This window comes from Pan troglodytes, chromosome 1 (assembly GCF_028858775.2).
Source record: "Pan troglodytes isolate AG18354 chromosome 1, NHGRI_mPanTro3-v2.0_pri, whole genome shotgun sequence".
In the NCBI taxonomy this organism is placed as follows: domain Eukaryota; kingdom Metazoa; phylum Chordata; class Mammalia; order Primates; family Hominidae; genus Pan; species Pan troglodytes.
In genome coordinates, this window is record NC_072398.2 from 43943552 (window position 1) to 44062275 (window position 118724).

General features: G+C 47.1%; 3 protein-coding genes across 19 annotated transcripts; 2 read left to right on the top strand and 1 right to left on the bottom strand.

Annotated features, from left to right (window-relative positions):
* Nucleotides 1-22868: 22868 nt before the first annotated feature.
* On the top strand, nt 22869-73753 carry RBBP5 (RB binding protein 5, histone lysine methyltransferase complex subunit). 15 transcript variants are annotated; one of them, XM_063810244.1, is made up of 15 exons: nt 22894-23428; nt 29404-29429; nt 30327-30499; nt 40120-40260; nt 41277-41439; nt 43593-43702; nt 45031-45150; nt 45238-45391; nt 45490-45561; nt 46197-46314; nt 47909-47978; nt 48393-48622; nt 50233-50424; nt 67164-67217; nt 72585-73753. In XM_063810244.1, exons 1-14 carry the CDS (start codon nt 23410-23412, stop codon nt 67184-67186), a joined length of 1611 nt encoding a protein of 536 aa, XP_063666314.1. In that variant the 5' UTR covers nt 22894-23409; the 3' UTR covers nt 67187-67217; nt 72585-73753. The 15 variants fall into 15 exon arrangements, with proteins under 15 accessions (XP_016792593.1, XP_063666314.1, XP_054529978.1 ...); XM_063810222.1 differs by having other exon boundaries at nt 23282-23428; nt 29181-29429; XM_016937104.4 differs by lacking the exons at nt 67164-67217; nt 72585-73753 and adding an exon at nt 56435-59112 and having other exon boundaries at nt 22869-23428.
* On the top strand, nt 59694-62125 carry TMEM81 (transmembrane protein 81). Of its 2 annotated transcripts, none has more exons than XM_054674017.2 (2): nt 59694-60051; nt 60319-62125. In XM_054674017.2, the coding sequence occupies exon 2, from the start codon at nt 60934-60936 to the stop codon at nt 61699-61701; it is 768 nt and encodes a 255-aa protein (XP_054529992.1). In that variant the 5' UTR covers nt 59694-60051; nt 60319-60933; the 3' UTR covers nt 61702-62125. The 2 variants fall into 2 exon arrangements, with proteins under 2 accessions (XP_054529992.1, XP_054529995.1); XM_054674020.2 differs by having other exon boundaries at nt 59703-60051; nt 60836-62125.
* CNTN2 (contactin 2) lies at nt 67255-101967 on the bottom strand. 2 transcript variants are annotated; one of them, XR_001711979.4, is made up of 24 exons: nt 101789-101929; nt 91985-92139; nt 87166-87310; nt 86875-87050; nt 86569-86664; nt 85939-86148; nt 85550-85649; nt 83823-83998; nt 83242-83378; nt 82674-82803; nt 80781-80931; nt 80503-80630; nt 79991-80166; nt 79344-79464; nt 78654-78812; nt 78002-78151; nt 75721-75791; nt 75221-75455; nt 74744-74856; nt 73145-73331; nt 72679-72791; nt 72038-72206; nt 71362-71618; nt 70313-71177 (listed from the first exon to the last, which is right to left on the bottom strand). XR_001711979.4 is itself a non-coding variant. In XM_016937093.4 (23 exons), exons 2-23 carry the CDS (start codon nt 92052-92054, stop codon nt 71509-71511), a joined length of 3123 nt encoding a protein of 1040 aa, XP_016792582.1. In that variant the 5' UTR covers nt 92055-92139; nt 101789-101967; the 3' UTR covers nt 67255-71508. The 2 variants fall into 2 exon arrangements, 1 of the variants encoding a protein (XP_016792582.1); XM_016937093.4 differs by having other exon boundaries at nt 67255-71618; nt 101789-101967.
* Between the last annotated feature and the right edge of the window lie 16757 nt (nt 101968-118724).

The window sequence follows — 118724 nt, forward strand, 5'->3', positions numbered from 1 at the left end:
CCGGTAATTAGAAAGGAACTGAACAGGACAGGATCTTCACAGTGCCTTTTTTATGCAAATAATCAATTAGGTCAGGGGTCGATCTTTAACTACCAGGCCCAGGGTGTGGCGCTGGGCTGTCTGCTTGTGGATTTCATTTCTGCCTTTTAGTTTTTACTTCTTCTTTCTTTGGAGGCAGAAATTGGGCATAAGACAATACGAGGGGTGGTCTCCTCCCTTATTCCCCCGCTTTGAGACTCTGACTCATTTTATTAGTGGGAGTTCTCACCTTCATCCTCACTACCTATGTCTTCCTGCATGACAGATCCATAGTGATTTCTGTAGTACACTTGTGCTGAAGCATTCTGGTGAACTAGAGTAGCAATGAAACCTTTTACCATTTGAATGAGTACAGGTAGTAAACAAGGGATCAGTAAGCAGGTTCCTGTTACTACTATAATTTCTATTAAAAGAGTTTTAAATCCTTCTAGCACTGGGAACCATTTTCAAACATGGCCTCAGGGTCACATCCGTGCCACACTTGTACAGGCACATGTGCCAGTTTCGTCATGTCTTTATATCTTCAACTACTTGCCCCTGATTGTCTATGTGCAGGCAGCAATTGGTAAGGTTAAATTTCCCACAGACCCCTCCTTCAACTGCTAGCAAGTAGTCGAGAGCCAATCTATTTTGATAGATAGCATTTCTCATCTGAGTTTCTTGCTGGGCCAGAATAGTCAAGGCTTTACCGGTTTTATTAGTGATGATCTCCAAGACAGCTTGCAACCGTACGATTCGGTTGAGCATGTAAATGGGGGTCCGGTATCCCCATGAGCCGTCTTGTGCCCAAGTGGCAGGCCCATAGTATTGTATAATTCTCTCAGGGGGCCATTTATCACCTTTCCAATTTCCTATAGCTATGCTTCTCTTTTCGTGGGAAGCATAGACAGGGAAGTCCAGGAGTTCACCTGTCTTTATGGGCAGTAGGAAGAAAGATGGTTTAATAGTGCCAATAACACAACTACCTGCCCACTGGTCAGGTAATTTGGCGTAAGATCTATGCCCACATATCCAGTATAATCCAGTGGGGGCTGTCCAGTCCTGGTGGGACTCTGGGTGGGTCCACATAGTTTGCAACTTTGGGAATTTACTAAATGGATTCCTCTCTGTGTGATTTGAACTCCATCAAGTGACTGTTTTTTGGTACCATGACACAGTTTCTGTCCCAGACAACTAAGTCATCCTATGGGGTGAGTGAATTCTTTTCCTTCTCTAGCTATGCAATACTGTCCAATAATTGAGGCTTTTAGGACCCAGAAATTATCAGGGTGATTCTTTTGGGCTGGGAATTCATCAGGAACTGGGTCTGTAGGCACTAATTCTTGGGCTTCCCATGGCCATTGATCTCCCATTACAGTTCCTCCACAAACATAACATGAAGTGACATTTAGAGACTGGGCTACATGCTCGGCTAATTGCAAAAACAAATTTCTGGTTTTTCCTGGAGTCTCTGGTACTGGCACATTTAGTTCATCATAGAAAGTCTGAAATACTGGTTCCGGAGTTTACAAACCTCTCCTTTTACTAAGATATTTACTTTAGGATCCAGTCCTTTTCCATCGATGCCCAGAGATACGTGTTCTCCTTTTTCCCACCTGGGGTTTAAGGGATTTGTAATTACTAATTTCAAGGGGTTGCAGCTTCCACTCGTACAGGAGGGGCTGTCTTCTCCTTTTTGGAGCTAAACAGGATCTTTTTCATCCTTTTTCCAAGTAGTCCAGATGACACAAGACCAGTAATTACACACATTTGCACATGAGCCTAATTCATGGCAGATATAATTATTTCCTGCTGTGTAACTTTTTTTTTTTCTGATTTAAAGAACTGCATCCTATTCCATGCCGATTGCTATTGATAGTGGCACAAGCATTAAATTTTAGGGTTATATGCTTGGGGACCCCTCTTTCTTCTGTCCTAGCTATTACTTTACTTGTGTTGCCTAGAAAATGACCAGTCCTTAATTTTATTTTAAAAACTGTGATCATGGGAGGCTTAAAATGGGTCATAACACACATCAAGTTGGTTATTTCCTGGGCTACATACCTTGGATAGAATAGCATTATACAAACAAGTTTCTTTTAGAGTCCTGGTACACTTATAATAACCACAAAATAATAGGACTGTAGCAATCTTTTGTCCTACCTCAGTGACTTGATGTATATACTGGGAACGGTCCTCTGTCTGAGGAAGGTCAGTTGAAGTTCTTACTATACAAGTGCAAGTTTTAAGGAAAATGAGTCTCGCAATGAGTTTCCTCATGCTTCGGCCGTGCATGGACCAGTCATCTTCCGGGTGTGACTGGAACAGGGCTTGTCGTCTTCTTCAGAGTCACTTTGCAAGGGCTGGCGAAGCTGCTCCCATCCACATACAGCTCCCAGTGTACTGATGTTTAAGGATGGTCTCGAAGGTTGTGCCCACTAGAATAAACTGAGTCCAATACCTCTACACAGTTATGTTCAACTGGGCTCTCTGACACCTGGAGCAAGGTGGTGGGGTTTAGGGTGTTGTAAACTTCAATGGTTATGCAGGGATTTTCAGAGCAAGCTTTGGTATCCAGTTAGCTAGCATTTGTTAGCTAACGGTGTCTTTTGGTATTTACTAAAGTCACCACAGCATGGGAGGCTTTATGTTTAGGTTTTGCCCAAGAGTTAGCTTATCTGCTTCTTGTGCTAACAAGGCCATTGCTGCCAGGGCCCTTAGACATGGGGGCCAGCCTTTGGAAACCCTGGCCTATTTTGAGAGATAGGCCACTGGCCTTGGCCAGGGCCTCACAGTCTGGGTTAAAACTCCAACTGCCATTTTTTCTCTTTCTGACACATAGAGTGTAAAAGGTTTTGTCAGGTCAGGTAGCCCCAGGGCTGGGGCCAAGATGAGTTTTGTTTTTTTTTTTAACTCATGAAAAGCTCATTGCTGTTGGTTGTAATAGATGTAGTTTATCCAGTCTACATTTTTATTAACTGTCACCCATCAAAATATTGACTTAAATCCTGTAGCTATTTGATTTTGGACTTTAAATTGATCTGGTGTTCCTTGCGGGGCTCCAATTGCATCTAAATAGATGTGAGAGTTGAAAGACCCATAAGGGGCTTCTCTTGCTTTATGATGTCTTATTTTTTCTCCCTCTGGTTGATGAAATGCCAGGGTGAAAGAGATAGCCAAATGGACTAAAGCACAAGTGCCACTCCAGTTATTCGGCAGAGTGCCCAGTAAAGGTCCACCACAATACCATCACACATCCGCTCGGGGATGAACAAGGGCTGACTGATAAGCTCTTGCAAATTCTTAAGCTCATCACATCCCTTCAGGTCTCCAAGCAATGCTAAGTTTCCTTCCTATCATGAGAGACACGAAGTGAACTTAGTGTTGGGAGACGGAAGCTGGATGGCCCTCAGGGGCTGACCCGCAGGGTGCCAGACTTTGGGATAGAGCAGAGAGAGCTTGGCATAACTTATTACTCCAGGCTGTAGAATCCTGGAAAAGAGCTACCATGCAGCCTACGCCTGGTTGACTGGAGGACCACCTTAGTGGAAAGGGGACAATCTGGGTCTCTGGCCTGCCATGTGCACAGGCATAATAATTGCTTTTATTTAACGTGCAGATGGAATATTTGATCCATTTTAATCAGGAATTTGCACCTTGGTATGCTGCTTTTATTTTAATGTCCAGTTTACAGAAAAATTGGATGATACCTCTTTAACTTTAGCCAATGTTTACACACAGAATTTTCTTTCCAATTAACATTTTAAAACTTGATTAAACCTTTAAAACAAAATATACATATTTATTTTTAACCTTTTAATGTAGGTAAAACTTTACATTGTTATGTCTCCTTATAATTCCTCTATCAAAAGTTTATTTTACTTTCCTTATATACCTTGCACATAAACTGTTCCTTTAATAGTTTTACATTTAGGAGAACTAATTGCTTTTAAATTATACAACAATTTCTTGCATAAATTTCCTTTAATAGCCTTTTTTTTTTTTTTTTGCTTTTTTTTTTTTTGATTTAGGATAGTTCTGAACTGAACTAGTGAGGTGTGCTCACAATGAGGTTTCCTCTAAAAGTTACTTTTCTACTTTTTTCTGTTAGCAAAGCAGTTGCCACTACAGGTTGAATGTATCTGGGCCATCTGTGGATTACTGAGTTAAGGATTTTTGATAGAAGGCTACAGGTTGTCAGTGGCCTCATTTGGCCACTCTCTGCCTCTGCACCCCTCTCTGCCCCTCTCTCCTCTCTGTCTCTCTCTCTGTCTTCTCTGTCTCTCTCTCTCTCTCTCCTCTCTTCCTCTCTCTCTCTCCCGTCTGCCTCTCTCTCTCTCTGCCTCTGCCAGCCGCTTATGCTGCAGTTCTTTCAACCACTGTGGAGGGATCTAAAACCAGCTGTAACCAAGCATCTATGTACAGGAAGTGGTCTGGGTGCCTTGGCTTACAGGTTACTTTGTGCCATACCTTTGAAACAAGGGACCTGTCCAGGCTTCCTTCTGATGGCCAACCCACCTCTAATGCTGGCCAGTCTATCTTACACAAAGTTTTAAGTTTTCCTGGTGTCATAGTACGCCATAGTCTCCCTTAAATCCCTTGTTGAAATTTTTCAACATAGTGGGTGGGGTGGGCTTACTTTGTGCCTCACCCATGTTTCCTCGAGAGAAAACACCACGCTCACACCACACGCACACACAAAACAAAGAACAGGTAAAAAGGGCACACACACACTTCTACAGTTTACGCCAAACCAGAGTCAAAACCAAAATCAGAGTATCAAGAAATCCAAGCCAGGTCAAAACCAAAACCAAAGTATCAAGCAATCCAAGTCAAGTCAAAAACAAAAAACGAAGTGCCGGTACAGGCACGTCATGATCAGGCCACGCTTCCACTTAAATGGAGGAGGCAAGTTCCTAAGACCGGTCCTGTCAAGCAATTCAAACCAAGTCAAAACCAAAACCAAAGTGCCAATAAAGGCATGCCATGGGTGATCAGGCCACGCTTCCACTCAAATGGAGTGGGCAAGTTCCAAAGACTAGTCTTACCAAGTTTTAGATGTCCGGACTCCAAGTGCCAGTTCCTTCTCGGTGTTCAGCCACTGCATTGATCCTCTGTGGGGGCCTGCCACACACTGCTCTGGCAAGGCGTCCCACCGGGACAAATGCCTACCCAGGAGCGCTCTCAGAATCTGCGTCGCTCGGGCTGGTCGGAGTCCCCCGCAGGGATGTTCCACAGGGCAGGCTAAAGCTGCCTAAGGAGCTGCCTTGACCATCTGCCAGTCACTTCGCTTCCCGGTCAGGGAACCAAGAAATGTGTCAGGACAAGCCGCAGACAAAACCCCTCAGACACCGAGTTAAAGAACGAAGGGGTTTATTTGGCCGGGAGCATCAGCAAGACTCATGTCTCAAGAGCCGAGCTCCCAAGTGAGCAATTCCTGTCCCTTTTAAGGGCTCACAGCTCTAAGAGGGTCCACGTGAGAGGGTCGTGATGGATTGAGCAAGCAGCGGGTATGTGACTAGGGGCTGCATACACCGGTAATTAGAAAGGAACCGACCAGGACGGGGATCTTCACAGTGCCTTTTTTATGCAAATAACCGATTAGGTCAGGGGTCGATCTTTAACTGCCAGGCCCAGGGTGTGGCGCTGGGCTGTCTGCTTGTGGATTTCATTTCTGCCTTTTAGTTTTTACTTCTTCTTTCTTTGGAGGCAGAAATTGGGCACAAGACAATATGAGGGGTGGTCTCCTCCCTTAGAACCAGAGCAGCTTTGCAAGCTTTTGCAAAGGCCTGTCTAAGGCTATGATGAACCATCTTTACTCCCTCATGAGTTAGCAGCCAGGGCGCGTCTTCTCGACTGGTCCAGCATAGGTCCCAGGCCCATCTTCTAGCTTTACTGGTTCAGAACTGGAAGGATCTGTCCCCTTCAGATTCCATGATGGGAGGCAGGCACCTAAATTTGCCTGCTCACTAAAAATTACATTCATTGGAGGAGATATAACTCCTGAAAAGTAATCAAGCAGCAGTTAGAAAAGGGACCTAAATTCAGGACAGGCGCCAGGTGACACATGGTCGCTACAGTTCACCTCTTGGGCTCCTTGACCCCCACAGCCACCCTTCTGGCACTACTGGGAGGCAAGGTCATGAAAGAAGATTGACAGATTGGGGCCTGACACAGAGAGGCCACAACTTGGTCTCTGGGAAGGACATTTCTAAATCTCTGGAGTATTTTTCAACCTATGAAGACTGCCTTGGCTTCTATTTCCTCTCTCTTTCCTTCGTCCCTTCTTTTCTCAGCATGGCTTCCCCATGAATCACAAAGACCCTCAAGCATCTAGGTAAAGGCTAACTCAGAGCCTTTCTATGTGTGGAAGCAGGAGTTTAAGAGGCAAATGTCAGGCTCAGTGTGAAGCCACTGGCTCTGAAAATAAGGGGAACTGCTCCAGGTTCTAAGCTGGGACCATAGAGAAACACGATGGTTAGTCTAAGACATTTTACTGAGCAGGATTTGCTTACAATTTTTAAAAATTATTAGATACTGGCACAGGAGTAGATGTAACATCCTCATATATTTTGATGCGGCCGGGTGTGATGGCTCATGCCTGTAATCCCAGCACTTTGGGAGGCCGAGGCGGGCAGATCATCTGAGGTCAGGAGTTCGAGACCAGCCTGGCCAACATGGCCAAACCCCATCTCTACTAAAAATACAAAAATTAGCTGAGTGTGGTGGCGGGTGCCTGTAATCCCAGCTACTCAGGAGAATGAGGCAGGGAGAATTAATTTAACCCAGGAGGCAGAGGTTGCAGTGAGCTGACATTGCACCACTGCACTCCAGCCTGGGCAATAGGGTGAGACTCTGTCTTCAAAACAAAAAAAATTGATGCAGAAGAACAATTTTTTTTTTTTCTGGAGACGAAATCTCACTGTCGCCCAGGCTGGAGTGCAATGGTGCCATCTCGGCTCACTGCAACCTCCATCTTCCAGGTTCAAGTGATTCTCCTGCCTCAGCCTCCCGAGTAGCTGGGATTACAGGCATGCACCACCATGCCTGGCTAACTTTTGTATTTTTAGTAGAGATGGGGTTTTGCCATGTTGGCCAGGCTGGTCTCAAACTCCTGACCTCAGGTGATCCACCTGCCTTGGCCTCCCAAAGTGCTGAGATTACAGACATGAGCCACCATGCCCGGCCAAGAACAATTTTTAAAATGTGAATTTACTGTGCAATTTGTGGGCCAGAACACTGCCATGGTTTGGAAGCCCCTGTGTGATTCTCCCAGATGCCAGTTCCGGCACCTCCCTGCCTTTCTCCCATCCCTAGGTTACTACTGTGTTGATATTCTCTTTTTTTTTTTCTTTTTTATTTGAGATGGATTCTTGCTTTGTCATCCAGGCTGGAGTGCAGTGGCATGATCTCGGCTCACTGCAACCTCCGCTTCCTGGGTTCAAGCCATTCTCCTGCCTCAGCCTCCTGAGTAGCTGGGATTACAGGCGCACACTACCTTGCCCAGCTAATTTTTGTATTTTTAGTAGAGACGAGGTTTCACCATGTTGGCCAGGCTGGTCTTGAACTCTTGACCTCGTGATCCACCCGCCTCGGCTTCCCAAAGTGCTGGGATTACATGTGTGAGCCACCACGTCTGGCCCATTCTCTTGTTTTTTTTTTTAAGAAAAGTATTTCCAAATGTATATGTAGCTCTAAACAATATATACGTTGGTTTTGCCTGTGTTTGTGCTTTATAAAAATGATATTATTTAGCCAGGCATTGTATGGTGTGTGCCTGTAGTCCTAGCTACGTGGGAGGCTGAAGTGGGAGGACTGACTGAGCCCAGGAGGTTGAGGTGAGTTTTACAGAGGTATGTTTTTAAATTTGCAAGTGTGGTCAGGCATGGTGGGTCACACCTGTAATCTCAGCACTTTGGCAGGCCAAGGTGGTAGGATCATTTGAGCTCAGAAGTACAAGACCAGCCTGGGTAAAATAGTGAGTCCTGTCTCTACAAAAAAATTTAAAAATTTGCCAGCCAGGTGTGGTGGCTCACGTCTATAATCCCAGCACTTTGGGAGGCTGAGGTGGGCAGATCACTTGAGGTCAGGAGTTCGAGACCAGCGTGGCCAACATGGTGAAACTCCGTCTCTACTAAAAATACAAAAATTAGCTGGGCGTGGTGGCAGGCGCCTGTAATCCCAGCTACTCAGGAGGCTATCAGTTTTAATTGAAAATATTAAACAGTTTACTTATAGTGAATTATAAAACTTTGATAGTTAATGGCTAGGCACAGTGGCTCATCCCTGTAATCTCAGCACTTTGGGAGGCTGAGGTGGGTGGATCCCTTGAGCCCAGGAGTTCAACACCAGCCTGGGCAACATGGTGAAACCCTGTATCTACTAAAAATACAAAACCTGTGGTCCCAGCTACAGGGAGGGAGGCTGAGGTGGGAGGATCGCTTGAGCCTGGGAGGTCGAGGCTACATGAGCCAAGATCTTGCCACTGTGCTACAGCCTGGGCAACAGAGCCAGACCCTGTCTCACACACACACATGCACACACTTCGATAGTTAAATTGTATTATAATTTGTAAGCCATCTATTCTTCATTATGAAAACTTTATAAAAACCTGAAAAAATGTTGCATACTTGTATTTTCTATTCTCCATTTCAGAGCAAGATAATAAAGAGAGGCTCTAAAATATTTATAAATCAAAACCCAATGGGATTAAAAATGAAATATAGAAAACCAGATCTACATACAGCTGTGCCAGAAAGCATTCGTGGCTTTTTTTTTTTTTTTTTTAGACAGAGTCTCTGTGGTCCAGGCTGGAGTGCAGTGGTATGATCTTGGCTCACTGCAACCTCCGCCTCCCAGGTTCAAGCAATTTTCCCATCTCAGCCTCTCTAGTAGCTGGGATTACAGGCACCCACCATCATGCCTGGCTAAACTTTTTTGTATTTTTGTAGAGATGGGAGGGGGGGTTCTCACCACGTTGGCAAGGCTGGTCTCGAACTCCTGGCCTCAGGTGATCCAGAGTGCTGGGATTAGAGGCATGAGCCACCATGCCTGGATGTATGAAGTGTTTTTTTTGGTGGGGTTGGGGGGCACGGAGTCTCTCTCTGCCACCCAGGCTGGAGTGCAGTGGCACGATCTCTGCCTCCCAGGTTAAAGTGATTCTCCTGTCTCAGCCTCCCGAGTAGCTGGGACCATAAGCGTGTGTCACCACACCCAGCTAATTTTTTGTATTCTTAGTAGAGATGGGGTTTCACCGTGTTAGCCAGGATGGTCTCGATCTCCTGACCTTTTGATCCGTCCGCTTTGGCCTCCTGAAGTGCTGGGATTACAGGTGTGAGCCACCGCGCCCAGCCTGCATGAGTGGCTTTTATCTGATGTTTTGGATCCATTTCACATGAAACAAAAACAGGTGCTATAGCAAAGCCAAACCAGGAAAACCCCAATAGAGTATTTTTAGCATGCCTCTTAATTTTTCTATCCCCAGCTTCTTGTTGGTTGTCTGTGATGAGTCTTGGACAAGTAACCTCTTGAGGGGATGCCACTGATGGATGGGCCACGGGTGAAGTGTCAGCAAATGTGAAAAAGCAAATCCAGCTATAACTATATAGACAGTTCATCTGCAATGTTCAGCCACAAAACCGTAGATAAATCCAATGACTGAAGAAAAAATAATAATTCTCTGAAACATTTGTTCAACTAGCTTTTGTCCCTTGTAATCTATTCGTATGGGCAGCAAGCTCATATGCTCCAACATGACTGGCCACGGAGGCAGGTGGTGGAGCGCAGGCAGTGGGCAGCATGGTGAGGGTGGCTGCAACTCAGATCTGGGTCTGGGTCTGGGCCTTATACCACCACGCTTGGCTTTTGTTTTTTTTTTTTGAGTGGGGTTTTGCTCTTTTTGCCCAGGCTGGAGTGCAATGGTGCCATCTCGGCTCACTGCAACCTCTGCCTCCCAGATTCAAGTCATTCTCCTGCCTCAGCCTCCCGAGTAGCTGGGATTACAGGCACACACCACCACACCTGGCCTAATTTTTGTATTTTTAGTAGAGACAGGGTTTCACCATGTTAGCGAGGCTGGTGTCGAACTCCTGGCCTCAAGTGATCCGCCTGCCTAAGCCTCCCAAAGTGCTGGATTACAGGTGTGAGCCACTGCGCCAGGCCCTGTCTTGTCTTTTAAATAACATCTCCAAAGTGGCGATAGAAAAGAAATACCAACCTGTAAGTATATGCTTAGCTGATGTATACTCCAAGAATGAGGATAAAAATTAAAACATTTTTTAAAAATCAAAAGTTGAAATAATTTACAAACTGATTTTCATTAATACTCATGTAAAAGATGTATTTTAGGAAAAAGGAAACCATGAACCTAGAGAGGCCTGACATGCAGGAATGAATGGTAAGCGAAGAAAACAGTAAATGGATGGCTAAATCTAAACACACATTGGTTATATATAAAAAAAAATGTATAATGATATCAGGTCGGGCATGTAATGGGCCTGTAATCCCAGCACTTTGAGAGGCTGTGGCGGGAGGATCCCTTGAGGTCAGGAGTTCGAGACCAGCCTGACCAACATGGTGAAAACCTGTCTTTACTAAAAATACAAAAAAATACAAAAACATTAGCCAAGCATGGAGGCGCTTGCCTGTAATCTCAGCTACTCAGGGAGGCTGAGGCACGAGAATCACTTGAACTCAGGAGGCAGAGGCTGCAGTGAGCCAAGATTGTGCCACTGTACTCCAGCCTGGGCAACAGAATGAGACTCTGTCTCGAGAAAACAAACAAACAAACAAACAAACAAATAAATAAATAAAGCAATATGTATAATGATATCTAACTTCTGAGGCAAAAGAATCTCAGCCAAGAGGTTTTTCTTCCTTTTTTAGAGATGGGGTTCTGCTCTGTTGACCAAAGCTGAGTGCAGTGGCGTGATCATACCTCACTGCAGCCTTGAACTCTGGGGCTCAAATGAGAGGGTGAACTTTTGAAATATTGTAAGATCCCTATATTTTCAGAGAAGGATAAAGATACTGATTACCTTCAGATAAAACCACCTTTCCAAAATTATGACTGTAAGAAAAATCTGATATAGTTGACTCCATCTTGCTTCTAACATCCAAGCTGTCCTTGGTCATTCCAAGCCAACTTTGGGAGAAAGTTAGTTTATAGTTTAATCTTAAAGCAAGAATAATAATAGCCCTTCCCAGAACTAAACTGCCTTTGTAAAACTGATAAAAGCCCACAAGGTTAGAATAATGAGAGGGCTCTGGATTCTGCTAAGATTTAGGCATAATTAGCTGGGCACGGTGGCTCATGCCTGTAATCCCAGCACTTTCGGAGGCCAAGGTGGGCAGATCATGAGGTCAGGGGTTTGAGACCAGCCTGGCCAACATAGTGAAACCCTGTCTCTACTAAAAATACAAAATATTAGCCGAGCGTGATGGTGGGTGCCTGTAATCCCAGCTACTCGGGAGGCTAAGGCTGGAGAATCGCTTGAACCCGGGAGGCAGAGGTTGCAGTGAGCTGAGGTCGTGCTACTGCACTCTAGCCCAGGCAATAGCGCGAGATGCTGTCTCAAAAAATAAATAAATAAAAATAATAAACTCCCTTCTTTCCCAGTCTGTCTGCATCTTGTTATTGGACTGTGAGAACAAGCAGCCAGACTCCATTCTTTCTGGAACACTAGAGCACAGAGAGCAGGACACAGCTCTCTGTCCTAGTCCCTCAAGAAGACCTCAGGCAAGATGTAGACTGAGAAGCAGATGGATCAGGTGGATACAGCAGGGAGGACGCTGTCTGTGAACCAGAAGTTAGGCCCACACCAGACACTGAATCCATCAACACCTTGATCCTGGACTTCCAGACTCCAGAACTGTGAGAGATCATTTCCGTTGTTTAACTCAGCCACTCTATGGTATTGTGTTGTGGCAGCGGAGCTGACTTAAGACAGGGCCCGTTTCCCCACGGCCTGGACCCCCACTTACCCTTCTTGGTGCAGATGACACGGCAGCACTTGGGAGGCATGCCGGCCAGAGGTTGCTGCCTTGGGCTGTCTCCACTTCACCTAGGGGGTCAGGGATCTGAGGACCTGCCCAGGAAAGGGAGAAAGGGTAAGAATGAGAACGAGTCAGCCTGGGGTTCTAAACTGAGATGTCTGAGCCACCCTCCTACACTCATCAACAGCCCTTTACTCTCATTGACCCTAAATACCAACTCCCCTTTTGCCTAAGAGACCTGAGGGAGGGGCGCTTACCCTCACCATCTGCAGCCTAAGCGCTGTGTTCCCTGGGATAGGCTCACCAGTCTGTAGGGTGGGAGAGGACTTTTATAGGATAGAAGCTGGAATAAATGACTGGCTGGATTGGGGTTTCAGAAAGGTCATCTCCTACCTCAGTAGGATGTAAAACTGTGGTCCACAGGACCTCATATCCCAGTCTTTGTTGTTGTTTAGAGACTCAATATGTTAATGAGTTGAATTACAAAGTTGATACACTTGTAGTAATTTAACAGTAGAGAAATGTCTAAAGTTGGCCGGGCGCAGTGGCTCATGCCTGTAATCCCAGCACTTTGGGAGGCCAAGGCAGGTGGATCACCTGAGGTCAGGAGTTTGAGACCAGCCTGGACAACATGGTGAAACCCCTCTCTACTAAAAATACAAAAATTAGCTGGGCGAGGTGGCTCATGCCTATAATTCCAGCTACTCAGGAGGCTGAGGCAGGAGAATTGCTTGAACCCAGGAGGTGGAGGTTGCAGTGAGCCGAGATCGTGTCATTGCACTCCAGCCTGGGCAACAGAGCGAGACTCTGTCTCAAAATAATAATAATAATAATAATAATAATAATAATAATAATAATAGCAGAACTAAAAAGTTGTTGTGCCTCCCATATTGCCCCTTAAGGACCAAACTGTCAGGAATGTCTCCCAGCTGGAAAGGGTGTTGGATGCTGATAGCTCACAGCCAAGTTCCTCTCCACAGATTTTGCCTTCAGCAGATACGAGTTGGCTCTCACAAGGTGTTGCCTCCTTGCCAAAACCAGTCTATGTCCAATGGCTGGTCATTCAAGGCTATAATGGCCTGGCCCTCTGACCTTAATTTGGTATGACTCGGAAGGAGCATTCCTCCTCTGGTGCTTATTGTGGGGTTGTCTGAGGCCTCTGCTGTGGGGCAAGTGAGGCACTTGTTTGGTGTGCAAAATTTAAGGGGGCACTCCAAAACTCAATATTTTTAAAAGTCAGAATTAATGCCAAAAAGAGGCCATGATGAAAAAAAAATTTTAAATAAAGATAGGACCTGTCTGCATTTCATTTTCCTCTGCCTTCCCTGATCGGCTTTTGATCTGTTTTGATTAACTGGATTGGTGAGCTGAACTCAGTGTGCAAATTTGGATCACAATTAATATAAGCTAACACGTGGCTTTGAATATGCTAGGTATTTTGTCTTTATCACTTATAAAATGTACAGTGAATTAGTTTCAAGGTTGTGTACTGTTTTTAGATAATAACATAAAGTAATAAAAAAAGCCTAGGATGAGAATTATAGTTCATAAATTGTTCCTGTGGTTGTTTATTGATCAACAATTATTTATTGAGGATGTATAGTGTGCCAACCATTAATCTAGACACTTGGAAACAAAACAGAGTAGGCTGCTTGCCTTCAAGAAGCTTACGTTCAAAGAATTGATTAGGCATTCCCTTAAGATATTAATGAACTGGAGAGAAACTCACTATATTCCAATTTTCCTTTCCTTCTAGCTAATAGTCTTTTGTTTCCTAGCTCCAGAAAGTTTAGTGTATCCTGGTGCTAAAGATAAATTAAGGTCAGGCACAGTGGCTCATGCCTGTAATCCTAGCACTCTGGAAGGCTGAGGTGGGCAGATTGCTTGAGTCCAGGAGTTTGAGACTAGCCTAGGCAGCATGGTGAAACCCTGTCTCTACAAAAGATACAAAAATTAGCCAGGCATGGTGGCACATGCCTGTAGTCTCAGCTACTTGGGAGGCTGAAGTGGGAGGATCGCCAGAGCCCAGGAGGTAGAGGCTGTAGTGAGCCGTGATTGCACCACTGCACTCCAGCCTGGGTGACAGAGTAAGACACTGTCTCAGAAAAAAAAAAAAAAAAAAAAAAGGGATAAATTAAGTGCTTAATAAAGTGCTTCTAAGAATTTTCTTTCTTTTTCCCCTGACACTGGCCTTTTATCTTCTATCTATCAAAGTGTAAGACTGTCCATGTGGCTGCAAAATCCTCTACAAATAAAAGTATACCCCATGAGTACACACATGAGATCCCTTTTTCAGTTCTATTGTTCATACAGGCACAAGCAAGAAAAAATTTGAGAGAGAAGAGTATCATGATAGTACAATCTTGATCCATGATCTTGAGAAAAAGCTGTCTACATCTGGGATGCCATCTGCTTCTGGAGAGAAACTTCCCTGGTTAGCTTTACCTTAAGGTTTCCAATCAGTATACAGTTCCAAGAGTCTGGAGGGGGCCCTTCTGAGTTGTGAGATTATGAGACCAAGGTTCAGGATCTCAAAGTTTTGCTGCATTGTGGGTGCCAAGGGCAGTTTTTCTGTGATGTTGCCCTCAGAAGACCCAATCGATCTCCAGGTTCTAGATTGTGAAAGGTTTGATTGTCCTCAGTCAGTGGACTATGAAAGTTTTTTTTTAACCTGGTGAAAATACACTTTGGCATAATGCATTAAAACCTTGTAGCATTTAGTCATATCAGTATTTAGTAGCAGAAGATACAAGACATTCTATTATTAGGTGCATAGGCCTTTCCAGTGACTATTTATTTCATAAGGGGTCAACTTCCATCTTCTACTGGAAGTGGATCTGATTGTCATCAATCTGCTACACCTTGGACCAAGGCAATCTAGTCAATTCAGTTAGCTTTGCCTAATGTTATTGTATCTGCAATCCTTTTTTAAAAACTGGCCAGCCGCGGTGGCTCACGCCTGTAATCCCAACACTTTGGGAGGCCAAGGCAGGAGGATCGCCTGAGGTCAGGAGTTTGAGACCAGCCTGGCCAACATGGTGAAACCCCATCTCTACTAAAAATATAAATATTAGCCAGGCATGGTGGCAGTTGCCTGTAATCCCAGCAACTTGGGAAGCTGAGGCAGAAGAATCACTTGAATCTGGGATGCACACGTTGCAGTGAGCTGAGATCATGCCATTGCACTCCAGCCTGGACAACAGAGGGACATTCTATCTCAAAAAAACCAAAAAAAACAAAAAAACTGTTTTATGGCCAGACGCCATGGCTCATGCCTGTAATCCCAACACTTTGGGAGGTCGAGGAGGGTGGATCACCTGAGGTCTGGAGTTCAAGACCAGCTTGGCCAACATAATGAAACACCACCTTTACTAAAAATACAAAATTAGCTGGGTGTGGTGGCACATGCCTGTAATCCCAGCTACTTGAGAGGCTGAGGCAGGAGAATCACTTGAATCTGGGAGGCAGAGGTTGCAGTGAGTCGAGATTGTACCATTGCACTCCAGCCTGGGCAACAAAAGTGAAACTCTGTCTGAAAAATAAATAAATAAATAAATAGGCCGGGCGCTGTGGGTCATGCCTGTAATCCCAGCACTTTGGGAAGCTGAGGTGGGCAGATCACCTGAGGTCAGGAGTTCAAGACCAGCCTGGCCAACATGGTGAAACCCTGTCTCTACTAAAAATAGAAAAAATTAGCCGGGTGTGGTGGCAGGCGCCTGTAATCCCAGCTACTAGGGAGGCTGAGGCAGGAGAATTGCTTGAACCCAGGAGGTGGGAGGCGGAGGTTGCAGTGAGCCGAGATCGCGCCATTGCACTCCAGCCTGGGCAACCAGAGTGAAACTCCGTCTCAAAAAAAAAAAAATTAAAAAAATTAAAAAAAAAACAAAATAAATAAATAAAACTGTTTTTACAACTTGTCCAGTGAAATAAGTATTAGTACTTCTATCACTACAACCAGAAAACATGCACTGAAAATGACAATTGAATAAAATTCTTCTATAAAGGTTTAAGTGACCCATCAGGTAGCAGAAATGTACTTGAAGTTGTGTTCATCTTCCCAGGATTATGGGTTTAACAAACAAAACATTGATCATAAACTATTTTAGCAATTTAGAACAGTCATCATACACACCCACTCACGCACACACATACACACACATTTAATTTGGAACATTTTATCTCTTCATCATGAATCATGGAAAGCTTAATAATGGAGGCTTTAAGGACTCAGGAAGGGCCAGGCAGCCATCAGGGTTCTCCATGAGTCTGCGCCTAATATTGGACTTATATTTTAATACCAACTGTGTTTCCCCAATTTAGGTGCATAGCACTGTTTATTAGATGGGTTAGCATAGGTAATTTGAGTTGGACCATGGAATTTATTCAAATTGCACATCTTAACAATTTCCATACTGGCTGATCTAGTATGACAATTAGGCAAAGTATTTTCTTGGTATTCAATTATTTATTTATTTATTTGAGACAGGGTCTCACTCTGTTGCCTAGGCTGAAGTGCAGTGGTGCAGTCTCAGCTCACTGCAACTTCCCCCTCCCAGGCTTAAGCAATCCTTCCACTTCAGCCTCCCAAGTAACTGGGACTACAGACATGCACCACTATGTCCGGCTAATTTTTGTATTTTTTGTAGAGACAGGGTTTCCCCATGTTGCCTAGACAGGCCTCAAACTCTTGGGCTCAAGGGATCCGCCTGCCTTGGCCTCCCAAAGTGCCGGGATTACAGGCATGAGGCACTACCCCAGCCTTCAATTAATTCTTGTCCTGTTTGGGTTAGCAGTTTTATAAACCAGTCATTCCTTTTATTAGAGTTCTGAGAATTCTTACCTAGTCCAAATGATGTGATCCTAAAGTTGTCAGAAAGCTGTATGTTTTTTTTTTTTTGAGACGGGGTCTCGCTCTGTTGCCCAGACTGGAGTGCAGTGGTACGATCTCAGCTCACTGCAACCTCCACCTCCCAGGTTCAAGTGATCCTCCTGCCTCAGCCCCCCTAGTAGTGGGGATTACAGGCACATGCCACCATGCCTAGCTAATTTTTATTCCTTTAGTAGAGATGGGGTTTCGCCATGTGGGCCAGGCTGGTCTCGAACTCCTGACCTCAAGTGGTCCACCTGCCTCGGCCTCCCAAAGTGCTGGGATTACAGGCGTGAGCCACTGCACCCGGCCAGAAAGCTGTATTTAAGAGTGCTTGTCAGTGTCCTTTCCATCCTTTCATGAACCTCCCTGAAGACACAACACTCTAGGATTTGCTTGTGGAGTTTTCAGAAACTGCATCAGAATTAAGCAATTAACCATGGAAACAACTTAAAATGGGCATAAAGGCATAATTGCTGGGCACGGTGGCTCATGTCTGTAATCCTAGCACTTTGGGAGGCCGAGGAGGGTGTATCCCTTTGAGGTCAGGAGTTTGAGACCAGCTTGGCCAACATGGTGAAACCCTGTCTGTACTAAAAATACAAAAGTTAGCCAGGTGTGGTGGCACATGCCTATAATCCCAGCTACTTGGGAGGCTGAGGCAGAGAATCACTTGAACCCAGGAGGCAGAGGTTGCAGTGAGATCAGGCCACTGCACTCCAGCCTGGGCGACAAGAGTGAGACTCCTCCATCTCAAAAAAAAAAAAAGTCATATTCAACAAGAAAATTTGGTTATTTCTGTAGCCTACAATAATTTAATAAACTAACCATAATTACAACTGACTGCATATGCCAGACATATTAGAATTTTAGGAGTCTCATACAATTGTGGAACATATATTAATAACATTCAATACAATGCAATTCAAAGAAGGTTAACATCTTTTATTTTTATTTTTGAGACAGTCTAGCACTGTCGCTCAGGCTGGAGTGTAGTGGTGTGATCTTGGCTCACTGCAACCTCTGCCTCCCAGGTTCAAGCTATTCTCCTGCCTCGGCCTCCCAAGTAGCTGGGACTACAGGCGCCCACCACCACGCCCAGCTAATTTTTGTATTTTTAGTAGAGATGGGGTTTCACCATGTTGGCCAGGCTGATCTCGAACTCCTGACCTCATGATCTGCCCACCTCGGCCTCCCAAAGCACTGGGATTACAGGCGTGAGCCACTGTGCCCAGCCGTTTTTATTCTTTTTTAGAACAGGGTCTCACTATTTTGCCCAGGCTTGTCTCGAACTCCTGGGCTCAAGTGATCTTCCTGCCTCAGCCTCCCTAAGTACTGCAATTGCAGGTGTGAGCCACCACACCTGGCTTCCTTTAGATTTTTTAATTTCTTGTCATGAAGTGGTACAAAAAGTAGTCTTTTATAATTATTTTATTCTCATCTCTCTGCTTTATTTTTTAAGTGGCAGACTTCTCTACCATGTTTTTCTACACTATTATACAATGTAAAGAACAAGGGTTTCTACTGGTAAATGGTCTTATTACTCATCTAAAATATAAATCTTTTTATTTATCAAGAATCATAAGACATATTTTAAATAACTATGTGACGTCACGAAGCATAACTAGGCCAGGCATGATGGCTCATGCCTGTAATCTCAGCACTTTGGGAGACTGAGGTGGGAGGATCACTTGAGCCCAGGAGTTCGAGACCAGCCTGGGCTACATAGGGAGACCCCCCCCCCCCGACCATCTCTAAAATATATATATAGTTAAAAAAAGAATAATTAGTGTAAGAGATAACAATGGCTCATAAATTGTATTACTGTTGATCACTTATGATATAATCTGAAATCACAACGAACTGCTGAGGGTTTCGTACAAAAAAAGTTTAATTTTTATTTCCAAATAACTTTAAAAAGCTAGAACAGCTTTTAGATTTTGAGACGGCCATCTCAATATATTTGTTTATCTTCTGCAGAATGAATAAAAAGGATTATTTTTAATTTCTTAAGCCAGTCTGAAAGCCTCTGTCTCTGAAGCCAGTCTGAAAAAATCTTTGCATTAATTATACTGATTCATTTATTTTGCAAATATTTTACAAATACGTATTAAAGCACCTGTATGCCCTTTCTTTTCTAGGCACAATGGCATATCTGTGAATAAAACTGACAAAGTACTTGCCTTTAAGGAGCTTATACTCTTGTAAAAGGGAGACAATGAAGAAACAAATAAATGAATCAATGTATAATGGGACAAGCGGTGATAACTACCATGAAGGAAAATGAAGTAGGGGCCGGGTGCAGTGGCTCACGCCTGTAATCCCAGCACTTTGGGAAGCTGAGGTGGGCAGATCACCTGAGGTCAGGAGTTCGAGACCAGCCTGGCCAACACGGCAAAACCCTGTCTCTACTAAAAATACAAAAATTAGCTGGGCATGGTGGGGCATGCCTGTAATCCCAGCTAGTTGGGAGGCTGAGGCAGGAGAACTGCTTGAACCCAAGAGGCGGAGGTTGCAGTGAGTGGGGACTGCACCACTGCACTCCAGCTTGGGTGACAGAGCAAGACTCCGTCACACACACACACACACACACACACACACACACAAAGAGGGATTCAGGCAGAGGGAACAAAAGTGCTACATTCCCGCAGGAATAAAGTGCTTAGCAAGCTCATATAATAGCAACGCAGTGCCAATGTGACTAGAAAAGAATGAGTTTCAGGCCGGGTGCGGTGGCTCACACCTGTAATCCCAGCACTTTGGGAGGCCGAGGAGGGTGGATCACGAGGTCAGGAGATCGAGACCATCCTGGCTAACAAGGTGAAACCCTGTCTCTACTAAAAATACAAAAAATTAGCCAGACGCGATGGCGGGCACCTGTAGTCCCAGCTACTCGCGAGGCTGAGACAGAAGAATGGCGTGAACCCGCGAGGCAGAGCTTGCAGTGAGCGGAGATTGCGCCACTGCACTCCAGCCTGGGTGACAGAGCGAGACTCCGTCTCAAAAAAAAAAAAAAAGAATGAGTTTCAGTAGAAGAGAGGTAGGTAGCAGGGGGGCCAATTAGCTGCTTATTGCTGATTTCATTATATGAATATATCAGGATATAGCCATTCTACAGTTTTTGATGTTTGGGCTATTTGTGATTTTTTTTTGCTATTATGAACAATGGTACTATGTCCATTGTACATGTTTCCTGGTGCACTTGTGCAAGAGTTTTTCTACAATATATACCTACAGGTAGAATTTCCTGGTCATAGTGTATAAAAATGTAAACAAGGTCATTTTTACTACATAACAAGAAATTGTTTTCCGACGTGGTTGTACTGATTCACATTCTCTTGAGAGAATTCTCTTACAAGAATTTTGGGTGCTCTTCTTTTAGTTTGTCAACTTTGTGGTTGTAAATATCTAATTGTGACAATTTGCATTTTACTGATTACTGATGAGATCTGGCGTTGTCAAATAGATCACTTCCCTTTTTTTGAAGTGCCATGGCTTGCTCTCTAATTTTTACAGGTTATTTAAACTTTCTTTTTTTTTTTTAAAAAAAAGGCCAGGCATGGTGACTCACCACCTGTAATGGCAGCACTTTGCGGGGCCGATGTGGGCAGACAGCTTGAGCCCAGGAGTTCGAGTCCAGCCTGGGCAACATGGTGAATCCCTGTCTCTACAAAAACTACAACAATTAGCTGGGCATGTTGGTGCCTGCCTATAGTCCCTGCTACTTGGGGGGACTGAGGTGGGAAAATCACTTGAGCCTGGAGGTTGAGCTGCAGTGAGCTGTGATCATGCCACTGCACTCCAGCCTGGACGACAGAGTGAGACTCTGTCTCAAAAAAAAAAAAGAAAGAAAAAAAAAGAAAGTCCAAATAGGATTGGAGGGGTAGAAAGGGAAAAAGAGGTGTGAGGAAAAAGGTGTACTGAAAATCCCTCAGTGGGCCAGGTGCTGAGTTGAGATTGCGCCACTGCACTCCAGCCCAGGCAACAAGAGCAAGACTCCCTCTCAAAAAAAAAAAAAAAAAAAAAGAAAATTCCTCAGGGGTTTTCTAACACTATTTTTATTTTCATTTTATTTATTTATTTATTTTGAGATGAAGTCTTGCTGTTGCCCAGGCTGGAGTGCAATGGCATGATCTTGGCTCACTGCAAACTCCACCTCCTGGGTTCAAGCGATTCTCCTGCCTCAGCCTCCCTAGTAGCTGGGATTACAGACATGCGCCACCACACCTGGCTATTTTTTGTATTTTTGGTATAGACGGGGTTTCACCATGTTGGCCAGGCTGGTCTCGAACTCCTAACCTCGTGATACGCCTGGCCTCTGCCTCCCAAAGTGCTGGGATTACAGGTGTGAGCCACTGCACCTGGCCTCACTATTTTTATTTTTAACAGCTTTAATTTTAACTTCATTAGCTATATTAGCATCCAATCTGTAAAAATTATTACATTGGAATCAGGCGTGGTAGCTCACAGCTGTAATCTGTAATCCCTGCATTTGGGAGGCTGAGGCAGGAGGATTACTTGTGCCCAGGAATTTAAGGTTACAGTAGTGAGCTATGGTTTCGTCATTGCATTCCAGCCTGGGCAACAGAGTGAGACCATATCTCTAAATACATATATATATGATTACTTTGGATTTGAGAGTAGAGTCAGAGAATTTAGAGGAAACTAGGCTGTCGTTTTCACACGATATTTTTCTTTGTTGCTTTTGCCTTTATGCAAAGTTTTCCTTTGTCTTTGGAGAGTAGAAAAACTGTGGATTTTTTTTTTTTTTTTGAGACAGAGTCTCACTCTGTTGTCCAGGCTGGAGTGCAATGGTGCGATCTTGGCTCACTGAAACCTCTGCCTCCCGGGTTCAAGCGATTCTCCTGCCTCAGCCTCCCGAGTAGCTGGGATAACAGGCATGAGCCACCACGCCCAACTAATTTTGTATTTTTAGTAGAGACAGTGTTTCTCCATATTGATCAGGCTGGTCTCGAACTCCCGACCTCAGGTGATCAGCCCGCCTCGGCCTCCCAAAGTGCTGGGATTACAGGCGTGAGCCACCGCACCCGGCTGCAAAAGACATACTTTATAAAGGTCCAAGGATAATGGAAATAGAAGACATTAATGTAATATGTTCTTGGGAACTAATTGGATACACCAAGTATTATCTTTGACTAGTTTCTGGACCTCTGCTTCATTCTGCAACCTGCAGCCAACTACCATGGTGTCCATCTATTATTAGGCGCTTTAAATAGCTCCTTAATTCACACTTACTCTCTTCAATCGATGTGTCAGACTGTGGGGGCCACTTAATTCCCATTCCAAATTCTTGGGAAAGGAATTTAATTGGGTTGAGCTTAGGTCAGGGGCTTACTGAAAGAGCAATCAACTGGGGCCCAGGGACAGGGTGCACTGTGTGAATGAGGCTTCTTTTTCTGCAAATTTGTCAAGTAGAGGCAGACTGGACTAGCTACATAATTTGCAGGGCCCAGGGCAAAATGAAAATGCTGGGCTCCCTAGTTCAAAAGTTTCATTATTGTTTCCAAAAGTTTGCAATTGCAGACAATACTGCGATTAATAACCTTGTGTATGTGTATTTTTCCATTGTCGGAGACCTAGCCCGAGTACTATTTTCTGCAGCGAGCCTTTGACGTTCTTTCCTTTTTCTGATGAGCCACAGCATTTATAGTAGGAATTTGTTCATATAAAATTTGCTCTTTCGCTAGATACCAGTAACTGGACTTCTCTAATTGCTTTGGGTATTTCATTGGAGTTCTGTATGACTGAGCTCCGGGAAACTCAGTCCACCCCTCATTCCAATTCTTTTTCACAGCGTCCCGGTCAACACTGTTTGGTAAAGGGTAAAACCTTAGATAATAAGGTTTTCATTATCTTAACATAAACAGGCCTAACATATGTTGTCGTACCTTTCTGTAGGATCAATAGCATATCTTTACAAATGAGAAATAATTTTCACGAGACCGAAACACCCTGCAACGCCGCCTACATACAGGGTAAGTACGCGCCTTGGTGAGGTCAGCGGCGCTACACACCCGAGCACTAGGGGACGACCTTCCCTGCTTTCCTGCATTAGCAGGACTTGTCCGGAACCTTTTCTGCGGAGTCTGAGGTAGCCCGCCCGGACAACGCCGCTGAACACACAACAGGGCAAGAACTAGTAGGTTAACTGTATGCCTGGAATTTCTACCTCACCTACATGTTCCCGGAGCAAATAACCTTAAATTGTCGCGCTATTTAAAGTCCCTAGTGACGATAACATTGTTGTACCTCAGCAAAGATCATAATTAATTGTTTCCGAGGGAGTGTATGCTTGATTTTGGTCAGGCATATATTTGGGCAGCCCACCTGAAACGAACAAGGAAGGCGGGGGAAGAAAGCGGAAGCCGCGGGGCCTTCTAAGTCCGAAAGTCTCCGGAGCTTGCGCCAGTCTCTTCGCGGCGTCCACCGCTTAGACGCAAGTTGCTGAAGCCGGCCGGGGAGAAGGCGTTGTTGCCGGAGCTGAGACCGGGCGGCCACAGTCCGCAGGGATGAACCTCGAGTTGCTGGGTGAGAAGGGCTATGGCTGCGTTTTAGAGAAGCGTTGGGTACTGGAAAGGAGGGAACCCAGGCGGGAGGGGAGTCAGGCTGCAATCTTAGGGACACTGTTCGGCTATGGATCGCTGGGCACACCTGATGTGGAGCAGCAGCGGGAGGAGGAAGCCCACCTTCTGCCCGAGTAGGTTGCATTGCCCCTCCCGAGGCCACTTTCATATCAATTATGGAGCGATGGGGACAGACAGTTTGTGACTTAGCTTTGATTATGAGGATCGCAGGTGTTGAAGTAGCCCAGAGCAGCCAGGACCAGAGTTGTTGGAGATGGAATTTGAAGAAGTGAGGCTTGGGATGAAGCTTTGAAGACTTGTCAGGGAATTGGGTGCCTGAACAGGTTAATCTTTTTGTAGAAAAGAGAAGTCTAAGGAGGGGACTTGGAGATCTTCTGGTAGAAGCTTCTCATTGAACAGATGAATAAAGGCTCAGAGGGTAATGGCTAGGCACTAAGCAAGTAAATGGCATAGTTGGCACTGGAATCCAATTATCCTAACTTTCTGTTTAAGGTCCTTTGCTAGGGACGGTGTGTAAAACACTGAGGTGTGAAATACGGAGGGAGTTGTCTTTTGTCACCCTCACTTTGAGTCATCGCCTCCTTACCTCCTATCCAGATTATTTAAAAACTGTAGGTCCTTTCTCCTGGACTTCCATTAGGTGACATTTAGCATGGTATTCTAGGGGTAGCTGAGGTTTTCAAGGACTTCTGCACTACTTGCTGTTCCTAATGGTTAGGTTTCTCTTTAAAAAAAAAGTCAGAAGATATGTTAATTGTCAAAAGGGCTACAAAGATACATAAAAAATGGTCTTTGCCCTTAAAGAGCTTTTCATTAAGCAGGGAGTTTAAGGTGATTATGTAAAATAGCTGTAGGATATTGCAGAATGTAGGCAGGCCTGAAAGAGTCATTACCAGTTGCTAAGAATGTTTGGAACAGAGAGTGAATGTCTTTGGGGTAAAGGAAGAAGTCAACCAGGAAAAACAAACCCCCAAAACCTGTGGAGGAGTTGGAGTTTTAAGTGGACTTTTTTTTTTTTTTTTTTTAAGACAGCCTCGCGCCGTCGCCTAGGCTGGAGTGCAGTGGCACAGTCTTGGCTCACTGCAACCTCTGTCTCCTGGGTTCAAGTGATTCTCGTGCCTCAGCCTCCTGAGTATCTGGTACTACAGGTGCGCACTGCCATGCCTGGCTAATTTTTGTATGTTTAGCAGAGATGGGGTTTCACTGTGTTGGCCAGGCTGGTCTCAAACTCCTGGCCCCAAGCAATCCACTCACCTCAGCCTCCCAAAGTGTCTGGCCTTAAGTGGATTTTTAAGGTTGGTAAAATATCAACAGGCTGAAGTATGAAAATATGGGAGGGATGTTCAGTAGGCATCAGTGAGAGAAGACCTAAAGAATTTTCCTGCTTGGCCAGGTTGTGGATAAAGAGAATGCCAGGGGATGGGATCGGTGCCATCTATTTTGTGTTGGTTCTCGAATGCCTAGCTCAAAAGTTTGGGCTTTTTAGGGAAGGTAGGGTAGATCCATTGAAGGATTTTGACTTAGTAACTCAATCAGAGCTATGAGTTTGTAAGGTTTGTCTGACAGCGATGTGGAGTTGAGTTTTGGAGGAGTGTAAAACCAGTTTGGAGGGGTAGATTATATGAGTGATGAGGAAGGCCTGAGCTAGGAAATAGAAAAGACATTGAGGAGGTAGGGATGACAAATTTGAGAATAGATTGCATATAGTGCTGATGAGTAAGAGAGTGACGTGAAAAATGATGAGAGCAAATAATGATGCTATTGATAAAGTGTAAGGACATTGGAAAAAGACAGCTTTGGAGATGTTGAATGTGGTCTAGGGGTCAGGAGACAGGTTTGGATTTATGGGAGAGATTTGTATTCTTACAGATGGGCTCATTGAAACCTTGTGACTAGAGGACATGATCTAGGGAAAAAGTGGGAGGGGGAGAAAAGAAAATTGCCAAGCACACAATCTGTAGTTAGAGGTTAAGAGGAGGAATAAGTGGAGATAATAAGTTAGCTAACGGTTATAAAGTACTTTCTCTGAGCTAGGCAGATTTTCAAGTGCCTTCCATATATTAATCTATGTAGAGGAAGACGAGAGTACAGATTGGTGTGGTGTCTTCATAGAAGCCAATCAGAGCAGTTGAGTCTGAGGGCTGAGAATGGGTTGCTCTGTTTAGTCCTTTGGCAGCTTGGGACTCCTCAGCAGCTGGAACAGAAACCAGATTACAATGATTTTAGAATGGTGTGGGAGACAAGGGCAAAAGGTTGACGCTTACTTTTAAAAACTTAAGGATGGAAGAAAGGTGATAACGCTAGTACTTTGAAAGAGTAGCAGGATCTTGCAAAAGGCTTTTCTTGAATGATACAGAAGATTCATTAGGATAAAACTTAGGAAGGAATATTTATTTTTATTTATCTTTTGAGACGGAGTCTTGCTCTGTTGCCCAGGCTGGAGTGCAGTGGCACAATCTCGGCTGACAGCAACTTGCGCTTCCCAAGTTCAACCGATTCTCCTACTTCAGCCCTCCTGAGTAGCTGGGATTACAGGCACCCAACACCACACCTGGCTATATTTTTTGTATTTTTAGTAGAGACTGGGTTTCACCATGTTGGCCAACCTGGTCACGAACTCCTGACCTCAAGTGATCTGCCCACCTTGGCCTCTGAAAGTGCTGGGATTACAGGTGTGAGCCACTGTGCCCAGCCAGGAAGGAATATTTAGCACTGGAAGGTTAGACAAGTTAAAGAAGCCTGGGTCCGAAAGATAACAATCTCTGAAAATGACTCTGCATTTTAAAGTGAGAAAGTTAATGGTTACAGATAAAAGGAAAGGAACAGAAGTAATGTGATTGTGGAAGCCTACTGAAGGACATCTGGCCAGATGAAGGAAATGAATGACAAGGTATTTTTAATGTGGTTAGACAAGTGGCTCATAGGTAGACACTAGTTTTACTTCTGCAACCACTTTTTGAGTCCCTGCTGTGTATTCACCAGTGTGCACTGGAGATATAATTAAATAAGATCATTTGTCAAACTTATTTTTACCACAAATCACAGTAAGAAATATATATTCTATCACAGTTCACTATATATACCTACACGTGTAACTAAGTTTCTCAGAATTATATTTAATCCTTGTTATGTTCAGTGTTCTCTGATAGTTTCTCTTCTTTTTTTTTTTTTTTTCTTTAGAGGGAGTCTTGCTTCTGTCGCCCAGGCTGGAGTGCAGTGGCACGATCTTGGCGATCTTGGCTCATTGCAACCTCCGCCTCCTGGGTTTAAGCGATTCTCCTGCTTCAGCCTCCCAAGTAGCTGGGATTACAGGCGTGTGCCACCATGCCCAACTAATTTTTTTTTTATTTTTAGTAGAGACAGGGTTTCACCATGTTGGCTCAGCTGGTCTCAAACTCCTGACCTAGTGATCTGCCCACCTCGGCCTCCCAAAGTGCTGGGATTACAGGCGTGAGCCGCTGCACCTGGCCGATATTTTCTAATCTATTGAAACATTTGTTCCAATTCACTAAATTAATGTATCCATTTATGGTGGATTGCGTCTTACTGTTTGAAAAACATTGAAATAAGATACCACTTTTGCCCTCGTAAATAGAGCTAAGAGGAGAGACAAACAAGTAGCTGTGTATAATATGGAACCACAATAAATGAGCTATGGGAATCCAGCTAAAAGCACTTACAAGCAGTTGAGGTGGGGTGTGGTGACTCACGCCTGTAATCCCAGCACTTTGGGAGGCCAGAGTGGGTGGATCACCTGAGGTCAGGAGTTCAAGACCAGCCTGGTCAACATGGTGAAACCCCGTCTCTACTAAAAATACAAAAATTAGCCGGACATGGCCGCGCATGCCTGTAATCCCAGCTACTCGGGAGGCTGAGGCAGGAGAATCACTTAAACCTGTGAGGCAGAGGTTGGAGGGAGCCAACACCATTGCACTCCAGCTTGGGAGACAAGAGCGAACTCTGTCTCAAAACAAATAAATATATATATGGATATATATATATGTACAGATACAGAAAAAAAGCCTCCCCGTCCCAAATTTTCAGTGGGGTTATCCTTTTATACCTTTTTCTTTGCTCATATAAACACACTTACACATAAATTTGTTTATTTTTATTTTTATTTTTATTATTCTTTTTTTGAGACAGAGTTTCCCTCTTGTTGCCCAGGCTGGAGTGCAATGGTGTGATCTCGGCTCACTGCAACCTCTGCCTCCCAGGTTCAAGAGATTCCTCTGCCTCAGCCTCTGAAGTAGCTGGGATTACAGGCATGCGCCACCACGCCTGGCTAATTTTGTATTTTTAGTAGAGACAGGGTTTCTCCATGTTGGTCAGAGTGGTTTTGAACTCCCGACCTCAGGTGATCCACCCGCCTTGGCCTCCCAAAGTGCTGGGATTACAGGCATGAGCCACCACACGGGCTCTTTACACATAAATTTGTAAGGACTAGGCTGGGCGTGGTGGCTCATGCCTGTAATCTCAGCACTTTTGGGAAGCTGAGGCAGGTGGATCCCTTGAGGTCAGAAGTTTGAGACCAGCCTGGCCAACATGGTAAAACCCTGTCTCTACTAAAAATACAAAATTAGCCGGGCATGGTGCCACATGCCTGTAATCCCAGCTGCTGCTCAGGAGGCTGGGGCAGGATAAGCGCTTGAACTTGGGAAGCAGATGTTGCAGTGAGCCAAGATTGCACCACTGCCCTCCAGCCTGGGAGACAGACCGAGACTCCGTCTCAAACAAACAAACAAACAAAAAAAAACCAGGCCGGTCGAAAAACAAAAAAAAACCCAAAAAAACTAAAACAAAGAAATAAAGAGAATTTCATGTTTAATCAACTGCTATTTGCTGTTGCAACCTAAATGCTGTTATTAGTCAGGAAGGGGTGTGATCACTGCTTTTGTTAAAAGGTTTCAAGGTTTCAAAGAGTAATTATGATAATTTGACTGATATGAATTGACTCTTGCCTTTCCTTGCTCTTTTTCTTTTTGTTTTGAGACGGAGTCTTGTTCTGTCGCCCAGGTTGGAGTGCAGTGGCACGATCTCAGCTCACTGCAACCTCCGTCTCCCAGGTTCAAGTGATTCTCCTGCCTCAGCCTCCTGAGTAGCTGGGATTACAGGTGCACACCACCACACCTGGCTAATTTTTGTATTTTTGGTAGAGACGGGGTTTCACCATTTTGGCTAGGCCGGTCTTGAACTCCCTTGTGATCTGCCGCAACTTGGCCTCCCAAAGTTCTGGGATTACAGGCGTGAGCCACCGAGCCCGGCTCCTTGCTCTTACCTTAGTAAATTTGGAAATAAATTGTGAAATGCCCAAAAGGTGTGATGGAGAAAGACTGTTGCTAACTTGGATATGTCAACAGTTCTCAAACTTTTTAGTATCAGGATCCTATTATACTTTTAAGAAGTAGAGGGTCCCCAGAGAGTTTTTGTTTATGTAGGTGATATCTACCTACCAGTGTTTACCAATTTAGAAGTTAAAACTGAGATAATATTTTTAAAGCATATTATATAGAAATAACCATAATAAATCCATTACATGTTTATGTGAGTAGTTATTTTGTTTTCAAAAACAAAGTATTTAGTGAGGAAAATGCCACTGTTGTGACATTTTTACAAATCTCTTCAATGTTTGCCTGAATAGAAGTTGGGGGACTTCTCACATCTGCTTCTGCCTTCACTCTGTTTCAATATCCCAGGTCATATAGTCTCAGGAAAACGCATCTGTATATTTCCGAGATAATGAGAGTAAACAAGTCATCTTAGCAGGATCTTGAAAATCCGTATGGCCTCATGGAATGCCTGAAAGGGCATCATATCCCCCTTTTCGTTTTGTCAGCCACTGCTATACACTGTTCGTGAGTTGTATGATCCTTGCTATGTGGTACATGTGCCATCAACTCTTTCTTTGCTTTGTTGCAGAGTCCTTTGGGCAGAACTATCCAGAGGTAAGAGTATAGTATTGTGGTGATTTTAGGAACATAGTAACTTCTGGGTGTTTATGTTAGAACAGAAAATACTTTTTGATCCTTGTGTTTTGACAGAGAAGCATTAAGTGTGATAATATATCTTATGCTATAATAAGGAGCTAGTGTACAATTTTGATCAGGGAGGAAATAGGCAATGTGGGCTAGAAATCTTACCATGATGTTGTAATCTTACAGTTCATTTTCCTTTAAATAAAAGAAAAACTTTCATTGAAGGATTTTTCACAAACACCACCATCATAGGTTTGTGCTTTTCTCGTTTTGATCAATGTTTTTATGTAGTAAAGCAAAATGTATGCTATAGATGTGCTTTACTTTTTTAATTGTAAAACTATTTTATAACACTTGAATGTTTGAGGATAGACATTGTGGTTATTTTAAATAGCTTGGTATTGATATGAAATAATTTGACTTCTCTAATGTTATGCATTGTAGGCTATTCCAGGGTTTTTCTTTTTTAATTATTAAAAAAAACTCTTTTAAATTCTTTTTGTTTAAATTCTTTTTGTTTTAAATTCTTGGAACAAATTCACAGAATTACAATGACTGCATCAATAGATATGACTTTTTAAATACTTCTGTTATATTTTGCCCATTTGCCCTCCAGAAAGTTTATACAAAGTTATAGTAGTGATGTAAGGGATTGATCACATCTGTTTCCAGAATCCATGGTTAGCTTTAATAAATGTTTCTTCATTTTGGCTATTTTAATAGATATAAGAAGACACAGAGAGATTATTTGGTATACAGTGTAATTTATATTCAATAAAAGTATCACAAGTGATAAAGAACCTTTAGGAAATAATTTGGATACCTGGCTATTGTTGTCTCTATTCTTGTATTTGTTTCAATTTTTAGGAAGCTGATGGAACTTTGGATTGTATCAGCATGGCTTTGACTTGCACCTTTAACAGGTGGGGCACACTGCTTGCAGTTGGCTGTAATGATGGCCGAATTGTCATCTGGGATTTCTTGACAAGAGGCATTGCTAAAATAATTAGTGCACACATCCATCCAGTGTGTTCTTTATGGTAAGACATTTTTAAATTAATATTTAAATATGAGGAGAATGAATGATGACTATATATTTGCAAATCTCATTGTAGATATTTTAATACTTAGATTTTTAAATATTCAGCCATTAGTAATAGTTTATCGTGGTTTATGTAGATCCTGAGTCCATGCTGTCCTTGAAGCACCTTTCTTGGGAGAAATTCATTGTATTATGGATCTGTATCAGGCGCTGAGAATATCTCAATACTGAAATGAAATATTTTCAGATTGTAATTGTAGTATAATTGTGATATTGACTTTTCATTTAGAATAAAAAGTCTCGGTTAGGACAGAAGCTTGGAAGTCATCGAGTCCAGTTTTGTCCAGGTTACTGAATTCCAGTAATTTTAGTGATCACAAGTATGACTATTCCTTCAATGAAATATAGTTATTAAGGCTTTATAGAAAATGTAAAAACAGTTGAAATCTGCTGTAACATAAATTCCCATTGATTTCACTCTTGCTCTCTGAAACTATTTGCTTCAGAAAATTTTATTTTGGGGCAGCATTTTTTTTAAATGAACTTGGGGCCAACAAAAGGACCTAATCAGATCAAGGTTAAGTCTGTCTCCTTTTGTCTAAATGGTATTATAAAGCACTGGATTGGGAGGAGGCCTGAATCACAGTAAAGTTTGGCCAGTAAAGTACTGGTGGCCTGGGCCAAAACTTTTCTTTCATATCCAATAATCCAGGAAGCACTGGCCTGGATGATCTCTTAGGTTCCTTCCACCGCCTTTCTGTTTCTTTTTTGTTGTATTCTTGCAATAAAGATTCAAATAGGGCCAGGCGCGGTGGTTCACGCCTGTAATCCCAGCACTTTGGGAGGCTGAGGCGGGTAGGTCACTTGAGGTCGGGAGTTTGAGACTGGCCTGGCCAACATGGTGAAACCCCGTCTCTACTAAAAATACAAAAATTAGCCAGGCATGATGGCGGGTGCCTGTAATCCCAGCTACTTGGGAGGCTGAGGCAGGAGAATCGCTTGAACCTGGAAGGCAGAGGTTGCAGTGAGCTGAGATTGTGCCACTGCACTCTAGCCTGGGCAACAGAGCGAGACTCTGTTTCAAAAAAAAAAAAAAAATACACATATTTATGTGTGTGTGTATGTGTTTCACATAATATAAAATTTCGAGTGTACAATTCACAAGTTTTTATATATTCAGAGTTGTGCAACCATCATCACAATATAATTTTAGAACGCCTGGCGAGATGCGTTGGCTCATGCCTATAATCCCAGCGCTTTGGGAGGCTGAGATGAGAAGATTCCTTGAGCCCAGGAGACCAACATAGTGAGACCTCATCTCTACAAAAAGTAAAAAAATTAGCTGGGTGTATGGTGCACATCTGTAGTCCTGGCTACTTAGGAAGCTGAAGTGGGAGAATCACTTGAACACAGGAGTTCTAGGCTGTAATGAGCCATGATTGTGCCACTGAACTCCAGTGCCTGGGTGACAATAAACCTTGTCTCTTAAAAAAAAAAAAGAACTCTTACCTATTAAAAATATGTGTGTTTTTAGTATATACTAATATATACTTATTCTAGAAAATCATGGAAAATAAAACAAAATAGAAATAACTAGTATTTTCTGTAGTCCTCCTAACCAGATACTACTACTTTGTATGTATAGATTGTTGTTGTTGTTGCTGAGACAGGGTCTTGCTCTGTGGCCCAGGCTGGAGTGCAGTGGCTAGTCACAGGCATGATCACAGTTCACTGCAACCTTGAAATCCCAGGCTCAAGTGATCCTCCCGCGTAGCTAGGTCTACAGATGTGCGCCACCATGCCTGGCTAATTTTAAAAATTTTTTTATAGAGACAGGGTCTTGCTGTGTTGCTCAGGCTTGTCTTGAACTCCTGGCTTCAATTGATCCTCCTGCCTCAGCCTCCCAAAGTGCTGGGATTACAGGTGTGAGCCACCATGTCTACCCAGTTTCTAGATATGATTTTTTAAAGCATAGTTTGTAATTGTGCTATATTCTGTATTTTGCTTTTCCCTCCTAATACTGTCTCGACATTTTTCTGCTTGAGTAGCCTTTAACAACTTTTTAAATGACTGTATATTGTCTGATAAACCATAATTTACTTAACCATTTGCTGTTTTTTTTCCTCGATTACATGGTGTTTAGTGAATGTCTTTGTGCCATAGTTTTTCTTATATATTCATTCATTCATTTATTCAGCAGGTGTTGACCATAAGTTATGTACCAGGTGCTATGTTAGGCTCTGGGGACACAAAAACAAATGAGAAATTCTAGATGATTAGTGGGAGGTGGATTTGCATACAGGTACATATACTAAAGCTTTATATGTCCTATACAAGAACTATATTTAAGATTTAGTGGAGATGAAAGCACAAAGAAGGAAGTTATCAATTGTAGTGAAGGGGAATAATGGTCAGAAAGCCGTCATAGATGAGATAATTTATAACTGTATTTTATTTTAATTTTTTTGAGACAGAGTCTTGCTCTGTTGCCCAGGCTGGAATGCAGTGGTGCGATCTCGGCTCACTGCAACCTCCACCTCCTGGGTTCAGGCAATTCTCCTGCCTCAACCTCCTGAGTAGCTGGAATTACAGGTGCACACCACCATGACCGGCTGATTTTTGTATTTTTAGTAGAGACAGCATTTCGCCATGTTGGCCAGGCTGGTCTTGAACTACTGACCTCAGGTAATCTGCTTGCCTCGGCCTCCCAAACTGTTAGGATTGCAGGTGTGAGCCTCCATGCCCAGCCAGATAATTTATAACTTTAAATTTGTAAGATAAGTAGATGTTGCCAGATATATTCCAAGCAGAGGGCACTGCACAGGCCAAGGCATATCAGCTTGAAACAAGTATGGTACAATGGGGAACTACAGGTATCAGGATAGCTGGATTGTGGTATGGGACATATGATATGACAAGAGCCAAGGTAAACCAAGGTCCTCATGGAGAACCTCGTCTGCCATACTCATGAATTTGATTCGTAGCTCATATGTACTCTGAAGTCATTAAAAGATTTTGGCAGGAAAGTCACATGATGAGCTTTTATTTTAGAAAGATCTTCAAAGCAACAAGTAGAAAAGAGATTGAAGGGGCAACAGTAAGTGAACATAGGAGAACTGCTGTGGTCTAGGCTGGAGATAATGAGTGTTGCAGTAAGAAAGGAGCCAAGTTAGACAGATGTGAGAAATGGTAGAAATGAGAGGACTTAGTCATTAATTTGACTGGGGTGTGAGTGAAATGGAGAAGTTAAGATAATTCTTAGGTTTCTGGCTTGGTTGAAGATACTCATTAATGGAAGATTTGAGGGGGAAGTGGTGAGTTTGAGATTATGGTTGCATGTCTCCTATTATTTTCATGTTAGTTTATTGCAAATATTTGTGTTAGAGTATCTTCCCTGTAAGATCTTAAGTGCTGTTTGAATACAAACCTTGTGTGCCATTTCACTGCTATGTTGTCAGCTTCTAGCGTTGTACCTGATATACAGTAGCCATTCAGATACTTGTCGGATGAATGGGAAATGTCCCAACAAGCATCTGAGATGCCCAAAGGGCATATGGTCTATGAGTTCTCATTACAGTAGACTTCCAGAAGTGTTATTAGTCAGTCAAAGGATATAAAGTAAGAGATTTTTCAACCCCTCCCTCCAACATTTTTAATATTTTAAAATCACAAAACCTATACTCGATTATTTAAAAGTTTTTTGTTTTTTTTAAATTTTTTCGAGACAGAGTCTTGCTCTGTCACCCAGGCTGGAGTGCAGTGGCACCATCTCGGCTCACTGCAACCTCCGCCTCCCAGATTCAAGTGATTCTCCTGCCTCAGCCTCCTGAGTAGCTGGGATTACAGAAGCAGGCCACCACGCCCAGCTAAGTTTTGTATTTTTAGTAGAGGTGGGGTTTCACCATGTTGGCCAGGCCAGTCTTGACCTCCCGACCTCAGGTGATCTGCCTGCCTTGGCCTCCCAAAATGCCAAGATTACAGTCGTGAGCCACCGTGCCTGGCCATTTAAAAATATTTTTAAAAATTAAAAGATATATAAATATGCAAAGTAAAAAATGAAAGCCCTTTGTCTACTTCTTAGGGTAACCACTGTTGAAGAGTGTGGAATATATTCTATCTATAAGATATCTATATCTTTTTATGTGGGAAATAATGAATACATATATCCACATAATATGTTTTTAAACAAAAATAAATATATTTTGTTCTGTAGCTTGCTTTTCCACTTAGCATATAGTGGATATTTCTCTGTGTCTCGTTATTTTATATAGTTGTGTCTATAGAGTATTGCACAGTATACATGCATCATAGATTTAACTGTTCCTTATTTAAGCATATTAGGGAACAAATTTTACCAAGAGAAGTTTTAGGTAGGCATGATAGCTGACTTCAACTATTAGTAAAGTTGATGTATGAAAGAGAGAAAAAATGGCCCAGGATGTAGAAGCAGAACTGGTAGGTACTGCCTGGGCACGGTGGCTCATGCCTGTAATCCCAGCACTTTCAGAGGCCGAGGCTCACCAATCACTTGAGATCAGGAGTTCGAGACCAGCCTGGACAACATGGTGAAACTCCGTCTCTACTAAAAATACATAAATTAGCCAGGTGTGGTGACATGCGCCTGTAATCCCAGCTACTCGGGAGGCTGAGGCAGGAGAATCGCTTGAACCCGGCATATGGAGGTTGCGGTGAGCCGGGATCTGCCTGGGCGACAGAGCGAGACCCTGTCTCGGAAAAAAAAAAACCCAAAAAACAAAACAGAACTAGTAGGTAGTGAACAGAAGTTAGCTATAGGGAAACAAAAGTTAACTCCAAGTAGAGAGGAGCTCCCAAGCAGAGGTGCTGTGGGTGGGATTGACTGCCCAGGAGAGAGCTATCTGAGAGCTGTTCCTGCCTGAGCTTGCCACCCCCCTTGTTAGGATGCTGCAGAAGAAATTCAAGCACTGGATGGGGGCCATAGGTAGACTTTAGCACATTGGAATCAGTAAAGACCCATCTGTTTTTGGGAAAGAAGCTGTGAAAAAGTATGATAATTCCTAATTCTTGAGCTTATGGAATTTGGAATTGAAGAATAAATTTTTTTTTAGTTTTTACTTTTGTTTATAACTTAATTTTTAGTTAGATTTCCCTCCATTATGACAGAAATACAAGCTTGCTGTGAAAGAAAACAAAAATTATAGTGCAGTAGCAGTAGGTTTTTTTTCTTTTTTTTACCCCACCCACCCCCTAGTACAGAAGAGTTTAGAGGGAAAATGGAATCATAGCTAACATTTTGTTCTATAGTCAAATTGTGCTAACAGGCCTACAAGAATAGCAATGAAACCTGTTCCTTTTTTCTCCTCACTCTCAGTCTTGTGCCATTCCCAGTAGACTTCTATTTTTGGGGGCTATTTCTTCTGCTGTTTAGCTTCATATTTCTGATATAATGTGTATTGCTTTTTCTTGGTTTGTTAATTTCAGAAATTGGGTTTCCTGTTACAGTGTATTTGAATTTTAACTTAGCCTTTACCCTCCCATCATCCACCCTTTTATCCTCCTATCATCATCATCATCCAGCTATTGGCTTTTTTATTGTGCACCTTTGCATTTTAACACCTTTAGGCCTCTTTAGAGTTGACATTCTCTAGAAGGACTCACTGATTGCCTGACTACAGGTATTCTAGACCCGGTAGAAGAGACACACACAGTCCTTTTGTGTGCAGGCTTTAACTTAATCCCTCTATATTTATAACCTTAGCTTACCCCTGCCTTCCTCTGTTCCTAGAGTCCTGAGTCTGGCAGTATATTTATTTTGTCTCTGATATAAATAATTTTTTGAGCACTTATTATGTACCAGGCATTGAGCACTTATTATGTATCAGGCATTGAGTACTTATTATGTGCCAAGCCAAGAATTCTGTATGTATTAAATTCTCTCAACAGCCTTCTGCAGGTCGATACCGTTTTTATTCCTGTGTTATAGATGCGGAAATTGAAGCCCATAAAGCTTAAGTAACTTGCTAAGATCACACAGCTAGGAGGTAGTAATGTCTAGGCTTGAGTAGAAGTCTGACTTTTGAGCCATGTTCTTAACCATGGAGATTATATTGCCTGCTGAGTTTCTCAATAGCACCTCCTCTTGATTTCAAAACCTGGGTAAAGTATCGGTTTTGGGTTACTTTTTTACTTGTTCCATTTGTTTTTTGTTTTTGTTTCCTGCCTTCCTGTGGGCTACTTGGACAAGTTTTTAGAATTCCATTTTGCTTTATCTGTAGTGTTTTTGAGTGTATACCCTTGTGTAGCTTTAGTGGTTACTAGGTTTTACATCATACATTTATAACTTACCACAGTCTACTGGTGATAAGTTGTATTGGTGAACATTTTACCAGTTCAAGTGAAGTGTAGAAACCTTACCTTCCTGTTGTCCCCTTGTCCTTTCTTGTGTGTAATATAATTGTCTTAAATATTTGCTCTACATACATTGACACCCACGTAAGACAGTGTTAAAATGTGTGTTTCAAACATCAAAACTCAAGAAGAGAAAAAGTAATTTTTTTTTTTTTTTGAGATGGATTCATGCTCTGTCACCCAGGCTGGAGTGCAATGCTGCGATCTCTGCTCACTGCAACCTCCGCCTCCCAGGTTCAAGTGATTCTCCAGCCTCAGCCTCCCGAGTAGCTGGGACTACAGGCGTGCACTACCACACCCAGCTAATTTTTGTATTTTTAGTAGAGACCGGGTTTCACCATGTTGACCAGGATGGTCTCGATCTCTTGACCTCATGATCCGCCCGCCTTGACCTCCTAAAGTGCTGGGATTACAGGCGTGAGCCACAGCGCCTGCCTTTTTTTTTTTTTTTTTTTTTTTGAGACAGATTTTTGCTCTTGTTACCCAGGCTGGAGTGCAATAGTGCGATCTCGGCTCACTGCAACCTCTGCCTCCTGGTTTCAAGCGATTCTTTAGCCTCAGGCTCCCAAGTAGCTGGGATTATAGGCATGTGCTACCATGCCTGGCTAATTTTTGTATTTTTAGTAGAGACGGGTTTTCAGCATGTTGGCCAGGCTGGTCTCCAACTGCCAACCTCAGGTGATCCACCTGCCTTGGCCTCCCAAAGTACTGGGATTATAGGCGTGAGCCACCGCACCTGGCTGAGAAAAAGTAATTTTGTCTACCTATATATTTATACTCTTTTCATTGTTCATTCTTCCTTCCTGATGTTCTAAACCCTTCCTTTAATCTTTTCCGAACATTATGTAGCCATTCTTTAGAGTATGTCTGCTAGCAACAAGTGTCTCAGTTTACCCGTTTATTCCTGGAATGACAGTTCTTTTCTTTCAGTGCTTGAAAAATGTGCCACTTCCTTCTGGCCTTCATGGTTTCTGATGAGAAATCCCTTTTCATTCATATTGTTGTTCCCCTATAGATAAGGCATCATTTTTCTCTTGCAGCTTTCAAGATTTTTTCATTGTCTTTAGTTTTCAGAAGTTTGTATTTCTCGGAGTGGATTTCTTTGGGCTCATCCTAGTTGATGTTCTTGAATCTGTAGGTTTTGTATCTCTTGCCAGATTTAGGAAATTTTCAGCCATTATTTCTTCAAATAACCTTAACATCCCAGTCTGTATTCTCTCCTTCCAGGATTCTGATGACATGAATATTACATCTTTTGTTATAGTTCTACAGGTCTCTGAGGCTCTGTGTGTATAGATACATATGTGTGTGTGTGTGTGTATATATATATATACACACACATACATATACACACATATATACACACAGACACACATATATATGTCTATGGTAATTTTTATTCCATCTTCCAGTTTGCTAATTCTTTCCCTTTTTTTCCTCCATTGGCTGCTGAATTCATCTATTGAGTTTATTTCTGTTACTATATTTTTCAGTTCTAAAATTCCCATTTGGTTCTTCTCTGTATCTTCTATTTCTTTGCTAAGATTTTCTGGGCTTTTTTCCCCATCTGTTTCAGGCATGTTCATAATTGTTGAAGCATTTTTATGATGGCTGCATTATAATCCTTGTCAGATAATTCTAACATTTATGTCATTTCTGTATTAGTGTCTATTGATTGTCTTTTCTTATTCGAGTTGAGATTTTCTTTGTTCTTGAGTTGACAAGTGATTTTCAGTTGAAACCTGGGCATTTTGGGTATTATGAGACTGTAGATCTTATTTATTTTTTACTTTTTCTTGAGACAGAGTCTCACTCTGTCGCCTAGGCTGGAGCCCAGTGGCGCCATCTTGGCTCACTGCAACTTCTGCCTCCCAGGTTCAAGCGATTCTCCTGCCTCAAGCCTCCCGAGTAGCTGGGACTACAGGTGCACACCACCATGCCCGGCTAATTTTTTGTATTTTTAGTAGACAACGGGGTTTCACCATGTCGGCCAGGCTGGTCTCAAACTCTGGGCCTCAAGTGATTTGCCTGCCTTGGCCTCCCAAAGTGCTGGGATTACAGGTGTGAGCCATTGCGCCCGTCCTATAGATCTTATTTAAATCTTTTAGTTTAGCAGGCCTCCTCTGATACTGCACAGGGAAATGGAGTGTACCATCTTGTTATTGCCACAGGTGGGTGAAAGTCCAGGTTTCTTCTTACTTGGCCTCATTACTGCTGGGTGGGATTGGAAGTTTAGGCTCTCCACTAGGTCTCTGCTGATAACATCCTGTCTGGGAAGGATAGGAATTCCTTGTTCCTTCTCTCTATGTGTCCTTCCCTGACACCATGGTGGTGCGACCTCATTACTGCTGGTGGTAATGCAAATCTGATTCCCTACTGATCCTTCTCTGACACCACCCCAGTGAGGTGGGGAGGGTGCCTTGTTATAGCTGAATAAAGGTGAAGTCTAGGCTATCTGCTTCAACCTGGCTAAGAGGGGGATTTGCATTTCTTTTCTGTGATGTTTGGCTGGCGTAGGTTGGTTATTGTCTTAAAGTTTTCTGTCTTGCTGGGCTGTCCTTTTCTGGTCCCTTAGCTCTTCTTGGGGCTTTTTATGCGTGCCCACTGGCATTACCAGGTTGTTGGCTTCTCCTTCACCCAGAACGGGGAACATGAGGCAGAAAGAAAATTCAGGGATTTCACTACTGTGTCATCCTTAAGATTCTGCAGTCTCTGGCTTGCCTGTCCTTTGTCTACCTTTCAGAACCTTTTTTGTCTGTTTTATATATGATGTCCAGTGTGTTTATCTGTACTTATCAGGAGGAATTAATTCTTTCTCAGTTCTTTTTAAATTATTTTAAATAACAGATACTTATCATTTTTTTGTTTTGTTTATACCATGATGGTGCTACTTCTGAGATGACTTCAGAAAGTTCAAATATATCAACCCTTAAAGCGCAGCTGATTTTTTAGACTCTTCTAAGATGTTTTAATCTCTTATTTCACTGAGTCACTTTATAGTTTTATCTTGAAATATTATGAGCTTCCATTACTAGGTAGTAAAATGTCATGAAAACCTTCTTATTAATTGCCTAGTTGGAAAAGCTTATGGATTTGAGTATACGTGGAACAAAACCAAAAACATTGTTGACCTGTGCAGTTGCAGCAATGTGTGTGACTTACACAGTTTATTCATGAGAGTGGTATGATATACTTAGAATATGTGCTAAATTACCCCTTTTTTTTCCTCAGCTGGAGCCGAGATGGTCATAAACTTGTGAGTGCTTCCACTGATAACATAGTGTCACAGTGGGATGTTCTTTCAGGCGACTGTGACCAGAGGTTTCGATTCCCTTCACCCATCTTAAAAGTCCAATATCATCCACGAGATCAGTATGTTTAAGCTATTTCTCTCCTGGGGTGGGGTCTAATTCTATATGGATTAGCTCTGGGCTCATGATAATTTTAGTTTATGGTTTTAGAAGGCAAATACACATCTCTTCAAACCTTCTACATAAAATAATCTTTCCGTCTAGGTTGGCTCTACTGAATACATTTCTTTCTTCCTTTCTTTCTTTCTTTCTTTTTTTTGAGACAGAGTCCTGCTCTGTCACCCAGGCTGGAGTGCAGTGGCGCCATCTTGGCTCACACAACCTCTGCCTCCTGGGTTCAAGATTCTCCTGCCTCAGCCTCTCGAGTAGCTGGGACTGCAGGCGCGTGCCACCATGCCTGGCTAATTTTTGTATTTTTAGCAGAGACAGAGTATCCCCATGTTGGCCAGGTTGGTCTCGAACTCCTGACCTCGTGATCTGTCCACCTCAGCCTCCCAAAGTGCTGGAATTACAGGCATGAGCCACTGCGCCTGGCCCTGAATGCGTTTTTTTAAATTTAAATTTTAATTTTTTTGAGATGGAGTCTCGCTGCGACGCTCCAGCTGGAGTGCAATGGCGCAGTCTCAGCTTACTGCACCCTCCTCCTCCTGTTTTCAAGCGATTCTCTTGCCTCGGCCTCCCAAGTAGCTGGGATTACAGGTGCAGGCACCACATCCGGCTAAGTTTTTGTATTTTTAGTAGAGATGGGGTTTCACCATGTTGGCCAGGCTGGTCTCGAACTCCTGACCTCAAGTGATCTGCCCGCCTCAGCCTCCCCAAAGTGCTGGGATTACAGGCGTGAGCCACTGCGCCTGGCCTCTTACTTTTTTTTAATGATCATGTTTTATTTTGTCAAGACTAATTTTACTCAGAATTTTCCCTGTTATTAGACCTGTGGATTTTATGCTTTTTCACTGTTTCAAATTTGCTTGGGCGGGAGAATTGATGAGGGTATGGACAGGGATCAGGGAAAAGGACAGGGAATCAGCTTGCTGATACCAAAGCAACAGCCAATGTACTGTTCGTATTTTTAAACAGGAACAAGGTTCTCGTGTGTCCCATGAAATCTGCTCCTGTCATGTTGACCCTTTCAGATTCCAAACATGTTGTTCTGCCGGTGGACGATGACTCCGATTTGAACGTTGTGGCATCTTTTGATAGGCGAGGGGAATATATTTATACGGGAAACGCAAAAGGCAAGGTAAGCCTAAAAGCCGGCAAATCAGGCATCTTGTACACTGGCTCATTTAATGTTTACTTGTTTTGTTTCTTTTGAAAATTGTTTTTATTCTTGGACTAAGCACAGCTCCTTTCTGCAACAAATGTAGTCTAATTTTCTTCCATCTCTTAATAATAATTTTTGTTCTTTGGATTTAGAGTGATAGAGATTATTTGACCTAGAAAAGCACGGGAGGACCTTTACTGGTTGCTAGTAATGAAGGGCCATTATGAAATTATAAAATTTCAATGTCATGTTATCAGCTGGAACACTGCTGATCAAAATTTCTCAATATCTGGTTTTATAAAAGATTGTATAATTCAGGCCAGCTTAACTTACAGTACTGAGACTTATTCTTCTTTTTCCTTCAAACTTCTGACTTTGCCTTTTGGAATGTGTAGGCCCTTTTCTCTGGAATACATTGTAGAAGGTGTTTCTTCTGTGGAATAAGAAGTCAGGTTAGGTGACCTTTTAAAGATTCTTTTCATGCTTAGGATAGTTCCACTGGGCATCTTGATTTATTTTTATTTTTATTTTTTGACTGTGGCACATGGGTTAGTATAATTTCATGGCTATTTTAGAAGGGCAATTTTTCCTTTTTTTTTTTTTTTTTTGAGATGGAGTCTCACTCTGTTGCCTAGGCTAGAGTGCAGTGCATGATCTCGGCTCACTGCAACCTCCATCTCCTGGGTTCAAGCGAATCTCCTGCCTCAGCCTCTTGAGTAGCTGGAATTACTCCTGACCTCAAGTGATCCGCCCACCTCAGCCTCCTAAAGTGCCGTGATTATAGGTGTGAGCCACTGCACCCGGCCTTAGAAAGGCAATTTTTTTTTTTTTTTTTTTTGAGATGGAGTTTCGCTCTTGTTGTTGCCCAGGCTGGAGTGCAATGGCACCATCTCAGTTCACCGCAACCTCTGCCTCCCGGGTTCCAGCGATTCTCCTGCCTCAGCCTCCCGAGTAGCTGGGATTACAGGCATTCATCACCACACCTGGCTAATTTTGTATTTTTAGTAGAGACGGGGGTCTCTCCATGTTGATCAGGCTGGTCTTGAACTCCCAACCTCAGGTGATCCACTTGCTTCAGCCTCCTAAAGTGCTGGGATTATAGGTGTGAACCACCGCGCCTGGCCTAGAAAGGTGATTTTTAAGAAATTGTGATAAAATACACACAGCATAAATTTTACCATTTCAGCCATATTTAACTGTACAGTTCAGTGGTCATTAATGTACATTCACTCTATTGTGCAATGATCACCATCCATCTTTAGAAATCTTTTCTTCTTGTAAAACTGGAATTCTGTACCTATTGAATCATCATTTCCCATTCCCTGCTCTCCGCCAGCCCCTAGAAACACCCTTTGACCTTCTCTCTTTATGAATTTGACTACTCCAGGTACCTCATATAAGGGGAATCATATAGTATTTGCCCTTTTGTGACTGGCTTATTTCACTTAGTTTCATGTCCTCAAGCTTCACCCATGTGTGTAGCATGTGTCAGAATCTTTCTCCTTCTTCTCAAGGCTCAATAATACTCCATTTTATGTTTATTCCACTTTTGTTTATATGGCTTATCTGCGGATACTTGGGTTGCTTCTATATTTTGGTTATTGTGAATAATGCTAAACATCATATTTTAAGAATAGATTGGCCAGGCGTGGTGGTGAATGCCTGTAATCCCAGCACTTTGGGAGGCCGAGGTGGGCGGATCACCTGAGGTTGGGAGTTTGAGACCAGCCTGACCAACATGAAGAAACCCTGTCTCTACTAAAAATACAAAATTAGCCAGGCGTCGTGGCGCATGCATGTAATCCCAGCTACTCAGGAGGCTGAGGCAGGAGAATTGCTTGAACCCAGGAGGCAGAGGTTGCAGTGAGCCGAGATTGCACCATTGCACTCCAGCCTGGGCAACAAGAGCGAAACTCCGTTTCAAAAAAAAAAAAAAAAAAAAAAGACTAGATTAAGACCTTGTCTTACTTAAGGAAGCAAAACAGCAATACCAGTTAATCAGGTCAAATATATGGGAATAGAGACATTTGCATTTTTACCCAGTCTTTACGCAGTATTAGAAACAAGCCAAATCAATTATTGTTAGTTATCGGAACACTTACTTTTTTCCCCCCTCCTTTAAACTTTAGATTTTGGTCCTAAAAACAGATTCTCAGGATCTTGTTGCTTCCTTCAGAGTGACAACTGGAACAAGCAATACGACAGCCATTAAGTCAATTGAGTTTGCCCGGAAGGGGAGGTGAGTGAGATCTTACCTTTTAAGGGACAGTTTTAAGAGTGAATAGAATGCAAAAATACATGGAGATTTGCAGTTTTCATGTATATTATATTTAAGCATTTTTTAAAAATGTACTTAAGGTTTTTAGAAACTTACAATATCTGATTTTTGAGTTCATAACATTTCCTGCCATAGTTACATCTTCCTTATCTGGAGGTTATCAGGCGGTTACTTTACAGAAAAATAAGTAAGTGGTCAGTGCTTAAAACCAAAATGCCTGGCATATAGTAAGCACTGGGTATATATTAACTTATTATCATCAGGACTGATGTCATCAAATTCACATTGTAACTGAATACTGCCTATTTACCCTTTTAATTTTGGATGTTATTCTGGTAAGTTTGGTTACCTAGTTAGAAGTCGTAGAATATATCAACAGAAATAGGAAATAGGTTGTCAGTAAGAGGTAATAGTCCTCCTATTTTGTTTAGGAACACCCATACATGACTTGGAGCAGGGGTCCCCAACCCCCAGGCCACAGACCAGTATTGGCCTGTTAGGAACCCTGCCACACAGCTGGAGGTGAGCATTACCACCTGAGCTCTGCCTCCTGTCAGATCAGCAGCAGCATTAGATTCTCATAGGAGCACGGACCCTATTTTGAACTGCACATGTGAGGGATCTAGGTTGTACACTCCTTATGAGAATCTAATGCCTGATGATCTGAGGTGGAACAGTTTCATCCTGAAACCATAATCCTCCCACCAGCCTGGGCCGTGGAAAAATTGTCTTCCACAAAACCAGTCCCTGGTGCCAAAAATGTTGGGGACAGCTGACTTAGAGGATATTAATGTTCAAAATTCTCTTGAATTAAGAAAAGGTTATAGTCAGTGAAGTCTGCAAGAAAGTGATGAAATAACTAATATTTTATACAGATTTCTAAGATTTTCAATGTCATTACAGTAAAAATGACATTTTAAAATGACATATTTAGTTTATTACCTCATTTAAAAAATATATATTATGTGTAAAACAGGCCAGAGAAATGAAGTATTTATATCCATTTCACTGTAAACTTGGGAATTTAGGAAGCTGGTTTCAGTAGAGAGGTCTTGGAACTTAGTTAATACTGACAGTTTGTATATTTTGGGTTCAGGGATACACAGGAAGTATAAAACATATTCCCACTTAAAATTGTATTTTGGTTTGGGAGATGACAAGTAGATATATAAATATTCTAGTCTATTACTTTGATTTTTCCTCAATTCTTCCCTAGTTTATTAGTCGTTTTGTAGTACTAAGGAACAGATTTCTGACCTCTGGTGTTGATATTTTTATCCTTCCCGTAGTTGCTTTTTAATTAACACGGCAGATCGAATAATCAGAGTTTATGATGGCAGAGAAATCTTAACATGTGGAAGAGATGGAGAGCCTGAACCTATGCAGAAATTGCAGGATTTGGTGAATAGGTATGTATCACAACCTAGAAGAATATGTGATCATTCATGACCTGGGCTTGAGTTCCAGCTCTCCTTGGTACTTTCCTTGTCCTTTAGGACCCCATGGAAGAAATGTTGTTTCTCTGGGGATGGGGAATACATCGTGGCAGGTTCTGCCCGGCAGCATGCCCTGTACATCTGGGAGAAGAGCATTGGCAACCTGGTGAAGATTCTCCATGGGACGAGAGGAGAACTCCTCTTGGATGTAGCTGTGAGTACATTAGGACATTGCTTTTGTTAGTCACATAATCCAAAAAATCTAAAATCTGTTCTTAACAACCTGTTTTTCTTTCCTTCACTAAAATTTAGTGGCATCCTGTTCGACCCATCATAGCATCCATTTCCAGTGGAGTGGTATCTATCTGGGCACAGAATCAAGTAGTAAGTATTCTATTTTACTTGCTTCGAAACTAGATACCCCTTCTTTTTATCAAAGAACCTTATACATAGGAAGCTAAAAATTACATTTTTATTTTCTTTTCCATATGATTCTCGCAACCTAAATTACATAGGTTCAGTGCATCTAGTTGCACTTTATTTTGGTGGGAAGGTCTTGGTCCCAAGTTGGTTTTCTGGCTCTTTTCAGGGAGAAACTCTAGTGAACTTTCTGTTGCATTTTTCTATTATTTATTTGAGATAACATTTTTCTTTTGCTTTTCTTACTTTCAGCTCAGTTTCTGTTTTACATCTTAATTTTACTTTGAACACCTTTAAATTATGTTTGTAATCAGTGTACTTACAAGAAAATTTAACATTTTACCTCTAAATTCCTAAAATGACCAAAGAAGGCAGTGATTCAAAAGAGCTACAGTTAATAACTTAGCTTATCTTAATGTTTAAGATAGAAAATACCTAAGCTAGTAAAAACTTACAGATACCCATTTTTTTCTTGTCTGCCAAATTTAATCTAAGAATTGTGAATTCCTTTCATGCTCACATCTTTCATTTTATCATTAATGTGTAGATTACAGATTATTGCTTTCACATATGGTTAAGTAGTATATCTTGTTGTATAGGAAAACTGGAGTGCATTTGCACCAGACTTCAAAGAATTGGATGAAAATGTAGAATACGAAGAAAGGGAATCAGAGTTTGATATTGAAGATGAAGATAAGAGTGAGCCTGAGCAGACAGGTACTATTTCTAAATTGCAGACAGGATTTCCTAAAGGGAAAATGATTGCTTTACTTAATATTCTTCATTTGTGTTGTAAATTTATTTCAGCACTTCATCTAAAATGCCCCCCTCCACCCCAGACTTTTTTTTTTTTTTTTTTTTTGAGATGGAATTTCGCTCTTGTCACCCAGGCTGGATGCAATGGCATGATCTTGGCTCACCGCAACCTCCACCTCTCGGGTTCAAGTGATTCTCCTGCCTCAGCCTCCCGAGTAGCTGGGATTACAGGTGCCTGCCACCACTCCCAGCGAATTTTTTGTATTTTTAGTAGAGATGGGGTTTCCCCATGTTGGCCAGGCTGGTCTGGAACTCCTGACCTCAGGTGATCCACCCACTTTGGCCTCCCAAAGTGCTGCCATTACAGACATGAGCCACTGTGCCTGGCCTATGAACCACTGTGCCTGGCCTTCTTTTTTCTTTAAGCTTACACAATTTCCACAGTATTTGGAGAGCCTTAATTTATAAGGTGTTTACTAAGGGCTTATATGGGTATTACCAGGGCTCAAGCAGCTCTCTTAACATATCATTGTGTATTTCCTGATTAATTGCAGATGACTAAGTGAGGACATACATGCAGCACCTAGCAAAGAACTCACCATGCTAAGAGTGCTCAGCTTTTCCCATGTATTCTGTCACTCCTTTGTCAGTAAGAGAAGGGTCAAGAACCTGGGCTCTGAAGTCAGACTGCCTTGGGCAAAATACTGCTTAAACTGAATTTCCTCATCTGTAAAATAGGGACAGTAATAGTACCTGCTTTTTAGGGTTGTGGGGAGTAAGTGAAATAATTCATGTAAAGCATTTAATATATGCCTAGGCCATAATAAGCACTAAGATATTAATTTCCATTATGATTATGACTGTGATTTTATCTCTTCTGAATTTCTAGATAGGAGCTCCTTGAGAATAAAGATTTGACTTTTTAATCCCCGTGGTGTCTAACACAGGGCTTTATAACATAGTAAGGTTTGTGCGGGTGAATGCTTAGGATGCCCAGTTGGCACTGTCAGTGAGTAGTTAGTGCCACAGATTATTGACCCCCGAGATACTTGATGGTGCCAGGAATCAGGATTGGGAATGAGGTTGGTTCTGTTTAGTGTCAAAGTGCTGGTCCTCACTTTTGTGATATTAGATAACTTGCATGCCTAATGTGTTTTAGGAGGACCTCCAGGGAAGCAGAATGTTCTAGATTATAGGGTTATGTTCTGTCAAACCTTCCCAGATTTCCACATAAATTGTTCCTCCTTCCCGTATCCTGAGCAAGTTACACATACCATTACTGTATTAAATTGAAACTGTCTCTCTGTCTCCCCAGTTAGACTATAAACCTTTTACTGAAGAGCTGTTCCCAACTTTTTCTGGGTCATTGCACTATTTTCAGTGCCTAGGATAGGGTGGAAATTCAGCACATATTTGTTAAATGATTAAGTGAAGTGAACTGTTTGGTTTTCCTCCTTTGTTTCTCTGGAATTTCAACTTATGAAAACCTTGAAGCTGCAAATAAAAAGCAGTTTTTCACTTCTTCTCAAACATCTCCTGTGTTTCTGTCCTGCAGGGGCTGATGCTGCAGAAGATGAGGAAGTGGATGTCACCAGCGTGGACCCTATTGCTGCCTTCTGTAGCAGGTGAGCCGGCCCGGAAGGCTGGGCACCTTGGCTACTGCTGCTCCTGGCCTCTGGGGGAGTACTCCGCAGTTTCCCTGGCTATCCCTTCAGTCCCGTCTGCTTATTAGCTAAAAGAGATAACTCGTTTGGTGTACAAGAAATCCAATGTAGCCTTTCTTCTCTAGTCCTATGTTCCTTTCACTTCTCCCTGATAGAGAATTTTAAGGAACCAAAATAATTCATTTATCCTGTTTATTTTTATCACCAATTTTATCAATTACATTGTTTGATTCCCTTGTATTCTTCTTGGCTTTCTTAAAGTTCTAGATCCATACCTGTTGCTTATGCTTAATATAGGTGATAGAGGAAGGGCTCATGGTTTAAGCAACTATCTCCTCTTTTTTCCAATCCCTTGTCTGATCCTGCTCCAAATAGTGATGAAGAGCTGGAAGATTCAAAGGCTCTATTGTATTTACCCATTGCCCCTGAGGTAGAAGACCCAGAAGAAAATCCTTACGGCCCCCCACCGGATGCAGTCCAAACCTCCTTGATGGATGAAGGGGCTAGTTCAGAGAAGAAGAGGCAGTCCTCAGCAGATGGGTCCCAGCCACCTAAGAAGAAACCCAAAACAACCAATATAGAACTTCAAGGAGTACCAAATGACGGTAAGAGCTACATCTCCCTCTGGCCTGGCAGACGCCACTCTCTACTCACTCCCCAGCGCAACCTGGTAATTTCCTGTTTGAGCGATTTCACCTTAGAGGAATTTTCCCATGAGTCTGTTTTATAGTGTTTTACAACTTTATAATGATTGCATCTGTGTTCACTTCTCTCTTAAAATGGAGAAATTCTGCCCTTCAGTACTTTGCCTAAGATGCTGCACTTTAATTCTTCTGACAGCCGGCTCAGAGTTTATTATACCATTCTTCTTTTAAATGTTTCCCCGTAGAGTGGTTTTATTAGATGTAAAATACTAGTTAGACTTGGACAATCATTTCATCCTTCCTGCCACCTTTTAGAGTCTGACTTGGGAAGCCTTTATTATCATGTCTTGGGATAAGTAGGGATGGATGGGGGTGTGTGTTTACCGTTGAGCATCCTTCTTCCTCTTCTCTTTTATTTTTATTTATTTTATTTTATTTTATTTTTTTGAGACAGGGTCTCGCTCTGTTGCCCAGGCTGCAGTGCAGTGGCATGATCTTGGTTCACTGCAACCTCCGCCTCCCAGGTTCAATCAATTCTCCTGCCTCAGCCTCCCGAGTAGCTGGGACTACAGGCATGCACCACCACGCCTGGCTAATTTTCATATTTTTAGTAGAGATGGGGTTTTGCCATGTTGGCCAGGCTGGTCTCGAACTCCAGACCTCAAGTGATCCGCCTGCCTCGGCCTCCCTAAGTGCTGGGATTACAGGCGTGAACCACTGCGCCCGGCCCTTCCTCTTCTTTTAGCTAACTGCAGATCACATTTTGCAACTACGTATTTTCCTGATGCTATCGATTTCTGTGTCTACTCTGTTTCAGACACTGTTTGGTATATGTACCATTGCTGACTTTTACATCAACCCTGCAAGTTGTTTTACCTGCTTTTTAAAGGAGAAAATTTAGGCTGAGGTTATGTGTAAGAGGTTCTGTAAACTTGCCTAAAGTCTCACAGAAGTGGTGGGGTCAGGATTCTCATTCTAGTCTCTCTAGTTCCAAAGCCCATTCTCTTTCTGCTCTCACATGCCTCTCTGTGTATGTGTGTGTGCATCTGTGTGTGTTCCTTCTTCTGGCTTGGTTTGATAGTATTAGTGCATCTTTCAGCTACTTGTTCAATTTAGAGTTACTGTGGCTTGGCATGAACATATAAGCCAGGGGTGTCCAATCTTTGACTTCCCTGGGCCACATTGGAAGAATAATTGTCTTGGGCCACATATAAAATACACTAACAGTAATGATAGCTGATGAGATTTTTAAAAATTGCAAAAAAACTCATAATGTTTTAAGAAAATTTATGAATTTGTGTTGGGCCACATTCAAAGCTGTCCTGGGCTGCATGTAGCCTGTGGGCCACAGATTGGACAGCTTAATATAAGCCATGTGTGCCTTTCGGCCAAGCAACTATCTCTCATTTAATGACCACTGTTTTATACTTATAGAAATAAGACAAACTTTTCTCTTTATAATTATTAATTGATCTGGGACACAAAGCAGCATTCTTTGATCAACAAAGTTGTGGTTGGGGTGATGAGACTGGTGTCATGTGGATTCCTTTCCATGCCTGTCTGTCCTACAGAAGTCCATCCACTACTGGGTGTGAAGGGGGATGGCAAATCCAAGAAGAAGCAAGCAGGCCGGCCTAAAGGATCAAAAGGTAAAGAGAAAGATTCTCCATTTAAACCGAAACTCTACAAAGGGGACAGAGGTTTACCTCTGGAAGGATCAGCGAAGGGTAAAGTGCAGGCGGAACTCAGCCAGCCCTTGACAGGTAAGGACACATTGGGAGCATTGTCTGGCTTGCTTCGTGGCCTTGCTTTGTATAGCCCTTGACTTCATTTAACTGCAACATTTTTTCCCCCTCTCTTCCCTCCTTTTTCCCAGCAGCAGATAATTTCTGAATTTTAAGCTGCTGCTAAGGGCAGGCTAAACCAGATTTGGCTTAATTCAGCGGCTCTTAACCTTGGGTCTGTAAATAGTTTTCAATAAATCTACATTCCCCTGATGTTATATGCAAAATATTATGTGAATATTTTTCTGGGGAAGATGTCCATAGCTTTCATCAGATTCCTGTAGGAATTCATGACCCAAAGAAGGGTAAGAACCTCTGGTTTAATTCATTTCTTCATCTGTATTTGTTCTTAGGTTTTTTGTTTGTTTTGTCTCAAAGAGCCAGACAAGTAGCCAGAAGTACAAGCTTGTTTTATATAGTCCTTGACTGGTTCACTGTAGCATCTTTTCTCTCCCTCTTCAAATTGTTCAGATCCCACAGGTAGTGCTTTCTCTCTCTTAGTATTCCAGAAGCAATAATGAAATTGTTAGTACCATCGTGTTAAGGAAGAAGATGGGGTTTGTTTTGGTTTTTGATTTTTTTCCAATATCTGAAAACAGGAGGAAATGATCAAAAAGACAGAAACTACAGTATCTGTGTAGTTTCTTAACACCTAAGCCTTTTGATACATAATATTTGAGTTTTCTCACTTTTATATTACTGAGGGATTTTTATTGGGGGACAGAAAACAATTTCTGTTTCTTACCAAATACTTGTGAGCCTAGGCTAATTGGTCTCTTGTTTAGAAAATGTTAATCAAATTAGAATCCATTTCTGTGTAAACATTGGGCTTTGGAAATTGTTTTTTTGCTTTATATAGAAGCACTGCTTTAGTTAATACAGTATTCTCAATTTTTTTGTGGCTAGTTTGGTAGACTCAAAGATAGGATTGATAACGTATCAGTGGTTGTATTCAGGCTCCCCCGACTTTAAAATTTTAATCTAAATGTGTGGACTAGAGTGCAAAACAGAATTCTTTGTTTAATTTATAGCTTACATCATTTAATCATTGTCTGTAAACTGAATTCTCTTACAGAGAAGCTGAAATAGACAGTTATTCATCATTTTGAGTATTCCACCTCAAGTTTACTAGATTTAGACTTTAGTTTTTGATAGCCCAACACCATACCACTGAGTACCAATATTTTTTTCCCGACAACATTTATGGTGGTGCACTGATGGTTACCACGTCCACATTCAACCCACCTAAGGCTGTGTTTGTGTATATATACATATAATGCTGTGTGTGTGTGCGTGTGTGTGTGTGTATGTGTGTGTGTGTATATATATATATATATATATATTTTTTTTTTTTTTTTTGAGACGGAGTTTCACTCTTGTCCCCAGGCTGAATTACAGTGGTGCGATCTCAGCTCACTGCAACCTCTGCCTCCTGGTTCAAGTGATTCTCTTACCTAGCTTCCTGAGTAGCTGGGATTACAGGCATGCGCCACCATGCTTGGCTAATTTTGTGTTTTTTTAGTAGAGGTGGGGTTTCACTATGTTGGTCAGGCTGATCTTGAACTCCTGACGTCAAGTGATCCACCCACCTCAGCTTCCCAGAGTACTGGGATTACAGGTGTGAGCTATCATGCCCGGCATGTTTGTATATATTGTAAAGTAGCCTGGAGCAGTCGTGGGCATTGCCAACAAAGATTGCAGATTGACTAGATGTAAATAAAAACAATCCTTCCAAACCCACTTCTTGCACACACTGATGCCACTACAGAAGAAATGCAATTTAAAGTTTAAATAGATTTCCCTGGCCTGGAGAGCTAAAATATTTTAAGGGTGATTTAAAATGTGGCCAAACATAATTAATTAAAACACTTTAGGACATAATCTCCTAGCATCTTAAAACGTGTCTATCCCTAATCATGTGCTTTTCAAAAGGAAATTATGGTAAATAAGGCTCACGCCTGTAATTCTAGCACTTTGGGAGGTTGAGGCAGGAGGATTTCTTGAGCCCAGGAGTTCAAGACCAGCCTGGGCAACATGGTGAGACCCCATCTATGTAAAAGCCAATCAAACAAACAAGAAAAAACCTTGAGCTGGGTGCAGGGGCTCATGCCTATAATCCCAGCACTTTGAGAGGCCAAGACAGGAGGATTGCTTGAGCCCAGGAGTTTGAGACCAGCCTGGGAAACAAAATAATCAAAAAATTAGCCAGGCGTGGTGGTGCACATCTGTGGCCCACCTGGTAACATAGGAAGCTGAGGCAGGAGGATCGCTTGAGCCCAGGAGTTTGATATTGCAGTGAGCTATGATCACGCTGTTGCACTCCAGCCTGGGCAACAGAGTGAGACCCTGTCTCAAACAAAAATAAAACCAGCCAGGTGCAATGGCTCACACCTGTAATCCCAGCACTTTGGGAGGCTGAGGCGGTCAGATTGCTTGAGCCCAGGAATTCGAGACAAGCCTGGGCAACATAGTGAGACCCTGTCTCTACAAAAGAAAAAAATAATTAAAAAACAACCCAAAAACCTCAAAGGGGCATTGAGGTATAGTTCCAAGACTTCCACAGAAGGATTACATCTGGCTTTATTGACCAGCTGCAGAGTGGTTTGGATCTTTGTGAAGGTTGAAAATTTTGGGGAGAGTGATGAAATTGGATATCACAGATAATTCCATCAAAAGTCTGTTTTAGGGCAACCTATCATGTTTTTATATGGGATTGTTTGGGTGAGGGTAGGGCTTTATCCAGTAACGTGGTCGTCTTGGAGGGCTCTAAGTCAGACTGGTACCTGCTGCTGATTTGCATATGGCCCATCAAGAGCACTCAGGGAAACTCTGGCATTTGGATCTCATATTCTTCCACACCTTGGAGTTTTTCAGTAAAAGCCAGTATATAGTCATTGTAGATTTTCCACCAGGTATTAAGAAAGGAAACCTGATGCAAAACTTCTGAGGCCAAACCATCTTCAAAAATCACTCCGGTCTGAGGGTTGTATGTGTAGATTCAAGGTTTTGGCCCCCTGCCCCATGGACAACTTCTGCATTTGAGCCAAATCATTTGAATGTAGGATTATAGTTGTAGGCTGTGTTACTACCCAAGTTAGATGAATGACAACTGTTTGTTAATATCTGTAGTTGACCAGTTACTGTAGAAACTGTTCCATAAACTGATCAGCCCTAACAAAGCTACCATAGTCTGTTGTCTGTTGCAACAGGAGAATATGCATTTCAAGGGAAAATTGGCAGACAGACCACTATAGAGATAATCTGGCCATCTGGAATCTGGGGCTATAGAAAATTGTTTCCTATCAAACAGCTTGTCAGTGTTGGCTAGCACTAGAGGGCCCACATTCATGTGGACATTTTTCTATGTGAATGAGGACCCAAAGTGAAGCTTGGTGAGGGTAACCCTGAGCTTGGGACTTTTTGGAAGGACCAGGCGAACATAGTCTGCACTATCTATCAAATGCTTCTTAGTTACTTTAAATACTCTCCAGAGGACAGTCCTGAGACCAGAAACTTGAGATGTGAGCAGAATCACCAGTTTCCTAGTTGTCTGTGATTGCTCAAGGATTGCCCAAGAGCTAGGGCTCCTTGGCAGTAAAAACATCAGTAATAAAGTGGGACAAAGGTGTGGTCGGTTACATACATGTTCTAAAGGCCTCATGGGATGGTAGACATGAAGGGGTTGGTGCACACCTGGGTCTGTTGGAGATGGCAAGGGCCAAAGTGAGCAGAAGCGACATTTCTGGGAGTGGACAGGCACCATGCAGATTTCCCTGTCTTGGGCTGCGCTACACCACTGCCCTGGTGCCAGCCCATCACCCTAGGGCTCTGAACCACCTCCAAGTCACTTACTGAATCTGTGATTTTTTTTTTTTTTTTTTTTTTTATGCTTGGTAGTTTTCTTTTTTTTCTCTCTCTTTGTTTTTCTCTCCCCTCCCTCTTTCCTTCCTTTCCTTGTGAAGACTAATTTATGAATTCCTGCTAGAATCGAGGTAGTCTTTCTCACTCTGTGGGATGTTATTAACTAACTAAGGTAGGGTTTGAAATCATGATTCAGTGTTCTCTTAGGCCAACCTAGATTGGGCTGCTACTGGAAAGTACCAATAATAGCTGGTCATTTTGAGCTGAATTTTCCTACTTATTACATTACTGGAGATTTCCTTTATGTTGTAGCTAAATAATATGTTTCCTTGGGGGCAGTTGCTGCGTCAGGTCTTTAAATTGGCTGGAGTCTTCTATATTGCTAGTTCTGTGTATCTTATCTTGCTCATAGTACTGCTTGCTCTGGTTTTGATTTGTTGCCTGATGCCTCAACAAGCTTTTGTTTTGTTTGACTTTTATTTATTTATTTTGTCTATTCAGAAAAACAAGGACAGTATAGAAACATGAGCTGCCCTCAGCTAACCAGTATAAGGTAGCTCATTAGTCATCTTGAGTGCCTATTACTAATGCTGTTGATTAGTGATCAAGCCACTTTCTCCTATTATGATTTAGGTTTAAAATGGCAATGTTGTATTCATTTTTAGATGATTACAACTAAATTGGTCAGGGTACCTGTGGGAATAGTTGGTGAAAATTGCTTTAAAGTGGTAAGGCATGATATTGAGTCTTGTGGAGTGGATTTTTCTATCACAGGAGGTTTTTTAAAAATCAATGCAGCTGGGCACAGTGGCTCACGCTTGTAATCCCAGCACTTTGGGAGTCCGAGGCGGGTGGATCACTCGAGGACAGGAGTTCAAGCCCAGTCTGGCCAACATGGTGAAACCCCGTCTCTACTAAAAATACAAAACAATTAGCCAGGCATGGTGGTGGGCGCCTATAATCCCAGCTACTTAGGAGGTTAAGGCAGGAGAATCGTTTGAACCCAGGAGGCGGAGGTTGCAGTGAGCCGAGATCACGCCATTGCAATCCAGCCTGGGCAACAAGAGTGAAACTCTGTCTAAAAAAATAAAAATAAATAAATAAAAAATCAATGCAAGGAATTCATTGTGATTTATGTTGAGAGAGATCTGAAAAACCATTGCTAAGTAAGCTTTTAATCTGACTGAACTATGAAAAGTTTAAATTTGATTTTTAACAGCGTAACATTCAGTAGAAAGTTTGTATCTCATTGTAACTTCAGTCTGTTCTCAGGCACATGTGAATATATTTTTATTGCCAGTTTTCATTTGTGCAGGAACTTCAAAAATCAAAGTTATATAAATGGGTACTTTTCTTTCATAGTTTGGGCGATTATTTTTTAACCATTATACCTTCAAGTGGCATGCTCTCTGCCATTCCAAATGACACCTGGGAGGATTTTCTTCACCTTCTTCTCTTTTTACACTTCCTAGTTAATATTTCACAGCAGCTCATTTAACGATGTCTCTCAGAGGTTGAGCAGCTTCTATGGAATAATCAGGGAAGTGTTCATTTCATTGTACTATTCAGGATATTATTTATCGATCATTGTTGGTGTGTAGCAATGTGGACAGTAGCTCTCACGAACATTTCACCATATTTGGGATTCTAAGGTGATAAGTATGTCACTTAAGGAGCTGTGGTGCTGGGAAAAGGGTTTCTTGCTCACTTGTTAATCATTTAGTGACTAATCAATCTTTAAAATATATGAAGGGTTGAAAGGTGTGGTACCCTAAAATTTCTTCTCCTCTCCTCATTGCACTTTTTGGAATGTTAAACATTATTTGTTAGCACCTCAGAGCATGGTTAGCAGCTTAGAAAAAATAGAACTCTGATCATTTTGCTTTTCCCCCAACCCTTTGGGACAGTACTGAGGAAAGTATTGGGGTGGGGGTTTTGGATTTGGATTGTTTTTTGTTCAATAAAGAGTAATTGGGAGTTGGAGTTGGTTATGGCTTTTCTTAAAAAGGGGAATTTCTTGGTCCACGTGTGCTTCTAATGCATCATCCAGCATTCAGTATTTCTGTTCTTACAAGTAACTGGTCTAAATTGAAGCTAAAAGAAATCTTTTTGTGTCTAATCTCTTTAGCAGGAGGAGCAATCTCAGAACTGTTATGAAGACCTTCGAAGTTCTTCATTCTTTCTCACTTTGCCATCATGTGGCCTCTGGACACTGTGTCAGTCATTTGAAAATTGACTTTAATTTAAAACAAAGGCCTGTGCCTCCCACCCAGGAGGTGGGAGGGTGAATTTTATGTTTAAATGAAGAAGTGAATTATGGAAGAAGAGTATACGACCTTCCCTTCCCTTTCAAGCATAAGTCCAAATAGACTCTCAGGAATGAAGATTTGTGAAGACATCAGATAGGAATTTTGACTCATTTAAACTTTGATGCTTAGTTATGTTGCTGGAGAAAAGATACTTATGTTTTGCTCATCTAACTTTATTGTACCCAGCGTCATTTTGACATGTCATTTCCTATCTCCCATTTGCCTTCGGTCCTCAATGCATGTCTTTGAGTGACTTCTTATCTGAAATTTTGCTACTGGTATCCTAGGAAAGCTTTTGTTGGATACTCTCATTTTAAACTTCTCCTCTCCCCAGATACCTCCTATATTTCCATATTGTGTGCAAAGGATGGGCAGAAAAGAAAGTGCTTGAAAGATTTCAAATTTTCAGAAAGGAAACAATGAAGGCCCTCTCTTCCTCTCATACCACGTTTTGCTCAAGAAGCTGGGCTGTAACAATTCAGGGTTTTCCCTTGTTTTCCTCTCATTGCATGTTTCCCTGCAATATTGGTTCATTGTCATTAATCATGGTTTTTGAAGATAGCTAGTTTTATCCATCTCCAGCAAAGAATCATCAATAGTTTATATTGCTTTACCTGTGCTGGCTTCCAGAGATGGAAACAAACCCAGGTGTCTCTCAACAAGCTACTTTTTTACTGGGGTAGGGGAATCTATGCAAGGAGTAAAGTAAAACCATCCAGAATCAAAGCAGCAACCACATAGTTCAAATCAAAGATCAAGGTGAATTTTTTGTATCACTGCCTGTGGAAATCTATCCTCATCAGTCATTGCATTTTTCCCTGCCTATACCTGTGCTCCTTTTTCTTACTGTGTTTTCAGTCACTTCCTTTCTGTGAAAGGTTGCTTAGCTTTTTTTTTGACATTTGTTGTTCTTTATATAAAAATAGCAGATTGGATAGATGTGTACATTTGGTGTTTGAAATTCTCTGAAAATCCCATTAGGAAACCAGGTGTGAAAAGGGCTCAGTAGCTTCTCTGAGTGGCGTTTTTAGCTGACTGGAAGTGCTTAATCTGGATCGTCTTTTTTTTTTTTTCTTCAATATTTTAAAAGGAGAATTTAAATACTGTGCTTACTGTGAAATATATCAGTTGGTGAGCCGGGCGTGGTGGGTCACGCCTGTAATCCCAGCACTTTGGGAGGCCAAGGCGGGTTGATCACCCGAGGTCAGGAGTTCAAGACCAGCCTGGCCAACGTGGTGAAAGCCTGTATCTATTAAAAGACAAAAATTAGCTGGGCGTGGTGGTGCATGCCTGTAATCCCAGCTACACTGGAGGCTGAGTCAGGAGAATCACTTGAACTTGGGAGGCAGAGGTTGCAGTGAGTGGAGATCGCACCACTGCCCTCCAGCCTAGGTGACAGAATGAGACTCTATCTCAAAAAAAAAAAAAAAAAAAAATGATATCAGTTGGTGGATGCTCCTATAGGTAGCCAAACACATTGATTACCTGTTAGATTTTAGGATAGAAATCAAAGTAGAGCACGTCAGCAAGAGCCTCTTTGTCTCACTCCGTCATTTAGAACCAGTATATTCAGTAGTTGAAGAAAGAGCTCTCCCTGAATCAGTTGCAAAACGTCTATATTTTTAGATGCCACTACTTTTTTCTTAAATATTCATTTTGAGACTGTCATGAGTTAGACCAGTGGTCGAGATTAGTAGATGGCTCACTAGACATGTTTTTGTTTTGCAGACATTATATCCATTCCAGTCCTCTGCACTGTACACTGCAGCAGTGTGCAAACTATGGGACTTAGAGGGTTTCTGCCATCTTTCCATGTGTGAAGTAGCTTGGTTTCCTCTGCCTGTGCATTTGGATGTTTGTGCTATGTCCACCTCCTAAACTGGCTACTGAGAAAATCATCTTCAGCCCTGTCAGATTGTCTCTGGCAGTAGCTCCTAATAATTATTTATGTTTTTGGAATTTTTTTTTCAACTTTTAAAAAACCTTCTATCCATTTCAATTTGAATTATTTGATTTGTACAATATATGTATATTCTCTTCTTCCTTTTTGTCATCCCTGCCCTGCCACCCCCAAAATTTTGTTTTTAAAAATATTCTGGGCTGGGCACGGTGGCTCACACCTGTAATCCCAGCACTTGGGGAGGCCGAGGCTGGTGGATCATCTGAGGTCAGGTGTTTGAGACCAGCCTGGTCAACATGGTGAAACCCCGTCTCTACTAAAAATACAAAAATTAGCTGGGCGTGGTGGCGGGCGCCTGTAATCCCAGCTACTCGGGAGGCTGAGGCAGGAGAATTGCTTGAATACAGGAGGCAGAGGTTGCAGTGAGCTGAGATTGCGCCACTGCACTCCAGCCTGGGTGACAGAGCAAGACTCCATCTCAAAAAAAAAAAAAAAAAAAAAAAAATCTGTAGTTTTGTACAAGATGAGACTTAGCCTTGGGTACTTCTTGCTGAAGCTTTAATGCTTTGTAAATAAAATTGGATGTTTATTAAAGAACAGGTGTAGATGTTTATTTGTAAACACTGCTCACTTCTGGAACTCTCTGGCCACTTTGCTTTAGTACAAAGGAAAATGTGATTTCCTGTGTTGATACTAGATCTTTCGGTGTGGAAAGATAGATCTGGAAGGGATAGGGAGTGGACAGGTAGTCTAGATTTCTGCCTCTAGATGAGATTGTAAATAAATGATGCAAGTGGAAAAGTTGTTGATCAAAAAGATCATCTAGGAATGATCTGTCTTCCAATTATTTAACTCAATATAGTTTTGCAATTACTCTGAAGAGGCCGTAGGGCTAGGCATTCTGGAGGTTACAAAAATGCATGCTAGGAAGTTCCCGCCTTCCAAGGACCTTTCTTCAAGTCTAAGTAAGTACGGCTGAATTCTTATTAGCCTTTTTTTTTTTTTTGAATGAAGCAGCTTTAAAATTTATTAAATGCTCGTTGTCTCCTAAAGATAAGATGTTTCACAAAGTCTATGTAAGTCTTTGATTTTAATGTCAAACTTGAGGGTCTACTTATTAATCTTTTATGTGATTGAGAACTCCATCTTTGACATCATAGCTGTTTCATAGCAACCTTGACCTACGTGAATAATGAGCTCTATTCTGTAGGGTAAAGGGAGTAGGCCAAGAGTCAGGGAGCATCATGCATCCTCTCACTCAAAATATATCTTTGTATCCTTGGGAAGGAAGAGTGCCTAAAAGGGGGAGAGGAGCTGCCTTTAACATAACCTTAAACATTCTGATTTGAAAAGGTCATCTTGGCCCTTGTCTTTATGAATTTCCATTTCTATTTAAAATTCCTTACACATTGAACAGTGTTTCACACTTTACAAAGTGTTCTCACGTACAGTATATCATTCAATGCTCTAAGTGACCTTCCTCAGATAGGCAAGGAGGTCTTAAGTTACAAAGGAGGAAACAGAAATTCAGGAAGGGTAAGTTACTTGCCTCCTAGTCCAGAGTTCTTAATCCTTTTTATAGGAAGTTTAGGAACATTAATTCAAGTTAATCTTCCTTTTTTTAGACTTTAGTATTTGTTTTATTTGGTGACATTTAACTGGGGCTTTTGAAACCCTTAATTTAGATCCTAGTTTATAGAGGGGAAGGGGAAGGGTGAGGAAGAGTGTAACTTCACTATGCATTTGAGGTAATCTGGAAATTTACTTCAGTTTCTGAAGTCTTTTCTTCTTTGTCTTCCCAAGAGGTGGATTTAAAGTCATTAAGAGAACACGAAAACGGCCAGCGCGGTGGCTCATGCCTGTAATCCCAGCACTTTGGGGGGCTGAGGTGGGTGAATTGCTTGAGCCCAGGAGTTGGAGACAAGCCTCGACAACATGGTGAAACCCCGTATCTACAAAAAATAGAAAAATTAGCCAGGTGTGATAGCCTGCACCTGTAGTCCCAGCTACCTAGGAGGCTGAGGTGGCAGGATCACTTGAGCCTAGGAGGTTGAGGCTGCAGTGAGCTGTGATCATGTATGTTACTGCACTCCAGCCTGGGTTGACAGAGTGAGGCCCTGCCTCAAAAAAAAAAAAAAAAAAAAGCATGAAGACTAGTAGGTAAGGTGGTTATTTTATTAACAACGATAGATAGTAAAGCAACACCATTGTGATTTTTTTCCTGCCTTGTGGCCTCACCTGTTTATAAGGACTGGACTTTTATTTATTAAGTTGTGTTGTTTTATTGACAATACATGCATCATATCTTTTGACTTTGAAGGATATCTCATGTCAAAGGAATCAAGTTATGATTTATAGAGGATTCAACTGGAATACCTTGTGGGTGCTGGCTGAGGGTGGCAAAACGCCTACCGAGACATGAAGGTTTTAGCCACTAGTTTTGTCCTTGGGAGCCTGGGGTTGGCCTTCTACCTGCCTTTGGTGGTGACTACACCTAAAACACTGGCCATCCCTGAGAAGCTGCAAGAAGCTGTGGGGAAAGTTATCATCAGTGCCACAACCTGTACTGTCACCTGTGGCCTTGGCTATAAGGAGGAGACCGTCTGTGAGGTGGGCCCTGATGGAGTGAGAAGGAAATGTCAGACTCAGCGCTTAGAATGTCTGACCAACTGGATCTGTGGGATGCTCCATTTCACCATTCTCATTGGCAAGGAATTTGAGCTTAGCTGTCTGAGTTCAGACATCTTGGAGTTTGGACAGGAAGCTTTCCGGTTCACCTGGAGACTTGCTCGAGGTGTCATCTCCACTGACGATGAGGTCTTCAAACCCTTCCAAGCCAACTCCCACTTCGTGAAGTTTAAATATGCTCAGGAGTATGACTCTGGGACATACCGCTGTGATGTGCAGCTGGTAAAAAACTTGAGACTTGTCAAGAGGCTCTATTTTGGGTTGAGGGTCCTTCCTCCTAACTTGGTGAATCTGAATTTCCATCAGTCACTTACTGAGGATCAGAAGTTAATAGATGAGGGATTGGAAGTTAATCTGGACAGCTACTCCAAGCCTCACCACCCAAAGTGGAAAAAGAAGGTGGCGTCAGCCTTGGGAATAGGAATTGCCATTGGAGTGGTTGGTGGCGTGTTGGTGAGGATTGTCCTCTGTGCGCTGAGGGGGGGCCTGCAGCGGTGACAGCTTCAAGAACTTAACAGCCTTGCTCCTGAAGAACTGGCTGCCCAGGAAGCCAAGCTAGCTTTTTAGGGGAGTGTTCCAGCTGCGGGTAGTGGATCAGCTTAGAGGGAACACTCCCACAGCCAAAAGAATGAGTGGGAGAAATGGAGGGGACAATCTCCTGGGAGCTATGCGCAGTAATCTCACTTCCTTATGTCCCATGGATCTCTTCCTGATCTTCCCTGCCCATTGGGTACCCAGGAAACTGCAAGCATTGCCTGTGTTCCTGGGAAGAGTTCCAAGAAGCTTGCATAAATTTTCTACCCTTTATGACTTGGATGCCTCCCCACCTCCATTTCCCCTCTTCTGAGCTGTGTATTCATGTAGAGGGATGTATTCAGCCTTTTTAGTGAACATTTTTTTTCAATAAAAGTAATTCACAGTAGCTGTATGGAGACCTAACTTTTTCTGCTCTTCAGTTTCTTGTATTTATTTAAATTGTCCCATAATCAGTCTGGCTTCATTTTCCTCAGGTTTCTTAGAATAGACATTAAACCAGTTGTCTGCTTTTGGGGGCAGGGGGTGCAGTGCATAAGCCTATGGCAGGGGTTGTTAGTAATGACATCCAACTCAGGTGTGTAACAGTCACTAAATATTAACAAATTGCCTGTTCTGCCCAGGTAAATCCCGTTTGGTATTAAATTGAATTTCTTGGCAAAACACTAGATCCTTCACCTGGTAGGTTTCCTCTTACCATTCAGACAGCACCTTGGCTTGCCTCCACTCCAGTCCTTTTAGCTCTTTCAGTGCCCTGAAGCTTCTATTCCTGGGAAGGTCAAGTATTGGTTTCTTACAGCAGCCAAGGCCCCCAAAGGAGGATTAGTACTTTGATTCCTCCATAGGAAATCCAGTCTTAAGACTCCGAGGCCATTCGGACCGTGTCTGAGATAATTGGCTTGTGGAACCATCAGGGAAAGGCTCTTGGCCACCAGCTGAGCTAATTCTACTGAGAGAATTACAACATCTCTTCCTCTCACTTTTCTCTGACTACAGGAGGTAGCAGAAACCAAAGACCAGCGATTCTCTAGATGTGTGTTAGAATCATCTGGATGACCTTGTGAAAAATAAAGGTTCTTGAGCTCTAATCCTGACAATGCTAATTCAGTTTAAATTATGGTCAAAGGATCTCTATTATTTATTTTACTTTTAACTTGTAAAAATTTCAAACCCATAGAAAAGCTGAAAGAAATGTTTGGTGACCATGCATAGAACCTTTACCAAAATTCACCAGGAATTAACATTTTGTCACAATTATCTTTCTCAATATAGATTGATTTTGTTAAACCATTTGAAAGCTAGTCACAGACATTGCAACTCTTAACTCTTAAACCATGTATGCATCTCCTAATAAGGATGTTCTCTGTAACCACAATATCTTTATCACACTAAGAAAATTAACAATTTCTGGCCAGGCGCGGTGGCTCACACCTGTAATCCCAGCACTTTGGGAGGACGAGGCAGGCAGATCACAAAGTCAGGAGATCGAGACCATCCTGGCTAACACGGTGAAACCCCGTCTCTACTGAAAGTACCAAAAATCAGCCTGGTGTGGTAGTGGGCGCCTGTAGTCCCAGCTACTCGGGAGGCTGAGGCAGGAGAATAGTGTGAACCCAGGAGGCGGAGCTTGCAGTGAGCTGAGATTGCGCCACTGCACTCCAGCCTGGGCGACAGTGCAAGACTCTGTCTCAAAAACAACAACAAAAAATTAACAATTTCTTTCTTTTCTTTTTTTTTTTGAGACGGAGTTTTGCTCTTGTAGCCCAGGCTGGAGTGCAATGGTGTGATCTCAGCTCACTGTAACCTCTGCCTCCTAGGTTCAAGTGATTCTCCTGCCTCAGCCTCCTGAGTAGCTGGGATTACAGGTGCCCGCCACCATGCCTGGCTAATTTTTTTGTATTTTTAGTAGAGACGGGGTTTCGCCATGTTGGCCAGCCTGGTCAAACTCCTGACCTCAGATGATCCACCTGCCTCGGCCTCCCAAAGTGCTGGGGTTACAGGTGTGAACCACTGGACCTGGCCAAAATTTAACAATTTCTTAATCTTATATAGTTTATACAAGTTGAGCATCCCAAGTATGAAAACCTGAAATCTGTAATGCTCCAAAACTTGAAACTTTTTGAGTACCAACATGGTGCTCAAAGGAAATGCTTATTGGAAGAGCTTAGATTTCGGATTTCTTGGATTTGGGATGCTTAACCTATAAGTATAATGCAAAGATGCCAAAATCTGAAAAAGTCTGAAATCTGGAACATGTCTGGTCCCAAACATTTTGGATAAGGGATACTCAGCCTGTATTCACTTCTCCTCAATATCCAAAATCTTAACAGCTTTTTAATTTCATTTTTGATCCAGGATCAAATAGAAGTTCATGTGTTATGTTTCTCTTAAGTATCTTCTTTTACAACAGATCTCCTGCATTCCTTTGTCTTTCATGACATTGATTTCGTTGAATAATTTACTCCAGTTGTCTTAGATAAGATTCCATAATTTGTATTTGCCATTTCCTCATGAGTAGATTCATGAGGAATGAATCTTAAACATTTTTGACAAGAGCCCTATGTAGATATGTACTTAACTGCACCACATTACAAGGCTCATGTTTTTGTTTTTGTTTTTGTTTTTTGAGATGGAGTCTTAGTGTATCATCCAGACTAGAGTGCAGTGGTGTAATCTCGGCTCACTGTAACCTCTGCCTCCCGGGTTCAAGTGATTCTGATGCCTCAGCCTCCTGAGTAGCTGGGACTATAGGCATGTGCCACCACGCCTATAGATGGGGTTTCACCATGTTGGCCAGGCTGGTCTCAAATTCTTGACCTCAGGTGATCCGCCCACCTCGGCCTGTCAAAATGTTGGGATTACAAGCGTGAGCCACCGCGCCCAGCCAAGGTTGACCCACTATTGATAATAAGCTTGATCATTTGGTTAAGGTGGTGGATGGCCAGATCTCACCACCAATGTGTGTGTGTGTGTGTGTGTGTGTGTGTGTGTGTGTGTGTATTTTCCCCTTTGTAATTCATAGTCTGTGGGGTAATACTTTATGATTATATGGCTCTCCAAAAACTCTTCACATATTTTGGCATCCATTGTTTTTGCCTTGTTGAACATTACATGTTAGGGACTGCAAACTGGCAATTCTTTATGTTCATCTTACCTATATTAGCCTGCATTTCTCTGTAAAGAAGAGCTTACTCTTTTTACCCTCTTTATTTTTGAGGTCTCAATAGATTCTTCTTATTCAGTGAGCTATATATAATCCATTATCATTTTATCTTTTTTTAAACTTTTTAGGTTTAGGGGTACATGTGCAGGATTGTTGCATAGGTAAATTGCGTGTCATGGGGGTTTGGTGTACAAATGATCATTATCTTGATGTTCAAATTGTCCCCAATTTTGGCCAGTAGGAGTCCCCTCAGGCAAGCTCTTTTGCCCTTTTGCTGTGGTTTTATTTGACATTGAGCATTTTCTTGCTTCTAGTACAACACGGTATCTCAGATTCACATTTGGACTCTCCTTGCCCCAAACCTGAATCTGGTCTTTCCCCAAGGAACCCTGGTTCCTCTTAGTGTGGGGAGTAGCATTGAGAAACCAAGGTTTGCATGTTGGGTGTGCTCATTGCTACTGGGGAGTCATTGCTCCTAGGCTGTCTCAGTGTCCTAGATGTATATCATGAGTTCAGAGCATCTTTGTTGTTTAAGGTTGTTAGATGGTTCTGATATATGGCTAAGGTTGAGAACCACTGACTGAGGCCCAGGCATAGGGAGTCATTTTACTGTTGCTCTTATTTTAAAAAAGATCTTACATTTTACACATACCCTTACCCCCATTCTGTTTACTTCAGAGGGGATAGATTTCAGAAGACCTGGGTTCTGGGCCTTGTTCTGATGTTGATGGTGTAATGGGGCAAGCTACCTGACATCATCTTTGAAATAGGTGATTGTGAGGATCCAGTGAGATCCTGTGAGGTAAACTGAAGTACGGGACATGAGTTCAGGAATATTATTGATGAAGCATTCAGTACGGGACAACTTGCTGAGACATTCAGGAGATAGCTTGCTGTACTTTAAGCAAGCAGTCTTGACACTAGAAGACCATAAAATATCCTACTTTAATGAACTCAACATGACATTGCTGAGGAGGGAGGAAGACTGATGGGTACTATGTCCCATTTTCCAGATGGAGAGACTGAGTAACTTTTGCAGTCTTCTGTTGCAGCCAGTAGTCAAGCATGGGATGGACTATTGCACAGTTCTGGCATTATAACCCTCTGTGCATTGGGCTCTTGAGTTTTGACTCCAAGGATGTGAAGGGATTGAGCAGAGAAGAGAACAAAAGATGCTCAGTTGTGTTAGTAAAGCAAAACCTGTTGAATTCTGTGCAGGTAATCTACCTTTGCAGGGTCAAGGGGATGCTGACTGGACTAATATTTGGGTTTTAGAGTGGCTGGTGTTCCCACATCCCCTTTGGGGGCAAAGTGGAAGAGATGACCGCTTTGTGATATCATACTGGTGTCCGTACAGGCCCCTTCCGGAGGCTTGTTGTCAGCCTGGGCTTCCAGGCACACAGCTAATGAGTCTTGAGGCCTCCATTCACCATCTCCCTCTTCCCTGAAAAAAGCTGGGGGCGTAGTCAGCATGGAGCCCTACCTGCTTTGCACTGAAAGACTCAAAACGCAGAGTCGTGCAAGTGTATCTCCACACACATTTTCATCTGTAATAAAAGTTTGATAGGCCGGGCACGTGGCTCACGCCCATAATCCCAGCACTTTGGGAGGCCGAAGTGGGTGGATCACCTGAGGTCAGGAGTTGGAGACCAGCTTGGCCAACATGGTGAAACCCTGTCTCTACTAGAAAATACAAAAATTAGCCAGTTGTGGTGGCAGGTGCCTATAATCCCAGCTACTCAGGAGGCTGAAGCAGGAGAATCGCTTGAACCCAGGAGGTAGAGGTTGCAGTGAGCTGAGATTATGCCATTGCACTCCAGCCTGGGCGACAAGAGCGAAACTCTGTCTCAAAAAAAAAAAAAAAAAAAAGTTTGATAAATGGTTATCGAATGTGTGAGAAAGTGTGGCTGGAAAGTGACTAGTAATTCAAACCCTTGTGGCTGCTGTGAACCAAGAGTAGAGGCAGCAGCCTCGTTCTCACCAGTTGGGTATCATTAATATATCTGCAGGGAGACTTTCCTTTGGGACCACTGAGTCAACACCTCAAAGATGTCTTAAAAATCAGGCCACCTTGAAGCAGTACCATCACATAAGCATTGTTTACTGCCACTGTATTAGGTAAAGCCAACTGATTCTAGCCAAATGCCTGCTTGTGCTCTGCTTGGACCTGCCTTAAGATCTTGGCCTAATTCTTCCCTCCTGCTGGGACTGGATGAAGCAATATAGACTGTATGTTGTAACTTACTTATATTTCACTGTGTAGGGGGTAAAGAAATTCTTGGATAAAAGCCTCTGGAGTGAAGAACAGGACAAGGAGGTATGCTTTAGCCTGATGATAACACCCACAGCTCGTGCCAGCTTCCCCAACAGGTTGAGAAACCATCTTTATTTAAGAACTGCCTGCTACCAGAGTCAATAAATAACTATCATTACAAGAAGTACAGGAGAGAAACAGTAGGCCAACGGGAGTGGTTCCATTTTAACAAACACTGAGTCAAGTCAGTGGTCTGATGAAGCCCTAGCATTTGCCAAGCTGTGAGCCTCTCTAAGCTGTGCAGGCCCCTGATGGGACGGGTAAGTTGGAGGAGTCTTGGGGCCGAGGCAAGATGTATCCCATCTAAGGGCACTAAGTGTCATAGGCCCCAAAGGCTGCCTGGGGCTGTGGCCAAAGCTATCTGACCCATTTTGTTTCTCTCATTTTCCTTTACGTCCTGTCTTCCCAAAGCCTATGACCACATACACAAGTCCACGGGTGTTCCGCAGCTACCAGGTGCCTGTTTCCATGGAGCTTTTTGGGGGCACACAGAAAAATGCCCACCTAATGCCTTTTATGCTAAGAGCCTCTCTGGCAATCCCCATCACATCCAGGAGGAAGCCTAGGGTGGGTCTCACCCAGGGAGACAGAGCACCACTGTCATGCCAGTGGCCACAGGTTTGAGGATACTGTGTCTCCCACCAATGAGCCAGTTGGCAGTCCCATTCTGAGACCAGGCAGAGAAAAGATTCCTCTGTAGCTGGGGAAGAGATTAAGGGAGTCAAACATTCCTAGCCATTTTGGGCTCTTGCCCAGAGTACAGGCTGGCTGGCCCTTGGGGCTGCCCTAAAGAGGCAGCATATGCTGGGATGAGCACTGGGCTGTAACCAGAATTCCTAGATGAGCCCCCTTAATGGCTTCCCGTAAGGTGCAGGGCCACAGAAGGTGGGATCTCCAAGACTTCCTGGGCTGAACACTTTGATTCTAAGAGTCTCATCTCTGGATGGACACTTGGACCATCTCCTGCCCCTCCAGTCACAGCTTCACCTTTCCCAAATCCCATGTCAACAGCTGTCAAAATTCCTCAAAGCTCCCTCAGAAAGAAGCCTCTTCCTTATTCCAGGGCCTCCTGGAATGAGGAAGGTCATTCCAGAGGTTTTTTTCTGATATTTAACCTCAGTCTCGTCTGTTGTTACTTTATGAAAAGAAAAAGACACCCCCACCTACCCCCATGGCCTTGCCACTCCCTGGCACCATTTGTATCATTTGTTGCCCTGAATGAAAGCAGATAACCTGACCTTGCTGGGCCCTGAGACTCTGTCTGGAGAGAGCTGCCTTCCCCCTGAGGCTGGGTGTACATCTGGACTGTTAGAGCAACAAGGACCAGAGAGCCAGGGCAAAGGGCTCTGTAAGGGGAGCCCAAATGTATGCAGAAGAGAGGACACTTGTCTCCCTAGGCCCTGGAGAGGTGCCTACAGGTGGTTCCTTTTCCTTGTCCCCAGGGTGTTTACTGGCCACTAAGCTGTGGGGTAAAGTACTTGTTTGTGGCTGTTCCTCTTGCCGCCTCCTCTGGGGCTTGATGTGTGAGAGGAGATAACCCAGAACTGTGGTCTCATGATCACAGTGAAAATAAGCACACTCTCAACTCCCCCAGCCCATCTGGGCAGAGAACACGAAAATCAGAGAACCCCTGCGCAGGAGGGGATCCTGAGAAACATCTAATCTAGTCTTCTGCAAGCAAGCTCATGTACAAGTCACTCTAGCAGGAGGCTGTTGCATTTTACAAGCTTGCATGTCCTCAGGTCACCTATTGTCTTATTAAACCTTAGTCAGTACTCTACCTGAAATCTCAGGCTGCAGGAACATTTATTTTATTGTCGTTCTATCCCTCAAACAAATTCTGCCTGCCCAGTGGTTAGGTTTTCCTGGGGCTCAGTTTTCCCTGGTTAAAAACCCTTCGTGGGTCTCCCAGGAGGTCTGCCTTCCTCCCCTTTTTAGTGGACCTCATTAGCATTAAGGTACTTACTTGTGAGTAACTATCGTTGGCCTGAAGCAAGTTTAGTGGCTGTAGCCTCCAGCTTCACTGGTTAGGTCCTATGCCAAACCAGCTCCTCCCTCGGCCCAGCAACCGGACACCTGTCCCCTGCTTCCCCTGACGCAGCCCGAGGCAATGAAGAACGAATTGGATAAAACTTGGAAGGAGGTTTTGTTCAGCATCCCCTTTCTGATAGAGAACCAGGCACAGGCCAAGTCGTGGCCAGAGGGGGGCCAGGAGGGATGCTAGGCCAAGTTTGGACTCCCTGTCAGGGAGAATGGTCGTATAGCTGAGCCCCTAGCACCCTTGCTTGTAAGGGTTGGGAAAAGGTGAGGAGGCTTTGATTAGCCAGCTCCAGGAAAGCTGACCTGGGCTAGGGGTGGGTGGGTAGGGTGCAGTGGGGGTTTGGCTGTGGCAGGGAAAAGGCATGTGAGCTTATATTTTTAAAAAATTGTAGTGGGTAAACATCAACATAAACCTGCCCAGGAAAATAGAGCAGGACTTGAAAGTTTAAAAAACCATAACAAAATAGAGCTCTAACTGTAAACTACAGAAAACAGGCTCGGAGCTTCCGAGGACATATGCCCTTCAAGATGCCTGTCCCGCTGCCCCCTGTGAAGGGCCACCTGTCGGAGCATGGGCTTTGGGGTTTCCTAGTTGTGCTGCTGCTCTTGCCTAGGGAATCTGCTCTTGCTTTGGCCTCTTTTCTTGGGGCAAGAGTGAGGGTGACAGGGAGCTTCAAGTCAGCCCTCCATGTTGAAGTTTGGTAGAAGCTCTGCCCACACCTTGGACTGGAACCCAGCCATGCCAATCCCCATGATCACCAATCCGAACCCCTTGAAGTAGAATTTTCATACCCTACTGACTAACCACCTTCTTAGCCAGGCCATAGCCATTCAGCAGTGCCTCCTTCCTCTGGGTAGACAAACAGCCTTGAACAGAAAGGTGGAAGACTCGAGTTCTTAACCCAGCCCCATCTCTTCTGGGCTGTGTGACCTTGGGAATCCCAGACCCTCTCTGGACCACCTCCATTTCCTCATCTGTAAAGTGAGGGGCTTGAAGAAGTTGAGCTCTAAGGCTTCTTCCAGCTCTGACGTTCTGTGACTGGTAGTATACCCAGAGCTCAGGAAAGGATGGCCCATTTATTAACCCCTTTTTCTCCGGGGAAATGCAAGCAGTCCAAGGCCGTCTGGGAGCGGATCTGGCCAGGTGGTCCTAGGTATACCTGGGAGCAGGCAGGGCCACATTTATCCTCTGCCCTTCCCAGAAACCTCCCAATACCAGGACACACAGCATGAATGCTGCATTCCCCTCCCAGGCAGGAGTGAGTCAGTGCTGGGAGAGCAGAGTCTGGGGCTGCAGGTCGGGGAGGCCGAGCTGACTGCAGGCAGCACTGGAGGGAGAGGTGGGCGCATGATTGGCCATCTCCTGCCCAAACCCTGGAGGGACTGTGCAGAATGGGTCTTGGAGGGGTGGGAGACCCCACCAAGACAAGCCCTTTAGTCACCCAGCCACCTGAAGTGGCGCTGTCAATCGGGATGACAGGGTCAGGTTGGCAGTGTTGGCTGAGAGGGCATCGTCACCTGGGTTGTGACTATCTCAGACCAAGGCTGGTGCCCCTTTCCACCAAGGGCCCTGGCCTCTCAACTTTTTTTGGCTCCCACCCCAAACAGCCTGGAGTATCACCCCCCTCAAAGCTGAAGGGGCTCAGGCTCCCAGCCTCAGGCATCGGGGCGCTGGTTCTCAGCCGCTTGGGCAGGCAGGAGCCCCTAGGGAGTTATCGGGGACAGCGTCAGGGTCCTTGCTGCTGCTCAAGGGAGAAGGCAGGAGAGTTCTTGGTCCCAGGGCTTGCCCTTCTTCCTTAGACTGAAAGATGGTGAGGTGTGCACTTCGCTCCAGTTCTTCAACCTGTTCATGTCTGGTGTTCCTGCCGGGCCTAGGACTGCTCTCAAGTGGCGGAGTCCGTATAGGGTCCCAGAATTCCATCTCTGCTGAGTTGAAGACATGTTTTTAAAACCCCCTTCTTCCCATGGGCCTGTTCCTTCCCTCCAGGCAGCCTAGAGCTCAGGTATAGGCGTCAGTGTCATCATGGAAGTTACTGCCTGGTGCCTCTCAATTTAAAGAAAATCCTTGCGTGGGTTCTATCCTGCGGCAGAATATAAAATATCCTACCTCCTACAAAAAGGGCACTGTTTAAAGTAGGTATTTAAAACCAGCCACTCTCTGGCACAGTGTCAGGCCACCTTGGCAGCAGGAAGGGGCTGGCTGTGTCCGTCGGAGGTGGCGTCCAGCTGCGGCGCAGAGGGAGGGGTTCCAGGATCAGAGCTCCAGGGAGCCTATGAGGATCAGCATCGCCACGGAGTGGGAAATGACGGTGCCAGGGTGTGGTGCTGGGCGGACTGCCATGTTCTCCACCATCATGCTTGTGCCTGAAACCAGCACAAGCTGAGTCAGCTGGGCCTGGGACTACCCTAGCCCCACCCTTGTGGCAAGATTGAGACCTTTCCTAAGGAGACTCACAGGGCCAGCTGCAGGCCTGGGAGCGGACAGCTGGGTGGTCTTCTCAGTCCGACTCCTACGGTGCTTTGTAGGCCCTTTGCTATTGCTGGTTGGTCCTCAGCCTCCCCCTGCACCCTGCTCCCTTCCCTGGCCCTCGGGGATGTTCTGGGGGCTGGGTAGAAAGGTGGCGGCGAGGCAGTTCTAAGACTACTTTGCACTTGGTTCCTGCCTGCCTTCCACTTTCCTTTGCGGGTAGAGATTGGAGTTGGCCTGGGTGGGAATGATCCTCTCAGGTATCTGGGTGGATCCTGAATCTCTCGAGGGGATAAGGGTAGGGGAGGAGCAGCACCTCCATTCCTCACGATGTGGACTTCTGCAGGGATCCCATCCCCTCCGGGCCCTGTGGTCCGAATTTGTACCAGGGCATGGCCAATGTCTTCAGGCACTGGGATTTCTATCCAGTTCTTGCCGGTGAGGTGGAGCGTGGGAGTCAGGTGTAAGTCATTCTGGTACAGCATCTGTGGGAAGGAGGTTTCCAGGTGGAGTTTCCTGACACCGGGGCTGATCGTTGAGTCATCCCCAGCTTTAGGTACTGGGAGGAGACCCGATGGTTCTGGGCTCTTGAGGTCCAGCCTCCTCACCCCTCCTCCCCATTGACAAAGCTCCTCATTGGTGGAGGAAAGCTTGCAGGCCACTGAACTGTTTCCATAGACTCCTTAAGCTAGAAGAACCCCCATACTCCATCCCCATAGTCCATCACTGCCCCTGTGAACTCTGCCTTTCTGCAGTGATACCATCTGCCCGTTTTTATAGTTTCTACTGCAAGTTACTGAGAGAATAGTTCATGAATTTCATTCCTCTCACAGTCACAAACCCTTTGCTTATGTCTCACTCAGATGCCTCTTGCTATAAATTGCTGCTGCTTATGTTCACTGGAAACACAGAGGAGCTGTTCCTTCCCATTCTGGGCCTAGCTGATTGCTTCCTCACCTTATAGCCGGTGACTGCAGACTCATTTCGGAAAGGGACCACAGGGTCCCACTTAATGCTAAGACTGGAGCTTGAGAAAGTCCAGGAGATGTTGCCAGGAGGTCGCCGCGGAGCTGCCAGAGAGGAAGAATTGGAGAGATGTCCAGACGTTTCCCTGGCACCCTGCACCCCCTCACCTTTAGCCAGCCCTTCTCTGGATGTTTGCCTCTAGCAGTTACACCCAGCACATTCTGTCACCCATGCCCACGAAACAAAGCCCATGAAAATCCAAAGGTTGGAGAAGTGTGAGACGCTTCAGGGGCCATGAATTCCATTCCCTTATTTCCATTAGGCTCGCTGCCTAATTTCTGTTCAGCCCAGAGCTGGTGGGCTAGAGCATTTGTCTTATCATTGGGGAAGGAATGATCTCAGAGGCACCCACCCTCCAAAATATTGCCCTACCCCCACCCCAGGCAGACAGACTCACGGGGCTTCATGGTCGTGGCGTTGGCAGAAGGGCTGGCAGGCCCAGTGCCAGCCCGGTTGTAGGCCCTCACGGTCACATGGTACTTGGTGTTGGGATGCAGGCCGCTGACTCGGGCACTGGTGTCCAGCCCTGCTGTCCTCACTCGGTCCGCAGCTGCTTCTTTGTCCCCAGCTTTCCAGTAGCGGATCTGAAGGAGGCGGGGGTACCCAAGGGGTAGTAGTCAAGCCCAGGATCTCAGGGCTGCCCCGGGCCCCACATTCTGTTCCTCTCTTGCTCATCCTGGTCCCTGTGACCCAGTCTTAGGCCTCAGAACTTGGACAATAGATCATGAGCACCCAGACAGCAGGGCCATGTGGGTGTGAGTCCCTGCTGTCTGTTGGTGCGTAGTTCAAGGAAGGTGCTCAAGACATGGGTCAGGGAGGGAGCTGGTGGCACAGGCTCAACCTAGCAATGGCCTGCTGGAACCCATTTCATTTCATTAACTTGGGGGGCTACCGTGGGCATTCTGCTAAGGGACAGAAAATGCTTATTTGTACTGCAAAGTAGTCCCCTGGCCCTAAGCAAGCTTCTGAAGGTTGCCTAATAAATGCAAACCCATTTTCATGGTAATCATAGCATGAAGACCTGCTAAATATGCTTTCAAAGGCAGAGGCAAGGGCAGAGTTTGGAATTATCTCCACACTGTGGCTTGCCTAAGCTATTGTACTCAAATCTAGAGTACTCTACTAGAATGAACTTGTGCTATCACTAGTAGGCCCAGCTTGATGGTTTCTTCTTGCTTTTCCTTCTTTCTCTCCCTCTTGCTTCCCATCACTTGCCATCTGCTCCACAGGTACCCCTTTGTGGAGTTCTCAGTGAGCCCAGGACTCAGGCCAGACTGCTGGGCCCCAGATTCCCCCGGGACAGGATGATCAACTGTCCATAGAGCGGCTCAGGCTGTTTTCTGTGCAGCCCTGGACAGGCCAGCCTGAATGGGCTCTGGGATGAAAGGGGCAGGCCATGCCCCTTCCCAGAACCTGTTCCTTCTACCCTCCCAGCTTCCAATGCTGGCTCTAGCCAAGCATTTACTTTAAGGCTGCCTCCAGGGTCTGTCTTCCCCAATGGGCATAAGCCATGGGGTCTTTTTTTTTTTTTTTTTTTTTGAGATGGAGTCTCGCTTTGTCACCCAGGCTGGAGTGCAGTGGCGCAATCTCAGCTCACTGCAACCTCTGCCTCCTGAACGCAAGCGATTCTCCTGCCTCAGCCTCCTGAGTAGCTGGGATTACAGGCATGGGCCACCATGCCCAGCTAATTTTTGTATTTTTAGTAGAGGCAGGGCTTCACCATGTTGGCCAGGCTGGTCTCAAACTCCTGATCTCAGGAGATCTACCGCCTCAGCCTCCCAAAGTGATGGGATTACAGGCATGAGCCACCGCGCCTGGCCTGCCATGGGGTCTTAGTGAAATTTGCATTCACAGTGCTACATAGACTGGATGCTCAGTTTGCCATGTCAGCGAACCAGGGACGCCAGGAGGAATGATTAGTGGTCTGTGAGTTGTTCCCACCTGGCTTTGAAGCCCCAGCACCCCTTCCTCTCCCAAGCCCCAGGTTGGTGCTCACCTCATACCCCAGGAGGATACCATTCATGTCCTGCTGCACGGGTTCCCAGGTCACGTTCATCTCTGAGGATGAGACCCCTTTGGCCCACACCTTGGTAGGGGCCACCCTGGGCTCTGGGGACCAATACAGAATGGGTTTGGATTCCCAGGGCCCCCCTGTGTCCTGCAGAGCAGCCCCCAACCAGGATTGCCTTTGCTTAAGATTTTGGAGGAAAGCCTTCAGGATGAAGGCCGAGTGGGAGCCCCCCAAGCAATGCTCCAGGGCCCACTTCTATTCCCAGAGAGCCTCCCTTTTCCTAACCCCGAAGGGAGACAAGGTAGCAAGAGCTGGAAGTGAGGCCAATGGTGTGGAACCCAGGTGTCCTCTCAACCTCCTCCTATGGAACTGAGCTGGGAGATGAGTAGCGTTCCCCCACCCCACATCCCTGTGGACAAGTGGCTGGGGTAGGGACGAGCAGTGGGCCCGGGGGCAGCCCACCTTCCTCAGCTGAGTACACGAGTGCAGTGAGGCTCTCGGGCCCATCCCCGCGGCGGTTGTAGCTGCGGATCTTGACCTCAAAGGGCGTGTAGGGCCGGACGCTCTCGTTGCTGTAGACAAAGTACTGGGCATCGGCGCCAGGCACCCGGGCGGTCTGCCAGTGAGTGCTGCCCTGCCTGCGGAAGGACAGCAGGTAGCCGAAGCCGTCTCCGTTCTGGTACTCCCGTGACATGGGCTGAGGGGCAAGAGCGTGGCATGGGCGAGGGTCCGCGGCATGTGTCCCTGCCCGTTCCCTGGCCCCACCCAACCTTTGCCAAGAGTAGCGGCCCTGGACGCCTACGCCTGCAGCGTGGATTCGCGTAAGGGGCAGCGGGTGCGTGGAAGGGGGACAGGAAGTTATCCGCGTTTGAGTCAGAGCTGTGCAGTGGTCCTTTCTGCAGCTGCTCAAGCGGGAGAGGAGTCAGGGAGGAGGAGGAGGACATCTGACCCTTGCAGCTTACCGTCCAGTTGACGATGAGCTCTCCGGGGGCTCCACCTCCTCCGCTGAGTCCTGAGGGTGCCACCGAGGGGGCTGTCAAGCGCCAAGGGACACCGATATGGCTTGTTAATGAGCAAGGAAAAAATGAAAGCCCTGAGCCTGTGCCTGTAGAGCATCGTAAGATGGGAACCCCTTCAACTGGGCCCTGGGTTTGCCCCCCAGTGGTCCCTCTGAACATAGGCTTTGGAGTCAGGCAGTCCTGAAATCAAATCCCACCTCTGCCATTTACTAGCTGTGCTTCCCTGGGCAAGTTACTTAACCTTTCTGAGCCTCTGATTCTCTTCTCCATGAAGATAATCATGTTTCTCTCAGAGGCCATAATGAGAATGAAATTAGACAAGACGGTGGTTAGTATAGAGCAGATGATGCACACATGATCATTGTCCTCCTTACTCCATCAACTTAAACTAAATCACAGAGACCAACTCTCATTCGCTTTAAAATAAGGGGAATAAATAACCCAGAACTGCAGTTAATGCAAACAAACAAACAAACAAAACAAACTACTTTTGGGCTCCAGGGTGATATATTATCTATTTTTCTTTTTGTTGCAGATTTAATCTCCTAATTGTCTCTAGTATTAAACAAGGCTGATATTAAAACAGGAATTTATTTCATCAGCTCCTGCAGCTTGGCAGAAAGTAACTTGGCTGGGGGTCAAAATATTTCCGCAGAGAATCCAGCAGCTGGAGATTTTTCATTTGCTTCTGATGACAATAGTTTAGGACCGTGTAATTTGCAAGAGGTACTTAAACACATTGGCCATTTGATCCTGTGAGGTGGGTGTTATTATTGCCCTTTTCAGGGTGGAAAGACTGAGGCCCAGAGCAGTTAATCAACTTGCCTAAGGTCACACAGTTAATACATGGCACAGGTAGAATCTGAACTCAGCCCTTCTCATTTTAAAGCCCATTATGTTTCCTTTGCATCACAGCTGTCTTTGTGCTCCTCAGCTCCTGGGATACTATTAATAGAATAAAGGAGTCCCCTCATTTCTCCACATTTGACCCTCCAAGAAGTTCAGGATCAATCAAAGAAAGTGCTGCCTCTGGAATTTCTTACTCAGGAGAGGTACCAGCTAAAAATGTTGAGTGATTCTAGAAAAAGGGCCTGGAGAGTCAGTCTGGGGCATGTAGGAGAACATGTTTCAGGCAGACAAGAAGGTGGACCCTCACTACACATCCAGTGCAACAGGTCTGTAGAGGAGGTGAGGCAGGGTCCTTAATCTATGCTCCTGGTCCCAGGATCCCCGGGCTCTCATTCCAGGCCTTCCCCTGCGAATGGCTCGGAGATGGGCAGGAGCCTCTCAGCAGATGCTGACTGGAGCCTGTGCCTCCCCCACTCTCTCCTGGGTTCCTTTCTCCCCCTCCTTCCCCACTCAAGTTCTGACACCCACACGCTTTTTGCTGAGGGTTGTGGGCAGGTTATTCATTCCATCTGCTCCCAAAGAAACCATCTAAAGGCTTGGAGACACTGGCTGCTTCCCTAGCCCCCTGCACAGAACACACACACATCTTTCACATCAACTGATTTCCATTTTTTCTTTCTTTTCTTTTTTTTTTTTTTGAGATGGAGTCTCGCTCTGTCGCCCAGGCTGGAGTGCAGTGGTGCAATCTTGGCTCACTGCAACCTCCACCTCCCGGGTTCAAGCGATTCTCCTGCTTCAGCCTCCCGAGTAGCTGGGATTTACAGGTGTGTGTCACCACACCTGGCTAATTTTTGTATTTTTAGTAGAGACGGGGTTTCACCATGTTGGCCAGGCTGGTCTCAAACTTCTGACCTCAGGTGATCTGCCCGCCTCGGCCTCCCAAAGTGCTGGGATTACAGGCTTGAGCCACTGTGCCCAGCCAGCATTAACTGATTTCTGTAGTGCATACTCTTCCAGGAAGACATCTGTCTACCACCCCATGGTCCTGGGTTCAAGTCCAAGCTCTGTCAATGTGACTCTTCCTTTCTCCGAACTTTGGTTTTTCCACTTTTAAAAATTAAACTTAAAAAAATTATAGATGCACATGCAGTTGTAAGGTTGGCCAGTTTTTAAATGAGGAGTTTGGACTAGATGGTTTGTCCATGCAGTGGCCCTGGTCCCAACTTGGTGTTCTGTCCTCCTCTGTTTTGTGAGAGTCTGAACCCTGTGAGCAGGGTTGGAACTCAGCATAATTACGGCTGGCTTGGCATTCCCTATAAGTGGTGCCAGGGTCTCTGCCCTGATGATAGCTTTTTGGGACACACAGGACTCTCACCTGCTTCCCTGGTCCGGATTTTGCTGGAGGGCCCACTAGGCTCCCCAGTGCCCAGAATGTTGCTGGCTATGACCCGGAACTCATAGTCCATCCAGGGGGTGAGGCCCAGCACCTGTGCAGTCTCGGCATTGCCCTCGATGTTTGCAGGATCTGCAAGGCACCAGGGAGTCCATATTCCAGCATTCGCTTATTCATCTGGGTGCAGAGGGCAGGCACTGGCCTGAATCACCCCTTATCTACCCAGCCCTCACTTCGGTACTTGCCATATACTAAGCACTCAGTACCTTTTTCAGAAATGATTGAAAAACTACTCAATTTCCCTATCTTGGTGCCTCTGCCAATGCTGTGTGCACGCCTACGCCCCTATGTCCCCACGAATATTTTCATTGCTCCAGTAACAATCCTACCAATTCTTCAAGGGCATAGACCAAGCGCCTCCTCTTCTAACTCTTTCCCGACTCTCCTACTTTCTGTGTGACTGTCTTCCTGCCTGCCTGCATGCTCTCTGCTGGCAGAGGACAGATCTTGTCCCTTTTTGAAGCTCCAGGCTCAGCCCTGGCCCTCAGACCCCGATCCCCAAACCTTGACCCTTTCCACCTCCTACACCCAGTCGAGCCTTATCAGCACTGACCCAGGTGGGGCTCACACTTACTGGTCCGAACCTGCTTCCACTTCCCTGCAGGTGGAGTGCGAGCTTGCAGGGTGTACTTAGCGATGGGGCTGTGGTTGTCGAAGCCACGGCTCCAGCTGAGCTGGATGGTGGTGTCGCCAATGTCCCTCACCACCACACCTCCTGGGGGACCTGGCGGACCTGCACCAAGAGGTCAGAGCACAGTGGGTCAGAATTGGGCAGCTTCCAATTTGAGCCAACCTCCTCCCAGCCAGGCTTGAGCTGGTACAGTACCAAGACAGGGCAGCAGAGGGCGCAGTGAACACACACCCAGGCGGGAGGGTGGGCAAGGGGTGTGGGCAGTTGGGGCGGGTGCCAGTTGGAGGATGGAGGGGTGTGTCTCAAGGCTGGGGGAGCTCACAGAGGCTGTCACATGGAGAGGTGCATAGATCTCCCAGCACTAGGCTTTGAAAACTTCAGGGCTCAGTAAAGCACTCCTGTCTTGGGATGTGTTTAGGAGTGGATTTTTTAAACTTTGACTTTGGAAGAAAAATGTCCTGATCATTTAGGACCTGTGAAGAACCACAGGGTATATCCAGCTCACAGGAGTTCCGCCAGAAGCCCTTCCCCGCAGCTTTGAGGGAAGGGAGGGGAGATGGGGCGAGCAGGTCAGAACAGCCCAGCTGGGCTTTAAGGGAGTTGGGGTAGGGGTAGAGGTGGGAAACCCCTCACCTCGGACCAGGACTGTGGCCTCCTTGGACGCGCTGTCCACCACCGTCTGGGCCATGCATGTGTACTTCCCCCCATGGCGCAGCTGGGCATTCAGGATGGTCAGATCCCCAATGGTCTCCTTCTGCACACGGGGACAGTTAGGGGCAGCAGGTCAGACCACCGGCCCTGACCAGTGCAGCAGGCCATGAGACATGAGGCAGGGCTTGGGAGTCCCCTACTCCATGACATCCATGGACCCCACTGGATCTCAGTTTTCCTGTCTGTTCAATGGGAGGAATCACGACTCATCACTTAGAACCACTGGGGACTAAACAACAAAGTTTGTTTCAGGAGACAGTCAATGACTGTCCACATTAATAATATCATTTGCCCTAGGGGGCAGGCTAACAAGAACAGTAGTGGGAGTGTCTTGGTGGCTGCCCACAACTCCAGGTTTGTCCCTAACCCTCTCCTAAATGCATGGTCCCTGGGTGGAATCCAGGAAGGTCGGCTGTTCATCCAAGGATGAGCTTGCCATGTGTGGGCCTGAGGGAATGGGGACGCTTAGGCTATGGGTTTCTTAAAGGTGGGGATGGCTAAGGACATCTTGGGGCCCCTGTCTCTCTAGAAGGAGGGAGAAGCCATGGGGCTCTGGCCCTAGGTCTCACCACATTAGTTCTCCGGTAGTGCCCTCCAGGCTTATCAAAGTCGATGGGGAAGTCGTCCAGGGTCCAGGTGAAGGTGAGGTCCATGGTGGGGTCGTGGGAGGCATGGCACTGTAGGGTCAGGTTGTCACCCAAGTTGATGTCGGCACTTGAGGGGGCTAGAGTGATTTTGGTTGCATCTGCCAAGAAAAACAAGGCCCTTGGGTGGATGGGGGAGGAAATGGGCCCAGGCCGGGTCTGCAGGGCAGGCTGAGAGGCTCTGTCCTAAGGCCCAGCAAAGAGAAGAGGTGGTGTGACCCACAGGTCCCAACTGCCCAGGACTGCATGAGTGTGTGGCAGGCAGGGAGGCATGACCAGAGTCTCAGTGGTGGCCAGGGGGTGGTCCCAAGCAAAACTGAATCCTGGGGTGGCCTTGACACCAAACTAGGAGCAATGTGGACACAGGAGCAGGATGATGGGGAGGACAGTACCCTGAGGAGGCTGAGCCCCCGGCCTACCCACATGGCAGCCCTCACCTCGCACAGATAGGATTCCAGTGCTGTTGGCTTTGCCCATGAAGTTCTCAGCAAAGCAGGTGTATTTGCCTTCATCTGACCGGCTGATGTTTCTTATGATCAAGGTGCCATCTGGAGTTACAGTCACTCTGTGGCAAGGACAAGGCAGATGTGGCCAACTCAGGCATGGTTGTCCCTGGGGCTGGCCAACTCCTGTGACTGTTGTCACAGGAGGGGAATTGGCCTCCATGGAGAATGAGGAGGAGCAGGAACTGTGCAGGGTGGGGTGTGGGTGGTACCTGCTGCTGTTGACCAAAATCTCCGTGCCTTTGCTCCAGAGCACCACGGCCTTTGGAGCTGCCCGGGGCTGGCAGGGGATAACGATCTCTCCCCCGCGGGCCGCGGGGATCAGACGCCTCACGGGATTCAGCCTGAAGTCAGGGGCGAGTGCTAGAAGGAAAGGGGAGAGCCACAGAGAAAAGTACTGTCACCCTTGATTAAGACGTTACTTGGCGTGCCCTTTGAGGCCACGCCATGAGTGACTCCTATTAGCACCTCTTCCAGAATGCATCCAGAACAAAGCCCTTTTTTCTCTGGCCTAAGCTATCAAATCTCCTGCCTGGACTATTGACAACGCGCCCCGCTCCGCCCCTCACCACCACCCCTGCCACCCCACATCAGTCTTCCTGTTTCTGCACCTTCCTTCTACAATCTTTTCTCCACCCAGTTGGGAATGAACAGCTTTTTCAACTCACACTCAGTGAAGCCCGGCTCTTCACAAATAAGTCTCCACCTTTCCAATCGCATCTTGCTCCACTCTATCCCCCATTCATTATGTTCCAATCACCTAGCCTTTTTTTTTTCTCTCTCTCTCTTTTGAAGTTGTGAAGTCTTTTCCTGCCTCCAGAGCTTTGCACTTGCTGTAAATCTTGCCTGGAAATTCCCCAGATCTTCACGCGGCTGGCTTCTTAACATTCAGGTCACAGTCTAAATGAGACTTCCTCAGAGAGGACTTCTCTGACCACCCCACCTAACAGGCCCATCTCACGCCCATCACTCTACTGGGTTTTCTTTTCTTTCTTTCTTTCTTTCTTTTTCTTTTCTTTTCTTTCTTCTTCTTTTTTTTTTTTTTAAAGATAAGTCTTGCTGTGTTGCCCAGGCTGGAGTGCAATGGCACAATCTCAGCTCACTGCAGCCTCTGCCTCCAGGGCTCAAGTGATTCTCCTGCCTCAGCCTCCTGTGTAGCTGGGACTACACGTGTGTGCTACCATGCCTGGCTAAATTTTGTGTTTTTCATAGACATGGGGTTTCACCATGTTGCCCAGGCTGGTCTCGAACTCCTGAGCTTGAGGAGATCCACTCACCCCTGCCTTCCAAAGTGCTGGGATTACACAGGCATGAGCCACTGCACCCTGCCTGGATTTTCTTTATACTATATTTGATGGCTAGCTGAAATTATTTAATTGTTTGATTTGGGGTTTATTTGTCCCTTTCCCTCTACTGGATTGTAAGCTACTTAAAGGCGGAGACCGTATCTTTTATATTCATCCCCTGTGCAGTGTTGAGTAAGTAGTGGTTGAATGGATGAAGGAACGAATGAATGCTTCTTAGCAAAGCTTCACTAAAACCTGATGTGGTGGGTATCACTGTGTCCATTTTATGGATGAGGAAACTGAGGCTCAGTGAGCTCAAGTCACACAACTAAATATTAGCACTGGCTCACATTTCCCGGGCACCTGCTGTATGGTGGGCAGGCCCTTTATGCTGTACCTCTTTCATCTCACTTGTTCCATACAGCAGCCCAGGAGGGCAGGACTATTATTGCCTATATTTTATAATCAAGAAACTGAAACACAGAAACACTAAGTAACTTGCCAAAGCTCACATAGCTGAAAGGGTTGGGTTACACAAATCTGATTGATTTGGTTTCTGTTTTTTTCACTCACTGCAGCAAACATTTACTGTGTGCCAGACATGGAACAAGTCAGAGACCCTGCCCTCTGGCAGCTGTCAACCCTGTGTCTCATTTCCTTTCTTAAATCTCTGAGTTCTCCTACTTAGAAACTGTTGGAAAACCAAGGAAAATGGCCACAGGGTATATGCATGTGTGTTTGGAAACACCTAAACTCAGAGCTCTGAAAGCCACCATATGCATGTCCTTGGGATGTCCCCTGCCTCCCTGGGCCCCTTACCTTGCACGGCTAGCTCGGCGCTGGCGTAGATGGTACCATGCTTATTCTCTGCCACACACTGGTACATGCCCGAGTCCTCCAGGCTCAGCTTGGAGAACCGCAGGTCCCCGGCCAACACCTCCACCCGGTTCTGTGCAGAAGAGCCCAGAGCTCAGGGGGATCAGGACCACGGGAGCCACAGGGAGGAGGGGTTGGCAGGGGTGGGAGCAGTGGAGACTCTAGGCTGATAATCCCTAGAGGATATGGCTCATATGTCCAGTCCTACCTCAGGGCTGCCTGGAACCTCAGGATGCAGATTACCCAGGCCTCCCCAAAGCTGGAAGGGTGAGGTGACCCAGTCAGGACCACATCACTTCTTTTGTGGCTGAACTGTGCCTGGATCCAGGCCTAGCCTGTGACAGTGGGACTGGGATGGGAAGAAGTCCTTAGGTCGTCCTAGGACCACCCTGTGACACCCTAATTAGCCCAGAGGGGCTACTAGTGGTGCAGGGGAAGTTCTGGGCGGGGGAGGGAACCAAGTGAGCAGAGGACAGTTGTGATGTGTGGGGGGAAGCCCCATGTCTCCTACCTGGGAGGCCAGAGGCTCCCCGTTCCGCAGCCAGCGCACTGTAGGCCGGGGCTTGCCGGCGGCTGCACAGCCCCAACGCAGGTTGGAGCCAATGTCAGCCTCTGTGTCCGAGATCACTTTTAGCCACTCAGGCTGAGCTGTGGGAGCCCGGAAAAGAAAACCTGGTATGAGCTAGGAGGAGCTTCCAGCTCATTAAAAGGAACAGAAAATCAGGGCAGCAGTACCTGTGCCAGACAGCAGAGGGCGCCATGAGCATTCTGAGATGGAGAGGACAAAGAGGAGGGGGCAGGAAGAAGGAGGCACAAGAAAGCTGGCACTCTGTGGTTGTGCCAGTGGCTGCTTTTGCAACTTAAATCATTCTGGAGCCTCCTGTGTGCTTTCTGCACCCCTGACTGAAGCTCTGAGGTGACCACAGCACTAGCCTCCTCTGGTCCCAGACTCAGTGCAGTCCTAGGGCAAGCAGGCTCATGCAGGGGGCCTCCCAGTCTCCTCCCTGACTTTTGGGTCTGTTTCCTTGGGGACAAGGGTGAAGGCGGGAAGGGGGGTCGGGAGGGGCGGAGAAGGTGTCCCTGGCTCTGTACCCTGCACGATGATGCGGCCCTGCACGGTGTCTCGGCCCTTGGAGTTCTCCGCCTCACACTCGTAGGTGCCCTCATCCTCAAAGCTGACGCTGGGGATCTGCAGAGTGGGCTCAGCTGTGGTCCACTGCGGGGACAGGGAGCCGTCCACTTTGCGCCACTTGATCCGGGGGACAGGGCTGGCAGGAGAGACAAAGCCAGAGGGTGTGGGCTGAGCTGGGCCTACCCCTCCAGTGCCCGCAGCTCCTCATACCCAGACTCTCAGGCCCTCCTGAGATGCTGGGCCTGGGAGGAACAGAGGGAGAAAGGGTGCTTTCTGGCTGATCCTCACTCTCCTCTCCCAGGTAGGCTCGGAGCACACGCAGGGAAGGGGCAAGAGGCAGGGCTGCTCTACCCATCCCCCCTGCAACAACCCTGTAGCCAGTGAAGCTGGGCTTCTGCGGGGTCTGCACCCTGAAGCTGGCCTGCCCTCTCCCGCACTGGTCACCATGCCTCTGGGTCTGCCCTCCGCCACAGTGGCCTGTGACCTGGGTCTTTACGGGTTCTCTTTTCCGTTGCCTCTACAGGGCAGGCCTTGCCCCTACTTTGAAAGGGACTTTAGTTAGTAGTAATCTGTGCACTAAAACGGACTGAGGTATCAGTTTTAATGGGTTAATATATTCCCCTTCCACATGCTTTTCTTTTTTTTCTTTTTTTTGAGACGGAGTCTCGCTCTGTCACCTAGGCTGGAGTGCAGTGGGGCAATCTCGGCTCACTGCAAGCTCTGCCTCCCGGGTTCACACCATTCTCCTGCCTCAGCCTCCCGAGCAGCTGGGACTACAGGCACCTGCCACCACACCTGGCTAGTTTTTTTTGTATTTTTAGTAGAGACTGGATTTCACCGTGCTAGCCAGGATGGTCTCGATCTCCTGACCTCATGATCTTCCCACCTCAGCCTCCCAAAGTGCTGGGATTACAGACATGAACCACCGCACCTGGCCCCCCTTCCACATGCTTTTCATGTGGATTTTCTGGAAGCCCAAAACTTCCCACAAGGCAGAGATTCTCCCAGGTAACCATAGGAGATAGTTGAGGGAGGAGGGGGCCAAAGTACAAATCACATTCTTTCTTTCATACTACAAACATTTATTGAGCACCTGCTATTTGCTTAGCCCTGTTCTAGAGAATCCTTCTTCTAGGAGTACGAGAAAGAGAACACTTTCTGCTGCTATTCTCAAATAGATCACTGTTAACATTCACGGAACACTTAACTAAATTCCAGGCACTGTTCTAAGTATCTCACATATATGAACTGATTTAATCCTCATGACAACCCTATGAGGTAGGTACTATTATCACCACCATAAAGAAACTGAGGCACAGAGAGGTTAGGCAGTTTACCCAAGGTCTGCGAGTGGCAGAGCTGGGATCTGAATGAGACAGACAGGGTTGGAGTCTGTACACTGTGCTGCCTGCCTCCAGCCCTGGGTGTTACTCAAGCTGTCTGAGCCTGCCATGCACTGCTGGAAGACCAAGTGATCCTGGCCATGGAAGGCCCCTGGCATATGCGATGCCTCACCCACAGAGTTACTGTCCAGTGAGTGGTGGTCGATACCCACTGTGTGCCCAGTACTTTGCTAGACCCTGTGAGGGACACCAAGATAAGAGCCCTGACTCTGCCTGCCCTCACCCTGGGGTCACCTGTGCCCCCGAGAGACCGTGCCCTGCTTCCCCTCCCTCTTCACACTCACTTCCCAAAGGCGAAGCACTCCAGGGTGACCTGCTGCCCCACCAGTGCATAGGTCTCTGCTGGGAACCGGGCCTTGATGCTGGGTGCAAAGAGCCGGGTATCTGGGGAGAGAGGGTTTTACAAATCAGATGCAGATGACTCCAGGTCAGGTGCTCCCGTGCATGGGATCTCAGCACCTTTCAGAGCCAACTCTGTCTAGGCAGCTGTGTGGAATCTCCTTGAGGCCTGGGGCAAGGGCCTCAGGATTTGAAGCAGGAGGATCTGGGGGTCCAGGGCCTGGAATCAGTGCCCTGCAAGCTGATCTTCCAATCTCCAAAGGAAAAACCCTTTTCCCAATGCCCGCTGACTCTTCCAGTTCCCTCCCTCCAGCCACGCCTGGCCAAGCCTGACCTTCAGCAGCCAGGTTGAGCTGAGCAAACTTGCTGAAGACGCTCTTGGTGGAGAAGTCCATGTGGCTGGTGGCCAAACAGGAGTAGTTGCCCAGGTCTGAGGCATTGGTTCGGGCAATGTACAGGTTCCCTGTGGTCTGGGACACGAAGTGACGCCCGTCCGTCGGGATGAAGTTGGGGAACTCGTTGAGGAGCCAGCGGTAGGACAAGCCTAGGATGTGAGGAGTTTGAGGAAACCAGGGGGTGCTGGGCTAACAGGGCCACTCTGGGTGGGACCCCAGCATGCTGGTGCGGTTCTGCAAGCCCTGTCCTGACAGCCACCATGCTCTGAACTGGGGCTAAGGGGAGACCTAGAGGGAAGAAGCGACTTTATTCCTGCCCTCAGGGAGCGCTAAGTCTGCCAGGGATCGCAGCCCTCAGGGGCCACCCAGTTTGAAGGCGGAAGCAGGGCACAACGATGGAAAATGACAGACCTATAAAGGAAACACAGATCATTTAAAGTTAGGGTCCCAGGGATGGGTGCTTCTAAGGGTCATTTCCAGGGGTCTCCTTTTATTCCATCCTTCCTCTGCCAAGCATCTGGAAGCCCTTCCTGTGCCCTTTCTAACCCTGGCCCCAGGTCTGGACTCACCTGGGTAGTGGGCAGGTGGGTTACAGGGCAACATCACCCCCCAGCCTTCATGAGTTTTCACTGGGTCTCGCTCCTCCTTGGAGAATTCCTGCAGAACTGGAGGCAGAGACCAGGGGCTCAGGCACTGTCCTCCTGGCCTGCGAGCCCCTCCCCGACTCATCCTTCACGGAGAAGCAGCAGTTCACTAAGGCATGTCATGTGAGGTCAGGAAGGCCCGGCTTGAGGGTGTCACTTATCCTTTCTCAGTAATTTCTCCTAGCCCCCCTCCCCCTCCCCCAAAGTGTCTTGGTTCCCCGCGGGTCTCACAGCCAAAGCGGAGGATGGCCTCCCTGCTGACGACGGTGCCCACTGGGTTGGAGGCCAGGCACTGGTAGACCCCGGCATCCTGTGCCTTGGTGGGGTTCATGATGACCAGGTTGCCCCCCACCAGCTGGTGACGGGAACCTGGCTCCAGCTTCATCTCGGTACCATTCATCTTCCACCTGCAGCAGGGGACAGAGGAAGGGGACCTCTGAGTCCTGCCTGGTGGCAGGGCTGATGAGAGGGAAAGTTCAACGGCTGCCCAGGGCCTCCCAGCACCCACTGCAGAGGCCTTACCGATAGGTGGCTGGAGGGCTGGCCCGGGCGCGGCATGCCAGCAACACCTGCTCCTCCGTGGACTCCTCTGGGAATAGCACACTGAGGGGCTGGTCTTCAAAGACAGGCCCGAAGGTGGTTTGGGATCCCAGGGCTGAACTCCAAGCTGCAGGTGATGACACCACCAGATGCCTCAGAGCCTTGGCCTGGCTGGAGCCTGGCCTCTTGGGCTGTGCTGTCCAGTAAAACTTTCTCTGATGATGGGAATGTCCCATTTTCTGCACTGTTCAATGTGGTAACCACTAGCCACGTAGGGCTATTGAGCACTTGACATGTGGCTATTGCGACTGAAGAACGACATTTTACATTTTATATTACTTAATTAATTTAAATTTGAATTTAAATAGGCTGGGCAGGCCCCATCTGGCCATACTAGTTCAATCAATCACCCATCCTACACTTAGGTATTGAGCACCTGCTCTATACCCAGCACTGGGCTAGAGACTGGCTTGTAAAGATGATTAAGACACAGTCCCTCTTCTTCAAGGGGCTTGCGGTCCAAGGAGGGAGACAGGAAATTGACAGTGCAAGGTAGCAAATGCCATAAAGTTCAAGATGCTGGGGCCTCAGAATGGAAGCAGTTCTACCTCCCAGGCGGCTTTCAAGGGACCCTTACAGAAGAACTGATCTGTGGGGTGTGAGGTGCATGAGACATCGCCAGCCACAAACATGCAGAGAGGATGTGTGTCCCTGGAGCCTAATACCCTTACTGGGGCAGTGTGGACCAACGAGGCCTGGGCCTGGGGACTAGGCTGGCCCTCTACTAGCTGTGGGACCTTGGGAAAGTTATAGAACTCTTCTGAGCCTCAGTATCTTCACCTGTGAAATGAAAAGAATATGAGTTCACCTCCCAGGGTCTGCATGAGGATTCAGCCAGACAAACCCTTGGAAGGTGGCGGGCACGGAGAGTGTGCTCAGCAGATGTCTGCTGGAGCCACGTGTGGGGTGGGGACTTGGAGGAGAAGGATTGCCTTATGGTGGGTGGAGGGTGGGCAGTTTGCTTTGGTGGCAGTTTTATACAATTCCAGTATCACAATTCAAGAAATGTCCAGAAAAGGGAGTGACTTGCCCATGGTCACCCAGCAAGTCTGTGGCACAGACAGATCAATTTCTCCTGAGCTTGGTGGACCAATGAGCACCACACAGGCAAATGGGGCAGACTCCTCTCTCTTCATGCATCATTGTCCTGCTGCAGGGCAGGGCAGGGGATGAAGAGCCACAGATTGGCCGGACATCACACCTGCCCTTCGACAGGGCTGGGGTGGGCTCTCTGCTGACTGGTGGGGCCAGTCCGTTTTGCTTCTGCGGTGTCAGGTGGGAGCCAGGCTATCCCTAATTGGCTTCTACCTCTTAACGCAGCTGATTTCAGGCCTTCCTTGGTGGGTCATGGGGAAAGGGATCCCCATTAACCAATTAGTTCCTTTCCCAGCGCATCCAGCCATCAGTCCTCTTCCAGGGGTAGGGGGTGGCCCCATGCTGCAGCTGAGGCCCAGCCTTGGCCCCCTGGGAGTGAGGGCAGCTGCTAAGCAGCTCTCAGAATGAGGTAGGAGGCAGGGCTCCCAGGAATGGCCCGGTGCAGGAATCCCTCGTGCCATTCTCCCTCACTGCCGCCCCAGGCCTCAGAGGCGGAGGCGGCGGGCGGTGACGGCATCATCTCAGCTGGAAAGTCCAGCTTAATCCCAAGTTAATGATGGTGGTGTACGGTAGGAATCCTGCCCCAGCTGGCACTGCTGGGAGGGGAGGCAAAGGAGGCGCTGGGAGGCAGCCGGGCTGCTGGGAACCACCTAGTACAATAGCAGCTTCCAGGAACGCTGGGTGATGGGGTGGCTGAGTGGGCTCAGGGCATGTTGATACATTCAGACTCTTTCTTCCCGAGAAACCTTTCTCCTCTGCTCTCAGCTGTCCACTCACCCAAATATTCACATACACACCCCTTCGCATCTCTCACCTACACACATTTTCTTATATGCACGCTCATGTCATACACACATTCGTACATATGCACCTCCCTAAGCTGCTCAAATGGCAAGATACACACATTTACACACACATCCATTCCCGCCCAACACACAGCTATAGATGGCCATGGAGACTTTTATATATAATCCATGCATTCATAATAATAAAAGTAGGTGCTATAGACAGACTGCTTACTATTTATCCCATACCATGCTCCATATTTCCTTCTCATAACCTCTTTACAAGATAGGTATTGCCATTTTCTTATTTTCCTGACATGGAAACTGACAGTTAGAAAGCTTCAATAACTTGCCCCAGATCCCACAGCGAGAAGGAGCAGATCTGGGGGGTTGGACCTTGGCCAGGCTGACCCCACCACAAGCATTCTTAACCCCAGTGTCCCTGACTCTTGACCTCTGTTTCCCATCAGAACCACCAGAGGCCCTGCTCCATCTCACAGATAAGGAGTCAGAATCTCTTGGAGTGAGGCTCAGGAGACCAAGTCTTAGAAAATGCCCCTGGGCATTCTGCAGGCAGGCTGGGATATGAGAGCTGGTCACACTGTGCTGTGAGACTTTCTGGACACATTCATTATCCCCAGCGTAGTACCACCTCCATGCAGACACCTCACTCATACCTCCAGCCTCTCAGCCATCCATATCCACAGACACCCTCACACACCCACACTTGCCTCTTCAGCTACATACACACCCACCCACACATGAGCCTTCCCGTGTGTGTGCTTACACATGCACATGCAAAAACACACTCTCTGCCCGTAATCCCAGCACTTTGAGAGGCGGAGGCAGGAGGATCACCTGAGCTCGAGAGTTCGAGACCAGCCTGGCCAACATGGTGAAACCCCGTCTCTACTAAAAATACAAAAATTAGCCGAGCATGGTGGCAAGTGTCTGTAATCCCAGCTACTCGGGAGGTTGAGGCAGGAGAATTGCTTGAACCCAGGAGTCAGAGGTTGCAGAGGGCCAAGATCACACCACTGCACTCCAGCCTGGGCAACAGAGTAAGACTCCATCTCAAAAACAAAAACAAAACCCCCAAACAACAACAACAACAACAACAACAACAAAACACACTCTCCCAGGTGAGGCCAGCCCTTCCTTATTCTTGTTCCTCATCCTCTCTGATTCTTTTCTGATGCCCTGTCCTGGTAACTTTTCCCCCAAACACAGGCATCAGAAACCTTGCAGAGGAACGGAGTTAAAGAGATGAGAAGGTGGAGAGGGATCCTTGATACCCCTCCTTGCACTGGAGTGCCAGGAATCCACAGCTATATCCCGAGGACAGGGCAGCAAGAAAAGCCCAGAGCTGAGGCATCTTCCTGGGAGGGGCGGGGGCCAGCGATGGGATTTGCCACTCCTGACTCTCTCTGGAGCTCTGGGAGGTGGCAGACCAGATCCCAGCCCCTTGGCCATTGGCTTCGTGTGTCTCTGGGTCTAAGGACCTTGGATGCTGTCCATACCCCTTTCCTCAGAAGGTGTGGATCCAGCACTGAGGTGTCCCTGAGGGAGCGGATGCTAGAAGCCCAGGCGCCTCCCCTCTGCTCCGTCTGGGGTGCGCATCTCCTGCTCTGTGCAGTGGAGGCTCCCCATCCCTGTAGCTCTTCCCAGTCTGGTGGACCCTTGGACAGGTAGCGAGGCCTGGGGGGCTGGGTGGCTCCCCCCACACTCTGAGTCAGCCCTGTTTCCCAGCAGCCTCACTGACTGAGCTGCAGGACTGGGAAGCAGTGAGGACAGAATGAGAACGTCTGAAAATATGCCAGTGGAGTCCCTCCCTCGTGAGACAAAGGACCTGAAATGCACCGGCTGCAGCCTTGCAGGGGGTGTGGGGTAGGGGAGGTGGAGTCTGAGGTGCTTAGAACTCCAGGACCATGGAGAGTCCCACAGAGATGTTTAAGGAGAAAAGAAGCATCTATTGATCTGGGCTGAGGGTCAGGGCAGAGGCCAAGCAGTGGGTCCAGCAGACCCCTTAGAGCAGGAGGCGGCTGGGGACCTCCCTCCTGCCCTAGGACAGGCCAGCGGCCCGGCTCCTCTGGCCTGACATGCTCTCCAGAGTCCAGCTGGCCTGTGGCTCTCGGCCTGCCCTCTTCACCCTCTCCTTCCCCTCCTGCCAGCCTTCCTCTGCCTCTCCTCCAAGCTGGAAGCTCCCCTGGGAGGAGAACCTGAGCTCCCTCGTCTGCCGCATCTCTTCCCAGATCCTGTTCTATGCTCGGTCCATTTGCTGGGATGCAGCGTTGCCTTAAGAAACCCTTCCAGGGTTTAGTGGGATTGACCGCTGTCTGCTCATGTCAGGGGACTACAGAGCCCTGTCTGGGAGAACGTCCTGCAATGATGGAAATGTTCTATGCTGTGTGCTATCCAATATGGCTACTGAATGTTCAAAATGTGGCTAGTGCACCTGAGGAAATTATTTTTAAAATGGAATTGAATCTGAGTTGTAGCAGTCCCATGTGGCTATTATCTTCCATATTGGACAGTGCAGCCTTTGAGGCTACAACTCCGGGTGATATTGTGGAGATCTGGCGTGCCATCATCTTGCTGTGTGACCTAGGGTAAGCCACTCACCCTCTCTGGGTCATTCTTCCTTCATCTATAATACGGCAAAGACATATTCCCTCTCCTCCTAAACTCAAAGGAAGGTAAGATCTACAAATGGGAAATTTTAGCAAGGAAATGGCCTCAGAAATCTAGCTGCTCCCACAATGCAGAGCCAATGATTTCTGTAATTGTCACCCAAATCATAGCAAGGATATAACACTATAATCATGCCTGCTAGGCTTCAAAGCCCAGATGAGCCCTCTTACCTGAAGAGGAGACAAGGGCCACAGCAGCTACCAGCAGCAGGTGTGGCTTCCTCCTGGTGGCTGTCCCCATGGTGGATGTCCGGGCAGAGGTGGGGATCGGAGGAGAAGAGCCTCAGCTCAGCTTGGGGACAGCCCAGCTGGAGGCTGAGAAGGACCTGGGGAGGCAGACAGAAAGGAGGGCTCTGAGCCGAGGAGCGCCCCTCCCAGCTCCAGGCACATCTGGGTCCGTAAAGCTTTTACCTCGGCCTGGGGAGCTGCCGGAATTGCCCAAGCACTAATTCTCCCCAGGGCCCCAGAGGAAGGGGCTTGGCTATTACCAAGAAGCTCTTCCTGGGGTTGAGTGCCTCCTACTGGTCCCCTGGGAGTCTGGCTCAGCCCTGTACCCCCACCTGCCCCCATTCCAGCCAGCGGGGTGCCGCTTAGGAAGTGAAAGCAGTGATTAATTGGGAGGTAAGAACCCACCTGCCGTCTCGCCCGTCAGCTCTTGAGGCGAGGCCGGAAGAGAACAGGACTCGTGCATGGGTTGGAAGTCAGTAACATCTTCCTCTGGCAGGTGGGCTCAGGGCTGACTTTCCCCCTGCCCCTTCCCCTCAGCTGTCTGGGTGGGGGCTAGTAAGCCCCTCTGGGAGCTGCCTTAAGTCTCCCAGTCTTGTTTTCCTAGCAGTGAGGAGGGGTCTCACTGATTTGTCCACACCCTCTTGCCAGTGGAGTCATGACCTTGGCCTCATTAGCAATGCCCCCAACCAGATGGGTGAAGGGGCCCAGCAGGCTTTCTGGGTCGAAAGAGTTAATGCATCTCCCAGAGGAGCCTCCTTCTTGCACAGAGATGAGCTGAGGCTTGGTTCAATCATTGAGCTCTGGAGAAGAACCTGTTCCCTGTAGCTGCTGAGAGCAAGTCAGACGCCTGTCCCATCAGTCTCAGAGATGGGGCCTTCTCTTGGGAGGGCGGGGGCAGAGCCAGCCTCCCCGTTCACTCCCAGTCCCTGGGAGGACTTTCCTAGTTCAGAGGGGAGTGTGGAATGTCAGGGGCCTGCTTTCCAGTTATTGGTTATCAGAGTGAACCTGGGTCACTGGGCTCAGAGCCTCCACAGGGGCCAGCGAGCCCGGCTGCAGATTCTGCTGCTCTGCTCTGCCTGCCCTCTTTGCGGAAACTTAAGAGCAGTGGGAGGGGGTCAGGGCTTGGGGAGAGAGCCTGGCTGGGGGCCCTTTCACCAACTGCCTGCAAGACCCGTCCCATCTCTGGATCTCAGTGTTCTGGCTCTGGTGATGCTCCCAGAATGCAGAGTGGCCAAGGGCTTGGGAATGCTGTCCCCTGGATGTGGAGAAAGAAGGCTGCAGAGGACCTAAGATTGCCTCTCAGGCCTGTGCAGGGGCTGAAGGCCAGTGCAAGCTCAGGATCTGCCCTGTCTCACATCACACTCTATTTTCTCAGGAAGAGAGCTCCCAAACCCTTTCAACCCTCCACATTTGACCACTCCACAACCTTTTCCTGCCTCTTTCACAGCCACAGTTGGCACCCAAAGGAGCCTGGGGGGAGAGAAGGGAGAGTTGTCCCCAGGGCCTGTCAGGAAGGATATGGCCAAGGAAGCCGAGAAGCTGGGTGTTTTGCGGGGGGTGGGGGGCGTTGGAGCAGATGGCACTCCCTCCTCCACCCCGACTGCAGCCTCATATCCACTTCCCATTGACAGGCAGGGTGCCCAGGTGCCACTTCTCCCAAAATACCTGCCCCTCCCTGTCCTTGCCACTCTCAGTTCGACTTGAACTCAAGACATTCTGCACTTGCAACCCCTCCGACATTCCCCCAGCACATCCATCTTCACTCTCCTGTAATGCCCTTCCTAGGCAAGGCAGTCTCTCCTGCAAGGCCCTGTCCATGTCTCATCCCTGCCGGGAAGGGCCTAAGATGCCCCTGTCTACGCAAAAAATTCAGTTCACTCTGTTCTTGACTACAGCTTTGGTACCCTGCCTGTAGAACTGTGTCCATCTCCATTAGAAGGTTCTGAGCTGCCCAGGGGAGAGATTGTGTTGTGTTCATCTTGGTATTACCTATGCCTAGCAAAGTACCTGGCACATCATAGTTGTTCCTTGTATGTTGCATTTAACTGGTCAAGAACAACTGTGATTATATGCCTCCAGGAGCCAGTGAACACATGCGTGGGCACACATGATGGGGCTCATGCAGATGCTCCTTGACTTACGATGGGGTTACATCCCGATAAACCCACTGAAAGTTGGAAATATCGTTAAGTTGAAAATCTATTTAATACACCTCATCTACTGAACATCATAGCTTAGCCTAGCCCACCTTAAATGTACTCAGAAGGCCGGGCACCGTGGCTCACGCCTGTAATCCCCGCAGTTTGGGAGGCCGAGGCGGGTGGATCACCTGAGGTCAGGAGTTCGAGATCAGCCTGGCCAACATGGTGAAACCCCATCTCTACTAAAAATACAAAAATTTGCTGGGCATGGTGGCAGGTGCCTGTAATCCCAGGTACTCGGGAGGCTGAGGCATGAGAATCACTTGAACTCGGGAGATGGAAGTTGCAGTGAGCCAACATCATGCCATTGCACTGCAGCCTGGGCAACAAGAGCAAAATTCCATTTCAAAAAAAAAAATGTACTCAGAACACTTACATTCACCTGCAGTTGGGCAAAGTCACCAAATACAAAGCCTATTTTATAATAATGTGTTAAATATCTCATGTAATGTATTGAATACTGTACTGAAAGTGAAAAACAGAATAGTTGTTGGATACTCGAAGTATGGTTTCCATTGAATGTGTATTGCTTTTGCACCATTGTAAATTTGAAAAATGGTAAGTCAAGCCACTATAAGTCAGGGACAGTCTGTATATACTTGATAGGGTTGACAGGTCTTCCGTGCTTCCTGGGGGCAGCCCCAAGACAAACTCTCTCTCTCTCTCTCTGTCACACACACACACACACACACACACACACACTCAGAGCTCTAGGGTCAGCAGGGTATCTGGTCAGGGGAAATCACAGACATATGTCCCTGGATGCTATACAAATGCAGGGAGTTATCCTCAGAACAGAGAGGTGTCGGGACCTTCCAGGGTTTGAATCTGATAAACAGGAGTTGTTAATATTGACTTCATCTCTGAACAGCTTCGTGAGCTTGGATAGGTTAATGCCCCTTGTGAAGCCTCAGTTTTCTCATGTGCAAAGTGGAGATTGTAACATGCACTTTACAGAGTTCTTTGGAGGGTTCCATGAGGTGCTAGAGTGCCCTGCAGTGGTTTTCAAACTGCTGTGAAGTCTTGGGGCTGTTTGGACCTGTCTCAAGGCCACCATGGGAGGCTAGGGAGAGAGCATGGGGCTCCAGACTCCTTCCCCACTCCAGCCAGAGCAGCTCCACTTGTATCTGCTTTATATGCAAGACTTTCCTATGAAGTTCCCTTTAAACAAAGGGCTCCATGGCTCCAAAAAGTTGGAAAATCACCCCGTTGGCACTGGTGTGCTGCGTCCTGATGCCTGGCACAGAGAAGGTGCTCAATCATCGTTTGCTCCCTGCTCTTTGCCAGCCTGTCAGGCCCAGGAGCTCACTGGGGGCAGGGTGCTGGCCTGGGGAGGAGCCTGGGCTCCAGGCACTTGTACTGAATGTGCCAGAGCAAGGCAGAGACAGACAACCAGGGGCTGGAGACTCCGGGATAGCCTCTGAGCAGATTCCTACCCGGAGTCCCTAGCTCCCACAGCAGTGCTGGTGACAGCTGGGTGTGTCTGCGTGTCTGTGTCTCAGTGTGCATGGATGTAATGCTTGTGGGTATCTGTCTGTTGTGTCTATATGTCCCTGTGTATATGTGTGATATACATATATGTATATATGTGTATATGTATGTATGTATGTGTCTATGTGTCTGTGTATGATGATGTCCGGTCTTTGTGTGTATGTCTGTGTGTGTGTGTGTGTGTGTGTGTGTGTGTCGGGTGTGAGGACTCAGCCCCTTGCCTTGTTTCCCTGAAACCCACCAGGAGGTTTGCATCATAGATCCTTCGCCTCCACCTCCAGTAGTCAGAATTGTCTGTTATCTCTATTACCATAAGTAATTATCATGGGTAATCACGAATAATCCGGCCCAGGGATCCTGGGTATCCTCTAGGGATCAAGACGTACAGCCTTAGAGGAGACTGCAGGGGAGGGGCTGGGATCCAGGAGCACCTGGGGTTGCCCTGGGGGAGCACCACAGACCCATCAGCCTGATCAGATGTATATTGAGCTCCATTGTGTGCCACAGCCTTGGGTGAAAACACACACACACACACACACACACACACACACACGCAGAGTCTGGGCTAAAGGCTGGAGCTCCTTGCCTCCCTAAAGGTGAGGCAGTTGGCGTCCAGTCTTGCCCTGCATTCATTTCCATCACAGTGTTTATTGACCATGTGCCAGGCATTGTGCTAAGCACAGGGGAGACAGTAATAAAGTTACTGCCTCTACAGAGCTCCCCGACCGCCCGAGTGCAGCCTAGAATGCGCTCATGAGTTCACCGATCAGTCATCTCCCCATACCATCTGCCCTATTATGCGTTCTAGAATGCCCAGGATGGAGGAGGCCTTTTTGTCAGGAGCAAGGCTGGAGTGGAGCTATGCCAGGCCCAGAGCTGGCCCTGCGAACCCTGAGCCAGCCAAGCCTCGCCCAGGCCAGCTGCCCTGGTGCAGGGGTGCAGGCACAGACTGGCACAGGCAAGCACAGGCTGTCATCAGCAGGGGCTGGTCCTGCGAGGCACCAGCACATGGGGGAGTGGACCACTGGGGGGTTCAGGGGCACCAGGGGGAGCTGGCTGAATTGTCGGGCCCAGGAAACAAAGGGCCTGGGGGACAGCTGGGGGACAGAAGGCTGTGAGTGGGGCTCCAACACACGACAGGGTTTTCTGGGATAAGGCCCCCTGCATGGAGCCAGTCAGAAAATAAAAGGTACACCCTCCACCCCAGAGTTCTCCCTACTGGGATGCCCAGCTCCTGGCCCTGAATCTGTCTCCCCTTCTCCCCGGTAATGGAGATTGGAGAGCGATGAGAGATTTGGCAACTTCCGATGGATGGTGGTAGCAAAGGGGAGTTCAGAGCCCAGCTGTGGGCAGAGACTAAGTGATTTATTATCAGCCTACAAAGTACTCGAGGAGCCCTTCAGGCCCCCGCTTGACCTCTATCCTATAAAACAGCACACTGGTTAACAGGGCAGGCCATTGGGTCAACCTGCCTGCTGCTGTCTAGCTAGTATAACCCTAATAAAACTAACTAGTATAACCCTGGTTATCACAGTCATTACTTAACCTCTCCCAGCCTCACTCTCCCATCTGCAAGAATGGGATGAGAAGGGTAGGACCCGCCCCATGGGACTGCTGTGAGGTCAGCACCATCACAGGCTCATAGTGAGTGCTCAGGAAAGATCAGATCTTAGAACTGAGAAATCTCACAGCCGTGTGTCCGCAGCCACAGTGCCTGTCTGGCTTACTTCTATACAGTCACAACGTCCAGGCGGCACTCATATGTATTTAGGAGACTGACAAACCCACAATCTCCTGGGCAGATGCCTCCCTTCTCTTACGCCTCAAAGGTGCAATGGTCATAGGTAAGCACTAGCACAGCACCCCAGACTAGGGCACAAGGACACAGCCCCCATGACAGAGTTATACCTGGTACAATGTGCTCAGGGGGTCACGCGGCCAGGACAGGCACTCCCAAGCAGGTACTCCTTCTCAACCGCCCTCACCTCCTGCCTGGTGGGAACTAAGATCAGTACCTTTTCCTTTGCCTAAGACAAGAATTGCCTCCTGGGACAGCACCATCATCCTCCAGGAAGGTCTGAACCATCCCCATGCCCCTCTGGTCAGTACAGGGCTCTGTGGTGGCGTGGGTGGGGGCTGCTAGGATCTCAGTGGGCCAGGCCAGGCAGCAGCTGGCAGGGGTGGGGTGAAGGATTGTGACTGAGGGGTCTCTGTGTACCCTGAGCTGGAGACATCCTTAGGGCAGAAATGGGGACATAGGGACCTCCTCAGCCCCAGTGGGGACCAGGGGTGTCGTGCAGCCCCGTCCTTCCTTAGTCCCCTCTGTGAGCTGCTCAGCTCTCTCTGCAGGCTCTTTGTGATTGCAGCTGCTTCCCCGAGGCCCAGCCCTGGTGCTGACGTGCCCTCTGGGGAGAGCTGTGGCTCCCAGGCTCATGGATTTGTTTGATCTTCTAGCATTGGGCAGGGGGGAGTCTGGCCCTTGATCTGAGCCTAGAGTCTTTGCCCCTGCAAGAGAGACCTACTCTAACAGAGAGACCCTTTAAAGTAGGGAGTGGACAGAAGAAGAGAGGCTTCCATCCTCCTGGGAAGCTCAGGATCAGAAGCCAGCCACCCCCAGACCTTAGGTTTTCCTACTTGCCTGCCCTGCTCTGTGTGTGGTGTGAGGCAGTGAGTGAGGGCTTTAGAAGGATCCCTTTTTGAGATGCCAGGCATAAGAACAATGGTTTCAACTTGTTTCTGAAAAAGCAAATCAGGAAGAAAATTTCCTTGTGCATTAGCAGAGCAATTTCTGCATGTCCCCCAACTCTGCTGCAAGGAGGCTCCCCCCAGTTCCTAGACAGCTTCCTCCAGGGTGGCTCAGAGCTTAAGCCTGGTGGGGGTGAGGTCCAACCTGCTCCTCCTCTCAAGCTAGTTTCCTTTGGATTTGGGGTCCAGATTAACTTCATCCCTTGGGCAGCACTGCAGGAAGGCTGCCCTCCAGCCAGGCACAGGGTGGGAGAACCCCTTGGTCAGGGTGTTCAGGGTGGCAGGCACTGAGAAGATGTGGGCTTAGGCTGGAGGAAACCCAGCAGGTTTGACTAGATGGGTGTGTGTGAGGGGCTGGGGTTGACTTCCCCACCTAAGTAGGGAACTGAATGTCTCATTAGGTAAAAAGGACACTGAGATGCGTTTGGGCCTGAGTGTGTCCTGGGATGGGAGGTGTTCAGGTTTTGGATGAGAATATCACACTCCTTGCTTTTGTTTGCATTCTCTTTGGTAAACAAAGAAACATGGGCTAATCTTGTAGCAAGGAATCATCAAACTAAGAAAGGACTTACTCTAGGATGGTTACCGTCAGGATACAGAGCCCACAGAAACTCCCATAAATGTTCCAGGTTAGCAATAGCCCCTGGGTGGTTTGTTTAGATTGGGGTTGTAGTCCTGAAGGATGAGGGGTGGCCAGCATGCATGAGGGAATGAAAAGGATGTCTGCCTTCTTATGGATTCCTGAGTCACATCCACCTTTTACCATTTGAAAGAGGATTACTAGAAGTTGAAAGAAATTTACAGGGTCAGCCAGCCCAACCTTTGCCTCTAGGCAGGACTCTCTAACCTTGGACCAGACCCCAGTTCTCCACACCATCCTTAGAGTCATCTGAAAGGAGACTGCCCCACCTCCTCATGGCTCACTCTTCTAGCCAGGAAGTATCTCCTGCAGTCTAACTTAAGTCGCTCTGGCTTCCCTGGCATATTCTTTGCTCTGGTTCTTCCTCCCCTGCATATCAATCACCTCTTCTCCAACCCCCTGGTTCTGCCCTAGGAATCCCTCCAAAAATACAAATACCACCCACACTCAGGCTTAGAGATTGTCTTTGAAATACGCTTTCTCACCAACGTTTGGCTCAAGGAGGTTTCTGAAGAGGGCACCATGCATCCTCCAAACCACCCCAAATGCGTTGCTTCCCTGGTGACTTTAGAGGCAGAAAGGATGCCTTGGGGTACACCTGTCTATGTACATGCTCCTAAGGAGTAAGTTTGGTCAGCCAGAGACGAGATGTGCAATCACCCCGTTGAGCACAATTCCTCGGAGGCCCATCCCACATGTGTCTGTATTTGAACAACTGCTGGCAGAGAAGGTGCTGGAATGGAGTTGCATAAGGAGTGAAATCTGGCAGGGGAAATGGTGGCGGCAGGAGGCTGAGGGCTGAAGCCGGTGGAGTACACGCGATGAGAGAAGGGAGTGCGAGGAAAGAAGGAGTAGAGGAAGGGAGGAGAGTAAGAGAGAAAGAGCCGGGAATGAGAGCAGGCTCCTGGAGTCTGAGGCACTCATCTCCATAAGCAGTGTGCCTCTGCTTCCCTCACCGCTCATGGTGTGAGCACAGTGGTCTCTGCACCTGTGAGGCAGGTGGACCTTGGGTGACTTTGACATCATCAGGTCAGGGGCCCTTTCCTGTCTGTCTCACCTCCTGCCTCCCTCTTATTTGCTGAGGACTTCCACGGGAGATTAGGAAGGACTCTGACCTTGTGGCAAAAGCCCTGTCCATGGTTCTGCAGCTTGGCTAGAAAGGGGTTAACTGGTGGGCACCCTGGGGAGGGGCTTGGATGCTGCTGTCTTTAAGGGGAGAGCTCCCTTCTCCCAAGGCCAGGAGTGAGGGCACCTGTTGTGACCTCCAGGCCATCTCCTTGTCCCAGGTGCGATCACAGCAGCCTCTCCCACAGGTGGCCCACCTTTTGCTGCACTCGATCTCCAGTGGCTCATCCGGCCACTGGATGGGTGGGACCAGGAGGTAGAGAGACTCGGAGGCTAAGTGAGCTGAGGCGTCTTTGGCCAGACGGTTGGGAGAGGAGGCCGAAACTGTTGCCCAGACGAGACCAGAACATCACCTGTGCACTGGGTTTCTTGGGCTGTTCCTCCTCCCACCTCCTTCTGAGCAGAGGGAAAAGATGCTGAAACCCACCTTTCTCCAGGGCTGGGGCCATGGCATGCACAACCCCACTCCCTCCTGGCCTCACTGGACACCCCCCCCCCACCCCTAGGACACAGGCTCAACCCCCAGGGATCTGGGGCTAGAGGGTGCCCGACTCCATCCCCAAGTAGCAGCAGGATTCTCCCCTTCCATAGGCACTGCCTTCTCCATGCCCCGCTGCTTCCCAGACCTGAGAGACCCTCTTGGAGAAGGTGACAGGATTCAGCTCTGGACACTCACTGGCTGGGGCTGCCCCCCACCTCCAGCCCATTATGTAAGCCCCACGGTGCTGGGCAGAAGGATTGCCCTCTCTTTCCAGAACTCCCCAGCTCTGCCCCTTCCCTTCCCCATACCATTCTGGCCCCAGCCCCTTTCCTTACTGGAAAGCCAAACTTTGTGCAAATCCTTCCCTCCCACCAGTGAGGATAGGGGGGAGGGATTTGAGAAGCTAAGGTTGGGAGGGGGAAGGGAAGGAAAGGAATTTCAGCCCGGTAGCCCCAGCCTCTCGCCCTTTGGGATGTGACTGGCCTCAGGACTCTCCTCCTTGAGTCCCAGTTCCTGGACAGGCCTTTGCCCAAACTTGTGCTCCACTCTCCCCTCTCTCTTCCGCAGCCTCCCTCTCCATCCAACTGAAGCAAGACTTTGCAAAGAGGTCACCCTGCAGAGGTAGACCCTGGGTGACCTCAAAACTGGGGACTCCGGCTCAATTCCATGCAGGCCCTGGGCCCTGGCCGTATGGACTGGTCCTGTCCTGGACCGGGTGCCCAGGGCCGGCTCAGGAGAAACTGCCCTCTCCACAGGCAGCTGCCACTGCCCGCTGGCCAACTGGAATTCCTGGACACACTCCTGGGGTCCAGCTTTTCGGCCAGGCTCGGCCTGAGAGAGCCCTGCGGGATGCCGCCCACGTAGACAGGGCGGAGGGGAGCCCCAGCACCCACCCTGGGGCTGAGGGGAGAAGTCAGAACGGCCCCAGCCTGCCAGTGTTCCTGTCCCTGTTCCCTCCCAAGTTACAAGGGGGATATTTACAGGAACTGAGCCGGGAGCCCCGGCCCATAACAGCACGCAGGGAAGCTCCTGGGTTGGAGGAGACAAAAGCGGTTGGCACCTACCTGGGGCGAGAGAAGGGTGTTGGCTGGGGCAGGTGGATGCTGCCCGAGTCGGTGAGCCGGGGCCGGCCGGGCCGCCAGCCCCTGGGCCGCTCTCCTTTGGGCCCTGGCGGCCTCAGCCGCTCGCTGTCCGGGTGCGGCGGCGGCCGCGGCGGCGGTGGCGGGTGAGGGCGCGTGTGTGTGAGCGCGCCCGGAGCCACTGCAGCATCTCTGCATCAAGATGTGCTCCTCCCTCTCCCAGGCTCCGCTCACTGGCTGGCTCCGGTCCTCAGCCAACGCTCGGGGGCCCTGGAGATGGCTTCCTTCTGCCCCCCTCCCACCCCCCTTCCGTCCCCACCCTCCTGGCTTTACCTCATTTGCTGTCATTTAAGGACCAGGGAGCGAGCCCAGCGCGCGTCTTCCATAATGCATGGGCGGCTCATGGACAGGCCGCGGGGCGCTGTCTGGCCCGCCTGCCCTCCCGATCCTGCCCAGCCCCACTTCTAGTCCCCCTGCCCAGGGCTGAAGGGGCAGGAGAGGGGCGGGGTGAAGAGGGAAAAGAAAGTGGCTCTTACTCCTCAAACCCTGGAGACCCATGGAGCCAAAACTCCTGGTTTCCCCAGAAATCCCCTATCCGAGGAAGAGATCCAAATCAGAAATCCCAGCTTGCTGTGTGGGGCAAGTGGCAGGGAGGGGCTGTCTCTCTTGCCCGGTCCACCCCATGTTCCTCTTTATTGTTTCCCTTGTTCAAAAGTAGTTTGAGCTTTTTGTCAAAATATCTAAATATTAGAGGACATTTAAAAATACATAGTGAAAGTCCCTCAACCACTACTCTTAATAAATCTAAGTACATGCCCCCAGGTTTATTATTTTCGTGTATACAATTACATGGGTTAGTAGGGTTATTTCACACAAATGTGATTACATAAAACAGTAGGATTGGCCAAAGACTTTTAACTGTGTAACTGATCTTGGACACTTTTACGCATCAGTACGTTTGGATCCAATCCCATTTTTAAGCAACCAGCAGTGTGATGTCATGAAAAGCTCCCTGGATTAGGGGTCTGGGTGTCTGAAGCGTACTCTGGGCTCCACAACCGACTGGCTGTGTGTGCTTGGCTAGGTGCCCTGCCCTCTCTGAGCCTCGCTGGTACCTGAAGGGATTAAAGATGGACACAATCCTGCCAGCTCTGAGATTCTAAGTGCTCACCCTTGTCAGTGATGCCTTTCTCCTGCCCTGCTCCTGTCACGTGGGGGAGTGCCCAGGAAGGCTGTGGCCCGGAGGCGGAGGGAGCAGCCATCTGCGGCACCAGTCGGCCCTGTCAGGCTGTCACTGTTGTCTCACCCCCCTCTGATCTGCCTGCTGTCCAGCTTGCACAGGCAAGACCGGTGAGCAGTCCAGATGCTGCAACAGCTGGCAGGGCCAGGCCAGCCTCCCAGTTTTAAATGGCTATACCTGTCAAGCCTGGATCATGGCTCCATGTCTCCCTGAGTGGAGGAGGTCCTGGGGACCTGGGCCAGAATGAGAGGGTCTGGAAAAGGAGAAGGAGTCGGGGAGGTTCTGCTGCTCAGCCTCCAAGGCTGGAATGTCTGCCCAGGTCCCACATGCGCTCCCCTCCCTTCCTTCTGAGCCCCTCCAAAGGGCTTGCCCAACTTGAGAGATAGTCTTCTCTGTTCCTGATGGGGAGGACTTGGATTTTGCTAATGATGTTTCTTAAATAATGTTGAATGCTGTTATGTAGACAGACACATCAACCCCTTGCCAGGATATCTTTCCCTTCCTTCCCCTGCCCACACTGTCCTTGCCTATCTGTATGTCTGAGGGCTGGCACATTGGCTCTGAGCTCCTGAGGTGAACCTTGCTCTTTGGCACCATTCAAGTCAGCCTGGGCTCCAAAGAGAGGCTCTTCAAGTTCTCTCCTAGCAGAAAACGGCAGGAACAAGTCCTTGCCAAGAAAAGGATGCTATGTCTGCTGCAGGGGGCTGACGGGCCAGGAAATAGGCTGGCCCAGGAACCAACAGTCTGGAAATGCTTGCAAGGATTGCTTTAGACGGAGACAGCTGTCTTTGTGACTCTATTTTAGGACAGCTGCTGCCCTGTGGTGGGAGCTGGGTCTCTGGGGAGGGTCGTTAGCACAGGTGACTTGGGTCTCAAAGACTCTCAGATCTCAATGCAACCAGCATGCTCCATGTGGACTCTGGCAGACACAATAAGTGAAAACAAGAACATTTGCCAAGCCTAGACTTGGATGGGGAGACAGTTCCCAAAGTCTCATCTTCTCACTTGTCTGAAGCTCTCAGTGAAGTCTGGTATGAATGAGTTTGGGGAGATTAGGGGGATCTGCACTCCCGGTCTCTGAGATGCTCCTGTTCCTGAGGAGAGAGTGGGGTGGGCATTTGGGGGAGCAGGCTGAGTTTTGCTTGTGGGGCCCATTAGCTTGAAAATAACAGAAACAATATCTGTTTTGAGTGCCTCCCGCATGCCGGGAGCTGTGCTAGATGCTTTACCTGAATTACTTGCCTAAGAGGTCCACGTTGTTATTATCCTCACTTTTCAGATGCTGCTCAGTAAGAGTAAGGAACTTGCTCAAAAGAAATAGTAAACAAGTGGAACCCTGGGCAACGTGGCGAAACCCTGTCTCAACAAAAAACACACAAAAATTAGCCAGGGTGGCAGTGCACACCTGTAGTCCCAGCTACCTAGGAGGCTGAGGTAGAAAGATCACCTGAGCCTGGGAGGTTAAGCCTGCAGTGAGCTGTGATCGTGCCACTGCACTCCAGCCTAGATGACAGAGTGAGGCCTGGGATCGGCCTCCAGCATCCTGTCTTAGCCACCGTGCCGTGGACTCCAGCTACCTACTGTCTGTTCTTTTGAGGTGGGCAAAATAGGGGGCAGAACAGTTTCTTCTTCTTTGGTGACATCCAGAGCCCACAATCTTCAGTGCAGCTGACCATAAGGGCCACCTCTCCTTTCTGTGGCTGATCAGTATGACTCCATGTTGTCCAGAGCTGGGACCCCACATCTCAAAGTTGAGTCCCCACAGACTTTCAAACAGGGCAAGAAAGGGCCAGTGAAGATAATCAGGTGGCTAATCAAATGGCTTATAAATTTGTCCGCAAACATGTGGTGCTCCCTTGGTGGTGGTGGGTGGGGGTCAGAGAGCATTTTGAGGGCCACCCAACCCTGCCCAGACCATCTGCTTCTTCCTACTGTAGCCACACAAGATTGATAGCAATGGAATCCAGTGGGTCTCTAACCGATCAAGAAGGGACCTCTAGGCCCCATCCCTGGGGACAAGTGGGGAGGAGATGAGACCCTGCCATGGCCCCAGGATGCTGCAGCTTTGCTGTCTCTTTCCTCACCACTCCCCCGCCTCACCTCTCCTCTCCTGGCCTCTCCCGCCACCAGCATCTTTGCCCAGACCCTTTTCCCAGGAGGCCATGTATTTATGGAGCAGCTCCTCTGCCTGGAATGTAGGGATCCAAGAGCCAGGGGATGCGGTCTTCAAAGTGCCAGTGACCTCTTTGGAAGCAGTGTGACAGTGGTAACAGGACTGTCCATCCACAGCTCTGGGGAAAACTGATATGGCCATAAGGAAAAGCTCTGCAGACAGACCCGTTTGACACCCAGTCCTGCTACTGAGGAGCTGTGAGGCCATGGGCAAGCCACATACCTCTTCACCCAGAATATGGGGATGAAGACACATACCTCACTGAGTTGATGTGAGTGTTGAGTTACACGTGAAGTAGCTAGCACAGCAGGTGCTCAATAAATGTCAGTATTTCCCTTTTGGGATTTAGCCTCCCTCATCTGTAAAACAAGGATATGAGGCAGAGCAGTAAGGGCTGCAAGTGGTTGGGGTGGCTCTGGATTTGTAGTCAAGAGAACTGGACTCTGTCCCAGCTCTGTCACTCCTACCTGGATGACTCTGGGCAAGTAACAGAATGACACTTAATCGCCCAGATAATCCATTTCTTCATCAGTAAAATAGGAATGATCCTACTCCTATCTAGGATGGTAGTGAGGATATGTGAATTAAACATAATGGTTTTTAAAAGCACTTTGAATTGCAAAGTGCCATATCAAATACTGATGGCCATTCCCTCAGCTATGCAGTCCAAAAGGTAGGGATTATCTCATCAGTCCGTATTCTCCCAGTCCCCCACCCTCCTGTTTAGCACAGTGCCTGGTGCATGGTGGAGATTCAATAAATATTTGTTGACTGTGTGAATGAATGAAGGAGAGTAGCTATAGTAACCATTCAGAGGGTGAGGAGGGAGGTAGGATGTGGGTGAAGGTTTCAGTGGGGGTGGGTGGGTGCATCTTGAATTGAGCCTGGATGGACAGAGAGGAGGTGGGGAATGTGTTTCTGGCATGGGGGCATGTGGTGTGGCAGGAGCCAAGATGTGGGGCCTGGGAAGGCCATGATTTGTGTAATGCCTGGAGGAGCCAAGTTGACCTAGCAGGGGTGCTGGAAGGAAGATCTCAATGCCCTGTCTGCATTTGCCTTCCTAATTTCATGTGAGGGCCCGGAGGGGTCTGTGGCCCGGAGGGGCCTAATTATTCTCTTTGCCATTTCAACCCAGGGCTCTTGCAGGTCCTTTTTCAGGCTTATAATAGACGATGCTAATGTCATTATTAATATTTAATAGTAATGATGCTAATAATGCCCTGCATTTATGTGGTCTCTCCAAAGAGCTCAAAGAACCCTGAGTTCTTTTTTTATTAAACAATTTGGCTAGTGTGGAAGGTGGGAGGGCAGGAGGGCAGGACAGTAGAGAGGGATTGACTCACAAAGAAAGCAAAGCCAGAAAGGTGAAATGATTGGGCCAAGGTCACAGAGCAGTGGAGGTGGAGCTGGGCTAGGACTGGGTGTGTGGGTTCCCTGCCTGGAGCTCTGTCCTTGACTGCCCCAGGTCATCTGGGTTTAAGGAGGACGTTCCTGGTGGGGACATCTTTTGGTCCTGGTAAGAGCCATGCCATCCAGAGGATATGACAGAACAGTCTTGGGGGCAGCTGTGACCCTGGAAGTGGGCTGGGCTGAAGAGTCGATAACCTTTGGCTCTGTCTGCCCTTTACTAAGCCTGCCCGGGGTGGCTAATAGGCAGCCATGGAACATGGGAGCTGGAAGGGGCAGGTGGGGACATTGGAGTCCTTTACTAGATTCTGCAGGCCTCCCTGAGCCTTAGGCCAGACCCCTGTTTTCCAGGATCTCTGGGTGTCTGATGTACAACCTCTTGGAAGCAGTTTCAATCAGCCCACGTCAGTGTGGAATCTCGGGGCTGCTGTGTAGCGTTACACAGGGAGCTCCTTCATGAAGAACAATGTCAGTGGTGCCCCCGGGAAGGAGACAGTGCAGAGTGGTTGGAAGGCCTTGGAGTCAGACAGATCTTGATTCCAATTCCACCCACCTTATTGATTGGCTGTGTGACCATAGGCTTCTAAGACTCAATTTCATCATCTGTAAAGTGGAGGAGAGGCTCTGCTTCAGAGAGCTGCGTGGATCAGCCGAGGCGAGGTACACATACATGTTGGACAGTGGAGGAGGCAGCGGGCATTTCAAGGTTCTGGCATCAGTGGAGGGAGTGTCCAGTGTGGGTGATGCCAGCGGTGGCGTCCTGGCTGGACGTTGCCCAGATGTGACCTCAGCCTGTCTCTGCTGGCTGGCCTGTGTTGGCTCCTGCCCATTTCTCAGTCGACTTCTTTAGTCTTTCCATTGATTCTGTGATCGACTTGATAGCCTTCTGGTGAATTCCATTTCTGTTTACAATGGCCAAAGTCTATTTATGCTGCCTGCAACTGAGAACCTAGACTGATTCAGGACTCAAAGCTTCTAGCACAGTGTTTGGCACAAAAGATGTGTTCAATAAACAATAACCAGAAATGGTTAGAAAATATGGTATTCATTCACCCATTCACCTATACCTACATACATTCATTTAACAAGCAAATGCCAAGTACCTCTTGTATCAGGTATTGCACCAAGTGCTGGGATACAGAGGAGAATAAGGCACGGTGAGTGCTCGTGAGGAGCTCACAGTTTAATGGTGGGAATGACGTGTACAAATAATCAGAATCCAATCCTGCGAATGCTATAACCCAAGTTGGCACGAAGTATCATGGAGGGGCATCTGCCTTTGCCTGGTGAGGCTTGGGAATGAGAAAACATTTTAACTGTGTCTTGAAGGAAGACTCTGAGTTTACCAGGTAGACCAGGTGTTTGTGGTACGAGCTGGAGGAGGCAGGGAAGAGATGGAGCCAGGAAGAAGCAACAGCTTGTGCAAAGGTGGCAGCATGGCAGATTTGAAAGGGAGTTGGTTAGCATGCCTGGAGTTGAGGGTGCAAGGAAGGGGTGAGGCTGGAGGCGTAGGCTGTGGCCAGTCCACGATGAGCATTATAAGCCCTTGGGGCCTTTATCAAGGGCAACGGGGGAACAGTTGGAAGGATCTGAGGATGTAAGCAACACCTGCAAGGCTGAGACTTGTGTTTTGAAGAGTCTACTATGGGGCGGCAGGGAGGGTGGAGTGCACAGAACAGACGCCTACCTGGAGGTGGGAAGGCTGACGAGTCAGGCATTGCAGCAGGTCGTAGATGAGGTGACACAGACCTGGAAGGGTCCTTCGACACGGAGCTCAGACCTGTGCTGGCCAGCCACAGGTCTTCACTCGGATGCCCATGGGCCTCTCATGTCACCACAGGATACTCAAACCCCCACCTGTGATGGTCAGTTTTATGGGTCAACATGGCAAGGCTATAGTACACAGTCATTTAATCAAACATGAATCTAGGTATTGCTGTGAAGGCATTTTGTAGACATGGTTAACATCTTCAGTCAGTTGGCTTTAAGTAAGATTATTCTCGATAATGGGGATAGTCTTCATCCAATCAGTTGCAAGGCCTAAGGAGCACAGAGGTTTCCCTGAGACATAAGCAGTTCTGCCCCCAGCCTGCAGCATCAGTTCATGCCTGAGAGTTTCCAGGCTGCTGGCTTGCCCTACAGAAAACCGACTTGCCAACCCCCAAATTGTAAGTCAATTTCTTGAAATAAACTTCATAAACCCAATCATAAACCCTGATTGATACATACTTTCACCCTCTCTATCTGCTTCTCCTCCTGGGTTCCTTGCTGTGTTAGTAACTTGGGCTGCTAACAGAATACCACAGACTGGGTGGCTGAAACAATGGAATTGTATTGCTCACAGTTCTGGAGGCTGAAAAGTCCAGGATCAAGGCATCAGCAGACAGTGTCTGGTGAGGGCTCCCTTCCTGGTGTGCAGGTGGCCATCTTCTCATTGGATCATCACATGGCAGAGAGCAACAGAGCAAGCTCTCTTGTCTCTTCTTATAAGGGCACTGATCCCATTCATAGGAGCTCCACCCTCATGACCTAATTACCTGCTAAAGGCTGCGCCTCCTAATGGTATCACATTGAGGGTTTAGGTTTTAACATATTATTTTGTGGGAGACACCTGCCTCCATGAATGGCACCCTCCAAACTTTTCCATCTTCTGTGGCTCCTCTCTCTCCTCAACCCCACCCCCAAGTCCTGCCAACCACTCAGGCCTGCTGACTCTGTTGCCCCCGAAAGGCCTCTTCTATGTATCCTCTGCCTTCCCAGCCTTCCTCCCAGTCTTAGCTCTGGCCCTCCCTAGTTTTCACCTGCATTCTTACATCCTCACCAGGCCTTCCAGTCTCACCCCTCCCATTCACTCTCCAGATCCACAGTCAGAATGAGCTACCAAAAATGCAAATCAGATCCAGTTACTCTCCTGCTAAAAATTCTCCAGCATCTCTTGCCTCCAGGTAAGATTCCAGGCTCCTTCCCACGCCACACAGGGCTCATTGGGATAGTGTAGTCTGATCCTTCCTCAGTCTACCTTCTTCTCTTGCCTTCTCCTGACTTACTTCAGCCTGATTGACCCACTTGCCATTTCTGGAAGGGGTTGGACTCTCTCATTTCACTCTCTTTGTGCTGTTCCATGCTTGTAATAGCACTTTTCTCTCTTATGTATACCTGGTTAAATTCCCCTGGCTCTCAAGATGTAGGCCAGCAGTCTCTCTCTCCAGGCCCGCTCTGGGCTCTCCCTGTAGGTGGTAGGTGACCCTCTGCAGTGCCCTTATCCCTTTCTAGGCATCCTGCCTACTAATCTCTATGTGGACGGGGTGTCTCCACCACTGCATCTTGTATCTTTGTACCCTGAGCATAATGGCAAAGGCCCAATATATATTTGGGGTTTTTTGGTTTGTTTTTTGAGACAGGGTCTGGCTGTGTTGCCCAGGCTGGAGTGCAGTGGCTTGATCTCAGCTCACTGCAACCTCTGCCCCCTGGGCTCAAGCCATCCTCCTACCTCAGCCTCCGAAGTATCTGGGACTATAGGCATGCACTGCCATACCTGGCTGATTATTTTTGATTTTTATAAAGACAGGGTTTCACCATGTTGCTCAGGCTGGTCTCGAACTCCTGTGCTCAAGCGATCCACGCACCTCAGCCTCCCAAAGTGCTGGGATTATAGGCATGAGCCACTGTACTCCACCCACTAATATATATTTGTTAAATGAATTGATGAGTGGGTCATTCTATTCCTCTCTGGGGGTTCACAATGGGGGTAGACAGGTGTTCAATAAACGATAACCAGAAATTGTTAGAAAATATTGTATTCATCCATCCATTCACCTATACCTACATACATCCATTTAACAAGTAAATGCCAAGTACCTCTTGTATCAGGCATTACACCAAGTGCTGGGATACAGCCTCACCCCTTCCTTGCACCCTCAACTCCAGGCATGCTAACCAACTCCCTTTCAAATCTGCCATGCTGCCACCTTTGCACAAGCTGTTGCTTCTTCCTGGCACCATCTCTTCCCTGCCTCCTCAAGCTCATACCACAAACACCTGCTCTACCTGGTAAACTCAGAGTCTTCCTTCAAGACACAGTTAAAATGTTTTCTCATTCCCAAGCCTCAGCAGGCAAATAAACAACCAATTGTGTTGGGGCACAAGTGGCTACTTCTCTCTCCACCCTGGGTGCCCTGGAGGCAGGACCAGTACCAACCTAAGTTGAGCAAATTACCCCAAAAAGCAGACGCAGAATTGCACCAGGGCACACAGCATGGAGAGGGAGCATGAGCCAGGTTTAACTCTTTATTCACTGCCTCAGCCAGGTGTCATCATGCAGGGCCCCTGGGAGAAGCTGTCCACCAGGGTCAGAGGATGAGCCTGAGCTGGCAGAGGCTGTGAGGTGGGTGCAGACCTCTCTGGGAGGTAGACTGAGGTCCAGGGCCACCTTTCTGGATCCCCAGCCTGTGTGTAGAGTCTGTGCTCAGAAGGGCCCCATGCTTGGTTTAATGCTTTTCTGCTGCTGTCTTGGAATTTACAATCACTTTTAAACAAGGGGCCTAGTATTCTCATTTTGCATTGGGCACTGCAAGTTACGTGGCTGGTCCTGCTGAGGTCAGTGGGGTTGCCCCACTAAAAACAGTACCTGGAGTTACTGGGCCAAAGAATGATCTTCCTCCCTGTCGTAGAGGCGCAGGACTTCATTCACAACTTCAAACCCTGCCCTTGGCTTTGTTAATCTCCTAGGAGCTGGTCAACAGGGCCCCAGGTGTTTTGATCCCTCTGAGCTCCTGTAAGCCAGCGGCATAGAGTGTGCTAAGAATGCATTTTACATTTTTAAATGGTTGAAAAAATCAGAAGATGTCGCGACACATAAAAATCATATGAAATTGAAATTTCAATGTTCATAAATAAAGATTAATTGGAACACAGCCACGCTCATTCATTTATATATTGTCTGTGGCTGCTTTTATGCCACATCGGCAGTCGAGTAGTTGCAACAGAGGCTGTATGAAGATATTCATTCAACAAAGCTGAAGATATTTACTATCTGGCTTTCTACAGAAAATGTTTGCTGATCCCTGGTTTAAGCCATGCCTCTGTCACCTGCAGCCTAGGAATCAGAAACCAGGGGGATGTCAGTCACTGACACTTAGGTGTTGGGTTTCTTTTTTGCCTTAGCTCAGTGGTTGTCAACTAGGGGGCCATTTGGCAAGGTCTGGCGGCATTTGTAGTTATCACAGTGGGAGTGTGTGTGGGGTAGAAGGTGTGTTGTTGGCATCTAGTGGGTAGAGGTGAGGACGCTGCTAAGCATCCTGCAGTGCACAGGTCAGCCCCCACCACCTAAGAATTTCCCGGCCCGAAGGAGCCCCATGCTAAAGCTTAGGGCAGGGCCAGGCCAGACTCCCAGTGGGTCTTATGGGCTGGGGAACTAGCCAGAACTTCACTGCTTTGGAATCAATGGAGCATTCCAAAGGCTGTATGTACCGAGGGAGGGGGCCCTGGAAAGGACCAAGCATGAGTCTTCTCCCTTCCTTGGCAGCCTGTGGCTCCTATACCTGCTAGGGGCCCTGGGCAGGCCTCAAATGGAAAACAGCCACTTTCCCTGCATTTCCCTAAGGAAGAGGATAGGTGCCCATCTGCTTGGCCAGGTGAGCTTGACCCCGGGAGGGGAGATGGCTATCGAGGCTGCCAACCGTCGCCATAGGAAGAGGTGCCAGGGGCCAGGGATGCAGAGAGGGAACTGGAGGTGCCCCCAGGGGACCAGGTGAGCAGGGTGTCCAACTCAGGCGGAAGGAACGTGAGGCTGGGAGAGCCTTGGGGAAAAGCTGGCACGGCTCCCACCCAACCTTCTGGAGAGTGAGAAGAACAGATGCTGTGGCTGTCAGATGAGATGCTCCTGGCACTTTGGGAAATGGCAGAATTAACAAAAGGACGGTTGCTTTCAGGGAACACAAGCAGGGGCGCAGTGTGTACAGCTGGGCTGGCCTCTGAGGACTCCTTTTCCTTGAAGGGCAAGGAGCAGAGGTCCTCTTGCCTGGCCTCTGGGCTGGTTGTAGATTGGGGTGGTGGGGAGGGAGGATGGAGGCTGAGTCGTTGGACCTGGGGACAGGATGGGGTCAAGTTAGAGCCAGAGCCAGGGCCAAGGCTGTACATAGCTTGGAGTCTTGTAAATGGCAAGGCTGTCTGGAGGTCATCTCATCTATCCCTCTGCCTCTGGGTCCAGCCTCAGCAGATGGCATCTTGCCGGTGGAGGACCCAAGCAGAGGGGCCCTCAGCAGGAATGAGAATTCATCAGCTGTTACTTGCAAAGCCCCCAGAAGAAGCAGCCAGTTCTCTTTGGAAGCTGCATGGACAAAGAGGCACATGCCAGAGGGTCTGCAGGGAGCCTGCCTCTTCTTCTAGCGGAGAGTGGGCAATGGGAGTGATGGAGGCCGGGCACGGTGGCTCACGCCTGTAATCCCAGCACTTTGGGAGGCCGAGGCAGGAAGATCATGAGGTCAGGAGATCAAGACCATCCTGGCTCACACGGTGAAACCCTGTCTGTAGTAAATAATACAAAAAATTAGCTGGTGTGGTGGCGGGCGCCTGTAGTCCCAGCTACTCGGGATGCTGAGGCAGAAGAATGGCGTGAACCCGGGAGGCGGAGCTTGCAGTGAGCTGAGATCGTGCCACTGCACCCCAGCCTGGGTGACAGAGTAAGACTCCGTCTCAAAAAAAAAAAAGAGTGATGGGAGCGGGTGTGGCCTCATCCTGGATGCTTACCTGACCTGGCGGAGAGGCGGGACGTTGTGATTAGCATTGTTTGGCTAGAGAAACTCAGGAAAATTTGGCATAGACTAGGCTAGCTGGGTCCCACTCAGAGGCAGGAGGATTAGACTCCATGCTCCTAAAATCCATTAAAAGAATAGGAAAAGAGAAGGAGGGTATGCGATTGCCCAAGTGTGGATGGTTTTAATTGCAATGCAGAGCTCATACAGACCCAAAGAAAACTCTTTCTAATGCTGAGGTGTGGGATGACAGATAAGAGGCCGGGGGTTGTGGCATTTTTCCCAGGACCTGCCTGCCTGGTCTGGTGGCCGCGGGCTGGCTAAAGTTCCCCTGGCCAGGGAGGTTGGGGTCACAGCTTTGTCCTTTCTGGCAGACCCATGGCTTCCTTGCTCCTGGAGCTGCAGCAGCTGAAGTATAGGGTGGGAGATGGGGCGGCGGAGCCAGGACTACCCTGCCCTCTGGAGGCCCTGGCCATTAGCCCAGAGAGCCTTCAGCTGAGGAGGCTGCCTGCCCATCTGTGAAGTGCACTGGCCATGGGTTAAGCCCATAACTGGAGGGGTGAGCAAGGCCAGAGGGCAAGGGACAGCAGACGGCTCGGAGGGGTCACGGCCTCATTTGCTGGAGTGTCATCCCTCTCCCTGTCACAGGTCTCTACGGGGCCAGCTGACAGATGCGCCCTGGAGGAGGGCGGGGGGCCTCCTCCCCATGGCCGGCCTCCCCTCTCTCCTTCCCCCTTTCCTGCTGGCTTTCCCCGAAGCCACTGCATTGTTAGCTGCAGGCCTCCGGGGACAGACTTCAGATGGAGGGGAGCGGGTGTGTGTTTTGTTTTGTAGGAGGGAGTCTCTGAACCAAGAACCTATTTGGCTAATGAAGTCGTAATTACTCCCCGGCTCACTAATAGGATGAAAGCTGGGGGCTCACTTAAAAGCCACTGATGGACCTGCGAGAGTGGTCTGAGGGCTCTGAGGAGGGGCTGGGGAATGGTAAATGGAAGGAGGTGCATGTCGGGGTTAGGGAGAGGGAAGAAAGGGGGTGTAGAGGCCCTGGTCTGGAGTCTGTCTGCTTCTGGGAACCAAAGTCACACCTACAAATTCTTCAGCTTAGCATGGGATGAGCTGCCTGAGATTTACCATCTTGCCTGTGCCTGCCTTCAGCTTTCCCAAACTGGCCACAGCCCTAGCTGCCAGCTTTCATAGGAGGATCGTGGGCTGTGGAGGGTCTGGGGCAGCCGAAAATCCCAGATGATTGCTATTTGGCTTTGGAATGAGTCTATTTCTAAGTTTGTGTATTTTTTCCTCCCGGAAAAGCCCTCAGCTCTTTCAGATGAGGTCTGGTGGCCGTCATTTGAAATGTGAGTCTGCTTTCTCTGAGGACGCATTAGCTCATGTGGAAGGTGGGGTGGTACATTTGCTGTGCGGTATGGGAGCCAGTTTTGGATTTAGCTCTTGGTGTGTGGAATCTGTAAGACAAGGGGACTGGACCTGGGCTTACTCCAGCCCTGACATTCCATGGGTCTGAACCACAGGCACATAATTGAGAGGGGACTAGGGGGTCTCCTGGGGTCCTGGGTGGGCCCTGTGCACGTCCCCCGCAGTCAGCCAGCGGCCTCACCCATGCCGGCCACACCAGGGCACGCCCTGCAGAAAACTTGGGAAGGAGGTTGATGCAGTAATTTGGAAGGAAAGATTTTCTGTGTGTTTTTTGCTTTTCACGGAGATTGTTGCTGGGACTCGGTAGGGAGAAGGATGGAAGACGTGAGCTCCTCTGGGCCTTAGGGCTGACTGCCTTGATGTCGGTCTTCGCCAGACCATCTTTCCCTGAGGAGGGGTGTTGTCAGTGTTGAGAAGGAAGGAACCCTGAATGCCTGTGGCCGGGAAGAAGCTCTAAGCTTGGGAGTCAGGCTCCTATATCTTGGTGTAAAATGACCCCAGAGAGGTAACCGCATCCACATCCATGGGGACCAGTGCTGTGGGGCTTGTGGAAAGGACATTGGCTGAGTCCTGTCCTGGGGTCATTCTCTCTTGGGGCAAACCCAGGCCTTTGGACATCCAGCCTTATCCTCTTCTGCCACATGGGTTGTTGGGTGAGTTGAGGGTCATGCTGTGTCCTAACAGCCAGGCTGGAGCTAGAAGGAGCAGGAGGGAGGGAAGTGAAGGATGGACTGTCCTTTCTGATGAATGACGGTGGGTTGCTGGCCTTTAACGGGAGGCAAGAGCACTTAGGGGACTTGGGGAAAGTTAATTAATGGGGCTCTAGAGTGAACCCCAGCTCTCAACACTCATCACTGGCCCTTACATCCAGCCACTTGGAACCTGGTAAACTTGCTTTTAGGAAGAGAAATATTGCCTGCCCCCTCCTCACCCCTAACCCCAATACACCATGGACTAAACCACTAGCCGGGCAATAAATACAGTAACGCAGACAGCTTGAATACAAATGGGATCTGGTTACCCTGCAGGGACTGCTGGGTCCCAAGGATCAGTCAACATGTATTTATGGACCCCCACACACTATGTGTGAGGCACAGGACTGGGGGCCACAAAGGTACAAGAGGCATAAAGTACTGGCCCTGCCCTCCACAGGTTTGCAGCCTGGCCAGATACAGGAGAAAGTCTCTGCAATGTCAGACAAGTCCCTGCTGGAGGAGCAAGAAGGTTGAGAAAAGCTCTCGAGAGAGACAGCCCTGTGGGCCAAGGGGATTATGAGAAATGGATTTGAGCCTGCTTTGAAGGATTGGGAGGGTTTTTGAAGGAGGGTGTCGAGTCTGGAAGAACATTTGGGTAGACAGCAGAGGGGAAAGTGTAAAGTGATTCATTCGTATATTTAAATGTAATACATTATTATATAGTGCTTCCTATGCCTCAGACACTTTTCACATTTCAATTGATTTGATCCTTACAACAACCTACAAAGTAGCTACAATGACAACCCTTATTTTGTAGATGAGGAAACTCAGGCAAAGAGAGGTTCAGTCAGTTGCCTGAGGTCACACAGCTAGTGCCTGACCTGTCTGCAGAGTCCTGGCTCTTACTTGGTACTTAGGGCACATTTGCAGAAAGCTGAGCACCTGTAATTTGCTGCCCCCTCATCATGTGACCACGAGCTGCATGGCACCCACAACCTTCTCCTGGGGTTTCCTGGGGCATTCAGGAGCCTGCACGTCCTGCTACCCAGAGCGGAGGAGGGGGGCGAACGGTTGTGGGGACATGTTGGAGAGTTGGCAGGGGCTGCTCTGGCATGATGCCTTTGAGGCACAGGCGCCAGGGCTGATTCTTCACAGGGAGGCCCATTCATACCCCAAGCACAGTAGTGAAAGTGGAGGTTTTTTAGTCAGACCAAACTGGCAGCTAGTTCTGGCTTTGTCATTTACCTTGGGCAAATTATTCTGCTATTTGGGCCGGGTGCAGTGGCTCACGCCTGTAATCCCAGCACTTTGGGAGGCTGAGACGGGCAGATCACCTGAGGTCAGGAGTTCGAGACCAGCCTGGACAACATGGTGAAACCCCATCTCTACTAAAAATACAAAAATTAGCTGGGCATGGTGGTGGGCACCTGTAATCCCAGCTACTTGGGAGGCTGAGGCAGGAGAATCGCTGGAAACAGCAAGGCGGAGGTTGGAGTGAGCTGAGATCATGCCACTGAACTCCAGCCTGGGCGACAGAGTGAAACTCTGTCTCAAAAAAAAAAATTATTCTGCTATTTGGAGTCACAATTTCCTCATGCAAAACAGGATGTAAAGCTACCTACGTCAAAGGGCTGGTGTGCAGGCTAAAAGAGAGCATTGGCATGAAATGCACATCACTGTGCCTCATGCAGTTGGTTTCAACAATATTCATTCCCCTTCTCCTCTTAAGTCACTTACATGTAAATGTGTTGTGGCCCAAATACCATCTGGTGCCTTCTTGCCTCTTTGACAGTAATGTATAAACAGCTCAGTCCCCTGCCAATTCCATGGACTGTGAAAGTCCAAGCCCCCCTCACCATTTTTGCTAATTCCTCGGGGTTCATGCTCTGACCCCTCTATTCTTCTGCAGTCTCTGTGCCCTGCATCAATTTGGATGTAAAGTCCAGCAACTTTGCTAGTTTGCATAAAACATCCATTCACAAGAAGCAAATTCACAAATGTAGTAGGCTTGATTGCCAATTCGGGGGACGTGAAGAAGGGTCACATCCAGGCATACACAGGTTTTTCAGTGTGTCCCTCTTATCTAGGGGCCTCAAACATGATGCCTGCATCAGCATCACCTGGAGGGTTTGTGAGAACACAAATCCCAGAGTTTCTGATACAGTAGATATAGGGTGAGGCCCAAGAATGTGTTTTTTAGTAGAGACGGGGTTTCACCATGTTGGCCAAGCTGGTATTGAATTCCTGGCCTCAAGTGATCCACCTGCCTCAGCCTCCCAAAGTGCTAGGATTACAGGCGTGAGCCACTGTGCCCAGCCAAGAATGTGAATTGCTACAAGTTCCCAGGTGGTTCTGATACTGCTAACAAGTTCCCAGGTGGTTCTGATACTGCCGGTCTAGGGACCACCCTTTGAGAACCACTCCTCTAATCTCCTTTCTGCTGTTTCTTGCTCCTCAGTTGCTGCCCCCTGGATTGCCCTGTAGGTCCAAAATCTCCCCCTCTCTATTATACAAAGCTCTCCCCAGATGCTGTCTGCAACCTCTCTACCCAGATCAAGCCTGGACCCTTGGTTTACTAGGATTCAGCCTTTTGAGAAGGTATTTGGGGTTTTAAGCACAGGAGATGTCCTTGTGTGTGTTTGTTTCAGTGTGGAAGAATCCCGTTCTCTAGCTTCTCACTCTCTGCAGTGGTCTCTGCGCGAAGCTGAGCAGTCAGAACTCCTGTTTGGGTTCAGTGTGGGTGAGGTGAGTTTCCAGTGAGCCCCGGCCAGGGCTGAGGGTCTGTGTGCAGACCTTATCAGACTCAACCGAGTCCCAGGTCTACACAAAGCCATGCTTCTTGCTGGTGGTGGTGGTGGGGGGGGGGGGTTGGGGTGTGTGTGTGGCTGGGGCTAATCAGCAGCAAATTCTGGGGTGGGAGTAGGAGTGAGGGTTGGGGGCTGGGGGCTGGGGCTGGGGGCTGGGGCTGGGGGCTGGGGGCTGGGCTGTCGGGCCGCAGCTGTGGCTCCAAATTGCTCTGAGGCCCACTGCCTGGTTGGTGCTCCAGCAGGAACTGACATCAAACAAATGGGCTCTGATGCGTTAAGTGGGGAGGGGGATGCTGAAATGGGTCCCCCTCCCCCGCCTTTCTCCACCTAAAATAATGTTGGATAGGAGAGGTCTCCTTGATGAGAAAGGCTGTAATGAATTCCCAGATTCCAGCCCTTTGTGGGCAGCTGGGCAA

Coding starts and splice junctions, on each gene's coding strand:
- TMEM81 (XM_054674017.2), top strand. CDS start 60,934: ATGAAGGTTTTAGCCACTAGTTTTGTCCTTGGGAGCCTGGGGTTGGCC.
- RBBP5 (XM_063810233.1), top strand. CDS start 29,280: ATGCCTGAAAGGGCATCATATCCCCCTTTTCGTTTTGTCAGCCACTGC. Junction 45,151..45,237: donor TTGCAGGATTTGGTGAATAG/GTATGTATCACA, acceptor CTTGTCCTTTAG/GACCCCATGGAAGAAATGTT. Junction 45,392..45,489: donor AACTCCTCTTGGATGTAGCT/GTGAGTACATTA, acceptor ACTAAAATTTAG/TGGCATCCTGTTCGACCCAT.
- CNTN2 (XM_016937093.4), bottom strand. CDS start 92,054: ATGGGGACAGCCACCAGGAGGAAGCCACACCTGCTGCTGGTAGCTGCT. Junction 80,932..82,673: donor CGCCGAGCTAGCCGTGCAAG/GTAAGGGGCCCA, acceptor CTTTCCTTCTAG/CACTCGCCCCTGACTTCAGG. Junction 75,792..78,001: donor AATCCGGACCAGGGAAGCAG/GTGAGAGTCCTG, acceptor GGCGCTTGACAG/CCCCCTCGGTGGCACCCTCA.